This window comes from Pongo abelii, chromosome 21 (assembly GCF_028885655.2).
Source record: "Pongo abelii isolate AG06213 chromosome 21, NHGRI_mPonAbe1-v2.0_pri, whole genome shotgun sequence".
NCBI classification, from domain to species: domain Eukaryota; kingdom Metazoa; phylum Chordata; class Mammalia; order Primates; family Hominidae; genus Pongo; species Pongo abelii.
In genome coordinates this window covers 41,481,721-41,624,801 of record NC_072006.2, presented here as the reverse complement: position 1 = coordinate 41,624,801, position 143,081 = coordinate 41,481,721, and the positions used below count along the sequence as shown (strand labels likewise).

Below are 143,081 nucleotides of genomic sequence, written 5' to 3'. Positions count from 1 at the left end.
AGATTTCCAGGCAAACTGTTGAAGATGTCATCTGTTTATTTTTGGTACTTATGGTAAACGCAAGATTAAAGAGGTGAACTAAGTGAATAACTGTTAAACATGAAGAAGCCAGGACTTCATGGTTTTGAAAAGTCTTAGCCTCCTTGCTAAAATTAAGAAATGCTTTTTGAGTAAAGATTCAATCCAGAACATTGCCAAGAAAATATAATCTAAAAATCAGGTGAGGGTGTGGCTGCAAAAGATCTAAAGTGGTTCCTCAGAGTACTCTCAGTCAGCAAAGGGCCCTCTAAAAAATTTAAAGACTTGCCTCACAGACCCTCTGACTCAAACAGTTGGATGTTTAAGAGCTTGTCTCTGCAGAACCACAAAGTAGTCAAGGGCTTATCTCAAGAGATTTTTGGGTATGGCTTTTGTCTTGTAGAGTATATCCCAAAAAGATTCACAGGAGAACAACAACATTTTTAAAAGAATTATATCACCAGGCACAGTGGCTCATGCCTATAATTCCAGCACTTTGGGAGGCCGAGGCAGGAGGATTGCTTGAACCCAGGAATTCAAGACCAGCCTGGGCAACAAAGTGAAACCCCATCTCTAAGAAAATATAAAAATTAGCCAAACGTGGTGGTGTGTGCCTGTAGTCCCAGCTACTGGAGAGGCTGAAGTGGGAGAATCACTTGAACCTGGGAAGCAGACGTTGCAGTGAGCTGAGATCACACCACTGCACTCCAGCCTGGGTGACAGAGTAAGACCCTGTCTGGGGAAAAAAAAAAAAGAATTATATAGCAGAAATATATATGCAGAAATAGCATCAGCATATACTGAAAGGGACAGAGGTAATGTGAAAGGAAAGAGGCCTTCGAACTTGCTAAATTCTACTAGCAGGAAGCAGGCTGAGAAAAGAACACAGTTGTAAACACAGGCTACTTTTTACTTTGAGGTAGACCCAAGGGCCTAGAGGGAGACAGAAAGAGCAGAGCACCTTGGAAAATTATTTTTGAGCCAGAGTAGCTTAAGTCCTAACCCTTCAACATTTCCCCAGCTAGATTTCAGAATTACTATGGAGCAGTGACTTCTTTGTGCTTCCTATTTCCCCCGGTTCTGAACGATTATCCTATACCTATTCCACCATTGTATATTGGGTGCAGAGTGGGGTTGAGGGGTAGATAGGTAACTCACCTCTTGGGATTCACAGGTTTACTCATTGAGAGGGAGTGTACTGGCGGGGACATGCTTAGGGAACCACTCCCAAGGAGCCTCACCCACACCTGCATATGGTTTAGATGACAAAAGTCTTGAGTTCAAGCTCATACTGTACCAGTATGAGACTTCAGGGTCCTTCGGAGGGTGGACTGTATTTTGCATGTTAGAAGAATGTAAATAATTTGTGGTCAGAGGGCAGACTATAGTGCTTTTAACATATGTCCACAAATTTTTTTTCTTTTTTCTTTTTGAGACAGAGTCTTGCTCTTTTGCCCAGCCTGGAGTGCAGTGGCATAATCTCAGCTCACTGCAGCCTCCACCTCCCAGGTTCAAGCCATTCTCCTGCCTCAGCCTCCCAAATAGCTAGGTATGTCCACAAATCCTTTGATACTCTTACCTTTAAGATGTAGAGCTTAATTCCTTTCCCCTGAAGGTAGGCTGGACTTAATGAGTAACTAGTGAATAAAATAAAGTGGAGGTGACAATGTACAGCCTCAGAAACTAGGTCATAAAAGTCACTGCAGCTCCCCAGTGTCCCCTCTCCCTCCCCACCCTCTTCCCCTCTTTACCTTTCTTTGTCATCACTCTCTCTGGGGGAATCCAGCTGCCATGAAAGAACACTCAGGCAACCCTGTGGAAAGCCCATGTGGTAAGGAAATGAGGCCTCCTGACAACAGCCCTGGGAGGGAGCCATCTTGGAAGCAGATCCTTAGCCCCAGTTGAAGCCTTCAGGATGCAGCAGCCCCAGCTGTCAGCCTGACTACACCTCATGAGAAAACCTGAGCCAGAAACACTCAACCAGGCTGCTCGAAGAATTTTGACCTCAGAAACTGTGAGAAAATGATTTTGTCATGTTAAGCTGATTGCATGGGTGTAATTTGTTGTTATGTTGTAAAAGATGATACACCAACTTAAGGAATTTGATATTTCTCGCAGGAGCAATGGGGTGCAGTGGAAGGCATTAGAGAAAGGAAATGACATAAAAAGTTCTGGGATTAGTGCTATGGTCTGAATGTTTATATCCCCCCACAAAATTCATACGTTGAAATCCTAATCCTCAGGTGATGGTATTAGGAGGTGGAGCCTTTGGGGGATGATTAAGTCATGAGGACTCTACTCTTATGAATGGGATTAGTGCCCTTGTAAAAGGGGCCTGAGGAAAAAGACAAACAACTCCATTAAAAAATGGGCAAAGGATATGAACAGATACTTCTTAAAAGAAGACATACATGTGGCCAACAAGCATATGAAAAAATGTTCCACATCACTGATCATTAGAGAAATGGAAATTGAAACCATAGTGTGATACCATCTCACACTGGGCAGAATGGCTATTATTAAAAAGTCAAAAAATAACAGATGCTGGTGAGGTTGCAGAGAAAAGTGAACGCTTATACACTGCTGGTGAGAATGTAAACTAGTTCAGCCACTGTGGAAAGCAGTTTGGAGATTTCTCAAAGAACTTATAATAGAACTAATATCTGACCTAGCAATCCCATTACTGGGTATATACCCAAAGGAATAAAATCATTCTACCATAAAGACACATACATGTTCATCATAGCACTATTCACAATAGCAAAGACCTGGAATCAACCTCAATGCCCATCAACGGTGGACTAGATAAAGAAAAATGTGGTAAATATACACCATGGAATACTATGCAGCCATAAAAAGAATAATATCATGTCCTTTGCAGCAACATACATGGGGCTGGAGGCCATTATCCTAAGTGAATTAATGCATGAGCAGAAAACAAAATACTGCATGTTCTCACTTATAAGTGGGAGCTAAACATTGAGTACACATGGACACAAAGAAGGGAGCAATAACATAGAGGCCTACTTGAGGGTGGAGGGTGGGAAGAGGGTGATGATGGAAAAACTACCTATCAGGTACTATGCTTATTACCTGGGTAATAAAATAATCTGCACACTAATGCCCCAAGGTATGCAATTATCTGCACATGTACCCCATGAACGTAAAATAAAAGTTGGAAAGAAAAATGAATGATTTTCTTAAAAAGCAGCCTGAGAGAGACTCCTCACCCCTTGCACCATGTAAGGACACAGCTGAAAGGCACTGTCTATGGACCAGGGAGCCTTCATCAGACACCAGATCTGCTGGTGCTGTGACCTTGGACTTCCCAGCCTCCAGAACTTTGAGAAATAAATATTTGTTGCTTGTAAACCACCCAGTCTATGGTAATTTGTTATAGAAGCCTGAATAGAATAAGGCATTTAGAAAGAATTTTCTTGGTCCCAGAGTGAAGAAGGGGTTGGAAGTCACAAGATTCACAGAACACTGCATAGAGATGGAGACTCTGAAGCCAGGTGTCTGTGCCACACAGCTGAGTCAGGGAGTTGCACTCTGGGCAGAGGAAGAAGCCTGTGCTGGGGCAAGGAGGCCAGACATTGCCTTATGTCAGAGGTGGTAGGTGTAGGTAGAGAATGAGATTCTGAGCATAACTGTGAATGGATGGTGAGCGGCTTAGGCCCTGGACAGGCCTTTCTACCCCTTCCCCATCCTAACCTCAGCCAGCACCAGCAGTTGCTCCAGGATGTGTTGGGCGCCTACAGAAACGCTGCTCAACTTAAATCCCTGTGAGCCCCACAGTCAAGCCGGCCTATCCCCACTGTGCACTGGGGATGCAGCAGTGAATAAACAGACAAAATTCCCTGCCCTCATCAAGCTTCCATGTTAATGGAAAAAGACAGGTAAAGAGCAGAAGGAGGTTAGGGGACGAAGACAGGCAATTAATTTTATAGACAGTAAATATATACATAGAGAGAAATACACAAGGTAATGGGGCATTACAAGTTGAGGTAGTTGCAATTCTAAGTACAGTGATATCTTATCTCAGGCTGCTATAACAAAATACCATCTACTGGATGGTTTAAGCAATATTTATTTCTCATTGTTCTGGAGGCTGGGAAGTCTAAGATCAAGGTACCAGCGTATTTGGTGTCTGGTGAGGGCCCTGTTCCTAGTTTGCAGATGAATGCTTTCTTGCTGTATCCTCACATGACACAGAGAGAGGGATCTGGTCCTCTCTTCCTCTTCTTTTAAGGGAACTAATCCCATCATGGAGGCTTAACTCTCATGACCTCATCAAAACCTAATCACTTCCCAAAGTCCCACTTCCAAATACCACTATGCTGGGCATTAAGGCTTCAACACCTGAATTTTGGGAAAACACAAACATTCAGTACATAGCAGGTGGTTAGGGAAGGGTTCACTGAGAGGGTAACGTGAGCACTTGTGAAGTGAACAAGCTGGCCACGTGGATATCTGGGGGAAGCGTTCCAGGTAGAGGGAACCAAGTGCAAAGGCTCTAAGGTAGGATCATGACTCCCAATGTCTCTACTAACCAATAAAGAGCTTTATGAAAATTGGAAAAAAAAAAAACTAGGCAAAACATTGGAAACAATTGTTTGCAGACATTGAACAACAGGCAGTAGCATAAGACAGTGATCCCTGAAGAAAGGTAAGCAAATCAAGTTAGCTCTACAGTTCACTCAGCTTTCTGCCTGGAGGCATCTTAGGTGCAGGGAGGGGTAATTCAAATAGAGTCCAGCAGTATTGCTTAGTTGATCTTTGAGACAAAGAACAAAGTTCAGGTAGGCTTAGGTGGCTGTAAGTTGAGGGGCAGAGTACCTGACTGAAGGAAGAAAAATAGCTCCATAAATCTACATAGGTCCTCTTGAATCACTGCCATGTGCAAGGCTTCAGGTGTGTAGGGTGAAATTCCCTGAGGCCAGGCAAAGAAAGACCAAAGCATTTCAATTTGAACAATTCCCAGAATTCACACAGGTTAGGAACTATCCCATAAGTAAAGGCTACTGTGGACCCACCCTAAAAGAGCTTAAAAATAAGCCTCAAAATGATCAAAGTAATTAGCAAATAATTTAACTGCATGCCACTCTTTAACAGAAGACAACACAATTCCAGACCATCAATAGTGTAACATTTACAATGTCCAGCATCCAGTCAAAAATTCCTAGACAGGCCAAGAATCAAAAATTGTAGCTCATAACTAGGAGAAAAATCAGTAAATAGAAACAGATCCCAAAATAACAGAGATAATGAAACAAGTGAGCAAGAATGCTAAAGGGCTTTTCTATCTATATATTTAAAAGAAATAGACAATCTTTCTTCTAAGCAGAGGCAACCCCAAACCAGGGCTCATGGCTTGGAGAACAGAACAAGGGCTGGGTTTTTTCCTCCACTGACATCCTCTGCCAGGTGCCCTCATGCCATGAACAACCATAGATGACAGCCCTGGTGTCTGTCTGCTCAAGGAACACCAAGGAGGCCCATGTGGCTGGAGCAACATGAGCAAGGGGGAAAGGAGTGGGAGATGAAAGGAGAGAGGTAACAGGAAATAGACTGGGTAAGGCCTGTGGGCCATGGTGAGAATATTAGCTTTTACTGTGAGTGACATGGAAGCTATGGGAGGATTTAAGCACAGGTGATTCATGATTCTTCCAGAGGTTAATGGAGGATGAAGAGGGGGTGGGAGTGGAGGATGGACAACAAAGGAGGAAGCCTCTTCAGTTGTCCAAGCACAAGATGCTGGGGCCTGGCCAGAGAGAGGGGCTGAAGGGATTGGGGTTAGAAGGGTCTCAGAGTGGTCCCTTGGAAAGAGACTTGGCAGGAAGCGGGACAGATGTGCCATGGGCAGCAGAAGGAGTCAGAGATGGCTCAGTCTCCCACTGCAGTCTGAGGCAGGCAGCGGGGCTCAGTGCTAATGTGAACCGGAAGAGAAACACATCTCAGGGTGTGAAGATGATGCAATGGGTTGGATTCTCCTGTGGAGGAATCTAGTGGCTTGAGAAGAAGAGAACAAGGTGGGGAGTCTTGGTTGCAGGAGCAGTTGGGGAGATGTCAGCACAGAGGGCAGGGGATGAGCTCATCCGGGGAGTGTGTGAGGAGTGAGAGAAACAGAAGGAAAGGAAGACAGACCAGACAGACAGACCCTGCCCCAGAGTTAGCTGAGCATGCTACAGATGGCTGGATGGAGAGGCAGGCAGATGAAATGTCCATGAGAGTGCCAGAGAGGGTGGAAGCCAAACCTGACCATCCCTCAGAAAGAGATGACCCACTTGCACGTACACACAAGTACACACACACACACAGCAGGAATGATGCGTGGACAGAGCAAATTCCATAAGTTTCCTCTGGAGAGCAGAAGGAAGTGCAGCTGAGGAGGATGAAGACAGGGGTGGGAGAAGGGGGCTCGGAGAGACAGGCCCACAGACAGGCAGAGACACAGGGGAAGTACACAGAGGGGGCACACACACTGACTCACGTATGGGAGCTGTCCAGCTCCTGGAAGATGCTCAGTGTCCAAAGTGGGTGGATGAATGGATGGGAGAGCAAGTGGATGCACAGGGGTGAGAAGTCACCAAGCAAATGAGAATCAGAATGAGAAAAAGCTCCAAGTAAAGAGGAACCCACAGATGTGACCCAGGGCGAGACACACGGACACAATTGTGATGCAACGTGAGGACCAAATCTAGAGGGAATATGGAATAATGAGAGAGAATGGGAAAAGGAAGGAGAGAGATTCAGAGAGGCAGAGAGGCAGATGTGTGCACACACAGACAGACAGACAAGCAGGCACACGGCAGCCTGATGACACACTGGGGACCCTAGAGTGAGACACAGAAAGAGCCCATGCACAGAAGCTGCTACCACCTCACCAAAAGAGCAGGGACACCAAAATGCTCATCGGCAGGAGGAGGCCAGCTCAACCATGGTGCATCTGATAAAAGAATGTGATGCATCTAAGCTCTGACATGGAAGGAGACCCAAGACACATTGCTGAATGAGGAAGTCCACTGCCAAATCACATGCACAGTATGTAGCATTTATGTTCAAACAACAATAACCAAACCAACAATAATGGAACAGGTTTTCTCTTCTTTCCTTCCTTCCTTCCTTCCTTCCTTCCTTCCTTTTTTCTTCCTATCAATCATCTAGCTAGCTAGCTACCAGTATAATTCACATCAATCTACTAACTGAGGATCCACGTGGGAAAATAAGTAGAAATCAGGATTTGGGAGGAGGTTTCAAATGAGATTTTAGTCTTTCCTTCCTGAAATTTTAGTTTTTTTTTCAACTTGAAGTTCCTCCAGCTGCAGACATTCCTCAGCTTTCCTCTGTGCTGACACTCAGAGAGAACTCAGATGCAGGCTCTCAAGATGCCCATGGTCTGGCGGGAAAGATCCCCCCAAACACACGCATGTGCCTGGCTGTTCCCAGGGGTGTGATCCTGTGATGCTACGGGCTTTCAGGGGAGAGGCCCTGGGGCTTCATCAGGGAGGATGAAGTGCCTGAGCCAAGAGAAGCCTTGCTGTGTGCCAGGCAGACCAGGTGAGAGGCGTTCCTGCCAAGGGCAGCTTGAGCAAAGGCCAGGAGGTGGGGAGAGGCTGAGTCTTTCTGCACTGCAAGAGGTTCCTCGTGTCTGGAGACAGGGCAGGAGAAGTCACCAAGAGTGTGAGGGTTTGGCCTGATCCAGAGCCTTAAAGCGGGAAAAATTAGCCTGAAGTTTATCAGGAGGGTGGGGAGGTGGGGAAGCTGGCTTAGTGGGGTTAGGCCAGCAAAGGGTGAGCTGCCAGGTGGGAGATTTAGAAAGGTGGCTTGGGTGGCCTCACCAAGTGTAGACAGGAAGGGGCAAGGCTGGAGACAGGACACCCGGGAGGCCCTGGGAGCTGACACCCAGATGGGATGGTGGTAGTGTGCTAGAGGCACAGCCCTATGGTGGGACTGGATGTGGTCAGAAGAAGTCAAGAAAGTGCCTGAGACTTGGTCTACTTGTGTTGAGGATGGGGAGCTGGGCAGGTGAGGAGGTTGGAGAAAAGAAGAGCAGTGTGGGAAGGGCAGGGAAGTGTCTAGTCCTGTACTCAGGTACATGGATGTGCAAGTCCCAGTTCAGGAGAGAGCTCTATGTCCAAGAAGGACAATGGGTGGCCACAGATGTCCTGGGGGTAGAGGAAGCTGCCCTTGGGGAACGGGCAGGGCAAGAAGGGGTGGAGGACTGAGCTCTGGGAAGCATCAGTACTGAGAGGTGGATGGAAGAGAGAAACTGCCCAAGGGGTGAGAGAAAAGCCAGGAGCACCCAGTGTCCTGAAGGAGGAGAGAGTGGCCTCCCAAGCAAGGATGGGCACCCCAATCAGGACCCCAATGGGCCAGGAGAAATAAGGAGGCAAAAGGGACCATGGGCTTTGGCAAGAAGGAGGTCTATGGAGAGCTCTCTTGAGAACCATGGTGGGCTCAATGTGGCTGGGGTCCCTTGCCAAGGATGGGGTATGCATGGGCTGGGAATGGAAGCAAGTAAAGCCAAAGGTCCCTTTCCTAGATTTTCTGCGGATGGACAGAGAGAGAAGATGGAGCATGGGAGGAACAGGTCACCAGAACACATCTCTCGTGCTGGAAAGCAGACTCAGGAGGAGGCAAGAGGATGGCTGTCACCAGGGCAACCGTGCTGGCCATGGGATGAAAGGAGCAAAGGAGGAGATGGGAGATTTGGGAGAAAGAGTCAGCACAAGTTTAAAGGAAGGAGGTGGGGAGAAGGGGAAGCCTGGATTTCTGTCCCTGGAGATGGAGGATGACAGCATAAGATGAAGCCTGGAGAGGAGGGAGGTTGGTTGGAGCCTGGGGAGTCTATGATGCTGGGAGTATGACTGAGTGGGGCTGAGGACAGGACAGTGAGTAGACAGGTCTGGGACAGGGGAGATGAGCACAGAAATGCAGAGAAGTTTGTGTGCAGGGACTTCTGAAGCCTTGGTGTGGATAGTGTGGCCCATGGAAGGACAAGGGCAGAGGGGTGAGGACCCAGCCCTGGGGAGCACTGATAGTAGAGATCAGGAGGAAAGAGAAGGGTCTGAGAAAGTGGCCAAGACAGAGAACACACACGCATATACGCACATGCAGGAACACACACGGTGATGCTTGGAGACTTCCAAAGTCCCTATCACCCCATCTTCCCATGGGTGGTAACTGGTCCTTTCTCCCCCTGGACTCCTTAGAACACAGCCCTGGGTTTTGGAGTCTTTGTCTTCAACAGAACACTCAGGTGCTCAATGTATGTCAGGTGGTAGGAGGGATGGATGGATGGATGGATGGATGGATGGATGGATGGATAGATGGATGGATGGATGGATGGATGTATAGATGGATGGATGGATGAAAGAGTAGGTGGATGAATGGGTGGGTGGACATATGTATGGATGGGTGGATGGATAGGTGGGTGAATGGGTGGATGGGCAGATGGATGGCTGAATGAATGGCTGAATGAATAGATGGATGGAGGAATGGGTGGATGGATGGATGCATGTATGTATGGGTGGGTAGATGTACGGATGGAAGGGTGGATGGGTGGATGAATGGATGGATGGATGGATGCATGTATGGACAGGTGGGTAGATGTATGGATGGATGGGTGGATGGATGGATGGATGGATGGATGGATGGGTGGATGGATGGATGGATGAATGCATGCATGGATGGATGGATAGATGAATGCATGTATGGATGGATGGATGGATGGATGGATGGGTGGATGGACGGATGGATGGATGGATGGATGGATGGATGGATGGATGGACAAAGGAAGACAATTATCCCCTCATCTCCACACGATGCTGCAGCAGGGACTGAGAGAATGGGGGCCTTTAGCAGCCCCTCGGAGAAAAAATTGGCAGGGAGGGGGAACAGATGGGCCGTGGGTGGCTAAACAGGAGTAGTCAGAGACGACGCAGGGCTCCTGGCTGCAGCACCACACCGAGGAAGGCACTGACATTCAGTGTTAATGAGAACAGGAAAGGGGCCAGTTTGTAGTGCAGAGATGATTAGATGAGTTTGAGGTGCCTCTGGAGGGGCCCAGTCAACACTGGCCCCAAATCTGTGGCATGCAACAGAGAATGGAGGTGGGGTGATTTTCAGATGCAGGAGGAGATTGGGGGGTGTCCTTACAGAGGCCTCTATGCCCAAGGTGCATAGGGGGCACCTCTTGTGCAGAGGGCAGGTGCAGCACAAGAGGAGGGAAAGAAGAGGACAGGAGAGGACAGATGGACAAACCTTGGTCCAGAGCTCGCCAGGCATGTTGTGGATAGATGGAGTTCATGAGAGTGACAGGGAGGATGGGACCCAGCCCTGACCATACCTTACAGAGAAGTGACTCACACACATGTGCACCTGTGCACACACACAAAGAGTAAAACTCTCCAAGCCCCAGAAAGAGAGAGAGGGAGCTGACGGGGAAAGTGGTAGGCACACACACGCACGAACATGTGAGCACACATGCACAGAGCAGGAATGACGCACAGACTTGAAGCAAAATCCAATAAGCCTCCTCTGGAGAGCAGGAGGGAGTGAGGCTGAGCAAGACGCAGGAAGAGGCAGTGTTGGCGGGGCACATCAATAATAAAGTTAAAAAATGAAATGAAGAGGGGGCGGCAGGACCCTCGGGGAGCTGAGACGCAGGCAGATGCAGAGATGCGTGCACACGGAAGAGGAGGGAAAGACGGGGGAGGACAAGCCTGACAAAGGGCCTAAATAGAGGGGTGCACAGTGGGACCCACACCTCCACACAGAAGCAGCCACAAATCATGACCCTTGGGGCAAGGGCCAAATCTGGAGAGGAGAAGAAACAGGGGAGAGGATGAGGAAAGATGAAGGAAGGAAGGAGACAGACAGACTCCCAGAGACCTGAAGAGGCAGCACATTCCACGGACAGACAGAAAAGAACCCACATACTGTAGACGAATTCTGAGGACTGCCCCCCGCCCCACCACGCCAGAACTCAGCAGAGGGCAAGGCAGAAGGGGAGTCGGTGACAGATAAGGTTGTGGTGACCTTATCTGTCATGGTGAAAAGGGGAAAACACCCATGTCCATCCACAAGAGAGCTGGTCACCCACAGTGCAGCTCTCTCCCGAAAGACCCAGATCTGTGAAACAGGGTGCATCCTGGGGTATGCTTGCACACTGGCCCTCTGGGGAGAATGTTCCCTATGGGTTGCTTGTGCCCGCTTCTGTAGTGTAAATACTACCATCATGGACAATTTCAGGCTAGCATCGTGCCATCGCTGAGCAGGATGATGAAGAGGTGCCCACCTCGGCTCCTGCACACCAATGACAGTGCACCCACGTGTTCGCGGAAAGAACTCGAAGACTCATCACTGGACAGACAAAGCTATTCGCAAAATTTACGCAGACTAAATGGTATTTATATTTTAAACAACACCCCACCACCACCAAATGCAGCTCTATTTTATTTAGATGAGAGGACATATATAGGCTGTGTGGACAGGGTCACACAGAACTGGCCACAGAGGTTCCCCTTTTTGGGGGAGATGGAGGTGGGATGCGAGAGGGAGAGAAAAGAGACTTCAGCCTTTTGTCATGCTTTAATTTTGTGAAAGCATAAAAAAATTTAAAATTTTTGTGCAAAGATAATTTCTTCATGTACCACACACAATTAAAAACTAATTTTTTAATTAGGAGAGGAAGAAAATGGAAGGAAAAAAGGGAGCACAAGAGTGAGGAGGAGGGAGCGCTCTCCTCAGTCTGTCTGTCCTCAGTTCGTCTGTCCCTCCAGCCTCTGCCATAGTCACAGCCATTCAGCAAAGACAAATCAGATGCAGGTCCTGCCCTCAAGGTGCTCACAGCCTGGGGGTGGAGAAAGTTGCCCAACACACGTATACCTGGGTGCTCCGGACACAGAACCCTCACCCAATAGGTCAGGGGTCCCCAGGAAGAGCTTAGCAAGGACTCTTGAGGAGGACAGGGGGCTTCCCAGGGCCTCCCATGACCCTGCTCAGCAGAGCTGCAGGATGAGAGGGGAGATACTGGACGGGGTCAGCATGAGGACAGTCACCCAGGCTCTAGGGAAGGCTGCCTGGGGGGCAGAGCACAGGGAGAGGGAGGATGGGGCCCTGGGGACATGGACACAGAGGGCTGATGGAAGCCAAGGAGGCTGCAGAGAAAACAGGAGAAGGGTGGCCCGAGAGGTAGAATCAAGGAAAGAAAGGGGGTGAGAAGCCAGGAGAGATCCCCAGCATCAGAGGCCATCAATGGAGAGAAAATGGGCTGTGGGATTTGGAGGCCTTATTTCTCCCCATTGGCAGGTACAGAGCAGCTGCAGGGGTGAGCAGGATGGGACGGAGGGAGTGGCCACAGCCAGGGATGAGAGTTCCCACCCGGTTGGTCTGGGATTAAAGAAGGCATAGGAGGAAGAAGGGAACAGGTCAAGGGAGAAGGAAGGACTCCTGGGTAGGAGTGGGGTGAGCTTGCCCACCTGCTGAGGCAGCGCAGGGGAGGGTGTAGGGGAGGGGACAGCTGTTGCCGGGGAATGGCACTGCCTGGGAGCACAGAGAGGATCAGAGGAGAAGATGGGAGAGGGCCCTTAGAGGAGGAAGTGGCCCTGGGCTGGAAGTGGGAGGCAGGCAGAAGGCATGGGGCCTGCCTGTTTTCAGTCCTGGATTTGGGAAAACAGGGGAAACACAGAGCCTGTGGAGGACTTAGTGAGTCAATGCTGTTGGCAGGGTCTTCAGTGGGGTGCATGGTTGAATGCACGCTGCTTCAGCAGAGAGGTCTAGCGTGGGCCCAGAGATGTGGACATCTCTCCCTTTCACACACCACACACACTGTGAGGCACAGCGACACAAACACATGGGTTGCACCTATCACCCCATATTTTCATTGCAGATGATGAGTCTGCTTCCTTATGGACACAGATCCACCAGGATGTCTCCTGGGCTCTGGGAGCTGTGTGTTTTGTTCAGCAGAACATCCAGTAGGTGTTGAGTGTATGCTTGTTGGATGGATGGATGGATGAATGGGTGGGTGATAGATGGGTAGATGATGGATGGATGGATGGATGATGGATGGGTGGGTAGATGAATGGGTGGATAGATGAATGGATGGGTAGATGGATAGATAAATGATGGATGGATACATAAAAATGAATGGGAGGAAGGAAGGATGGAAAGAAAGGAGGGAAGAAGGAAGGCAGGAAGGAAGGAAGGAAGGAAGGAAAATAGATGGATGTGTGGGTGGATGAATGGATGGAGTGGTTACACAGGCCTATGGTCCAGGCATGAGATGCTAAGGCCTGCTGTGGCCAGGGCTGAGGAGTTGGGCTAGGGTCTTGAACAGCCCCTTGGAGGAAGATTCAGCAGCAGGAAGGGGAGACAGATGTGCCATGGATGACAGGAGAGGGAGGTGTCAGAGATAACGCCTGGCAGCTGAGATAACTCCTGGCAGGTGATGATGCTCAGTGCTGAGACCAGGAAGCGTGTGGCTGGCCCTGGGAGGTAATGGGTTGGAATGTGAAGATGACTTGGGGGTGAGAAGCTCTGGGTCCATATTGGTTCCAAGTCTGATTGTGCATTTGAGGGCAGAGTTCGGATGGCAAGTGAGAGACAGGGGTGTCAGCCAGAAGAGTGGGACCAGAACAAGGAATGAGGCCTGACCTTGGAGGACAGGAGGAGGAGGTGGAGTTGAGAAGGAGAGGGGAGGACATAACAGATCATAGCCTGGAGCTCAGCGAGCACTGTGCGTTCAGAGGGATGGGGGCAGGCTGGGCCGGGGTGTTTGCAGCTAGCTCGTCTGTAATAGTGATCATGGGGAAGCAGCCACATGCCCATCCACAGAGTGGCATCAACCACCATTCACCTGGCCTCTGCACTACCATGCAGCAGAGATCCTGAGACCTGGAAGCCATCTGTGATCCGCTGTTGTGCAGAGAAGCCCACCACAGAGCAAGTGTGCCTGGTTCAATATGATTCTCATTTGACATCAAAACCAGAGCCAGCACCACCCACAGGACTGGCCTTTTTTCATGAGAAAATATCATATACAGAGAGTGGAATGATTCTCCCAAATCAATACTGTGATTACTTCGGGGGAGCAGTATTTGTACCCTGGGCTAGATGGGATGGGAAGTGGACAAGAACACCAGTCTTATGTACAACACTTTGATTTTTATTTTTTACAAAGACAGTGGGTCCGTGAATGACTAGTGTAATTAAAAATTAATTTTACAGCCAGGTGCTGTGGCTCATGCCCCTGTGGTCCCAGCACTTTGGGAGGCTGAGACAGGAGGATCACTTGAGGGCCAGGAGTTCAAGACCAGCCTGGACAACATAGCATGACCTCATCTCTATAAAAAAGTTTTTAAAAATCAGCTGGGTGTACTCTCTCCTCCCGCCGCCCAAGATGCCGAAAGGAAAGAAGGCCAAGGGGATGAAGGTGGCTCCAGCCCCTGCTGTCGTCGTGAAGAAGCAGGAGGCCAAGAAAGTGGTGAATCCCCTGTTTGAGAAAAGGCCTAAGAATTTTGGCGTTGGACAGGACATCCAGCCCAAAAGAGACCTCACCCGCTTTGTGAAATGGCCCCGCTACATCAGGTTGCAGCAGCAGAGAGCCTTCCTCTATAAATGGCTGAAAGTGCCTCCTGCAATTAACCAGTTCACCCAGGCCCTGGACCGCCAAAGAGCTACTCAGCTGCTTGAGCTGGCCCACAAGTACAGAGCAGAGACAAAGCAAGAGAAGAAACAGAGGTTCTTGGCCCAGGCCGAGGAGAAAGCTGCTGGCAAAGGGGACATCTCCACTAAGAGACTACCTGTCCTTCAAGCAGGAGTTAATACCCAGTCACCACCTTGGTGGAGAATAAGAAAGCTCAGCTGGTGGTGACTGCACGCGATGTAGGCTCCATCAAGCTGGTTGTCTTCTTGCCTGCCCTGTGTCATAAAATGGGGGTCCCTTACTGCATTATCAAGGGGAAGGCAAGACTGGGGCGTCTAGTCCACAGGAAGACCTGCGCCACTGTCGCCTTCACGCAGGTTAACTGGGAAGACAAAAGTGCTTTGGCTAAGCTGGTGGAAGCTATCAGGACCAATTACAACAAGAGATACGATGAGATCCACCATCACTGGGGAGGCAATGTCCGGGGTCCCAAGTCTGTGGCTCGCATCGCCAAGCTCAAAAAGGCAAAGGCTAAAGAACTTGCCACTAAACTGGGTTAAATGTACACTGTTGAGTTTTCTGTACATAAAAATAATTAAAATAATACAAATTTTGCTTCAAAAAAATTAGCTGGGCGTAGTGGCACATACCTGTAGTCCCAGTTACTCAGGAGGCTGAAGTGGGAGGATCGCTTGAGCCCAGGAGTTAGAGGCTGCAGTGAGCTATGGTTGTGCCACTGTGCTCCAGCCTGGGCAACAGAGCAAGACCCTGTCTCAAAAGAAAATTAACATTATAAAGGGTAAGAGGTGAGGTGGCAAAGGAGGAGCAAAAGAGACTAGTAGAAAGACACACCTTCCATTTGTCCATCCTCCTCTCCAACCTGAGACCCAAAAGGAAGCCAGGTGCAGGTCCTCTTCCCAGGAAGCTCCATGTCTGAGCGAAGAGAACGATGCCCTCATACCCATGCCCAGGGGCTCCTGGAGGACAGGAGTCAGCCAGCAAAGGCCTCTGTGGGGAAGACCCAGGGCCTCATTGTCCTCATTCCACCTGCCAGTTGTACACTGTCCTCCCACCCAGTTTCCTCACTTTTATCTAGTTTGGATTCCACAGTCCCTCTCTCTTTGTTATTGAACTTGCAAAGCCTCAGCTCTTCAACTGCACAGACTTTGATTCTCCACTTATTCTCAGCCTCCTTTGTTTTTTGCAATGATGCCTTATTCTTAATACGTGGAGGGGGAAGGAAGAAGAAGGAGGCCAGAGGTGGAGTAGGAGGACGTACCTGTAGGGTGTTCACAGGGAGACCGCGTCTCCACCCCAGGCAGATGGGAGCTTACGTCTGGACTTTGCTGTGTGCAAAAAGGCATGGACAGTAAGCCACCCTGTTTCCCAGAGAAAACTGCCCCAGCAGAAAAGGCAGAACAGGAAGAAGCGGCAGGAAGCTCAGGCCTGGGGCTCTGCAACATTCCAAGCAGGGTGAACAGAAAGTCCCACAAAGGAAGCAGAGAAGGATCGCCCAGGGAAGTGGGAGAAAAACCAAGAGCCATTGGCAGCCTCAGGGACAGAGGAGGAGAGAACGGCCTGCATCAGAAGCTGCCCGGTGGTGAGGTGGGACCAGAAAGAGCTGGTTGAGTTTGGCCAACGGGAAGCTGGTGGGGACCTTGCCTGAGCCTGGTGGTGGGTTCAGAGCCAGCCACAGGTAGCCATAGAGAAGTGGGGCTGTGGAGAAAACAGCAGAGCTCAGGGTTCCCTCCCCAGCACTTCTGTGGACAGGAGTTGGTGGGGGGCAGGGCAGGAAGGAGACGTTAACAGAAGGCCAAGATCTCAAGAGAATTTCTCCCTGAACTCTGGGCTTCTGCAGGGCATAGCCTGGGGTTTGGGTGTCTGTGTCATAATCAGAGCACCTAGGAAGTGTCCAACTGATGTTTGGTGGTGGAGGGATGGATGGTGGAAGGATGGATGGATGGATGTGATCCAGGCACTAGATTCTTACATCTGGGCTGAGGCAGGGGCTGAGGGGATGGAGAGGGATTATCTACCTGCCCTTTCGAGGGAGATCTGACAGGAAGAGGGGACAGATGGACCGTGAAGACAGGGATAAGAGCAACCAGAGGTGACTTGGTGCTCCTGGCTGCTGAGTCCTGGGTGGCAGAGATGCTCAGTGCCAATGAGAATGGAGATAGAGCACCTCTGGTGGGTACAAAAACAATGCGATGGCTTGAGCTGGGCAGGGCTTCCTCAAGCTTGAGCCTGTGGCTTAAGGGGAAGGGAAAGGGTCTGGGCTGCATGAGGGGCCAAAGGGGTGGTGTTAACACAGAAAGCTATGGGTGAGCACATTCAGGGAATGTGTGCAGAGCAAGCAGAAGACTCCAGATAGGCCTTGGGGCCCCATGGTGTCAGAACAGACAGAGGGGGAGTTAGGGAAGTAGAGGAGGAGAGACAGGACAGACAGACCGCCCTTGGCACTGAACTAACTAAGTAGTTTATAGACAAATAAAAGAGCGGGAGGCAAACAGCAAGGAGAGTGACAGAGAGGGTGGGGGGCAACTCTAGTCACACCTCAGAGCAAGAGATGAGACCCACACGTGTGTTCACAACAGTGAGACCGAAGAGGAAAAAGGACATGGGTCTTGGCACTCAGTAGCCGCTATGTGTTTGTGGATGGATGGATGGATGGATGGATAATGAATGAATGGGTAGAGAGATGGACGGATGGACGAATGAATGGATGGGAGAATAGACGGAGAGATGGATGGATGGATGGATGGATGGATGGATGGATGGATGGATGGATGGATGGGAGAATGGATGGATGATGAATGGATGGATGGATGGATGGATGGATGGATGGATGGATGGATGGGAGAATGGATGGATGGATGATGAATGGATGGATGGATGGTTGGATGGATGATAGATAATGGATAAATGAATGGATGAATAGATGGAGTGGAAGGATGTGTGGATGGATGGAGTAATTCAAGGAGTAAGAATAAAATCAGATAAAAGAGCCAGGAAGAGAAAGACTCCTATGTGACCACTTTGCTGGTCATCATTGTGATAACCAAAATTTCCTCTGGGAAAGGGGGTGGAAACTAGGATCAGGAAAATCAATAAGAAATTTAGAACTTTAGAGCAAAACTCCACAAGCCCCAGAAAAGAGAGAGCTGCAGGGGAAAGTCAGCCAGCACATGCACACAGCACACACACACACACACACACACACACACACACACACAGAGATACACTGCAAGAATGACGCACAGCCTCAGAGCAAAATTCAATAACTCTCCTCTAGAGAGAGGGAAAGAGCAGAGATGAGCAAGACAAAGTCAGATACAGGAAGAGAAGGGGGAGTAGACGTCAATAAGAAAGTTGAAAACAAGAGGGGGCGTGAGCCATGCCAGCAGGCAGTGGGGGTGGCAGGCAGAGGCCCAGCATGGGCTCACAGGGGAACCAAACCCTCCAAAAGGTGTGCCACTCCGCACATGGCACCTGGGAGGGGCTCCATGCATGTTGGCTGGATGGATGTGTGGATGGGGGTGATGGGTGGATGAAGTAACCCAGAGACTGGAAACAAAACCTGATAAAGGGCTTTGTTAAAGCCCTTTAAAACCTGATAAAACCTGTTAAAGCCCTTTAAAACCTGATAAAGGGTTTGTTAAAACCTGATAAAGGAGAGAGAAAGTTCTAGATGCCCTCTACTTCCCCTGTCCTTTTCACCCTTCTCCTTTGCTCTAGGAGGCTAATGACACCCTTCAGGGAGGTGCCCTGCCCTCTGGCTTCCAGCTGGGCTTGGCCAGTGAGATGGCCAGCAGGAGATGATGGGGGAGGAGAATGAGATAAGGATGCTCATTCCCCCAGGTCATCTCAGGCTGGGTGGTCCCTCTCCTAGAGGTCTCAGCTCCCAGCAAGGCAGCCCCTATAGGTGACAGTTTGCCTCCAGGGCCTGGTCATTCATTACTTCCACCCTTCACCCCTTAGAGAGTAGGGGATGGTCACAGCCTCACAACTATCAGCTCTAGGTTTCTGCAAAATCCCACATCCTGCAATATAGCACCTTTGTAAACAAACTCGCCTCAGATTTTCCTAAATTTAAGTGTTCCATCCCTTTCCTGTTAGGACACTGACTAACACAAACCCACAGTGGAAAAAATAGACCACACACACACACACACCCCCCCCCCTTGCTGGGACACATAAAGTGACAGCTACATCTAGAAAGAACAGGGAGGGATGAGAAGCTGAGAGGGAACAAGAAAGAAAAGGAGCCAGAAAGAGTAACGCAGGGCCCTGAGAGGCGGAAGGGAGAACGCACCAATAGGAAGGGGAAGCAGGGACACAGGTGTTCGTGGCAACCTCATTTTAACGACAAAAGAGTAGAAACCATCTAAATGCCCATTACCAGAAGAACGGCCAATAAACCATGACAGCTCTGCCTGCTGGAATACTATGCAGCTGACGAAAAGGCAGATGGATAGCTTTATGTATTGAGATGGAAGGAGATCCCCAAAATATGTCAAGTCAAAGTCCCACTGAAGAGCAATATTCATAGCTCAATGCAATTTCTATGGGAAAAAAAATGCCCTAAGCCAAAACCTACCAAAAAAATCAGATTCTATAGGGGAAAAAATATACATTTTTATGTTTAAAAATATGTATATAGTACAGAATGATTCCTGCTAAAGTAAGAACTGGTTTTCCCCAGAGGAAAGGGCTAGAGAACAGGATGGGAGGAGTGAGTGTCAAAGGAGACCTTTAATTTTATTTGTAATACTTTACTCTTATGCAAAGATGATATGGTCATGTGTCACTTAAGTAATTAAACATTCATATTTTTTTCAAGACAGGCTCTTGCTCTGTCACCCAGGCTGGAGTGCAGTGGTGAGATCACAGCTCACTGCAGCCTCTTTGAACTCCTGGGCTCTGGTGATCCTCCTGCCTCAGCCTCCCTAGTAGCTGGGACTATAGGCACATATACCACCACACCCAGCAAATTTTCTGATTTTTTTGTAGAGACAAGGTTTCACCATAAGTAATTTTTTGAAAGAGAAAGAGAACAAAAGAGTTAAAGGAAGAGAAGAGATCCTCTAGAAAGACACAACTTTCATCCGTCTGGCTGCCTGTCCTTCCCTCCAGCCAGCCCCTCCTCCATGCTGAGCACCAGACATGCAGACTCTTCTCAAGAAGCTCAAAGAAAGATGTCCAAACCTAGCCGTTCCTGAGGGTCCCAGTGCCCTTGGGGGGCAGGGGAGCTTCTCCAGGGGAAGGTTCAGCAGGGCTCTCTGTGGGGAGGACACAGGAAGGAGGCCTGTGGAGGCCATGGCCAGCGGAAGAGCCCCTCAGGGCAATGGATGTGGGGGTCCTAGCTCAGCAGGAAGAGCTGGCCACAGACACAGTCAAGGCATGAATGGACCCTATGGCCTGAGAGGGGTGGAACCGACCCATAGAGAGTTTGTGCAGCAGGTTGGGGAAGGCAGGACCTGGCCTGGGGAGCGCTACAACGCAGCAGATCACAGAACAAGAGAATCCGCCAAAGCAAACAGGAGAGGTGACCCGAGAGGTGGCACGACAGACCCTCACTGTCCCAGGAGCTTAGGGAGGAGAGGGGTCCTGGTCCTGGCACCTGGACCAGGACCCCTCATGAATGAGGGGAGAGGAGGAGATAAAAGATCCTATTCCACTTGGCAGACAGGTCAGTGGAGGCCCCAGGTGAGCCCCTTGGTGGGCTCAAGGTCGGGGCAGGTGGTGGTCACAGAGGGCCACGGAGGGAAGAGGAGAAAGAGCCTGAAGTTCCGTCTCAAACTCTTCTGTGGAGGGAGGAGAGAGCAGACGAGAGGGAGATGGGAATAAAAAGTCAGCGGAGGGAGGCGAACAAGTTTGCCTCTGAAAAACCCAGGAGAGGGGAACATGGCGTTGCCAGGGCAACCACACGAATGGGGTAATGGAGAGGAGCGAAGGGAAGACAGGGTGGGAGTGTGGCTTAGAGGAGGCAAACCTGAAAGGTGGGGGCAGTAGAGGGGAGGGGCACCCGGACTCAAGTGCCCAGGGATGGTGAAGGGGAACACAGGGGAAGGATTAGGAAGTCAAAGATTTCTCCCTGGGCTTAGAGAGTTTGTGATGCTGGTGGGACATCCAGGAGGTGGGGGCGGGTAAGAAGATGTTTAGATGCTTAGGCCTAGGGTGTACGTAGTGGGGCCTGGGTAGACACAGGGGCGAGCGGAGGGAATCTCAGAAGCCCCACAGGTGGGCGGCCTGGCCTGGGGAGGGGGGTATGCATGGAGGGGCGCAGATGGAAGAGAACACAGCCCAGGGTGGGCTGATGCTGGAGGGGTGAGGGAGGAACGGGTGTGGAGAAGTGGGCAATGCAGAAAGACACCACACGCACACATACACACAACACGCACACAACACACAACACAACACACACATGCACATGCACACGCCCAATGCACACACACAACACACATAACACAATACACACAACACACATAACACAATACACACAACACACACACCCACATGCACACACACATTACACACACACCCTGAGTGTGATGCTCGGTGACCCAACCCAGTCTTCTTGTGATATAACAACTGGTCTGTCTGCCCTGGACTCCGAGTTTCTTCAGGACACAGCCTGGGTGGGACTCTGTGCTCTTCACCCTCAGCAGCACACACACAGATGTTCAATTCACGTTTGTTGAATGACTACTGGATAGATGGGTGGGCAGACACAGACAGATGAAGCAGGACAGGAAAGGTGGTGGGAACCAACCTTGACCTTGTGTACACACTCATGCGCACACTGCAGGAATGATGCACAAACAGCCCAATTCAACAAGCTCCCCTGGAGAGCTGGAGGAGCGAGGCTGAGGGAGCGGGAGACAGAGGCACCAAGAGAGGGGGTGGTGCATCAAAGAAAAGTTTGAAAAGTCAAGGAAGGGGAGCAGAAGCCTAGGGAGGCAGACAGGCGGAGGAGCAGGCGCGCAGCCCACCCGCCGGCTCCCAGGAGGCGCTCACGTGCATTTGTTAGGTGGGTGGTGAATGCTGCAGCACAGAGAGGGCAACTAAGCCTGAGAAAGGTCCCAGGGGGGAAAGCCCCCAGGGCGACGCAGGTGCCCGATGACTCCCACACCTGCCGTTCCCGCCCCACCGGCCCCCTTCCTCCTCCCTGCTCTGGGCTGGAGAGGCTGAGCCCCATGGATGAGCCTTGGGCCTACAGCTTCGCGCTGGACCTGGCCAGTAAGGATCCCCAGCAGGAGAGCGGAGGGAGGAGGGAAGGAGAGCAGCGTGTCTGCTCCCCTGGAGCTCAGGCTGCTGTGCCCTCTGCTCTCAGCTGCCCTCTCAGCTGCCTTCTGGAAAATTCTCCTCCCTTGTTCCTTCGGATTCACTGGAAATCACAAGTTTGCTGCTCTCCTGGCTCCTGCACCCCCCCCCTCAGCACCTTTGTAAACACACCCTCCTGAGGCTTCCTGGATTGGAGGGAGACATCTGTTTCCTGTTGGGGCCTGAATGAAGATAGGAGCAGGGGTCAAAGGGCACCTCAGTCCTACATGGAAGGCTTCACGTTTTTTACAAATACAGTGGATCCTTATAGCATGTGCGGAGTTAAAAAATGATTTTCCAAAAGGAGATGGGAAGCAACAAGGGGAGAAAGAGTAAGAGGGTAGAAGAGCAGAGCTCGCAGATGCCCCGTCTGTCCTCATCTCCACACTTCCCTCGGTGCCAAGACCCTGCGAGAGGTCACACCCAGGCCCCACAGAGCCCATGGCCTGGCGGGGACAAGGACGACCACAAGCCTGGTGCTGAGTGCTCCCAGGGGAGTGCTCCCTGCATCTAGGAGGGCACAAGGGAAGGCTCAGCAGGGGCTTCTCTGGGGAGGACAAGGGCCCAGGCCTTCTTCTCTACAATGGTGGGGCATGGGAGAAGGGGACGGAACCTGGTGGCCACTCCACATGGAGCCTCCCCGTCAGGCTGATGACATCTGGGCTCTGCACAGAGGGCCAGAGTGGAGCCTGGCCAGGGTCAGCCTTGGAAGGGCAGGAAACTGCTGGGGAGCAGGCAGGGCAGGGCCCTGGAGCACCGGAGTCCCATGCAGCTGGCAGGAGAAACCCTCCAAAGGAATGGAGGAGGCCCAACTGAGAGGTGCAGGAAAGCCTGGCCTCTGTGTCTGGGGCCCAGGGAGAGGCTGCTGTCCAGAAGCCAGCACTGGCCTCCATGGGGCAGGGGAGCGAAGAATGAGTGGGCTGCAGGTTTGTCAAGGAGCAGGTAGGCAGACTTGCGGGGCATTATGAGGGGCTTAGAGGGCAGGGGTCCTCAGTTGCAGAGGGGAAGGCAGAGAAAACGCCAGGCTTAATACTCCCTCCCCAGCTCATCTGTGGCCAAACAGGAGGAAGCCTATGAGGGCGCACAGTCTCACCCCCACCTCCACCGCCTCATCTACCTGCTGAGAGGGCCATGGGGAGGAGAGAGTGTGGGGTGGGGGCGGGAGTGAGATTTTGCGGAAAAGATTGTGAAGACCTGGGGCAGATTAGAGGTGGGGCCGGGAGAGGGGAGGGGTGGCCAGACAGCTGGGTCTGGAAGTAGGGGTGGGGGTAGGAGAATGGAGAGTTTGATCCTGGCTCAGGGAGTCTGTGAAGCTGGTGGAACCAGTGAACAGAGCCGGGGAGAGAATAGTGAACATGTGATGTCTGGGGCTTGAGCTGAAGAGCCGTGATGGAGGGGACACTGAGGTGAGGCAGCTTGTGGCAGGGCCTTTGAGTTCCCAGGAGTGGACAAGCAGGGAGATCTCAGGGAGGGAGAGAAGCAGAAGGGGGAGGTGCAGCTGCAGAGGTGTCTGTGCTAGAGAGCAAGGAGGAGGCAAAGGGGCTGGAGAAGTAGCCAGGAGTGACCCCACCCATGCACACATGCACCCCCCCACACATACACACATGCACACACACACACGCACACACACGCACACACACATGCACACACAGGTGCACACTCATATGTATACACATACGCACACATGTGCACATGCACACACACTGTGATTTGCAGAGTGACATAAAGTCTTAGGAAGCCTCCATCAGCCGTCTTTTAGTGTAGGCATAACTGCTCTGTATTCTCCCTGGACTCTGAGCTCCCACAGGCCAAGGCCTAAGGCTCTGTGGCCTGTGACCCCAGCGAATACTCAGTGGGTGCTCAGTGCAAGTCTGTTAATGGATGGATGAAAGGATGGATGATGAGGGAATAGGTAATGGGGGAATGGATGATGGGTGGACAGAAGATGGGGGGATGAATAATGGGAGGATGGATGATAGGGGATGGATGGGTAATGGGGGAGATGAATGATGGGGAGTTGGATGGATGACGGATGGATGGATGATGGGGGATGGATGATGGGAGATGGATGGATGATGGGGGATGGATGATGGGAGATGGATGGATGGTGGGGGATGCATGGATGGTGGAGGATGGATGGATGGTGGGGGATGCATGGATGGTGGAGGATGGATGGATGGGGATGGATGATGGGGGATGGATGATGGGGATGAATGGATGGTGGGGGATGCATGGATGATGGGGACATGGATGGATGATGTGGGGTGAATGGATGATGGGGGATGGATGGATAATGGGGAATGGATGGATAATGGGGGATTGATGATGGGGGATGGATGGATGGGGATGGATGGATGATGGGGACATGGATGGATGATGGGAGATGAATGGATAATGGAGGGATAGATGGATGGATGCTCCCAGCATCACAAACCTGACAACTGGGCTATGTCAGGGGCTGAAGTGATCGGAGTGGGGAGGGGGCTGCTTAGCCACCCCTTGCAGAGAGACTTGAAAGGAAAAGAGGACAGATGGGTAGTGGGCAGCAGGAGTGAGTGGAATCAGAGATGACTCGTGCTCCTGGCTGTGAAACCCCAGGTGGTGGTGAAGCTCAGTGCCAATGAGAACTGAGTGAGAAACACATTTGGAGGATGGGGACAGGATGTGCTGGGCTTGAGTGAAAGAGCCCAGTCTGTGTGAGCCACGATTCACTGGCAGGATGAGGAGAGAACAAGTAGGGTCTGGGCTGCAGGGGATGCTGGGGTGTCAATGCAAAGAATGACTCTGTGAACCTCAGGCAGCTGGTGAAAAGCTGGGGAGGGAATGATCCAGGACAGGAACCTGGGGCCCCAAGATGTAAGGGTTTGTAAAGCAGGAGGAGTCAGGAAGGAAAGGAAGAGACAGGACAAACAGGCAGACCCTGGTCCCGGCTCAACAAATATGATGTGTTGGATGGATGGACTGGCAGATGGACGAAGAATCACTGAGAAAAACAGAGAGGATGGAATCCAATGTAGACCAACATATGTACACATGTGCATGCACACACAGTAAGACCTGGAGAAAGTGGGAAACTTTATGAGCTTGAGAAAAAGAGAAGGAGCTAGGGGGAAGCTGTGCGCACGCATGTGCATGTGCACACACATACAAACACACACACAGCAAGAAGGATGCACCAACTCAGAGCAAAATTAAACAACACTTCTTGAGAGAGTGGGAAAAAAACACACTGAGCCGGAAGACCAAGACAGAAGCTGGATGAGCAAGATGATGTGTACATTCAAAAAATTAGAGCATGGGAAGTAGAGCAAGGTGAGGTCTTCAGGGAGATGGCCAGGCAGGCAGGTGAGACCCAGGCACATGCATGCACACAGACACCCTGACACACACATGGCCAAGCTTGAACCCCAGTTCCTGGAACAGGCTCAGTGCGTTTTTGTGAATAGGTACATGGTGGGTGGCAGGATGGGTGGGGTAGCCCAGAGGGTGAGAACAAAAACATGAGAAAGGCCCCAGAGAGGAGTCACCTGAAATTATCCTAATTTGGTTGTGATATCACTTTCCTGATGGGACCCCTTACTGTTACATAAACAGAATGGGGAACAGACAACACACACACTCCCTACACACATACTCAAGAACTAGGGCCAAGTCCAAGGGGAACTGCGAAAGATGAGGGAGAAACAAAGGGCAAATGAGGCCAAGAAGGGGAGTGACAGAGCACTTGGAGACCCCAAGAGACAGATGAATGCCCAGACAAGGTTTGGGGTGCCCTGGAACCTAAAAGAGGGAGCCAGAAGGAGACGTGTGTGTTCACTGCAGCCTCGTCTGTAATGGTGAAAAGGTAGAAACAACCAAAATGTCTTTCCCTGGTGAAATGTCTAAATAAACCCCAGTGCCTCCCTTTTCCAGAATCCTATCAGCAGAGGAAAAGAATGTAGTGCAACTCTCTGTTCTAAAGGGGGAAGAGGGCCCTATGGGGGCTGCTGGAGGTAAAAGCCCCTGGAGAATAATGTATACAGTATGAGGCCATTTCTTTAAAAAACACCAAACAGTATTCTGCATTTTCTAGAGGAATATATATGCTTCCATTTCCAACTGTTCATTGACTTTTTTTTTATATTGGCCATTTTTACATTAGCCTTTTATTGTGCAACCTTGCTAAACTCACTTTCTAGTTCTGGGTGGGGGGGTTGTAGATTCTTTGGAAGTTTCTATATAGATAGTAATGTCATCTGCTAATGGAGACAGTTTTAGTTCTTCCTTTCCAATCTATATCTTCTTTCATTTCTTTTTATTGTCTTATTGCACTGGCTAGGACTGCCAATATGATGTTAAATAGTAGGTGCCCTTGCCTTGTTCCTGATCTTAAAGGAAAGCAGTCTCATCATTGGCTTTGTTTTCGGCTGTTTTATGAGAGAGAAAGAGAGAGAGAGAGAGAGAGAGAGAAGAATTTTTTCCCACTAATTTGATAACTTAGTTTCCTCTTAGGAAAGAGAGGATTGGGGACCAGGAGGTAGGGTGGTGGGTACAGTGGAAGAGACTTTAGTCTCATATGTAATGTTTTAATCTTTTAAGAAGAAAATGTATTTGGATATCACTGATGAGATTGGAAAGTAAAAGTAATTTTGGTTAAAAAAAAAAATAGAAGAATGACAGGAAGGGGAGAAAGGGACTGATAAAGAAGAGGATGAGGCCAGGCGCAGTGGCTCATACCTGTAATCCCAGCACTTTGGGAGGCCAAGGTGGGCGGATCAGTTGAGGCCAGGAGTTCGAGACCAGCCTGGGCAAAATGGTGAAACCCCATTTCCACAAAAAAATACAAAAAAATTAGCCAGGTGTGGTGGCATGCCCCTGTAGTCCCAGCTACTCTGGAGGCTGAGGTGGGAGGATCACTTGAGCCCGGGAGGTCAAGGCTGCAGTGAGCTGTGATTGTGCCACTGCACTCCAGCCTGGGTGACAGGCTGAAACCTTGTCTAAACAATAAAAAAAAAAAAAGAAGAAGAAGACAAAGAGGACACCCACAGACATACATGCCTTCCGTCTATCTGTCCATCCCCTTCCCCACCCAGCCACACACATCCTTAGCCTTCCTCTGTGCTGACATCCACAGAAGACCCTGACATCAAGGTTCACAGTCTGGTATGGGAGAAAGGTGCCCAAACCAAGCCATGCCTGGCTGTTCCTTGGGGGAGCTCTTGGGAGATGATAGGGGTCCTGGGGGAGAGAAGCCAGCAGAGGCTTCATCAAAGGGGACATACAGTGTCTTATTCTTGAAAGATGGGTTTGGGAAGGGAAGGAAAAGAGGTCATTGTAGCCGATGGTGAGGAGAACGCCATAAGACACCCACAAGGACCTCTCACCTTGGGCAGATGAATGTGCAAAGGACAAGAGACTGAAGATCTGGCACACAGGACGTGGGTAGAGGGTTCTGCCTGAGCACCTTGGCTGGCACAGAGGAAGCAGGGGTGGCAACACTGAAGCCAATGGCTCCCTCCCCAGCTCTTCTGATGATGGAAGGAAAGAGGGGACAGAAGGGAGACAGATCAAGATGAGAGTTTCTCTACAAGTTAGAGAGAAGTGGGCATGCTCCCCAGCTGAGAGCAGCCAGGAGAGAAAGGAGAACGGCCGTTGCCAGGGCAACAATGCTGGCCATGAGGATGGAGAGGACCAAAGGGGAAGACAGGGGAGAGATGTTGGAGGAAGAATCAGCAAGAAATTAGAGTCAAATTGGAGATGGATATCTCTTCCCCATCCAAGGAGGAAGAGAAGGTGTCTGGGTTTTTGTTCTCAGAGATGGGGGTGGGAACAAGGAAGGGGAGTGGGGATGTTAAGGGGTTTGATGCTATCTTGGCAAGTCTGTGGTGTTGCTGAGCATCTGAGTGGATTTGTCTAGTATAGCATCTACAACAAAATATTTAAAAATGGAATAACTGAATAAAGTAATAAGTTAACAAATGAATAAATGAATGAGGCAAACCAGAAGTTACATCAAAGCCCACTATGTGAGAGAGAAACAGAAATATGACCCACAGTGACACAGACAGGCACAGACATGGGTGTGCATTCACACACTCACACACACACACGATGATGCACTCACAAAGGGGAGGCCAAACCTGTGCGGGCTCAGAGTGAGAACCCTGAAGCCAAGAGACAGGGAGGAAGGGAGCTCAGAGAGCAAGTCAGGGAGGCAGAGAGGTGAGTGGAGGGCACAGAGGTGAGAGCTGTTAAGGAACCAACCTGAAAGGACCTTAGCCATACCTGTAACCCACAGAATTTACATAGCTCCTACTGCATGCCAGACAGTGCTGAATGACCAAATTACAGCACAGAGCAGAACAGATCCAGCCCCGGCTGGGTGGACATACATGAGCACCGTCTGTGTGAAGGGCATCTCTGCAGAGTGGATGCACATGAGCATCGTCTGCGTGAAAAGCATCTCTGCAGAGTGGATGTACATGAGCATCGTCTGCGTGAAGAGCATCTCTGCAGCCCTGGGCAGGGACAGCATGGTGCAGGCACACTAATCATAGAAGGACCTGGGCCAAAGCAGGAGGACATAGCCCTGGTGGAGGGTTGGATGGAGGAAGGAGGTATGAAAAAGTGATAAGTAAGACAGATGCCGGCTAGGTGCAGTGGCTCACGCCTGTAATCCCAGCACTTTGGGAGGCTGAGGTGGGAGGATTGCTTGAGCTCAGGGGTTCAAGACCAGCCTGGGCAACATGGCGAAACCCCGTCTCTACCAAAAATACAAAAATTAGCAGGGCGTTGGTTCGTGTGCCTGTAGTCCTAGCTACTCGGGAGGCTTAGGTGCTTGAGCTGGGGAGGCAGAGGTTCCAGTGAGCCGTGATTATGCCACTGCACTCAAGCTTGGGTGACAGAGCCAGACCCTGTCTGAAAAAAAAGACAGAGATCACTCCCCCAAACACACTGTGTGATGACAAAAGGGACATAAAGTCTTGGGAAGTCTCCATTACCCATCTTGAAGGGCAGTGACAACTATTCTGTCTCCCCTCTCGACTCTGATCTCCTGCCTTTGGGGCCTGTGTGCTCAGCAGGGACCCAGTGTGTACTCAGTGCAAGTCTATTAATGGATGGGTGGGTGATGAGTGGATGGACAGATGGATGGATGGGTATAGTGGTCCAGCCTTCAATTTTCTAGGCCAGGGCTGTGACAGGGGCTGATAAGATGGTGGGGGTTGGGGGGTGCTGAGCAGCTTTTGGGGAAAGATTATACAGGAAGAACAGATGGGCTGTGGGCGGCAGGAGAGTGAGACTCATAGATGACTTGGGGCTCCTGGCTGTGGACCCAGGCAGGCAATGACACTCAGCACTAACGAGAACAGGGAGAGAAACACATCAGGGGTGCGGAAATGATGTGGTGAGTTTGTCATCCACTGAGTTTGTGATACCAAAGACAGCTGAGGATTGGCTTTGAGTATCCAACTTGTGAGCATGAGGGCAACCTGGCCCGTGGGGCCGTCAGCACCAAGGGCAGGGCAAGCTGGTGCAGAGGAGGAGGGTGGAGCTCAGGACATGCACCGGGGCCCCAAGATGTGATGGCAGGTGGAAGAAGAGGAGGAGAAGGAGAGAAAGGCAGGGATGGCAGACAGCGTGCATTCACACATGCACACACGTACACAATGGAGCAGCCCAGGTCCTGACATGAAGCAGGTGTTTAATCAACCTCTTGTGGCTGAATCAACAAATAGATGGAAAAGGTGTAAATGACAGTGACCCAGAGACCAGGAACCGCCCATCCCAAGTCCCAGGGGAAAAGAAGTGAGAGACTGACAGGTGTACACACACACACACACACACACACACACACACAGCATGAATGGCTTGCAGACTCAGAGCAAAAACCCAACAAGGCTTCTCTGTAGAGAGAAAGGGAAAATGTGGCTTTGGAAGGAGATAAAAACCCAGGCATTGAGGGAAGGGAGATGGGACCCTCAGACACACAGCAGGGACATGGATACAGGCACCCTATAGATACAGGCACAAACTCACCTCTCACTGACTGGCACAGAATATTTTAGATGGATGGATGGGTGGGTGGATGGATTGATGGATAGATGGACGGATAAATGGAAGAGTGGATGAATGGATGGGTGAATGGGTGAGTGGATGGGTGGATGGATGAATGGATGAGTGAGTGGGTGGGTGGATGGATGGATGGATACATGAAAGTGAATGAATGGATGGGTTGATGGATGAGTGGGTGGAGAGATGGATAGATGGATAAATGGAGGACTGAATGAATGGATGGGTGAATAGATGAGTGGATGGGTTGATGGATGAGTGGATGAGTGAGTGAGTGGATGGATGGATGGGTAAATGGAAGTGAATGAATGGATGGGTGGATGGATGAGTGGATGGGTGGATGGATAGGTGAGTGAGTAGGTGGGTGGAGAGGAGGATGGGTGGATAGATAGATAGGGGGTGGGTGTGTGGATGGATGGATGGATGGAATAATCCAGAGATGAGAACAAAACCTGATTGCTTTTCAGCCTTTTGGCTAATATCAAGTGAGAACAACACATGATAAGGGTCCAGAACATGAGAGATTCACAGATGTGTCCACACACACATATCACACATCTACACTGTCTAGCATAGCATCCACTACAATATATTTAAAGATGGAATAACTGAATAGAGTAATAAATTAACAAATGAATGAATGAGGCAAACCAGAAGTTATGTGGTTTGCCTCATTCAAATTTGCCCACATAGTGGGCAAACCAAAGCCCACTATGTGAGAGAGAAACAGAAATATGACCCACAGTGACACAGACAGGCACAGACATGGGTGTGCATTCACACACTCACACACACACACACGATGATGCACTCACAAAGGGGAGGCCAAACTTGTGCGGGCTCAGAGTGAGAACCCTGAAGCCAAGAGACATGGAGGAAGGGAGCTCAGAGAGCAAGTCAGGGAGGCAGAGAGGTGAGTGGAGGGCACAGAGGTGAGAGCTGTTAAGGAACCAACCTGAAAGGACCTGAACCATGCCTGTAACCCACAAGAATTTACAGAGCTCCTACTGCATGCCAGACAGTCCTGAATGACCAAATTACAGCAGGGAGCAGACCAGACCCAGCCCCGGCTGTCCCGGAGCTGACCCTCCAGTACAGAAGACAGAAAGAAAGGAGGAGTAAATTAATGAAATCATTTCAGATAATGATAAGAGCAAAGAAGAGGATAAAGTAGGCTGGTGAGACTGAGTCCGGGGGACGGTCAGGAAAGGCCATCCTGAGAAGGTGGCATCTGAACCTAGCACTGAGTGACAAGGAGGAAGGACATAGCCTCGTGGATTCCTGGGAGGAAAGTCTTCCAGTCTGAAGGAACTGCTGGCTGAGCCCTAAGACAGGTATGAGCTCGGTGTATCTGGGGGAGAGCAAGCAGGTCAGCGGGGCTGGAACCAAGCAAGTGGGAGGGAGGCAATGCAGGAAATGAAGCCAGAGCTGGGATCAGGGTCACATCATGTCAGATTTTGTAGACTATGACACAAAACTTGGATATTATGAGCAGGAGGTGACATGATCCTATTTACAAGATCCCTCTGGTTCTAGATGGAGAATGAGTTGGAAACAGGAGTAAAAACAGAGAGCCCACAGAGGAGGCTGGGCTGGTGTCCCAGAGGAATGATGGGGGCTTGAGTTAGCATGGGGCAGCTAGGCTGAAAAACACGGAATGGACGTGGGGAGCTTTGGGAGTTAAGTCAGTACTTACCAGTGGATTAAACACGGATATGAGTGATGGAAGAATAGGGGGCTCCAGAATGACTTCTAGGGTCTTAGAGTGGTGTCAGTAACTGATGTGGGAAAGACTGGGGAAGGAACAAGTTTGTGGGAAGATGGAATGAGTTCTGCTTTGGACATAGTGAGTTTGAGATGCCTCCTGGACATCCAAGTTGAGATGCGGAATGGGCAGTGGAGTCGAGTTCAGGGAGAGCTGGAGTTAGGAAGTCGTCAGTAAATAGATGTTGTTTCAACCCAGTGAGCTGATGGAGATCAGGAGAGGGTGTGGGTACAAAACAGAAGGGGGCCATTTAGAGGTTGGGGAAGCAGCAGGATCCAGCACCAGAGGCTGAGAAGGAAAAGTACAAGAGCGTCGTATCATGAAGGCTAAGACGAGTGAATGTTTTGAGACTGAAGAAGTGATCAACCTCATCAGGCACTGCTGATGGGACAAAGAAGATGAGGCCTGAGGAGTGACCGCTGGATAGGACAAGATGGAGGTCACTGGTGATCCTGCCAAAAGCAATGCCAGCAGCAAAGTGGGGATGGAAGGCTAATTAGAGGGGCTAAAGAAAGAATAGTTGGGGATTGACTTCCAAAGTCTTGTTTTGATCAAAGACGTGCTCAAGCAAATGAGGTGGAATGGCAGCGGATGAATGCTGGGGAGTGGGATGGCTCAAAATTGAGATTTCAGAGTTGGCACTGTCATTGTATGGCAAGAACAAAGATGTGATCGTAGCTGCAGTTGAACAAAGGACAATATTTTGGGCACCTGGGAGGTCCAGACCACAGTGTTGGCTACGCCATCCATGTTGGCATTGAAGTCATCAAGAATGGCCACAGAATTCAGAATAGAGAAGACAGAGAACCAAGAAACAAACAGTGACTGAGGGGACACAAGAAGGGCTTGGCAAATGACCACCCCAATGAGAAGTACTAGTGGACATAAACAACACAGAATTAAGAGTGATGTGGGGTGCCCTCCATGGTAGGGCACATGGCAGTCTTCTTTGCTAGCACAAGGACCCCAGAGAGAGAAGGAGCATGTGTAGGGGATGACGCTGAGTCCACGTGGTCCAGGTGGAGCAGCAGGTGCCTGAGGGACCTCGGGGTAGAACCCTCCAGGAAATGGCTAATCAGAGGCTCAGAATAAAAGTTAGGCAAGAGATAGAGACTCCGGAATCATCAGTATTTGTGTGGTTATTGAAACAGTGAGGAAAAGAGGGGAAAGGGAGTCATGAGGAGGGCTGGGGATGCAACCCTGAGGATGAGAAAGGGTGGCATGTCTGGAGAGACCCTTGTTTTAGACGTGTGTGTGTGTGCGCGCGCGTGTGCGTGTGTGTGTGAGATACTGGGTCTCGCTCTGCCACCCAGGTTGGAGTACAGTGGCACGATCTTGGCTCACTGCAACCTCTGCTTCTCCACCTCAAGCGATCCTCCCACTTCAGCCTCCCAAGTAGCTGGGATTACAGGTCCCCACCACCACGCCCAGCTATTATTTTAGACTTGAGTGGTAGCTGTGCCAGGTCCTGAAGTGAGGGCAGCCAGGCAGAGGCCCAGCTTGGAGGATCGAAGTCAGGGGCTCATTTGGAGCATGTGACGTTTGAGTGGCCACAGACTGACACATGGAGATGGCCACGGGGCTGCTGGACATCCATGCCTGGGGCTCAGGCCCAAGCTAGGAATCATCAGTGCAAGCCTTGCTGGGTTTTCAAGTCATAGGACTGGGTGAGTCAGGATTCCCAAGGAAGTGAGGAGAGAAACAGAGACCGAGAAAGAGAAGATAAGCAGACATTGAGCCAGGGGCTCAGCAACATTTCAACAACCTCTACAAGGGGTTCTCCAGGGGATGGTCATCGGAGGACATGAGGAGAAATGCGGGAGGGACATCCCAGAAAGTGCTGAAATGCTGCCGAGAGTCAGAGGAAGAGAAAAACTAACATTTAAAATGTCCATGAAATCTGGCAGCATGGGGGCCACCTATGAGCTTGACCAGGGGAAGGGGCTGATGGGAGTGGGTGGAGGAAATGGGGCTAGTGGCGGTGGGGGGAGTGCAATTCTTTCCCAGAGCTTTTCTAAGAAGAAAGGAAAGGAAAGGAAAGGAATGGAGCTGTAGCTGGAAGAGAGATGGAGTCACGGGAAGGATCTTTTTCTAAGACCGGAGAGGCTTGCAGGCTGGCTCAGGAGACCCAGGGCATTTCCAAAGGGCAGCCATCATTCAAAAATGGTACAAATTGTGCCCTAGAGACAAGGAGTGTGGGGGATGGGCAATCTGAGAGGAATATAAGGAAAAGAAAATGGCATACTCATGGGGTCGTTCATTCATTCATTCATTCAGAAAATCTTTAGTCACAGCTACCCGTTTAATCTTTAATTACAGCTACAGATTGCAACAGCTTTTCGGTATTTGCCTAATCCTCGAGATACTCCATGAGGAACATGTCGTCACCAGCTTCGTGAACGGACACGGGGACTTAGGAAGGTAACAGGTGTTTGAGTAAGAAGTGGAGGGTGAGAGCGGAGGTGGTGGGCCAGGGAGGGGGCCCCGGAGGACAGTCGGCAGGAAGTGGGGACAGATGGGTGGTGGGCGGCAGGCACTGGAAGAGTCAGAGATGACTCCGGGCTCCTGGCTGCAGCCCCGGTGGGTGGTGACGCCCAGCGCTAATGAGAACAGGAGAAAAGCACATTTGGGGACTGTAACGACAGGCAGTGGGCTTGAGGCATCGGTGGAGGGGCCAGCAGGTGCCGGCCTTGTGCCTTCATCCAGGCGAATGGCAGGGAGGGACCCTGGGGGTCAGCACAGTGGGTAGGGAATGGGCTGCCCAGTGAGAAGGTGCAGAAGGTGGACAGGGGACAGGGAGCCCAGGGCAGGACAGAAACTGCAGAAAAGAGAAAGACTCCAGGGCCCTTTACACTGAGAGAGAAATGCTTGACACATACCACCTCACACCACCTTACAGGGTGATTCTGGAGCCAGACAGCCTGGGTTCAAATCCTACCTTCACTACTTACTTGCCGTGTGACCTGGGACAAATCTTTTCACCTCTCTGAGCCTTGGTTTCACCATCCGTGAAAGGAAATAATCATAGGATCTATACTTGTACCGTAAGGATTAAATGAAAAGCCCATGGAAGGTGCTTAGGACAGTTTCCAGCGTGTGGTGAGCACTGTGTAAGGATTCATGGCTGCTGCTCTTCTGTTCTGTCTTGTTTTGTCCTTGAGCACCAACAGCCTTGAGAAAGGCAGACGGACACAAAGAGACCCATGATGTGACTGAGGCTTGTTATGAGAGAGCCCAGGGTGGAAGCCACTTTCTAAAGGGGAAGCAGGAAAGGCTTCAGAAGGAAGGGCCATTTGAGCAGGGCCTCAAAGGATGCATAGAAGTTAGCCAGGTGGAGAAAGAAGGTGTGTTCCTTCTTCCAGCTGCTCCCAGGATTCCCTGAGTGCACTCAGCCCCGTGCTAGGCAGGCGAGGAAAATCTCCAGAGAGAACTGGAGTGCCAGGCCCACCCTCTGCCACCCCTATCCTGGGTACGAGGCAGGTACAGAGAGACAGATAATTACAAGAGAAGATGGGAACAGCAGCAACAATGGGATGGTGCCCAGGGGTAATGGGAGCCCCAAGGCAGGATGCCCACTTGCAGGGTGACAGGAAGGGGTGCTGTGAGAAGAAGGGAGCTGGGTAAAGGGGAGGAGGAGGGAAGGAGGGTGCATCCCAGACCGAGGGGACAGCCATAGCAAAGTGTCAAAGCTGGGGAAGGCCACTCATGTCACCAGTGATCCTGACCAGGCTTCCCTCCCCCATCCTCACCTCCTGCAGGTCTCCATAATTTCTCTCCCATGCTTATTCCCTGAGTATCTATTAAACATCTCGGAGGAGCCACACCTGCATGGACCAACTTCTTTCCTTCTTCCCCACTGCCACCGCAGCCCCTCACAGCCTCTGCACCTTCCTTCTTCTTCCTTGCTGCCAGAGGGCACATTACCAAACTCCGCCACTGTGACAGATCACCCCCTTGTTCTATAACCTTCACTAGCTCCCTACGGCCCATGCAGTAAAGTCCAGAATTCCCAATGTCTGCTAAAACGGGGCAACAGCAGCTTTCCTGGCATTGGCCCAGGCTCTTCCCACGGCCAAGACCTCCCCTAAGGGCACTTTCTCACCCCTCAGTCCCCACTGGACATGCCTCCCTCCTCAGCTTCCTTTCGCTCCCTGGCTCCCTCTGTCTCCCACATCACCCCTTACTCTGCATCCTTCTGGACTCTTGCTGTCTCTCTGGGCATCTCGGTCTCTCCCTGGGTGTCTCTGCCTTTTTGCCTCCCTTTGTCTCTCCCTCTGTCTCTCTCTGTCTCCCTGTATCTCTCTATGTCTCTCGGTCTCTCTCCGGGTTACTGTTATGCTCTGGGTTTCTGTATCTCTTCCTCTGTTTCCCTCTGTGTCTCTTCATCTCTCTGTCTCTGTCTGTCTCTCTCCCTCCCTCTCTCTGTGTCTCTCTCTCTCTGTGTGTCTCTCTGTTGCCCTCTCCATTTCTCTCTCCCCCTCTCTCTCTCCTCCTTGCTCTCTCTCCATCACTGTCTCTCTCCCTCCCTCTCTGTCTCTCCCTCCCTCCCATTCTCTCTCTGTACCTCTCCGTCTCCCTCTCCATTTCTCTGTCTCTCTCTCTCCCTCTCTGTCTCTCTCCCCGCCTCTGTCCTCCTGGAGTCTGTGTTCCATTCCCCTCACACTCCACAGCTGGTGGCCAGCACGTTGGTGCAGACCCTAAAGCCCTCCAGGGCAGGCTGTGTGCTGAGTCCCAGTCTTTGTGTTGGGCTCCAGGTCTGCCCCTGGAGGGTCTTTCTCCTGGCCCCCAACCCCACAACTTTTGTCTTCTGTTTCTCAGTGCCTGTCTCTAGAATTAAATTCCATCTCCTTCCAATCTGTGGGTGAGTGCTGCTGTGCGTGTGGTGCCCGCACACCTGTGTGTGTTCACACATCTGTCCCTCTGTCCACCTGCCTCGGTCAGGCCTGCTCTCCAAGTCTCTCTGAGTCACTCATTCAAATACCAGCCAGGGAGCCCTCCTGTGTGCCAGGAGAGGGGCTGGGGGCGCCATCGCCAGTGATAAGAATGACTGTAGTGCCATCGGAGAAAACGTTCCTGGAACTGGCCAGGTGCACAGCCTTTGGAAGAGAAGCTAGTGGCAGCTCCATGTCAGAGAGAAGGAAACTGAAGCTCAAAGGTGAGGATGAAAGCAGCGACCCTGGAGGGAGACTCAGACCTACCTGCTCCAAATCCACACTCCATGCCCCTCTCTGATGTCCTCCTGCCCTGTACTGAGCTGGAGGCCTTGGGGAGAAACTGAGGCAGAGACGGGGCACAGCTAGTTCAGGGTCAGAGTTTAGGCTGGGAGCCTCATGAGAGTGCGGGACTCTTATGGGTCTCTCCGTCCCTCTGCTCACCATTCCCACCCCCACCCCCCAGGTCCTCTCAGCCACACCGTGAAGTCACCGCAGGCTAGTGGAGGGGCCCCAGGCAGAATCCAGGCCTGCAATGACAAAGCCCAGGCCAGGGCAAGGGGGCAGGGAGGAGACAGGACCTCACGGAGATGTTTGGGGTTCAGAATGGCAGGAAGCAGGACACTCCGGCTTGGGTGGCAGAAGCCAGGGGTCAAGCAGGGGTCCCACTGCGTGCTGACAACAGGTAATTGGTGCTCCCATGGCACGGCCCACTTCCCAGCCCCTACGAGGGTAGAGCAAGGGGGAAGCTCCTCCATGGCCAGTCCCCTGGTCCCCTACCCCCTCATCTTCTGGGCCACACGAGGAAAGCTCCTGGAAACAGAACTGTTTCCTGCTTCCACTCGCTGCTGGGAGCTGTGTCCTCTGCCTACACCGCCCCACTCCACTCCTCGAGGCTCTGTGCCATCCTTTAGGAACCCAAAGACAAAGGGATGGGGACAGGAAAAGGGACTGGGGACCACAGGCAGGCACCTAGCACAGTCATCCCTCATCCCGAAGCGGGCAGAGGAGGAAGGAGGAGGGAGGGAGGGCGGAGAACGCGGGGTCTCTGTCTCTCTCTCCCCCCCAACTATTTCTTTCTAGCTTCCCCCTACGCACACACACACGCACTCGCACCCACACGAAGGGAGAGAAGTAGGAGACCCTCAAACAGACGGACCTTCCCGACAAAGACATTCAGATGGGCTGACAAAGACACACAGGGGTGCCCCAAGTGGGGACCCCCAAATGTTTCTGAAGGAATGAATAAGAGAGTAGAGAGTGGGGTAGAATCTGCAAAGAAAGAGCGAGAAAAACAGTGCACAGACACAAGGCAAAGATAATGAAAAGCTCCCCAAAATGTCGGCGACGGCTCCTCTCTCCCTGGGAGGTGGGAGCACAGGGATTATTATTTGTCTTCCTCTGCACATTCTTTTTGGTATTTTCCACCTTTTCTACAGGGAACACATATGACATCTGAAACCAAAGGAAAACAATAAATGTCATTTCTGAAAGAAAGGAAATGTTCGCGGAGGGGAACAAAGGCTGGCAGGGCTGCAGAGGCGGTGAGGGGAGGCGGGAGCACGTGCAGCCTGGCTCACACCCACCCACCGCACACACACACACCCCTCAGCGCCCACACTCACACACACACCACACACACACACACACACACACACAGCCCATTCTTCAGGCTCACAGCAGGAGCAGCGAGAGTGAAATTCCAGAAATCTCCAGGAAAAAGGGTGGAGAAGAGGAGGAAGGAGAGGCAGCCAGGAAGGCTGGAGGTGGAGGGAAGGACAGACAGACACACTCACTCACCCCGGCACAGGCACACCTCAGAGGGACACGAGCAATAGGCACCAGCACCCTGTTACTCCTGTGGGTGGTGGGTGCAATGTTCATGGGTTTTTTTTTTTTTTTTTTTTTATTACAAAGTAATAAAGCTTTCTGTGCTCACGGCAGATAATTTAGAAAGAAATGATGCTCCATTTTTGAATGAGCAAAAGAAGTGATGAATGGGGGTGACCCGGGGGAATAGAGGGAGAGCGAACTATGAGGAAACCACAGAAAGGAAGCGAGGGAGACAAAAGTGAGTGGAGGGACACACACACACGCACACACACACACACACACAGAGGATGCAGTGAAGGGCAAGATGGCAGTTCACAAAGGCACAGAGAAAGGGAGGCGGCAGAAAGACAAGCGCACACACAGGCAGAAGGTGTCCAGGGAGCCAGATGTGTGGACACCCCGCCCCCCATATGCACCCCAGGAGCTCCCACAGAGTAGGGACAAAATCCAAGGAACCTTGAGAGACAGCAGGAGGCACACTCTCCCACAGACACACACGGCGCAGCCCGGCATCTGCAGAGTGGGGTTTGTGAATGAATGAAAGTGGATGTGTGTGGGAACCCCCAGGGTGAGGGCAGAACGGAGACAGAGAAAGGCGCCCAGAGACAGAGGGGCTCAGAGACAGACCAGAGAGACGGTGACAGACTGAGAAAGGCAGAGTCCCTGAGAGGAACAGAGAGAGAGGGCCAGGCAGAGCCCAAGGGAAGAAGGGGCGGACAAGAGTGTGCAAGGTATGCACACTTGTGCACGGGGGCCCGGGCTACAGACCAATGTGGGGGCCACTTTCCACCCTACACCCAGGGGCCCCTCCTTTTGGGAAATGGAACCCACGGAGGCTTCGATTGTTTTCTCTGTATTTTCTAAACATCCTGTCATAAAGATGCAGCGTTACCTTTGCAATCGGGAAAAAAACACATGCCTGGGAAGAAGAAAGAAGATAAAGAAACAAAACTGTCGCAGAGAGAGTGAATGGAGATGAAGTTACAGAGAACAGTGAGGGGAGGCCATCAGATGCACACGCACACACACACAATACGCACACATGCACACACGCACATATATACACACAAAAACATACACACATACGCTTGCATACACATGCATACACACACATACACACACATGCATACACACTCATGCATACACATACATACACACATATACATACACATGTGTTTGCACACGGGGAAGGAGGAGCAGGGAAGCTGTGGGCAAGGAACAAGGAGGGGCCAGCAAGGTGGGGTAGGCCTCCAAGGCACTGAGCCCCAAACCCCAAACAGGCTGGCACCCACTGAGAAGGAGGCTGGGGTGTGTTTGGGGCGACCTGCTGCTGTGTGCAGGCTTCCAGGGTTAGGTTGGGCTGCAGCCGGTTCCCCTTGAAACTACCTCCATCTGGGGGCAAGTCTGGGCTGACCTGGAGGCTGGGCAGGGAAAGGGTCTCCCAGAGGAAAGGTCCCAGAGCCCAGGAGCACAAAGCAGGGCCCTGGGGGAGGAAGAGGAGTTTGCCAGAGGGGAAGAAGGCACGGGGGAAAGGGGGGCCCGGTCACCGGCAGAGGACAAAGGCTGAGCACGAGGACAAAGGCTTGGAGGAGCAGAAGATCCTGGTGTGAGACACGGAGACAGATAGCGGCAGAGACAGAGGACAGAGGACAGAGGAGGCAGGGGCCAGGCGGGGCCTGGGCGTGGGCATCTGGAGGACTTGGGACGGGCGCCGCTCTGGGTTTCCGACCCTGATGGGAGCAGAAGCAGAGGCCACTGAGGAAGCCAGCAGTGTCCTTCCAGGGAGAGTTGGGGTGGCCGTAGAGAGGGAGGTGGGGATTGAGAGCTGTCGGGGGTGTGGAGGGGAGTTCAGGAGTCCTCACGACGGTTTGTGGATGGGGGAGGGGCAGGCCAGCCCTGGCCTGGGCGAGTGGGCTGAGGCTGGGAATCTCCAGCTCTGTAACCAGGGACCAGGTGTGACCAGAGGGTGGGTTTAGCTCTGTGGCCTCCTGGGGGACATGGGGGATGTGGGGATCCCTCAGGATGGAGCTCCAGGAGCAGTGAGACCACAGCTGGAGGCACCAGTGAGAGGACAAGACCCCAGGATGGACCCCTCAGGGCCCCCAGCAGGGTAGGGCTAGGCAGAGGGAGGGCAAAGAGACACACTCACAGACACACATAGACACAAACACTCAGAGACACACAGACACACACACATACACACAGACACACTCAAAGACACACACAGACACACATAGACACATTCACAGACACATAGACACACACAGATATAGACACACACACAGAGACACACACACAGACACACTCAGAGACACACACAGACACATAGATATACACACAGTCACAGACACACAGACATACACACAGTCACAGACACACACTCACACACGGACACATAGAAACACACTCACAGACACACAGACACACACAGAAACAGACACACACTCAGAGACACAGACCACAAAGACACATACTCCAGAACACACACAGACACACACTCCCAGACACAGAGATACACACTCAGAGACATACACACACTCAGACACACAGAGATACTCAGAGACATACATAGAGACACACACATACACAGAGACACACAGACGCACACACTCACAGACACACAGATACACACTCAGAGACACACAGAAATACACACACACACTCACAGACACACACAGAGATACACAGAGACACACAGAAATACACACCCACTCACGGACACACACAGAGATACACGCTCAGAGACACACACACTCAGACACACACAGACACACAAAGATACACACTCAGAGACATACACAGAGACACATACACAGAAATACACAGACACACAGACACAGAGATACACACTCACAGACACACAAACACACATGCTCACAGACACACACAGAGATACGCACTCAGAGACACACACACAGACACACACAGCTGCACAGGAGTCGAGAAGAAGGGGGAGAAGATGGAGCCTAAGAGAGGAGGAAGGGAAATACGTGGCATGAGCAGAGTCAGACATGGCACATCTGGAAAAATTGAGAAGGGAGGAGAGAGGCCAAGAGATGGAGAGAGAGGGAGAGAAGAACAGGAGCAGAGAGAGACAGAGAGAGAGGCAGAGACAGCCTGAGAGATGGAGAGAGACTGAGAGATGCTGAGAGATGGAGAGAGACAGAGAGATGCTGAGAGATGGAGAGAGACAGAGAGATGCTGAGAGATGGAGAGAGACAGAGAGACTGAGAGATGGAGAGAGACAGAGAGATGCTGAGAGATGGAGAGAGACAGAGAGATGCTGAGAGATGGAGAGAGACAGAGAGATGCTGAGAGATGGAGAGAGACAGAGAGACTGAGAGATGGAGAGAGACAGAGAGATGCTGAGAGATGGAGAGAGACAGAGAGATGCTGAGAGACGGAGCGAGACAGAGAAACTGAGAGATGGAGAGAGACAGAGAGATGCTGAGAGATGGAGAGAGACAGAGAGATGCTGAGAGATGGAGAGAGACAGAGAGATGCTGAGAGATGGAGAGAGACAGAAAGAGATGCTGAGAGATGGAGAGAGACAGAGGCTGAGAGATGGAGAGAGACAGAGAGACTGAGAGATGGAGAGAGGCAGAAAGAGATGCTGAGAGATGGAGAGAGACAGAGGCTGAGACATGGAGAGAGACAGACAGGCTGAGAGACGGAGAGAGACAGAGGCTGAGACATGGAGAGAGACAGACAGACAGGCTGAGAGACGGAGAGAGACAGAGGCTGAGACATGGAGAGAGACAGACAGACAGGCTGAGAGACGGAGAGAGACAGAGGCTGAGACATGGAGAGAGACAGACAGACAGGCTGAGAGACGGAGAGAGACAGAGCCAGAGAAGAACGGGAGCGGGCAGTGAGCAGCAGGCACTGGGAAGCTGCCCACCACCTCCCTTCCCTCCCTCCCAACCTCTGTCTCTCTGACAGCCAGGGCAGATTTTAGTAACGCCTTAGAGACAGAGAACAGGCTGGAGGCAGGGGAAGAGCCAGAGATACACACACATGCACACACACACACATGCACACACTCATACATGCACGCACACACACGTGCCCGGCCAGCACACGGGAGCGACTCGAGGGGTGCTGCCTGAAGGAGGGAGTGGATGCGGTGCTTACAGAATGAGCACAAAAGCCAGACCCCGCAGAGAGGGGGCCAGGCAGGGGTTCTGGTGTTTTGTGTGTGTGTGTGTGTGTGTGTGTGTGTGTGTGTGTGTGTGTGTGTGTGTGTGTGTGTCTCACATGCTCAAAGAATGACAATGACCTCCAGGGCTAGAGCAGAGAGAAAGCAAAGAGTACAGTGTGATGAGATAGACGGATGGACAGACAGACAGACTGACTGACTGAGAGAGGGCACTGGGGGGCACTGTGACACACACACAGGGCAAAGTATTTGATGCTCAAAAGGAGCACTGAAGCACTAATGCTCCAGTGGGGGAAGGCATTGCAGAAAGACAGACAGACAGACACACACAGACACACAGTGGGGAGGAAACTGGGCGCGGGACACTCAGAAGAGGAGCGGGAAGACAGAGAGGGAGAGGAGGAGGGGCCGAGGGGCCAGGACACACGGCCCCTCCTCTCATCCTCCAGAGTCCCTCTCTATAGCCGCCTGGGGGGAAGCCGCTCCTGGGCCCAGGGGACCCAGAGCCAGGTGGCTCACAGCCTGGCCTGACGGACAGATGGGACGCCATCAGCACACAGTGCGGCAGGAGCGCTCCTGGAAGCCCCTTCCCTCAGGAAGCCATGGTGGCAAGGGAAACACTGACTCTGCTTGGGAGTGGGAGGCACGGGGAGGGGAAGGCGGGAACAGTCCCCCGGTCTGCAGGGGGAGGTGACTTGGAGCCAGATGCCCAATCACCGGGGCAGGTTGGAAAGGGACACCTCACACAGAGAGGTTGCAAGGGCCAGGAGGGGTGAGAATGTGTGTGAGGGCGGGGTGGTGTCTGAGATAACAGGCCATCTGGGTGGCCGGTGGCTGGTGTAGGGGTGACAGAGAAGGGGTAAGGCTTGAGAGGCAATGGGGGTTGAAGTGTGCAAGGGTTTGACGCCCAGGCTAATGCCTGGACGGCGCCCGCGGGATGGAGGGAGCCCAGGAGGGGTGGACGCAGCCAGGGACACATGGCCAGAAGTGCTTGAGAGGCAGCCACGGGCTCCATGTGCACACTGGGAAGGGGAGGACGGAGCTGGGCGTGGCCTCCCCGGGGACTGGGTGAATGAAGGGAGGGATTTCCACTGCATCCTGGCCAGACAGAGCTCAGAAATGAGATTGTTCGTTCAGTCAAGCCCCTTCTACATGCCAGGCACCATTCTAGGAGCTGGAGATGGAACACTGGACGAGACAGACATGGGCCTGCCCTCATGGGGCTTTCAGCATAGTGGCAGAGACGATAGCGTAAGAGACTGAAACTAAGCCAGAAATCAACGTGTAAGAGGATGGCAGGGAGTGATCAGTGTAAGACAAACAGCAGCGTAGGGGGAAAGAGAGTGACAGAGACGCATTCAGATGGTGTGGCCAGGTAGGGCCTCTCTGGGGATGGGCAGTCCAGGCAGCAGGAACGGCCTGTGTATCGAAGGCACAGTAAGGGCAGGGTGACTGCAGCACAAGAAGTGGCGGGGTCTGCGGGCGGCCGAGGAGGGTGCAGGCTAGAGCCAAAGGGCCTTCCCTGAAGGTCGGGCAAGGGCCTTGGATCCGCATCCGAAAGGTAGGGCTCCTGGAGGGAAGCGGGGCTCTGGTGAGGACTGAGGAGCATGTCAGGGCCCTGCCTGGCTCTGCCCAGCCCTGCCCCACAGGAGTTTGTGGGTGCAGAGCTCAGGTACACCTTGAAAGTTCCAGACAAACTCGCTCAGCAGCAGGAAGGCCACCAGAGGGGCGAGGGTGGGAGCTCCATGGCACAGACGCAGGCCTGACGCACGCAGGAAGGGGAAGAAAGCTCCAGAAAGGCTCAGAGGGAGAGAGGGAGGGGCTGGAGAGCCCAGAGCAGCGAGGCAAGGCCCCCCATACCGCCAGGGGCTCCCAGATGACGCACACACCAGGCCCACGCGGGGAGAGGGTCTCAGCTGCGCTCTGTGACGCAGGCCGCGCGCCAGGCAAGGCAGTGACAAGCAGACCCCGACAAAGCCCCCAGGAGGGGACTCAGGGAAGAGGAGGGGGAGACGGACAGAGAGAGGGGAGTCGTGATGCCTCCAGAGCCCCCAGAGAGGGAAGGAAGGACACATGGATGGGATCACCCAGACAGACCCCTGCACTCAGGGAGTTCCCCCAACTCATCTCTGCACCCAGGCAGGACTGGCCGGCAGCCCCATACACCGAGACAGACACACAGACAGCACCCCACAGACAGCTGCCATGCTGCAGTCCTCCCTCTACACCGGCAAAACCGGCCAGCCAGAAACCCACTCCAGGACACACAGACCACCACACACACACCCCAACACAAGAAACACACACACACACAAATCAGACGCCAGGACTGCCCAACAGCAGAATGCACACACACACACACACATCTCTCACAGACACGAAGACAGAGGGACAGGCAGACCAGATACGCAGCACCGACAGAGACAGACAGACAGACAGGGACAGGCCCGCAGACCCTCCCTCAGACAGGCTGAAACACCCCGCTGCAGTGGAAAGAGTTGGGTGGGACAACAGGAGGCGGGAGGAAGGAAAGGGGTTCACTAGAAGAGAGAAGTCACAGCTGAGGAGGAGTGTATGAGCCCACGGCCCGCAGCCCAGCACACTCCACTGGAGTCTCCCCACCAGACCAGGGACCAGGGCCACGGATCTGCCTCTGTATCCCTAAGTCTGCCCCCTGTGGGTGCTGGGTCAGGGAGCATCTACCAAAGGCACGACCAAATTTGCCTGCTGTGAGCCAAGTGCAGGCCAGAGCGCTGCACGGGCTGCTGCACTGCAGGAGGTGACAGGTGACAGAGACTCCAAGGAGGGGACTAGAGCACAGCCCAGGAGGGGACATGAATCCCAAGGCAAGGTGCTGGGGAAGGGACGGGGCAAGACCCATTGGCGGACCACATGGACAGGACGTGGGCGAGGAGGGGAAGGGGACCAGCCCAGGGTCTGAGCTGGATGCTGCCAGGTAGTGGGCATATGAGGTGGGACACCCCAGGCTTTGGAGAAAGAGGGGTGTGTGAATCCATCGTGAGGTGCCCATGGAATGTCCGGAAGGTTGTATGCAGGGAGGGCTGGAACTCAGGGGATGGAGGTGGGGTGGTCCCTACAAAGGGGGAGCTGAGCCCCAGAGTGGGGACAGTCACCAGGCATGGTGGGAAGGGAGAAGAGGACGAGGAACAACAGTATGTTAGAAGGCCAAGACTCGAAGAAGGAGTCCTCTGGAAGCAGGGCAGGCTTAGGGGACCAATGTGTCTACAGTAAGATGCCGGAGAAGTTGAGGAAGATGAGGACAAGGTCATGTCTGCAGGGAGGTAGGCGAGGTGCTGGTGAGAGCCATGCGGGAGGTCCGGCACAAATCACAGCTGGAGTGAGTGAGAAGGAGGTGCGGACAGCAAGACAGCTCAGGATGGAGAGGGGAAGGATGGGGTAGGGGCTTGAAGGGGGCTGGGGGTTGCTCTGCAGCGGAAGAGATGGACCATGATGAGTGGACAGGCCTGGGCTCGGCTCGGAGATCCTGGCTAGAGACCCCGATGTTGGCAGCTTATGTGTGGAGCAAAGGGAGTTGGCAGAAGGGAATGGGGGGGATGCCAGGGGCAGGAGGAGGCGGCCAGAGCTGGCATGGAGACGGACAGGCCGGCACATGCCCAGGGTGAGAGCCAGCCTGCGCCCATCCCTCAGAGACAGCGAGGGGAGGAAGGAGGGGTGGGAGAGCCAGAGAGAGACACAGGGCTGGGCTACCCTGGAACAATCTCGATGGAGCCCCCAGGAGTGGGAGAGAAAGGGAGGAAGGCAGAGGTGGGGGAAGGAGAGCGAGGGGGGAGGTGGTGGGCAATCGGGGAGACACACACACACACACACACACACACACACTCCTACAGGGACACACAGAATAGAAGCAGAATTCAATAACAACTTGGAGAGGGAGCGGAGCGGGAGAGAGCAGGCAGGGAGGGTAGTAGGGGAGGGAGGTAGGCACACGCAGAGCCCGTCTTAGGAGGTGTTCAATAACCGCTGATGGAGTGCAGGAACAAAGACAAGGGGCTCCCAGAGGGAAGCAACAGCTGAGAAAGTTGCAGGATAGACAGACAGACGAAATGTCACGCACACACACAGTGAGAAACACCCCGAGCCTCGAGGGGCGGGTGGGAGGGAGCCTGCCCTCGAGGGCCGGGACGGTCTGTTTCTTGCTCTGGGTGGTGGAGGCACAGGTGCAGACACATGTGAAATTCATCAAAGCTTTTCATTTCAGATTTGTGCATCTTACGATACGTAAGTCAGATCCCAATTCTTTAAAATGAGAGGAAGAGGATAAAAGGTGGAAGGAAAGGTGAATGCGTCAGACAGGCAGACAGGAACAGACACACACACACAGGTACCAGTGATGCCCAGGGAAGAACAAAACCCGACCAAGTAAGAGGAAAAAGGAAATAAAATGGAACCTGACCAGGAGAGAAAGACCGACTCCTAGACACCCACATGGAAAAGGAGAGGCCCCTGGGAGACCTGAATTGGGGGTAGGGGATTTATAAGGCAGGAAGGAAATCGCCTTGAGCTAGAGGGGGCATAAGAGAGTGGCAGGGGAATGGCCCGGCAGGGGTGACCTGCTGGAGGTGGAGTGAGGCTGCATGAGGCCCCCTGATGAGGGAAGGAGCCAAACAGGATGCCCCTGATGAGGGAAGGAGCCAAACAGGAACGGGCCTTGAAGGGTTTGGGGCTGGGTGATGGGTGTGGGGCCCAGGAGGCAGCTTTGTTCTCAGGTCCCGGTCCAGAACCCACAAGCGGGGAGGGATGGAGATGGAGAGGTGAAGAGGGTGGACGCTGAAATGGCCCCGCAGGAGGGTGCAGGGGGGCGGGTGACAAGAGTGCAGGCCCAGGAAAGGGGTGGGGAGGTAGAAAAGGGCCCACAAATAACTCTTGGACAGACAGACAGATGGTTAGATGGATGGATGGACAGAGCACCCTCTCTCATCTGCAGAGCGAAAGCAAAGCCTCAGAGATGATGCAGAAAGAGACAAGGAGAGATTTAGGGGAAGTGGAGAGAGATGGATCCAGGCAGGTGTGCAAAGGTCAAGATGGAGCCAGAGAGAGCAAAGGGGAGAGGAGATCTGTCTCTGTCTCTCCCCCCTACACCACACACACACTCGCGTGCACACACACACCTGTGTGCACAACTCACAAGAGCTGTTCTGCATGTGTGGACCAAAGGAAAGTACAAAGGAAATTACCCCAGGGTGGGAGTGAAGGATTAGGTACAGCAGCAGAGATGATGCCCTGACAGCTTGTCACATACTGGTTCACGTGCACAGACCTCGCCCTGTGAACCCACACACATACAGCCAGGGCAGATTTCAGAGTGCCTTAGAGACTGGCGAGAACAGGTGGGAAGGAGGGAGAAGTGGAGACACACACACACACACACACACACACACACACACACACAGCCCAGTACACAGGAGAGATGAAGAGGTGTTGATTGAACTGAGGGACAAGTGCAAGGGACTCAGAACGAACACAAAAGCCAAGCCCTGCAGAAAGGGGGCCGGGGAGGGGCTGCTCTGACCCTCCACACACACACATACACACACATACACATGCACATTCTCTCTCTCTCTCTCTCTCACACACACACACAGGCAGGAGCAGCTGCTCCGAGACAAGTGTTTTGGGAAGAGCTGTGAAAGTGAAAGAAACAAACCCCCAGCCGATGGCAGCGACCCCCACGCTGGAGCAAGGGGAGGCAGCTGCTGCCCACGCCGGAATCCCACCAGCCTGCAGCCACGGTAGGCAGGAGCCTCAGGGAACAATGAGGAGCCAGACCTGTTAGCCGCACATACACATGCTCACGCCTGGGAGGACCCTATGAGTGTGTGTGTGTAGGGGGGCGCTTTGGAAATGAATGGGAGGTGGAGTCATGGCCAAAACTGTTGGAAAGAGAGCAAGAACACACACACACTCATTCATACACATTCACAACACACACACACACACTCTCACACACATAAAGACACAATCATGTACACACATATACACACTCATACACACACATGCACTCACACGCACACTCAGGTACATACACTCACATGCACACATATACACATATACACAATACATACACACTCACATACACATACACATGTACACTCACACAGGCACATACACTCACATGCACACTTACACACACACACACATACACGACTTTGCAGCCACTTCCTAACGGGAACAACTAATTAGTGCCTGAATGGGCTAGGCTAAAACTAACAGGCAAAGATAGAAACAAAGGGACAAAGACTCAGACAACAGAGAGAACGAAACAAAAGACAGAGCGAGAAAAAGAGACACAGAAATGGAGCCAAAGACAGGAAAAGAGAGAGAGAAAAGGAGAAAGAGAACGACCCAGTGGCCTGCCTCATGGGAGTGGCTCAATCAGGATTTTACGAAGGAGCAAGTGAATGAATGAAAGAAAGAAAGGAGGAGAGGTCTCGATGGGTGGGAGGGGCCTCAGCACAGCCGTTGCTGGATGCAGGCAACGGCAAGGGACCACAGGCCACGGCCACACCACACACATGCCGTGCTGCACACATGCTGCACCACATCCACACCACCCAAACCATACACTACACAACCGTGCACCACACGCACCACACACCACACACACCGCAGACCACACTCACACCTGCACTGTGATAGAGAAGGTGTGGGGATTGGGGGGGACACAGGGAGGGTGAGGAAGGGGGGACCCAGACCTGAGGATGCCACGTGCACACGCATGCACACACACTCACTCATACACAGACACACTCACACACACAAATGCAGGAAGCCCAGAGAAAAGACAAAATGCCAGCAAAACCCCAAACAGGAGAGGGAAGGAGACAGAAGGCAAATACAGGAGAGACAGGTGCCGACTGTGCACTTGTCACCCTCTCTTGGTGTCTGTCTGTCTATATGTCGGCCTGGCCCTCTCTCTCCCTCCCTCCCATACACACACACACACACACACCCTGCTGGGCAGGAGCAGCTGCTGCATGGTGTTCTAGGAAGAACCGAGGGAGAGAGGGAAAACAACCACCACCCATAGCAGTGACCCCAATACTGGAGCAAGGGGAGGCAGGCAGGCAAAGGGTCGGGAGCAAAGAGCATGGCCCACCCTGGAAAGCTCACAGCCTGCAGATCTGGAAGGGCAGGAGACCTGGGGAAAGATGAGGAACCAAGACCCCTGCTCCCTGGCAGACACGCCGACGCACAGACACACGGACACACACAGGTGTTTGTTGCAGGAATGAATGAATGAATGAATGAATGAATGAATGAATGAATGAGGGGACCCCGGAGAAAGAGACAAACCTGTTATGGTGAAAGAGAAGAACATAAGCCAGGCACAGTGGCTCATGCCTGTGATCCCAGCACTTTAGGAGGCTGAGGTGGGCGGATCTCTTGAGCCCAGGAGTTCAAGACCAGCCTGAGCAACATAGTGAGACCCCGTTTCTATTAAAAAAAATAGCCAGGCACGGTTGTGCACGCCTGTAGTCCCAGCTACTCAGGAGGCTGAGGTGGGAGGATCACTTGAGCCCAGGAGGTTGAGGCTGCAGTAAGCCATGATTGCACCACTGCATTCCAGCCTGGGAGACAGAGCAAGAACCTGTCTCAAAACAAACAAACAAACAAACAAAAAACAGAAATGGACACAGAGATGAAGACGGGGGATGTGGCGCGTGCGCACACACACACGCACACACACATACACACACGCATCGTCTTGCTTTAACGCACTAACACAAGGACAAACTGCAGAGGCAAAATGAAGAAGCCAGACACAGAGAGCGTAGAAGGCGGGGAGCATACACAGCCTGCCCGGCATGGCATTCGCCCAGGCCTGGCAAGAGGAGGGGATCAGTGAATCTATAGCCCATGCACCATACTTTTGGGATCCCAAGAAAATGTTTCAATTTCTTTTAAAATCAGAAGAAAAACGAACTTTTAACTCAAAGAAAATGCTTCAGTATGTCTTATTAATATATTCATGTTGATACCAATGCTATTGTAACATGTAATTTTTAATTTTCTTTTCTAAGGGCAAAGGTGCCTAGGCCCACAAAAGTCCAAATGGGACTCCAGTTGGGTGCCCAGCCTGCAACAAGACCAAAGCCAGGACAGATCTCACTGCAGGGAGTATCAGAGACAAGGGAACCCAGCAAAGGGGGTTATCAGGAGGGCTTCCCAGAGGAGGTGGGATTTGCAGGCTGAAGAAAGGAAAGATGTCGGCCAGGTACAATGGCTCATGCCTGTAATCCCAGCACTTTGGGAGGCTGAGGCTGGCGGATCATGAGGTCAAAAGATCAAGACCATCCTGGCCAACCAACATGGTGAAACCCTGTCTCTACTAAAAATATAAAAATTAGCTGGGTGTAGTGGCGCACTCCTGTAGTCCCAGCTACTCGGGAGGCTGAGGCAGGAGAATCGCTTGAACCCGGGAGGCAGAGGTTGCAATGAGCCAAGATTGCGCCATTGCACTCCAGCCCAGGCAACAGAGTGAGACTCTGTCTCAAAAAAAAAGAAAGGAAAGATGTCAGGCAGGGGCACCATGAGCAACGCCTGCATGGTGGGGATCGGGATGCCACAGGTCAGCCGGAGCCAGGCCAGAATGGAAGGTGCGGGAGACACAGGGCTCTGAGTGGGGCCAGAAGTGGTAAGAGGAAATGAAAGCCCACAGCAGAGCGTAAGTGAGAGAAGGCTGAGCCACCCAGGGCATGTGGCTCTGTGCCGGAGGTCCCCCTGCTGACGGAGTGGGAGTGGACAAGTGAGTTGAGTTTTCGGAGGTTGCAGGTAAGATGTCCAGGGATGGTTGCCAGGGAAATTGTCCAGGAGGCAAGCCTTGAGGCTGAGGCTGGACCAGGATGGGAGTGAGGAGAAGAACACCCCCAGACGCCAAGTCCAGGAGCCTCTGGGACAGGGGAAGTGAGGTGAGCAAGAGATTCATGCACAGACACACATGTACACAGGTGCACACATGTACACAGATGCACACACACACTGACACGGTGGCAAGAACAGGAGGGAGGGAGAAGGGGAAGTCAGGTGGGAGGTAGATGGACAGACACAAAGGCACAGAGATCTGGACACATGGACACATGCACACGTGCCCACACACACAACCTGGGGGTGGAACAATCAAAGAGAGAGATGAGCATTTAATGAGACCACAGCAAGAGGCAGGCGGGAGGCAGAGGCTGACACACAGACAGACAGATGGACACGGCCCCAGGATCCCAGGAGACACGCTCCAAGGGCTGGGTGGGAAAAGCCCCAGAAAGGGGAGGGCTGCGGAGAGTGAGAATCAGGATGGACCTCACAGACAGATGGACGAAAAGCTTCTCTCCCTGCCGCTCCCTCCCTGCCACCAACTCCAGCCCCTCTGTCTCCATCCCCTTTTCCTGTCTGTCCTGTCTGAATCTCTGAATCTCTGCCCGTCTCTTTTTCTATGAACCACAGCGTTTCAGAGCCTCCAAGAGAAAAATGGGAAAAGAAGACAGAGATGATAGAAAACGCAGAGTGTGCATGTGTGTGTGTGTGCATGTGTATGCGTGTGTGTGTGTGTGTCTGTGCATGCGTGCACCCAGCATGAAGTCTGGTCTGGAGAATGTAACTAGGGAGGGAGGAAGAGAGGGGACGAGAGAAGCAGAGGATGAACAAAGAGACTTTCGAAGCTCATAGGAAAAAGCCTGCAAGGCAACAGCAGCAGGGACACGCATATGCCGCACACCCCTACACACACCACACACCACACACACCCTGCATGCACCCTGGAGACATGCCCCAGACTCCAGACGGGAGGGGCGGAGCAGGGGGTGTGAAATATGGTTGGTTGGTTGGTTTGTTTGTGTTTTTCTGTATCTTTCCGATTTTGCCAGAAAGAATATATATTCTTTTTTTGTCATGGGGGAAACATTTTAGTTTTCTCAAAAAGAAAAAAATGCATGCAGAATTAAGAGTAAAACCAACTGAAGTCAGAAAGGAAAGGCTGAGGGGGCATGGAGCCCTGGGGTCTCATATCCCCGGGAGACACCTGGACACTACACAGGGCCAAAGGAGGGGACAGTGGGGCCAGGAGACTGTGGCCCAGGCAGGGTGGATGACATCTCTCGCCTCTGCACTCCATCTCTGTGTGTCTATCTCTGTCTCCCTTACACACCGAGTCCAGCACAAGCCAACTGGACACAGGCCCAGAGTGAGGAAGTCCCAACCAGAGAAGGAGCCAGACACAGGAGTGGGAGAGACAGAGCGACTTTCCCGCCTGCCTTCCCTGAGCAGACATTACCCATGTGGCGGGACCTGGGATCACTAGGGAGAACGTCACCCAGTCCCTCAAGTGCTTGTTCTAGTGGGCGGGCTGACAAGCTCTGCGGATTCCAGGGCGTCAGGGAGAGCTCCCAGGGGCAGTCTGTGGCCTCGGAGATGTGCTTTTCAGGATGAATAGGAGTTTGCCAGGTTGTAGAGAGGGAAGAAAGGGCATTCCCAGCGGTGAAAACAGCCTGGGCAAAGGCATGGAGGTGTGGGAGGGCCTGCGAAGAGTCAGAGATGTGAAGAGGTGGATGGGGAGAAAAATCTGAGAGGCAGAAAGGGAGGGTGGGGACTAGAGAAAGAGAGACAGCAACCAGGCAAAGAGGAAAAGAGACAGAAATTAGCAACAGTGAGACAGAGAGACACATAGAGAAAGAAAAGGAAAATCAGCCAGGCATAGTGACTCACGCCTGTAATCCCTACACTTTGGGAGCCCGAGGGGGCAGATCACCTGAACCCAGGAGTTCAAGACCAGTCTGGGCAACATAGCAAGACCCTGTCTCTGCAAAAAAAAAAAAAAAAAAAAAAAAAAAAAAAAAAAATTAGCTGGGGTATGAGGGCACACAGCTGTGGTTCCAGCTACTCAGGAGGCTGAGGCAGGAGAATGGCTTGAGCCCAGGAGGTGGAGGTTGCAGTGAGTCACTGCACTCCAGCCTGGGGGACAGAGCAAGATTCCATCTCAAAAAAAGGGAGGGAGGGAGGGGAAAGGGAAATAAAGAAAAAGAAAAGGAAAGAGAAAGAAAGAAAAAAGCAAGGAAGGCGGGGTGTGGGATTTTAAAAACCTACATATTAGGTACAACGTACTCTACTCGGCTGACGAGTGTACTACAAAACTCACCCCTATATAATTTATCCATGTAACCAAAAACCACTTGTAACCCCAAAAGCTACTGAAATTTTTAAAAATTAAAAAAGAAGAAATAGGAAACTTATGTAAGGCCAGAGAGGGCTGGAGAGGCACTGACAGACAAGAGAGAGGAAGAGAGAGAAATGCTCAGATGGACAAGGAAGAAGACAGGCCGCGCGGTGGCAGGTCCCGCCTGTCCCGGCGCGCGGGGTTGGGGTTGGACCCTGCTGCGCCGCGCATGCGCACGCCTGACCCGCCACGGCAGCGCGGGCGAGCGCTTTGTCCCAGTTGTGCTCGCACGTGGCCCTGCACCCCCCCCGGGCACACGTGGGTCCCGCCGGGAATGGCCAGCGCGGGGGGTGCGAGCCCAAGCTCACACGGGTCCACGGGCACACATGCTGTTCCCACCCACATCCACGTGAACCCAGCTGCACACCTCGGTGCCCACACACTCCAGGAGCCCACAGGCTCATGAAGCCCCTGGATCTGTGTTCACACAGTACACACACATTCTGCACACACAGCCAGAGCAAGCGGACCGGCTCACCTCATCGCGTTAATGCCCAAGCACACACATCTGGGACGCATTTGCATGAGCCCAGGCTCACAGACCACCTAGACAGGTGCTCACACACAAATATCCAAGCACCATGTCTGCGAACAGAGCCCACACACACACACCCATGAATACAAAGGCACACGCATCCAGGTACACTCCCACCAGCAAGCAGAGAACACCTGCCACAACTTCACATCCAGACCCCCATATCTACTCCGGAGACACACGCACACCCACACGCCCCCCACCCTCTGCGACCTCCAGAAGCCACCCTGACCCGGACACTATGATGTGTTTGGCTTGTGAAAATAACACTGAACAGAAAAATGTCCAGTTTTTGAAATTTGTTATTAAGCAATGTTGTGGCCAGAGTTGACTCCGGTGCACAGGTGTGTGATCTGATGTATATTTGTGTAAAATAAATGTGTTCATATAGACGGTAGCAAATCAACCTTCAAGACTGTGTGCTTTGGTGGTGGGGAAGGAGGGAGGAGGGGAAGGGTCTTTGGATTTTTCTTCAGCGTTTTCAGGACTTTTGTGGATCGACCCAGCACCCCTGCCCTGCACTCCTAGGAAACACACGAAGAGCACACATAGCGGTATTCTCGTCGTGTATTTGTGATCTCCTCTAGGCAGGCCTGACAGCCCCACCCACTCCCCAGTGTCACTGCTACCATCCACCACGGACATTTGAGTCCTGAACTTGTCATGTTCGGGGAAGTCCTGTGATGTGCCTTGTCCTTCTCCCACGTGCTCACCCTCTAACACAGGTGCAGATGTGCACAAACAGCCACATTCTGCCGTAGCTGTCTCCAATTTGATGTCACCCCTGCCTTGGCCTGAGGCCCTCCAGCTACTAGTGTTGCCCAAAGACCCCTCAAAAGGGGCAGTTTGTTCTCGCATTCTGCCCCATCTCGCTCTCCAGCACACAGTAGATGTCCAATAAACTGTTGATCAAATTCTGAGGTCTGTTTGTGTTTAATCAGACAATATGCAAAGTATTTACAACCAATTCTGGATACCCCCACCCACCCCCAAGTCTGGGCCTTGGAATTTCGGACCCCCAGGCCCGGCCCAGAGCCAGGGGTCCCCCAGGCCTCTGCATAGTCATCTGAAATCTACAAAACACTGTTAAAAAAAAAAAAAAAAAAGGACAGTATTAAGACACCTTACACAAAGGGCCTTAGGCAGTTGGAGAGGGATTTGAGAGCTCGCTGGGGTGAGTGAGCCCAGATTTGACTGGAATGGACGGGAGAAGACTTGGGTAATAAACACGTATGAAAGGAAAAGTTGAAATCTCATAGGCAGGCACTGCTTGGCCTCCTTCCCCACTGGCAGGGCCTGGCTGGCTCAAGAACCCCTGGTAGTGGGAATGTTATTGCTATGATGAGGGGGCCATGGTGAAATGTACAACGTGTTTGGGAGACGGAGCGGGGGGACATTTTTACATGTTAAATATGGACGCACATGGAGACACGCACACATGCACACACATACACACACACAGGGACCCTTGGCAAGATGCCACAAACTGTCAGCTGCCCCTTTACAGATGGGCACACTGAGGCCCAGCGAGAATCCACCACACACTCGAAAGCTGAACAGAGCCAGAGCCCAGTCTCCTGATGTCCCAGGGCTGGGCTCACCATGTATGTCCTGCCACAGGGCCTGGACCGGAGCTGAGCAGTTGCAGAGGCCATGGCCACATGTGGGGCAGACTCGGCAGCCCAGAGAGACAGCAGGGGCCACCCAAGGTTACACAGCCAGTCCTGGTGCGTGGCAGTGGGTAACACGTCCTCTTTCACCCCCACTTAGGCACTCTTTTCCCTCCTCATGAGTTAAAGGGTGCCGACTTGCAGAGGAGAACAGGGCCAGTAATTGAAATGCCACAGGACAAAGTACGGGAAGGAGGCCAGGACCAGGGCCTCCTGGACTCTTGGCTCTTCTATGTCTGCTTGATTGCCTCCAGAGCCGAGGGGCTCACTCCCTTTCATGGCCGGCTGGCTCCGAAGGTCAAAAATCACCCACAAGCTGATTGAAGCCTGTCTCTCCACACCTGCACCTTTTACCCTGATTCCCAGCTCAGCCCCACATCTGCCTCCATGCTGTTCCCAACAGCTGGGCTTAGCTGGCAGCGGCAGTGGGAATCTGCCATCTCGAATGCATCCTCAGACCCCTCGTCTCCTGGGCTGTCCCAGTCTTTCCATGATGCCTCCGATGAACTGTTGGTTCCTGAGGATGACAGAGGGAGCACCAGGTTCCAAGCCCGCCTCCACTCTGAACTGCTCCGTGGCCTTGGGCATGTCACATCCCCTCTCGGATGTCTCCCCATGGGTGAAATGGGGGCAAGGAAGTGATGATCTCGAAGGGTCCCTCAGGTCTAAAGAGGGCAGGGTTTGAGGGGGTACTCATCCCACCCACCCACCATCATCAGGCCAGGCAAGGCCTCGTGCTGCCCAGCCTGGGAGCAGCGGCAGAGGGTCTGTCTCAGCAGCCTCCGCCTACAGGTGTTTCCAGAATGGATGGCAAGGGGCAGGTTGGCAGGCAGGCGGGGCCAGGGACCCATCGCTCCTCTTTGGAAAGGCTCTTTGGCCAGCTCTCGACATAGACCGGGGGTGGCACAGAAGTGGGAAAGGAGTTCAGTGAGTTGAGCAGGCTGAGGCTGGAAAAGGGCACCCTCAGCCCCGGCCCCGGCCCTTCTTCTGGTTCCTCTTCCAGAGACCCACAGAGCTCCAGGAGGGAGTGCGGGGAGAGGCGTGCGGCTACAGCGGGAGCTGGACAGAGTCACTGTGCTGGTCTCGCACACCCACCGCCCTCTCAGGCCACCCTAGGTCCAGAAGCCCCTTCCACGCCACCAAAGAGGAAGGGCCTCGCCCCTGGCAATTCAGCCCCACAGAGAGAGGACCAACAGCAGGCAGGCAGAGAGGGGCAAGCCCCGAGACAGGGGCCACCCAGCCCAGGATCCAAGCCGAGAAGCCGATCTGGGCCCGCCTGCGCCTAGAGGTTCTCCCCGGGCTGGTACTGGGGCTCGGTGGACGTGAAGTAGTCCTCCAGGAAGGCCTGCAGGTACTCGAAGGTGGGCCGCTCCTCAGGCTCCTTCCGCCAGCACTGGCACATGAGGTCGTGCAGGGACTCGGGACACTCCGGCGGGCAGGGCATCCGGTAGCCCCGCTCCACCTGGTCCAGCACCTCGCGGTTCACCATCCCTGTGGGCAGAGCGAGGCATGGGGAGCCTGGCTCCGGTGAGGAAAGTGGGGTGGGGGAAGCTGATGGGGAGGGCAGCGAGGGCTTCCTGCCTAGGACAGGTTGGGTGTGACCATAGATAAGTCCTGTCCCCGAAGCTGAGCGCATGGACCATCGAGAGAGCCTAACATCAGACGCTCAACTTCTTTGTTTTACGGATGGGGAAACAGGCCCAGCAGGAGTCATGACTTGCCCAAGGCCACCAGGGCAGAGGGGTTCAGGGACCACAGACGGGACATGAGGACCTTCTTACCAGGGTAGGGCACCCGTCCCTTTGTGGTGAGCTCAGTCAGCAGGATCCCGAAGGACCATACGTCCGACTTGATGGTGAAGCGGCCATAGAGGGCAGCTTCCGGAGCCGTCCACTTGATGGGGAATTTGGCACCTGCAGGAACGAGAAAGGTCAGGGCAGCTCTGACCTCCTGTCACGACCACTCTGCTAGATAAGCACCATGAGGAATGACAGCTGAGGAAAAAACTGAGGCTCAGAGCAGGACGTGACCTGTCCCAGGCCAAGCGCGACATACCACACAGCCCCTGCCCACCTTGCCGCGCCGTGTACTCATTGTCTTCGATGAGCCGAGCCAGCCCGAAGTCGGCCACTTTGCACACCAGGTTCTCTCCCACCAGGATGTTGGCTGCACGAAGGTCCCGGTGGACGTAGTTCATCCGCTCCACGTATGCCATGCCTGAGGCGATCTGCAGGCGGAACCGTGGGAGCCCAGCTCAGGTGCCACCCATGCCCTCCCAGGGCCACAAAGCGCTCCGGGGCTGGAGAGCCAACCACCCCTTCCCCACCCTCCCCACACTTCTTCAGGCAAGTGAGGTCAGTTCACAGTAAATGCTGTTGGCATCGAAAGCAGGAGCAGTGCTCTGCGGGAGTAGGGAGCACAGGGCAGAGGGCAGAGGGCAAAGGTCAAAGGGGAGGCACGAGATCAGATGCAGCCAGGAAAGCGAGGTGACCATGGAAAGAGGCCCCAGCGGACCCAGACACAGATGAGTGCCAGGTCCTGCCTGCTGCCCAAGTCCCCTCTCTGAGCCTCAGTTTTCTCATCCGTCCAATGGGAATAACAGCCAGTCCTCATCACTCCTGGTCGTGATGAGGATTAAATGAAAAAAAAAAAAGGCTTGTTGAGCACTGCCTACAGCAAGCATGAACACATCTGCTAAGTGACTAAATGACCTTTATAAAGACGACAACTGAGGCCCGAGGTCCCACAGTAAGTCAGTGACCCCTGATGCCCAGGTAAGGGCTTTCTGCTGCCCAGAATCACCACTCAGGGCACCTGTAAGCAGACCTGGTAAATACGTGCAGCAAGATCAATGAGTGTGGAGGCAATCAAGGCAGGCTTCTTGGAGAGGGCACTCAAGAGGCCAGAACTGGCTGCACCAGATGGGGCTGGGTGCTTGAGGACCAAGGGTGTGGGGAGGCAGGAGGGGCTGACTCACCTGAGCAGCCATGTCCACCAGCTGAGGCAGCCGCAGGTACTTGCCTGTCTCCCCCTTGAGAAAGTCCAGCAAACTCCCTGGGCAGAGAGAGACCCAGCTCCAGCTCCTGCCCTGTCCCTCTGCCAGGATGCAGTGATTCCCAAAACCCGTCCTCCCAGTCGGCTGGCCTTGCTTTAACCAGCACAGCAGATTTTATGTAAACTCATCTCTGAATAAAGTCTCACTCAGTGCCTGTCACTCAAAAGGCAAGCAGAATGGGAAACAAGCAGAAGTCCACCTCCAGGTGAACAGGTAAACTGTGCTAATGCAGACAGCGGAGTCCTGCTCAGCGACAACAGGAACAAACTGCTGGGAGACGCAACAAGGATGCATCTCAGGCCGGGAGCAGTAGCTCCTGCCTGCAATCCCAGCACTGTGGGAGGCCAAGGCGGGAAGATCGCTTGAGCCCAGTAGTTTGAGACCAGCCCGAGCTACACAGTAAGTCTCTGTCTGTACAAAAAATACAAAAAAAAAAAAAAGTAGCTGGGCAGGATGTTGTGCACCTGTAGTCCCAGCTACTTGAGAGGCTGAGATGAAAAGATCAATTGAGCCTGGGAGGTCAAGGCTGCAGGGAGCTATGATCACGCCACTGCACTCCAGCCTGGGCAACATAGCAAGACCTCATCTCAAAAAATAAAAAATTTAAATGTAAAAAGTAAAAAAAGGATGCATCCCAGATGTAAAAGATTCCATGTATGAAATTCTAGAATAAACAAAACAAATTTATAATGACAGAAAGCAAATCAGTGGGTGCTTGGGTTTGGGGCTGGAGGGTACTGTCTGCAAAGGGCATGAGGAACTTTCTGGGTGATGGCGATGTTATATATCTTCATTATGGTTAGGGGTACACAGTAAATCCACTTGTTAAAACCCACTGAACTGAACACTTAAAAGGGGTGTATTTTATCATATGTAAACTATACCTCCAAAAAGTGGGATTTTGAAAAATAACTAATTAGTTTAAAAATGACTGTGGCTCACACCTGTAATCCCAGCACTTTGGGAAGTGGAAGTGGGAGGATTGCTTGAGCCCAAGAGTTCAAGACCAGCCTGGGCAACATACGGTCCCATCTCTACAAAAAATAAAAAATTAGCTGGGCCTGGTGACACACACCTGTGGTCCCAGCTACTTTGGGGGCTGAAGTGGGAGAACTGCTTGAGCCTGGAAGGTTGAGGCTGAAGTTAGCTATGATGGCACCACTGCACTCCGGCCCAGGCAACAGAGAATTTGGCTCTACTGCATTCCACCTTTGAAGATGCCCATTCTAGACACGAGAGGAAATGAGGCTCATGCCCCCTGCCCTGTCCGGAGTGCCCCTGCCCCCTGCCCGGGCCAGCCAGGCCTCACCCTTGCTCATGTACTCCGTGACGATGTAAATAGGCTCCTCCGAAACCACAGCATACAACTGCACCAGCTTCTCATGCCTCAGCTTCTTCATGACCTGGGCCTCCTGTAGGAAGGCCTCTGGAGACATCGTGCCGGGCTTCAGGGTTTTGATGGCCACCCTGGTGGTACCGTTCCAGGTCCCTGTTGAGGAGGGATGCAGGCTGACTCAGTGGAGCCCCCCAACTCCTACCACACAGGGATCCAGGATCTGCCCGCCTGGGCACCAGTGTCAGCTGTGGCCTCCACAGCCATGTGACAAACCCAGTCAAAGCCTGGGCCCTTTCTGAGCCTCAGTCTCCCCATCTGTACAATGGATACAATGACAGGGTGCTCCTCATGGCATTGTTACTAGGATTAAATGCTCAAGAACCAGTAGCTGTTGTCGGGACTGTGATTATTAAGAATGTCCAGGCTGGGCATGGTGGCTCACGCCTGTAATCCCAGCACTTTAGGGGGCCGAGGCGGGTGGATCATTTGAGGTCAGGAGTTCAAGACCAGCCTGGCCAACATGGTGAAACCCTGTCTCCACTAAAAATACAAAAAATAGCTGGGTGGTAGTGGTGTGTGCCTGTAATACTGGGTACTTGGGAGGCTGAGGCAGGAGAATGGCTTGAGCCTGGGATGCGGAAGTTGCAGTGAGCCGAAACCGTGCCACTGTACTCCAGCCTGGGTGACAGAGTGAGATCCTGTCTAAAAAAAAAAAAAAAGTCCTAAAAAGCAGCTTATTAGCCTGGACAGATAGGGGACCAAGGTTCCAACTCAACCGGTATCACTTCTAGGTTGGTCATGTTCCCTCTGGGCAGGACTTTGAACGTGCCTCGTGTGTTAGCAAATGCAATGTGTACTGGTGGAGGCCAGGGGTGATGTGGAGCTAGCCCAGGGACTTCTGAGGCTGCTGCCAGAACAAGAGGTCACCTCTGGAGCCCACCCGCCCCCAAAAATGAGACACTGTCCTAAGCATGAGGGCTTGGGGGTCAGGCTGGCCAGAGCCTGACTCTCACCTCCTCCTCCTGCCAGCAGAGACCATGAGAGAGTCAGTTCCCCTCTCTAAGCCTCAGTTATCTCATCTGGAAAATGGGGATTCCATAGTGCCCACCCGTGGAGCTGTTTGAGGATTGAATGAGATTTTAACCACTGGGCCAGCCCCACTGTGAGGGCTCAGTAAGTAATGTGGTTATCATTTCACTACTATCTGCTTTTCTAACTGTGGGGCTCTGGGGGAAGCTGCATTCTAGACCAGCATGTTTAATCCAGGTTCTTGTCCCAGCGGGCCTCGAGGTTCCTTTGATGTGTGACCTTGGGCCCGTCCCTCCCAGTCGCTGGGCCTCCGTCCGAGGGTTGGGGCTCAGGCCCATCTCTGTGGTCCTCCTGGCTCAGGCCATCTGCATGTGGCACTTCATGAGTCGACCTGGAGCACCCAGGGAGGAAGTGAGGCCCTTCCCAGGGACAGCACCTCTCAGCCAAGCCAGAAATGAGTTTTGCAGCCACCAGAATGGCTGACGCTGTGCATTCACCCGAATGGCTGACGCTGTGCATTCCCCCTGGTTGTGCTCAAGTCCTCACTTTGTGGCTGTGCCCACACCCTGGCTTGTCACCCCTCTTCCCTCTCACCAGCTCAAAGCCCACGCCTCCCCTTCCCAGACGGCCTGACCTCCAGCCTCCAGGCCTCTGTCCCTGCAGTGCCTTCCACACAGGATGCCTCTCTGCTCTCCTCCATCAGCCCTCTGGAGGGCGGAACGTGGAGGCAGTGGGACTGAGCGGAGATGCGGCTCAGATGAAACCACCTTGAAAACGGCGCACCGTGATCCCCGCTAGCACCATGGGCTTACGGGCTTACAACTGCCGTCTCTCCTCCACCCTGGCCTCCGGTCCCTCCGTGTGAGCAGAAAGCAGCCGGTGGAAGAGGGGCCTGGGTTTTGTTAGGGCTGCACAGTGCTCATGCTTTGCTGTTTCTCCAGGGTTAGACAGGAAATTGCTAACAGACCCAGACCATGCCAGACCTAAGCTTCCCAGCACTCCCTCCCACGAGCCGGGCTTCTCTCTCCATGGAGAACAGCTAGTGTGTGGACAGGCACTGGGTCAGGGTCTCCACAATCTCCCATAGGTCCCACTGTCACCAGCCCCATTCACAATCGGGAAGACTGAGGCTCTGTGAGGCCACCGGGCCCAGCCTACACAGCAGGTCTGTGCAATGCCCAGCCCCGTGCGGATCTTGGAATCAGGTGCTATGGTTTGCACGGTCCGGGGCACAGTGCTTGGGTGGCCACAACCCAACTCGGTGCCAGCCACCGCTGGAGAGCTCCAGATTTACAACAGGGCCCCATCATCCAGCAGAAGCAGCTAAAGGCAAAGGGACCAAGGGAGCCCGGAGCTGCCACACGGTGTGGGCGGTGGATGCCTCTCCTGAGGGCAGGGGCCAGGCCTTACCCATCCACACCTCGCCAAAGCAGCCCTGGCCCAGCTTGACCTCCAGCCGCAGCGACTCCCGAGGGATCTCCCAGGCATCCTTGGCCAGGCCCTGAGTCTGTGGCTTGGACGTGGGGCACACGGTGGTGAGGCGGTGGCACAGGCCGTCGGCGTGTTCTGAGGAGGAGGAAGGAGGAGCAGTTAGGCGGGGCTTCTGCCCTGGGGCCTCCCTGCCCCTCAGTGTGTGTCGCCCTACGTGCCAGATGCACGCAGATTTCAGGGGACATGCAGGGCGCCCTCAAAGCCAGGCATCTACATCTGTGTGCACACAGCCCCACCCCCACACAGGCCCACAATGCTTTATGCATCTGCTGAGTCAGTCATTCAGTCAGTCATTCAGCAGACAGTAGGGGGTGCCAGGGACCCTGCGGGGAGGGAACAAGTCCAGGGAACCTGCCCTCAGGAACTCAGAGTCCAGGGAGGAGCCTCGCTTCCCTAATCACCTCCCAGGACCACAGATGTGAATGTGACTGGAGAGCTGTTCGCACAACAGCACGAGGGGCCTGGGAGGCTTCCTGGAGGAAGCAGCAACTGAGCTTGGATGTGCAGGAGGGTGAGGGGTTAAGTAGGGAAGAGCCCTCCAGGCAGGGGCACAGCCAGAGCAAAGGCTCTGAGGAAAGAACAGCTGCAGGGCTGGAGAAGTGGAGGCCCAAGGGGCTACAGGGAGCGGGTGGGGAAGGGCGGCACCAGGCGGAGGTGGGGAGGCAGTCGGGATTAGACCACTCGGGTGCCGGTGGGGGTCTTTATCCCAAGATTCCAAGACAGGCCCTGGAGAGTTCTGATCGGAGGGAAAGGGGTTCAGAACGAGCCACACAGTGGTGGCCGAAGAGACAGAGAGTGGTGGGTGATCCCAGAGGAAGTAAGGAGGCCGAGCTGAGAGGAGGAGGAGGCTCGGGGTGGGGAGTGGACCAACACCTGTGCACAGAGGCCATGCGTGCCACGGACACACAGGGACACAGGCACCCACAGGCCCCTAACACTGCAGTCAGCTCCGGATGCCCAGGTGGGTGGGCTACAGCACTGCGCCCACGCCCGAGCCCTCACCCAGCATGCAAGCCCCGCGAGCTCCCTCTGCCGCTCTCTTCCCTCTTTGCTGCAATCGATCTGGCCGCCCCCTCCTCCTCTCCCAGCAACCGGTTCAGACCGGTCCTAGGGCTACAGAGACAAATGACACCAGCCTCTGTCCCCTCCCCTCCAGCTTACTCTGGGGCTCCTCAGGGCAGCCCCCTCCGTACCAGCCAGCTGCAGAGAAAGGCAGGGAGTGGGACGCTGCATGGAGCAGGGGGAGAGGGGAATAGGGAGGAGGGGGACGGGGGGAAAGAAGAGGAAGAAGAAGGAGACGGAGGAAAGGAGGGAAAAGGGAGGAGAGAGGAAGGGAAGGGGGAGGGGGAAAGTGGGGAGGGGAGCAGGATAACAGAAGCCCCAACCCTTCTAGGCTCCAAGGCCCCTCCCCAGGGTCTGCAGCTGAGGCTTTGCCCGCCCGCCCTCCGAGGCTGGCTCACTGGAGTAGTAGGCCACCAGCTGCTGCAGGCTGTTGAACTGGGTGCGGGAGGTGATGTAGAAGCCGCCGCTGTCCAGCTTGCGGATCTTGTAATGCTTCACGTTGAGGCCCTTGGCGTTGTCGAAGTCAGACACTGAGAGGCAGTAGGCACCTGCGGGGCACCGAGGGGAGCCATGACCGCCACGCCCTCTCTCCCGCACGCCACTGCTTTGGACACCATTCTGTGCCTGCCTGACATTGGAGGGAAGGGAGGCCCAGGCGGGGCCCCAGGCCCACCCTGTCTCTCAACAGCCAGCCCCGGGGCAGCCACAGAGGCAGGGCCAAGGGACCCAAGAGACACTTGATTAGAATGTCCTGCCATGCACCCTTGGCCCCAGCAAGACCTCCATATCCCGGGTGCGCATCCTAGCTATGAGACTTGGAGGGGTTGCTGGCCCTCTCTGGGCCTCAGTTTCCTCCTCTGCACAATGCGGGTGCTCCCAGGGCTGCTGGGGAGATTCCATGCAACCACATACAGAAGGGCCCGGCACACACTGGGCACTCAATAACTGTTTGCTGGGAGCCTGTGAGTGGCTCCCTGTGGCTGTGTGGCCCTGGCCTAACTGCTTTCCCTTTCTCGGTCAGCTCGCGGGGGCACTGTCCATGTCCCCCCCAACCTCCTTGCTGAAGACAGGCCCAGGCTCAGGCAGGAGGGGGTGGCTGGCAGAGGCTTTGGCCGTCATGGGCAGGAGACCACGGGCTGGGTGTGGCCTGAAGGCTGCCTGGGTCAAACGGGGCCAGCCCTGGTGCCTCCCCTCTTTCCCTTGAGCATAGAAAAGCTTTTGGCCGGAAAAGTTTCCTCCCATCCAGCAGGCCTGGGTAGGACCAGAGGCCAAGAGACACCCAAATGGCATCAGGGAACAAGGCTGAGCCCCGGAGGCAGGGGCAGAGCTCCAGCGGCCAGGGACAGGCCTTCTCAGGAGCCTGGCCAGGCAATGCACGGGCATGGGGGAAGCCCAGCCATCCTAGCCCACAGACCTCCCCCTCTGCGATCTTCAGGAGGAGATTACAATCCCAGCGTACAGAAAAAATGAGGTCCAGAGAAGGAAGTGGCCCGCCTGGGGTCACCCAGCAAACCAGAGACAGGGCTGGGGCTCAAACCCACATCCGAGGACTCAAAGCCTGCCTTAGGCAACCATGATTTTCTACTGATGGCCCGGGCTGGTGCATGTGGAAGCCACAGGCCTGAGGCTGAAGCCAACCCCGGCCACATGTGCATACACACACAAGCATGCCCGTGCCCAGTGGCCACATGCTCACACAAGTACACGCTCCCCAGGCCCTCGGGCACCAGACAAACCACAACAGTCCATTCCCACACAGTGACACACAGACAATTCCACCCCACATGCACACACACACACGCCCAGACGTACACACAGCGTGCACACCCGCACATGGCTGCACGACTGCTCGTAAATGCACGGCTCGATATGGATGCTCTGCTCCCCATCTCCCGCTGAGCCCCAGGCCCACAGGAAGCAGCCCAGCTTGGTTGCCATGGTGACGGGCGCCTGCAACCCACTTTCAGAGGGGCTGGAGAGAAAGGGGATGGTCTTCATTCTCTGGCTCGGGGGAGGGACAGGAGAGGGGCAGGGACCAGGACTGCGGTTGGGGGAGGGCAAAGCCAGGCTCCAGCATCCAGTGCGGCCCAGGGACTCCTGGGGAAGGGGAAGAAGCAGGGTTCATTGTAGCAGCATCTACCCTGGGAACGAGCCTGTTACTGTGTGACACTCAGACCTCCAGACAACCTAATGTCCGTCTTTCATCTGAGAAAACTGAGGCCAGAGAGACTAAGCCTCATCTTTCTCCGGACATCTGGCCACCGCGGGTTACTCAGCGTTCCTCAAATGCACCTCCCTGACTTTGATCCTGCCATTACCTCCACCCGGAAGGCTCTTCCCTCCCTACTCGGCAAACCAAACTCCTGCTCATTCCACAACACCCAGCTCAAACCACTCACAGAAGACTCAGTATCCATTGGCCAGCAAGAGTGCTCGTACCTTTCGTGGTCTCACTTTCTCGCACGAGGAAGGTCCCTCTCGGGTTCTCCGCGTTGAGCAGTAACCGCTCTGACTCCCGTCTGGTGATCTTGCCAAAATACCACCTGGGGGTGGGAGGACGGAGGATGGTGCTGACTGTCCGGGCTTCTGCCCACTCACAGTGCTTCTCCCTGGATATGGCTGGGGCGCTGGGCAGCCAGACCTCCCACCCCAGCCCAGGAGAGGTGCTCTGCACCGGCAGTGTCCAGGGACAACGGGTAGAGGCAGCCAGAGACGGTACTCACTCCTCGGCCTGGATGGAGTCGGAGGGCGCCACGTAGTTGCTGGGGATGTAGCCTGTCTGTCCTGTGCTGAGCGAGTGGGCCAGCCACCAGTCTCCCTCTCTGAGCAGGGACAGAAGGAGGGAGGAAAGGAGAAGGGAGCCGTCAGCCACAAGCCCGGTGCCCACCATCCTCCTAGGTGCTGTGCTCAGGGCTCTAGTGGCTGAGGGAGGCCCAGGGAGGTGGTGGGGCCAGCGTGAGTCCCCGCGGCATGCCAGATCCAGCTGGCCTGGAACTCCTCCCCTCCCTGCCCCAGACGCCTTTTTGCCAAAGCTGGATCAGATGGACTTTGTCTTGGACCAGGGCAGGACTGGCCTTGGTCATCTGAGGCTCAAATCCACAGGGGAGGAGTCCCGGGACAGGAAGAAATTCACTTCCTTTCAGATGTACCAAGACATCTCAAGATGCCGAGAGCTGCCTTGGGAGGGAGGGAGGGAGCCCCCTGTCTCTGCGGGCAAGTAAGGTTGTAATAGAAGAGATTCCTGGCTGAGAGAAAGTCAAGTGACACCTACAAAGTGTCCCCATGCTCTGAGATTCGGAAGCCCGCTCCTGGGAGCTGGTGAGACCTGGGTGGAGACAAGCAGAGGCCCTTCTGGGACCCAGTGACCATCCAGGCCCCAACCCTGCAAACTAGAGCAAGGCTTGCCTCTGTCCCAAATCACGGGTCACACCTAAAGGGCTCCTCAGCTGAAAACTACAGGCCTCCTCCTCCAGCCTACCCATCTGCAGGGGGAAACTGAGGCCAGAGGGGGCTGGGACTTGCCCAAAGTCACACAGTGAGCCCTGTCAGAGGGGGTGAGGTGGCGGAGCCCCAATGCCCAGGGCACTTCTATGCAAAAGTGAGGAGAAGGAGTGGGGGGTATGATGGGGATGGGGCAGGAGGAGCTCCCGGCGTGGTCGGGTCCCCTGGGCCTGGGCGGGAGCGGGGAGGGGCGGAAGTACCTTTGCAGCCATCTGAATGTGAACCAGGTCTGGCTGGAGCGGGGGTCCAGAGACACAGAGGAGGGAGGAGAGAGCGAGAGCCCAACAGGAGAGAAGAGGCAGAGATGGGGGTGGTGAGAGGCGGAGAGTGGCAGAAAGAGCAGGGGAGAGAGCGGGAGAGCCAGGCGGTGCTGGGGACAGGGGACGAGGGGGCAGCCACAGAGGCCTCACATCCAAAGCAACCAAGGGGACAGGGACACGGTCCACAGGGAGTGAGGAGAGGTCAATGGGCAGGGAGACCTGGGAACTAGGGTCCAGCCCCCTCTCATTCCCGCTGTACAGCTGGGAAGACTGAGGCCAGAGAAGCAAAGGCCTCTTTGCTCAAGGTCACACAGCCGGGCCCGGGCTCCTGACTCCCAGATAGAAGGAGCGCCCCCTACAGGGTGCACCAGGGCTTGACAGCTTGCTTGGCTCTTCTCAATCCAAGGCCACTTTTGTACTTCACCAGGACCCTGAGAAGACACATGGCAGGCAGGGTGGCCCCCACCCACCGCCAGGACCCAGACAGAGAAAGGCCCTTGCCTGCAGTCACACAATCTGAACATGAACCTGGATCCCTGGCTCCCACTTCTTCTGAGCTGCCCCTGGCCACATTCTTCAGCCCATGTAGAAGATGGAGAAGTTGAGGCCAGGAGGGAGCAGGGCTTGGGGAGCTCTCCAGGGACCTGTCGAAGGACAGGTGAGCACCTGAGACCCTGGGCTTCGGCCGGATGGCTCAAAGTGAGCCAGAGGGTGTTGTGTCCCCTCCTGATGGAGTGAGGTGAGGGGGTGTGACTGGGGCTGTGTGGCCTGTCCTGGCTCTGTGACGGCCACACACACACTCGGGCAGGGGGGCAAGCCATGTGGGGTCACTGGGGGGAGGGCCCGGGAGTAAGGGGGCAAGACCCACCTCAAGGAAAGAAGCCTTTGGATGCCCCAAATCCCCACCCACCTCCTTGTTGTACATCCACCCGGGGTGTCCACACTTGTCTCTCCCACTGACCCTCAAGGCCACCCTGCAAGAGAGGAAGGCAGGGCTCCAGGCCCCAGATGAAGAAACTGGCTCAGAAATGTCAAGGGATCAGCGCAGGGACACACAGCACCCAGGCCAGAGTAGCCCAGCATTTTATTTATTTATTTATTTATTTATTTATTTATTTTGAGATGGAGTCTCGCTCTATCACCCAGGCTGGAGTGCAACAGCGCGATCTTGGCTCACTGCAAACTTCACCTCCTGGGTTCAAACGATTCTCCTGCCTCAGCCTCCTGAGTAGTTGGGATTACAGGCAAGCGCCACCATGCCCAGCTAATTTTTGTATTTTTAGTAGAGACGGGGTTTCACCATGTTGGCCAGGGTGGTCTCGAACTCCTGACCTCAAGTGATCTGCCCACCTCGGCCTCCCAAAGTGCTGGGATTACAGGAGTGAGCCACCACGCCTGGCCAGCACTTTCTTTAAAGAGTTGGGGAAACTGAGGGACAGAGAGGTGCAGGGACTTGCCCAAAGCTACAAAGCAAGGACTCAAATCACAGAAAACAGCTCTCTGAGATCTTTCGGTTCAAAGCCTCCATTTACTAGTGGGGGAAAATGAGACACAGATAGGCCAGTGATTTGCCCAAAGCCACACGGTCAATCAATGGCAGAGCAAGAGTGAGAAGCAGGGCCCCTGACTGTCCACAGCCAGGCACAGTAGGGCCTCCCCAGGCCCCAGAGAGGCTGAGACCTTTGGGAAAGCCAGTGGCAGATGAAAGAGGAGGCTGCAGGGCGGGGTCAGAGGACAGGCCACAGTGGGAAGGGGCCAAGGTCTAAGGCCAGACACTAAAAATTGAGGCCGTTTGACAAAGCTGCAGTCCGCAGGCTGGCCGGCCTCTGGGGAGCCTCCAGCCACCCACTCAGAATGCAAGGCTGGCAGGAGGCCTGTGCTCGGAGGCCAGCCAAGCAGAGCCCAAGAGCGAGAGGAGTGCAGCTGATGCTACCCAGATTTCAGCGAGCAGGGCTCCCGGCTCCCCAGAGTCAGCCCACCTGTGAGTCTGGGGTTTCATGGTCCAGTCTGGAGGTTTCATTTCACAAAGGGCAGGGAGAGAGATGAGATGCACTCCAATTTTACTGAAGGACCCAAGGTCCAGTCTCAGCCTGGCCCCTGATTTAGAGGGGTCTGAGGTAATGGGCTTCAGTGCTGGACTGCCCTAGACACCATCCCAGCTCGCCACTTGCTGGCTGTCTGACCTTGGCCCCTCCGCACCACACTCACCAGTCTCAGTTTCCTCATCTGCAGGGTTAACCATGTCTCCCCCCGCAGGATATAAAATGCCAGAACAGATAGTGCACGGTGGCTCACACCTGTAATCCCAACACTTTGGGAGGCCAAGGTGGATGGATCTCTCGGGGTCAGGAGTTCGAGACCAGCCTAGCAACATGGCGAAACCCCGTCTCTAATAAAAATATAAAAATTAGCTGGGCATGGTGGTGCATGCCTGTAATCTCAGCTACTTGGGAAGCTGGGAAGCTGAGGCAGGAGAATCACTTGAACCCAGGAGGCAGAGATTGCAGTGAGCCAAGATCGCACCACTGCACTCCAGCCTGGGCCACAGAGCAAGACTCGGTCTCAGAAAAAAAAAAAAAAAAAGCCAGATCAGAGCCCAGCACAACATGCATCAGCTGTTAGATCTGGATTTAGCTAAAAAATAAAAATAAAAACAACTAAATTGGTACTTCCACAGTGCCCCTTCCTACTCTTTAAAACGTTTTTAAAAACCAAAGCAGCACAGTCCCAGTCTCCAACAAGGATTTGCTGTGTGATCTTGGGCAAGTACCCTGCCCTCTCTGAGTCTTAGTTTCCTCATATGTAAAAAGCAGACAACATTCACAGAATCTCCTATGCAGGCAAAGTGTGTAAACAGTGAGCGTCATGCTGGGCTCAGAGTAAACTGAGATAATGACTGTGATGATCATCTGAGCCTCAGTTTGCCCACCTGTGAAATGGAGGTATCAATCCCCATCTTCCCATGTCAAGGGCTTGGGAGGCTCAAACCTGCCTCTGGTGGCTGCGGTCACCAGTCACAGCAGCATCAAGCCATCAGGGAGAGGAGTTCTACTGCATCCAGCACCTTCCCCTGGGCCTGGTCCTATTCAGGTGGGCAGCAAGCAGGGAAGGAAGGGAAGCCTTCCCACCCATGGCTAGAAGAGGGGCCAAGAGTCGCAGAGCCACGATTTTTCACAACTGCTGGTCACCAGCTGTGTAACCTCAAGCAACTGTCTTCACCTCTGTGAGCCTCGGGATCCTCTTTTGGGGCCCTAATCCTTGGGGCCAGCCAGGGTGGCGTGTGGCTCAGGGGCACGGCAGCTTTGGAACCTGGGACATGTGCCAGCGTGGGCACTGACATTCGCTCCCTTGGGCTGCTGTGACTGGTTGGGAGGGCACTCTGGGGATGGCCGCTGAGCTGGTGCACCACAGCTGAGGCTGGCTGGGCGGGCAGTTGCCAGGAGGTCAAGTTGCCAAGCCCCAAGACCTGGGGCACATGGTCTGTGGGGTGAGGGAGGAGCGAGGCAGGGGTGAAGCCAGCACAGGTCTCTGGAGGAGAGCATGAAGGCAAGGCCCCAAGGCTCTGGACTCCCGAGGTGCCCCCTGCCGCCATACCCGGGGCAAGGAGGCAGAGGCCAGCTAAGGCGCTGTTGCCCGGAAGCGCCTGCCAGAAAACTCCCAAAAGAAGCTCCTGGAATTTGGGTGGGAGGAAGGGGCAGTTCAGGGAGCAACCCAGAGTCAGATCCAGAGGGGCCCTGACTCCTGAGACTCCGATGTCAGATGAGGTAGCTTGAGGCAGTCAGACCTCAGCCCCAGAGGGCTTCCTCACGCCCAGGGCCACACAATACCCAGAATACCAGGACCGAGGGCCATGTGGCACCAAGATCCATGGCAGGGGATCTCTCGGTCTGCTACTGCGAGGACCACCACTTGGACAGACCCCATCCACAGACGGGTTCCTCCTCTAGCTCTCTACTGCTGACAGCCAGCCCAGCCTCCACACGTGCCTGGGCCCCAGGCTAGATTCAGAAAGCCCCCCACTCTTACAAGGTGGGGGAGGGACTACACAGTAATAGGCCCTGAGCACTGATGGCAGAAGGACGTGCATGCAGGCAGGTCCTCGGGGTGAGGTGTGAGACTCGAACACCTTAAGTTCAGGTGGCCCATCTCCTACCAAGCCCCGCCCCCCCAAATCCCTTTCCCTCTCCTCTTCTACTAATACCAGCCCCTCACCTACACCTCCCTCCTTCACGTCTTTTTTTTTTTTTTTTTTTTTTGAGACAGAGTCTTGCTCTGTCACCCAGGCTGGAGTGCAGTAGCACGATCATAGCTCACTGCAGCCTTCAACTCCTGGCTCAAGCGATCCTCCCGCCTCAGCCTCCTGAGTAGCTGGGACTACTGGCACGCACCACCACACCTAGCTAATTTATTTTTATATTTTGTAGAGGCCAGTTCTCCCTACGTTTCCCAGGCTGGTCTCAAACTTCTGGGTTCAAGCGATCCTCCTGCCTCAGCCTCCCAAAGGGCTGGGATTACAGGCATGAGCCACCACGCTCAGCCACCATCTCTGACGTCTAAGCGAAGGAGCATTGGAGCATTGTGATATGAGGAGGGGCTCCCAATCCACCAATCCCCATCTCCCAATCAGCTACCCCAGGGTCTTCCCTGAATGAGATTCCATCACTTCCAGGCCTCCTGGCAGCCCCAGCCTCCTGGCCAAACCTCCCCCAGCCCACCCTCCCTGGAAGGCAAGAAGAGTGGAGGGAAAGGGCTGGAAAAAGGCAAGCATGGGGCTACTCTCTGACTCCAGGTGAAAAAGGCAGAACCAAAGTTCTCCGAGCCCTTCCTGACTCCACAGCTCTGCCCCAGCTGTCACCCCAGTCTGAGACGCTTGGTAGAGACTCCACCAGGACTTCAGAGCCATCCTGCTGACGCCCCTCCCCTGCACGGGCCTCTCCCTCCTGTGACCTCTGCTGCACCTCCACTGAGCCTTCCTGAAAGGACCATGGGTCGGAGGGCCAGCCTAGTCTTCCAGCTCTGCCACTACTAGCCATGTGACCTTGGGTAAGTTATTTCACCTCTCTGGGCCTCAGTTTCCACATCTGTGAAATGGTGCAAGTAAGACTTCCCATTTCTCAAGGCTATGGTGATGCGTAAATAAAATAATGCAACTTCAAGCACTCAGCACACGGCCCAGCTCACATAGAGAGCACAAGAAATGGTGACGTTGTCACTGCTGCTCATTCATCCTGTTCACCATCACCTGCTGGGCACCCGTCACTGTGCTGAGTTACAGGCGCTATGGGGACCCAGAAGTAAGGTGCACCAGAGAGCCGCCCTCCAGCAGCTCCCAGTTTAGGGGGGAAGCAGACACAAACAGCTGGTGACAATAAGGAAACTGTAGCTTCGCACCAGGGCTCTGCCATGCAAGGGGGGAGGGGGAGCCGGAAGAGCCCCCCAACCCCCCGCACCAAGAGCAGCTTGAGGAGGGCAGAAAGTTGCTGCTTCGGTTCCAATCCTGGCTTTGCTACGTGGCAGCTGTGTGACCTTGGACAAGGGCCTTCACATCGCTGAGCCTCAGTTTCCTCATCAGCAAAATGGAGACAGCCCCCTCCCCGATCACTTCAGCCCTGGCTAGACTGCAGAGAGGAGTCAATACGAGGACACAGGTGGAGACGACTGGCATGGCAACTGGCACCTCTGTTCCCTTTTGCCCCCCTGAGAAGGCAGTCCTGCACTGATCTTGAGCGATGAACAGGAGTTCCCCAGGCAGACACTGGAGAAAGGGCATTTCAGGCAAAGGGAAGAGCATGCGCAAGGCAAGTGGGGCATGAGCAAGCCAGACACGCTCCGGGCAGTGGAAACCCCCAACTTCCTTAGCCAGGTCTTCGAGGACACCCAGAGATCGATTCTCCTCTGCCCTCTAGAACCTTCCTGCCTTCCACACCCTTGAAGGCGTCAGCCCCCTCCAGCCCGGCACCCTCCCGCAAGCTGCCCTTCCACCACCTCCACCTCCCAGAGAACTTCACTGGCTTTCCTTCGAGGCCCTTGACCCTCTCAGTCCCTGTGGTCATCACCGGAGGCAGGCCCACAGCAGGGGCTCCAGGAGCTGACTCTGGGCTCGCCCACTGCCTGAGTCTTGGCCTGGACTGGGGCCATGGGCTGTCTCCCTGGCCACATGCTGGCTCCGGGATGGCGTGGCCAAGGCCTTCTCCACCCAGGCCATCCCCATCACAGCACTGGGTCCTGCATGCAGCAGACACTTGGGTGGGCTGACAGGGCAGAATGGGAGGGTGAGTGAGTAGGAAGGTGGATGGGGAGGAGGTGTGCAGGAGAGTGCAATGAAAGGACCCCTGATCACAGCCTGCGTTAAGGTCCAGGACCTAATCAAATTGATGGGGGCAGCGGGGGCGAGAGGAGAAGCTGGGAGGTGAGGAGCAGCCAAGAGAGCCAGAGATCACAGGCAGGGAGTGGAAGCACATGCAGACAGCAGCCCCCACCCCCTGCGAAGCACCCCGCCCAGCCCGCCGCCCACGGAGCATGTACACACCTGACATCCACCTTCCTCCTAAGGGCCAGCGAGAGAGAAGCAGAGAGAGGGAGAAGCTGAGAGAGGGCTGGAGGGAGCAAGCGAGAGCCAGGGATTGGGAGGAGTTCCCCACAGCTGGGGGAGCGACAGCAGGTGCTGCCCAGGGCGAGAGTGCAGCAGGCGCCTGCCTCCACGCTGCCCTGGGCTTCGCGCTGCCCTGGGCTCTGCACTGTGCTGCCCTGACGCCAGATCCTGCATGAGCCCCTGCCCGCTTTGAAGTCCCACCACCCAGCCCTGAGGGGCAATAGGGAAGGGGACACTCACGTGTTGTTGACAATCTGGAGCCGCTCGCCTTTCTTGAAGGACAGGTCTGTCTCCGTCCTAGACTCATAGTCATAGAGGGCCACAAAGGTGGTCACTCCCCCTGCAGAGAGGGGTGGGGTATGTCAGAACGGTGGGGCCACACGGAAGGCATGGGCAGGAGGGCCCTGTACCCAGGAGGAGTGGATTTGTCTCCCACACACCACAAGTGCTTAGCCCAAAGACACAGTCAGGTTCAGTGAAGATGGGCCTGTGCACGTGTCCACTGCATCCGTGTATCTGCGCATCCCTGCAAGGGCATGTGGGAGCAGGAGCATCCCTTCCTGTCCGCGTCCGTCCCCGGGGCTTTGGGCAGTGCTGGGTGCTGGCTTATCCGTTTGGTGCCTGTCTTGCTCTAGGACCAGAAGTCGCCAATAACAAGCATCTTTGTTTTGTTTCCAGAGCCAGGCACATAGTAGGTGCTCAAGAAAGAGCTATAGGCTGAACGAAGCGGTGAATGAGGAACCCTGCCCCCGGAGGCTCGCTCTCTCTCTATAAAGTGTGTCACTCTGGGCGCTCCTGGTGTCCAGGAAGATTTGGCTCCAAGTAACTGCCCCCTCAAAAAGGCCCCCGGACCCCCTTCCACCATTTTAAGCTACAACCTCCACCTTCATACATCCCCCAGCCCTCCCTCCCTGCCTGTTTTGTGCCTTCGCAGCAGCGCCACTTCTAAACACCCTCCACGAGCTGCCCTTTGCTTCCTTCCCCCAGGTGGGTTCTGTCTGCACCGCTGGGGCCCGGGCAGCAGAGGAGCCCTGGCCTGTAGTAGGAACTCCACATATACTTATTGAACAAATGAATGGTGTGTCTGTGGGTCTGTTTCTCTCGCTTGGGCGTGCGTCTGCGTCTGAGGGGTCCACGCCTGTCCCTGTGTCTCTGAGCGTTCGCATGTTCTCGATGCACCTGCTTGTACCTGTCGCCTGGGCGGCCACGATGGTGAGATGGTGATTTCCAGCTGAGCGTGTGTCTGTGTCTTGTGTGTGTCTCTGAATGCGCTTCTGACGGCATGTGCGTGTGTCTTCAGCTACAAGTGTGAGGTCACCTGTGCATGTGAGTTTGTATCTGGGTACATCTGCGTTGGGGATGTGTCTGCGGGTGTCTGTGACCCTGCCTCCACCCCGCATGTGTGCGTGTCCCTGGCGGGGGTGTAGCCGTGTGCGTGGCCCAGCGTGTGCCTGTGGGGAGAGTGCACGGATCTGAGTGAAGTCTGCGTGGAGTGTCTGGGGCACGGCCGTGGCTCTCCAAGCGGCCCTCTCCGGGGCTGCGGTGACCGCAGAGCGCCAGCAGAGGGCGCAGGGGCGCATCCTGGCGCGGGCCCAGCCGGGGCCGTCCGGTGCCCCGTTCCCCGAGCGACCCAGCGGTCCCCTCCGCCGCACGTGGGCCGCGCGTCCCGACTCATCTCTGGGCGGACCCAGGCAACGAAAAAGGCCTGGGCGCCAGGCAGCAGCAGGCCCGGTCCCCGCGCCGCCCCTCTCTCTGGGCCTCAGCGTCCCACTAGGACCCCATCACCAGACCCCGCGTCCTCTGCGCCTGCTCCACCCCAAAGCCAGCGGCGGCGGCGCGGACGCTTCACAGTGTGTACGGCCCCTCCCGCATACCCAAGTCACCCAGGGGCGCTACCCCTGGCGAGAGGAAGGGCCTGTGCAGAGGGGGCGGCCCCGGGCACACAGCCCTGCCGCCTCCCCGCCGTGGCCCCGGGTGGGCGAGGACCCCGCGCCGCCCGCGCACTGACCGGCCAGCGGGCCCGCCCTCTGCGGGGAGGTGACGGTGTCCGAGGAGTTGAAGCCTCCGAACAGCTTGGGCTCGGCGGCCGCGGGGGCGAAGGCCGCGCTTGGGCCGCGGTGGCCGTCGGCCGAGGCTGGCTTGCTGGGGGTCTGCGAGGCGGGGAAAGCGCCCCCGCCAGCGCCGTGCACGTTCTCGGCGGGCTCCAGGCTGCGGCGCCGCTGGCTGGCATCCTTGGGCTTGCTCTTGTTGCTGCCCATGGTCCTGGCTGGAGAGAGAGAAGACACTGGAACAGGCAGGGCTGCCGGGGCCCCTTGGCCGGCCTCCCTCCCACCCATTCCACAGATGGGGAAAACGAGGCCCAAAGAGAGGCACCAGGGCCGGGCGCGGTGGCTCACGCCTGTAATCCCAGCACTTTGGGAGGCCGAGGCGGGCGGATCACTTGAGGTCAGGAGTTCGAGACCAGCCTGGCCAACACGCGGAAACCCGGTCTCTACTTGAAAAAGAAAAAAAAAATTAGCCGGGCATGGTGGCACGCGCCTGTAGTCCCAGCTACTCCGGAGGGTGAGGCAGGAGAATCGCTTGAACAGGGGAGGCAGAGGCTGCAGTGAGCCCAGATCCTGCCACTGCACTCCAGCCTGGGCGTCAGAGGAAGACTCCGTCTCAAAAAATGAAAAGAAAAAGAAAAAAAGGGGGGACAGGGGCACCAGCCTTTTTGGGAGAGTTAGCCTCTCAAAACCTCGATGTCTTCATCTGTAAAATGAGCGTAAGGATGGCATCCATCCATAAAGGGCTTCCTCGGTCCAGCGCCAGGAACGGAAGAAATGCCTCATAATCAGAAGCCCTGACCTTACCCACCCACCTCCCCCTGAGTCACTGTTTCCCTCCCTCCTGGCAGGGACAGTATCTGACCCACGCCTATGTCCCAGGCACCTAGCACATGGAGGGGGCTCATTGAGGGTTTGTTGAATGAATACGTGGCTGACGGAAATTGCCTAACGCTGGGGAAAGGTGCTAAAAGTGGCAGCCAAGGCCATACAGCAGGAGGTTTGAAGCAGAGATGGCTGGGAGCTCACTCCAGCCACAGGGCCTTCACACATACCATTCCCACTGCCCAAATGCTGTTCCCTGGCCACTTCACCAGGGTGACTGGTGCCTCCTTCCGTTCTCAATCCAAAAGTCCCCTCCTTGGGGAGTGTTCCCCAAATCCTTTCGCTGGGTCCCCCTGACTTCTGTCTGTCTTTGATAACACGTGGTCCTGTTTTGTTTTTGTTGTTTGAATTCATACGGTTATGTGACTACTGTCATGGGCTTTTGTTCATCTTGTTCACTGCTGTGCTCCCAGTGCCTAGCATGGGGTGTGGCAAACAGTAGGTGCTCAGTAAACAGCTGAACGCATGAATGACTATTTAAGAGCTAAGGGACTTCAGAGCCAGAAACCTGGGAGGTCCAGAGAGACGGAAACACAGAGTAAACCAAGTTGAAAACTCCCCCTGATGCCCACAGTCCTGCCACCACCCTCTGCCTCCCACTTCCCCATCCGCAGGCCCTGGCTGGTCCCAGCTCCCACCCAGACTGGCTGGGGTCTCCCCACCCATCTTGAGCCCTGATAGGGCCATCATCTCACCTGGTAGAAGGCAGGGGCTGTCCCAGAGGACCTGGGAGGCAGCCTGGGGTCTTGGCACGAACACCAGGTGTGGAGTCAGGGGTCTCGAAATAGAGGCCCTGCTCCACCTCTCCCCGCTGTGTGTCCCTAGGCAAGTGGCTTCCCCTCTCTGGGCCTCAGCGTCCTCATCTGCAAAGCAGGGATAAAGCAGACATCTCAGCACTGTTTTGAGGATGTCATTAGAAAGAGAAATCATAATGGCGCCCACTCTCTGATCACTGTTCATCAGGCTATGGCTCTAGCAGGCCCAGTGCTAAGAGCCTCCTAGACCTGAAATATCCTTCAACCCTCCCAAAGTGTTTTCAACCCTCTCAAAGCAAGAGCAAGACAGGGTATGGCATGGTGGTGAGAGTGGGCTCTGGAGCTGGGCTGTCCACATCCAGATCCTGGCTCTACCCCTAAACAGCTGTGTGACCTTAGGCATGTGACTTAACTTCTCTCTGTGCCCTGTTTCCTCATCTGTAACGATGGGGTCATTGTGGTAAATGCACAAGACACTGTAGGGTGCTAGGGGCATCACAGGTCACCCTGCACCTCAGCCGTTATTGATATTGTGTGATTCTGGACACACCAGGGAGGCAGGTTCCGATTATTCTTTGGGGAGGCAGAAGGCCTGGGAATCAGTCCAAATTTTCCTCCGAGAACCCATGAGTGGGGAAAAGGCCCCCTGACTGGCTGGGTCCTCGGGCAAGGCTGTTTGCCCTGAGCTCCCAGCCCAGCTATGAGACGCCCCCTGCCTGTGTGAACTTCAGCCTGTCCCCTGCGCCCGTGGGGCCTCAGGCTACCCAGCTGCACAATGGGGGTATGGTTTGCATGCTCCCTGGGGACCACCCAGCTCAGAGAATGTGGGGTTGGGGAGGCCCTGGGAAGACCTGCTGAACAGCTCAAGGGATTACCACAGTCTCCTGAGGGACAAGTCAATGGACCTGGAGACAGGTCCAAAGTCAGTTTCTATGGCAACCTATTCCATTGAGGTCACGATGCCCATCAGCACTCACCCAGCTGGTGTCCCACAAGACCTGCTGACCTGGTTACCTGCAGCCCGAGGCTTGATGGGGGCCCAACCAGCCCTCCCCCTAGCCACTTGCTTCCTGGTGCAGCATTTATAGTACCTACTAGCAGGCCCTGTGCTCCTCACTATAGAGGGACATAGAGACGAATTAGCCAGGTCCTGCCTCAGGACCCCAAAGCAGGGGACTTGTTTATGAGACTTTAAGAGGAAGTAAAACTTTTTTTAAAAAATTTTTATGGAGGAAGAACTATCTAAGAGCCTGAATTTTCTTTAGAATAAAATAAATGTTGAGGAGTGAGCTCCCTGTCACTGGAGGTAATCAAAGATGGGAGAATGGGTACTTGGCTGATGTGCCATGAAGGGAGACAGAGAGCCAGGGCTAGACCTTAAGGGCCCTTCCAGTATCAAGGATACATGTCCCCTCTTGGAAGGGGACAAGAAGAAAAGACAGAGCCCCTGACCCTTGCACTCACAAACATGAAGACCAGTCCCCACTGGGGCACTCAGAAAAAGCATAACAGGGACCTTTAAGACCAAGCTAAGGTCCTGAGCCACCAAGTGCAATGTCTGTTGGTTTGTGAGACTCTTTTTTCGGTCTTGGTGGTTGATCCTGGTGTTTGTGGAGAGGCAGACGGTCGAGGTTAAGAGCCAGAGTGCTGGAGCAGACTCCCTGGTTTGAATCCTGGCCTGCCGCCCTTCGCCTCAGTTTTCCTCTCTATCGATCGGGAATAACACCCATGTCAGGGCTGCTGGGAGAATCCGTGAGATAAGTACACGGAACATGCTCAGGATGGCACGGAACGTTGCCAGGCCTCCATAAATGGTAACTTTTATCATTCAGAGTGGACTCTTTGAGAACTACAGGAAGATTAAAAAAAAGGAAAAGAAAAAATAAAAGAAAATGCCCCATAATTCTGCCCCTAGAAGACAAACACCTGGGTGTGGTGGTGCGTTTCCTTCCAGCATCACAGCAAAGCAAGACGGTCAACAAACTGGGGTGCACCCAATGCCCCTCCACTGTGCACTCGTGGCTGTCAGGGCCAGGCAGGACCCATCTCCATGCCCCCAGAGACCAGGACGGGCCTGCCACCCACTAGGTGCTCTGGAACTATTTGCAGAATAGACAAAAGACTAAATGGGCACGGATGTGTAATTTGCATCCTACTTTGTTCCTGCAATGCCACACTGAAAAGACTAAATATCATTCCGTGGTATTCAAATACTCCCAGAGCTCAGACCTTGAATTGGACCTTGCTCTAAGTACTTTGCAAACATTGACTCATCGGCTCCTCATGATAAGCTAGGAGGTAAATACTAATCATGTCTTTATCTTACTGTTGAGGACATTAAGATACAGAGAGGTTGAAGAACTTGCCTGAAGTCACACAGCATGGGTGAGAGTGAAAAGGGGCCACCACACTGGGCAGGTGGGAATCAGGGGCTGAAACTCACAGGCCCCACCTCCTACCCTCTGTCCAGCTACCCTCCTACCAGCTGTCCTGCCTGGCCCTGACAGCTACGAGTGCACAGTGGAGGGCATTGGGTGCACCCCAGTTTGTTGACCGTCTTGCTTTGCTGTGATGCTGGAAGGAAACGCACCACCACACCCAGGTGTTTGTCTTCTAGGGGCAGAATTATGGGGCATTTTCTTTTATTTTTTCTTTTCCTTTTTTTTAATCTTCCTGTAGTTCTCAAAGAGTCCACTCTGAATGATATAAGTTACCATTTATGGAGGCCTGGCAACGTTCCGCGCCATCCTGAGCATGTTCCGTGTACTCTCTCTCACAAAGCAGCCAGATGGCCTTGGAAGAGGGGTGAGAGGATAAAGCAGCCCACTCCACTCCCAGAGAAAGCCTGAGAAAGCTCCGAGCAGAACGTGCTTGAGCAAGAATGGCGCACTGAGGGTCATGCAGGTAGCACTGTGGCCCCCACTTTCCAGATGAGGAGACTGAGGCCCTGAGATACCCAGAGGAGATTCTATACTGCCGCCTCCCTCTTTTCACTTAGTGTGTTAGTGTGTTCGGAGCATCTTCTCAGGCCACTCCAAGCTCTCTCGTTCTTTATCTTTTTTCTTTTCCTTTTTTTTTTTTTTTTTTTTTTTTTTTTGAGATGGAGTCTCACTCTGTTGCCCAGGCTGGAGTGCAGTGGCGCGATCTCGGCTCACTACAACCTCCGCCTCCCAGGTTCCAGCGATTCTCCTGCCTCAGCCTCCCAAGTAGCTGGGATTACAGGCACCGAATACCACGCCTGGCTAATTATTATTATTTTTATTTTTATTTTTTTTTTGAGACAGAGTCTCCCTCTGTCACCCAGGCTGGAGTGCAATGGTGTGATCTCGGCTCACTGCAACCTTCGCCTCCCAGGTTCAAGCAATTCTACTGCCTCAGCCTCCTGAGTAGCTGGGATTACAGGTGTGTGCCACCACTCCCAGCTAATTCTGGTATTTTTAGTAGACACCGGGTTTCACCATGTTGGCCGGGCTGGTCTCAAAAGCTACACAGCTCTTCACTCGATGACTCAGTGAGGGTGGGAGTTAGTCTCGGAGGGCTGCTTCCATGCTGTGGGACCTCACGGGAGACCACCCTCCTCCCTGGCACAGAGCTGTATCCTTGGGCTTCCTGGTTCTGAGGCCCAACCGCCAAGTCACCGTGAGTTGCTCCTTGGAGAGGGGCCAACCCCCCTCATCTCTTCCGCCACTTGCAGCCTCCAAGGTACAGATAGACCCTTGCGGGGGTCAAGGGGAAGCAGTGGGGGCCCCACACTGGGGCTGCCTGAGGTTCCCAGGAAAAGGTGGCCCCTTTCCTTCGGGAAGCCACTCCTCACCGCGGGCTCTGGACTCCTCAGCCTGCACTATGGCTCGCTCCCTCGAGAGGTGCCGAGTTGCTGCCATAAGAACTTTTCCCTCGGCGTTCCCAGTGCCTTGAGCTCAGCAGGTCCCCAACTGGCCTAGCACCTCCCACTAAGCCTGCATCCCCCACCGACCCCCATCCCCATCACTGACTCAGCGACACCCCTGCACATCCCACCCCAGTCATTCTCCAGGTATTCACAGAGCACCTGCCATGTGCCAAGCCCTGTGTGGGGCTCTGCCCTTGGGGAGCCCTAGGGTAGTTCCCGAATCTTCCTCAAGCGCATTCCTCCCCTCCACCCTGTCTATCTCCAGTCTTTCAGGCCAGGGCCCTGTGATCCTGGGCCTGGACACAGCAGTGTGGGCCCCTCCAGTCCACCCTCCCCCCGCAGCCAGAGGCGGCTCTGTAAACCTCACAGACAACCGGGGCTCCCCCGCTTAAAACTCTCCATGGAAAGCCATTAACAACCTACGTGTTCCTCAGAGAGGGGCTGGTTAAATAAAGGGGCTCCAGTCATCAAGTGGATAGCAGTGCAGCCATTACAAAGAATGAGAGCTGAGAGTGGCCCAAGAAGAGACCCCAACACACTGTTTCAGTGAAAAGAAGGCGGTGGCAGTGTGGAATCTCCTCTGGGCATATTAGGGCCTCAGTTTCCTCCTCTGGAAAATGGGGACGACGCTACCCACATAATAGGGTTGTGAGCAATCAAACATGATAATGCAGGCAGTGGGCTTAGTGTGTGTGGTGCTGGGCCTGTAGCAAACATGAGCTGCTATTATCTCTGTAAAGAAGATTGAGCCTGGGCAACACAGTGAGACTCTATCTCTATAGAAAATTAAAAATTAGCCTGTAGTCCCAGCTACTTGGGAGGCTGAAGTGGGGGGATCACTTGAGCCCTGGAGTTTGAGGCTGCAGTGAACTATCATCGCACCACTGCACTCCGGCCTGGATGACAGAACAAGACCCTGTCTCAAAAAAAAAAAAAAGAAGAAAGAAAGGAAATTGCACACACACACATGCACTCTGCCTGGGCGACAGAGTGAGACCATGTCTCACAAAAAAAAAAAAAAAAACTAAAAGAGTAGAATTGGATTGTTTGTAACACAAAGGAATGATAGCTGCTTGAGGTGACAGATACCCCACTTACCCTGATGTGATTATTACACAATGGATGCCTGTATCAAGATATCTCATGTACCCCATAAATATATACACCTACTATGTACCCATAAAAATTAAAAATTAAAAAAAAAAACTTAAAAAAAAGAAAGCTCTGGAAGGATTCCAAATTCATCACAATGTTTCATCTCAAAAGTGTGGGATGGGGAGAGGAAAATCCCTTTTTCACTTTACACCCTGTATCAGTTGACATTTAGAAATGACTTTGTCATGATTTTCTAAAGTGAGAATTTTTAAAAATATTCAAGAGCTTCCCATCATAACCCTGTGGATGAGGCCTAAAGCCATCACCTGGGTCCACACGGCCCTGCAGCTGGTGCTGCTGCCGTCTCCCACGGTGTGTCCCATCCTCCCACAATGATCTGCCCAACCACAGGGTACCACACACTCTCTCTCACCTCCTGGCTCGCAGATGCTCAGAACACACTGCTGTTCAGCCACTACACACCAGCCCCTTCCTTCCTGACTCTGAAGAACATCATCTCACCTCTTCTAAGGGTGGAGAGCAGGCCAGGAGCTTAGGAGCTGAGAGTGAGGACTCCAGTCAAACCTGGGTTTGAGTCCTGGCTGCACTTCTTAGTAGCTACATTTTGTTGGCAAGTCACTTTGCCTGTGAGTTTCCTCCCCTTTAAAATGGGGATAGAAACCTAACAACTGAAAAGTACGAGTGAGAGTCCTTGTGGCACGAAAAGAATAAGTGCACAATAAACAGCACACAATGTTGTTTACTGTTGTTATTATCATCCCAAGGGAAGAAGAGGAGGCAGTGGCAGGGCCTTGAACGCCAAGCACAAGGCTGGGCGCTTTACCCACAGTTGGTTCTTAATTGTCCCAACAGCACAGTGAAGCAGGGACTGTAACTGCATCCACTTTACAGATGGGATCAAGGTTCAGAGAAACTAAAATCTTGTCCAAGGCCACACAGCAAGTGAGTGCAGCAGAGCTGGGATGCTCATGGTTCAGGAGAGCGGTGTCAGAACCTACATCTGGTGCCCCGCCCACCGTGCCAATGACCCCATGGCCCAAAGCAACACAGGGGTCAGAGGGCAACCTATGACCTCATCGCTCACATCTTAAACCTTCCAGGGAAGCAGAAGCATCACAGAGCAGTCAAAAACTACAGGTGGGGCCGGGCACAATGGCTCATGCCTGTAATTCCAGCACTTTGGGAGGCCGAGGCAGGTGGATTACCTGAGGTCAGGAGTTAGAGACCAGCCTGGCCAACATGGTGAAACCTCATCTCTACTAGAAATACAAAATTAGCTGGGCATGGTGGCGCATGCCTGTAATCCCAACTACTTGATAGGCTGAGGTAGGAGAATCACTTGAACCAGGGAGGTGGAGGTTACAGTGAGCAGACATCGTGCCATTGCACTGCAGCCTGGGCAACAAGAGCAAAACTCCATCTCCTATATATATACAGGTGGCCTGAGGCCAGAATGCCAGGTTCAGATGCCAGCTTGTAACTTCCTAACCATGCAGCCTTGGGAAATGGGAATTGGTGTGATTGTTCCTACATAATGCCGGGCTCATTGTGAGGAAAGCGTGATGTCATATTTGTAAAGTGCCTGGCACATAGAAAGTGCTCAATATCTAACTGGCTATTATTATGATTTCTGTGGAAGGCCTTGTTCAGACACTTGCCCTCTCTTGCAGTCACTTTGATAGTTAGGCAAAAGCCTCCAAAATGCCTACTATATGTGCCATGCCCTGTGCATGGTCCTGAGGGGTGTTGTCTGGTGGAGTTGATGAGGAGCCAAGGCCTACAAAAGCCCCTTTACAGGGAAAGAACCCAGAAAAGACAAGGATATCACTATGGACTGAATGTGCGTCTCTCACCCCAGATTCACATGTCGAAGCCCTAATCCCCAGTGTGGTGGTGTTTGGAGGTGGGCCTTGGGAGGTGATTAGGTTTAGATGAGTCATAAGGATGGAGTCCTTATGACGGGATTAGTGCCCTTGTGAGAAGAGAAGGAAACCAGAGCCCTGTCTCTCTCTGCCATGTGAGGACACATTAAGAAGGTGGCCGTTTGCAAACCAGGAAGAGAGTCCTCATCAGACACTGAATCTGCTGCCACCTTGATATTGGACTCTCCAGCCTTCAGAGCTGTGAGAAATAAATGTTCATGGTTTAAGCTGCCCAGTCTATGGTATTTTGTTACAGCAGCCTGAATGAACTAAGATACGTGTCCACCAGTTAACCCCACTCTTAAGATACTTGCCAATACAATTAGCTTAGAAAAAGAGGGTTGGGTGTGGTGGCTCACACCTGTAATCCCAGCACTTTGGGAGGCTGAGGCGGACAGATTGCTGGAGCCCATGAGTTTCAGACTCTCCAGGGAAACATGGTAAAACACCATCTCTAAAAAAAAACACAAAAATTTGGCCAAGTGTGTTGGCTCATGCATGTAATCCCAATACCTTGTGAGGCAGAGGCAGAGGCAGGAGGATCACATGAGCCTGAGGAGTTTCAGACTAGCCTGGGCAACATGGTGAAACCCCATTTCTACCAAAAATACACAAAAGAAATTAGCCAGGCATGATGGCATGCACCTGTAGTCCCAGCTACGCAGGAGGCTGAAGTGAGAGAATCACTTGAGTCTGGAAGGTTGAGGCTGCAGTGATCCATTATCACAGCACGGCACTCCAGCCTGAGCAGCAGAGTGAGACTCTGTCTCAAAAAAAAAAAAAAAAAAAAAAAAAAGGAAAGAGGCCGGGTGTGGTGGCTCATGCCTGTAATCCCAGCACTTTGGGAGGCCAAGGCAGGTGGATCACCTGAGGTCAGGAGTTCGAGATCAGCCTGGCCAACATGGTGAAACCTCGTCTCTACTAAAAATACAAAAATTAGTCAGGCATGGTGGTGGGCACCTGTAACCCCAGCTACTCTTGAGAGGCTGAGGCAGGAGAATCACTTGAACCCAGGAGGCAGAGGTTGCAGTGAGTGGAGATCATGGCACTACACTCCAGCCTGGGTGACAGAGTGAGACTCTGTCTCAAAAAAAAAAAAGAATAGAAAAAGAAATTGAAGAATAAAATGGAATTAGAAAAGAGAAGGTAAGAGTATTATTATTGGCCAGGTGCTCACACCTGTAATCCCAACATTTTGGGAGGCAGAGGCGGGTGGATCACCTGAGGTCAGGAGTTCAAGATCAGCCTGGCCAACATGGTGAAACCCCATCTCTACTAAAAGTACAAAAATAAGCTAGGTGTGGTGGCGCATGCCTGTAATCCCAGCTACTCTGGAGGCTGAGACATGAGAGTCGCTTGAACCTGGGAGGTGGAGGTTGCAGTGAGCCAAGATTGCGCTACTGCACTCCAGCCTGGGCAACAGAGCAAGACTCTGTCTCAAAAAAAAAAGAGGAGTATTATTATAGTATTTGGTATAGGTATAAATCTGGGAAATCCAAGAGAATCTACTGCAAAACTATTAAACCAAAAGCAAATTAAGTAAAGTGGCAGGGAATTAAGTTAACATTCCCAAATCAATTATGTGTATATATACCAATTGCAATTAGAAAATAAAATGAAAGAAAGCTTAGCATTATAAAAATATCGGCCAGGGGCAGTGGCTCACACCTGTAATCCCAGCACTTTGGGAGGCCGAGGTGGGCAGATCATGAGGTCAGGAATTCAAGACCAGCCTGGCCAATATGGTGAAACCTCGTCTCTACTATAAATACAAAAATTAGCAGTGTGTGGTGGCAGGCACCTGTAGTCCTAGCTACTCGGGAGGCTGAGGCAAAAGAATCACTTGAACCCGGGAGGCGGAGTTTGCAGTGAGCCAAGATAATGCCACTGCACTCCAGCCTGGGCAACAGAGCAAGACTCTATCTAAAAAAAAAAAATTATTCATAAATCAATCTAAAAGTTCAACGTGATCCCAATTAAAAAAAAAACCCAAGACTTTTTTTAACTAGGCGAGTCAATTTCTAAATTTGTAAGTAAAAACATATGAATAACAGTAGCCAGAGAACTCCTAAAAAGAAGAGTAATGAGGGAGAAACAGCCCAGCCAGACAGTAAACCTTACTATAAAGACACAGTAATTAAAACTGTGTGCTGTTGGCACATCAGTACATCAGGGGAACAGAATAGAGTCCAAAAGTTGTCCTGAAACATATGGGAATTTACTATATAATGAAGATGGCAGTTCATACCAGTGAGAAAAAGGTGGATGATTTTTAAGATGGAGTTAGGACCAACAATCTGCCATCAGAAAACAAAGCTGGATCTCAATCTCACGATATATGCCAATAAATTACAAATCAATCAGATTTAAACCACAAAATACTCAAACAATAAAGCTCTAAAAAGGGGAAGAGCTGGGTGCCGTGGCGTATGCCTATAATCCCAACACTTTGGGAGGCCAAGGCAGGAGGGCTGTTTGAGTCCAGGAGTTTGAGACCAGCTGAACAACATGGCGAAAACTCATATCCACAAAAAAAAAATACGTGTGTGTGTATATATGTACATATATGTGTATATATGTACATATGTACATATGTGTATATATGTACATATATGTATATATGTACATATGTGTATATATACATATATGTGTATATGTGTATATATGTACATGTGTGTGTACATATGTGTGTATATGTACATATGTGTATATATGTACATATGTGTGTATGTATATATGTACATATGTGTATATGTGTGTATATGTACATATGTGTGTATGTGTATATATGTACATATGTGTATATGTATTTATATATGTATGTGTGTGTATATATGTATATATGTGTATATATATGTATAAAGGGGAAAAGATAATGAATTTTCATATCTCTGAATGCGGAAAGCTTCCTAAACACGACATGAGACCTAGAAACCATTTTTTAAATGATAAATCAATCTACATAAAAATCTGAAATGCTCAATAGACATCATAAACAAGCTCAAAGGACAAACAAAGAAAAATAATTGCAACTCATATGATAGGTAAGGGTGTTTTTTTTTTTCTTAGCATGTATATAATAAGCTCCCATAAAATAAGAAAAATGACAACATATAGTTTACAGAAAAAGCAAACAAATGGCTTGCAAACATATGACAAGATGCTCAACCTCACTCATAAGATAAATGCAAATTCAAACCATACCAGCCACCCAACAACAGCAGATACACATTCTTCTCAAGTACACATGGAACATTCTCTGGGATAGACCATATGCTACACCATAAAACAAGCCTCAATAAATTTAAAAGGAGTGAAATCATACAAAGTATGTTTCCAACCACAATAGAATGAAGAAACCAATAACAGAAAGAAATTTGGAAAATTAAGATATGTGAAAACTAAACAACACGCTCCTCAATAACCAGTGAGTCAAAGAATAAATCACCAAAAAGCTTAGAAAATACTTTGAGATGAAAGAAAATGAAGATACAACATATCCAAATATATGGATGTGGTAAAAGAGAACTTAAAGGGAAATTTCTAGCTGTAAAATCCTATATTTAAAAAAAAAAAGAAACCATCTAGATGTGGTGGCTCACGCCTGTAATCCTAGCACTTTGGGAGGCTGAGACAGGTGGATCACTTGAGCTCAGGAGTTCAAGACTAGCCTAAGCGACATGGTGAAACCCCCATCTCTAAAACACACACACACACACACACAAATCGTCAGGCATGGTGGCACCTGCTGGTAGTCCCAGCTACTCGGGAGGCTGACGCAGGAGGACTGCTCCAGCCCTGGAGTTCAGAGCTGCAATGAGCCATGATCGTGCCACTTACACTCCAGCCTGGGCAACAGAGTGAGACCCTCTCTCAAAAAATAGAAATAGGCCGGGTATAGTGGCTCACGCTTGTAGTCCTAGCACTTTGGGAGACCAAGGGGGGTGGATTGGAGGTCAGGAGTTCAAGACCAGCCTGGCCAACATGGTGAAACCCCATCTCTACTAAAAATACAAAAATCAGCCAGGCGTGGTGGCAGGTGCCTGTAATCCCAGCTACTTGGGAGGCTGAGGCAAGAGAATTGCTTGAACCTGGGAGGTGGAGGTTGCAGTGAGCCAAGATCACACCATTGCACTCTAGCCTGGGCAACAAGAGCGAAACTCCGTCTCAGAATAAATAAATAAATAAAAATAAAAATAAGAAAGATTTCAAATCAATAACCTAAACTTCTACCTTAAGACACTGGGAAAAGAAGAGCAAACTAAACCTAAGGCTATACAAGGAAAGAAAGAATAAAGATTAGAGCAGAAATTAATGAAATAAAAAATAAAAAGCAACAGAGAAAATCAACAAAACCAAGAGGTGATTCTTTGAAAAGATCAACAAAATTGACAAACCTTTAGCTAGATTGAACACAAAAAAAAGGGAAGACTCAAATTACTAAACTCAGGAATGAAAGGGAAGACATTATTACTAACCTTAAAGAAAGAAAGATTACAAGAGACTACTATGAATGATTCTATGTCAACAAACTAGATAACTTAGATGAAATTCCTAGGAAAAAAACACAAATTATCAAAAATAAGAAGAAATAGGCTGGGCACGGTGGCTCACGCCTGTAATCCCAGCACTTTGGGAGGCCAAGGCAGGCGGATCACCTGAGTTCAGGAGTTCAAGACCAGCCTGGCCCACATGTATACGGTGAAACCCTGTCTCTACTAAAAATAAAAAATTAGCCGGGCGTGGTGGCACATGCCTGTAATCCCAGCTACTCAGGAGGCTGAAGCAGGAGAATTGCTTGAACCCAGGAGGCGGAGGTTGAGGGGGGCCAAGATTGCGCCATTGCACTCCGGCGTGGGCAACGAGAGTGAAACTCCGTCTCAAAAAAGAAAAAAAAAAAAAAGAAGAAGAAATAGAAAATTCAAATAAATCTAAAGTAAGTAAAGAGATGGAATTATTAATTTTAAATCTTCTCACAGAAGCAGCCCAGGCCCAGATAGCTGGACTGGTGAATTCTACCAAATATTTAAAGAAGAAATTATACCAGTTCTTCTCTAGGAAACACTTCCCAACTCATTTTCTGAAGCCGGTATTACCCCGATACCATAACCACACAAAGACATCACAAGAAAAGAAAATTACAGACCAATAACTTTTATGAAAATGAATATATATATTACATATATATAAATCTTCTACAAAATACTAGAAAACTGGATCCAGCAACATATGAAAAGAATTAGACGCCATGACCAAGTAAGACCAATCTCAGGAATATAAAATCGGTTTAACTTTTTTTTTGAGACAGAGTCTTTCTCTGTCACCCAGGCTGGAGTGCAGTGACACGATCTCGGCTCACTGCAACCTCCACCTCCTGGGTTCAAGTGATTCTCGTTCCTCAGCCTCCCAAGTAGCTGGGATTACAGGTGCTTGCCAGCACAGCCGGCTAATTTTTGTATTTTTAGTAGAGACGAGGTTTCGCCATGTTGGCCAGGCTGGTTTTGAACTCCTGACCTCAGGCAATCCTCCCGCCTTGGTCTCCCAAAGTGCAGGGATTACAGGCATCAGGCACCAAGCCCAGCCAAAGTTGGTTTAACTTCTGAAAATCGATTAATGTGATACACTATACCAATATAATAAAGGTCAAGAACCATGTAATAATTCTAATACATGTAGAAAAAGCATTTGACAAAATCCAACACTCCTTCATGACAGAAACAATAGAAGGGAACCCCCTCACCCAGATAAAGAGCAGCAGTGAAAACCTCACGGCTAGGCCGGGCGTGGTGGCTCACACCTGTAATCCCAGCACTCTGGGAGGCAGAGCCGGGTGGATCACGTGAGGTCAGGAGTTAGAGACCAGTCTGGCCAACATGGTAAAATCTCGTCTCTACTAAAAATACAAAAATTAGCTGGGCGTGGTGGCAGATGCCAGTAATTCCAGCTACTCAGGAGGCCGAGGCAGGAGAATCGCTTGAACCCAGGAGGCAAAGGTTTCAGTGAGCCAAGATCACACCACTGCACTCCAGCCTGGGTGACAGAGTGAGACTCCCGTCTTAAAAAAAAAAAAAAAAAAAGAAATAGAAAACCCCATAGCTAATATCCTACTTAATGGTAAAAGACTGTGTGCCATCCCCCTAAGATCAGAAATGACAAGAATATCTACTCTCACCACTTCTATTCAAGATTGTACTGGAGCTTCTAGCCAGGACAATTAGGAACGAAAATGAAACATAAGGCATCCAGATTAGAAAGGAAGAAGTAAAACTCTCTTTATTTGCAGATAATAGGATCTTATATATAGAAAATCCTAAGAATTCCATCAAAAAATCAGTAGAACTAATAAATGAGTTCAGCAAGGCTGTAAAGTACAAAATCAATATACAAAAATACATTGTATTTCTATAGGCTGGCAATGAAGAATCCAAAAATAAAATTAAGAAGGAAATTTATGATAGCATCAAAAGACTACTTAGGAATAAGATTAATAAAAGTATAAAACTTATACTCCGAAAACTACAAAAAAAAATCAAAAGAAATGGAAAGACATCCCGTGTTCATGGCTCAGAAGCCTAAATATTATTAAGATGGCAATACTCCCCAATTGGTCTGCTCCCTATCAAAGTCCCAGCTAGTTTCTTTGCCAAAATTGACAAACTGATCTTAAAATTCATATGGAAAGTCATGGGACCCAGAATAGCCAAAACAGTCTTTAAGAAAAACAAAGTTTGAGGACTCACACTTTTCAATTTCAAAACTGTAAAACAACAGTAACAGCATGGTACTGGTATAAGTGTAGACTTATAAACCAGTGGAGGGGAATTCAGAGTCCAAAAGGAAACACTCACATTGACAGTCAATTATTTTATACAAGGGTGCCAAGACAATTCAAGGGAGAAGAAGCTGGACACCTTCCTCAAATCCTGCATAAACGTCAACTCAAATTGGATTACAAACCTAAATGAAAGAGGTAAAAATAAAAAACTCTCATAAGAAAATATAGGCATAAATGTTATGACCTTGGATTATGATTTCTTTTTTTGTTTGGTTGGTTTATTTGTGTTTGTTTGTTTATTTGTCTGTTTGTTTTGAGACGGAGTCTCACTCTGTTGCCCAGGCTGGAGTGAAATGGTGCTATCTCAGCTCACTGCAAGCTCCGCCTCCCGGATTCAAGTGATTGTCCTGCCTCATCCTCCTGAGTAGCTGGGATCACAGGTGCCTGCCAATGCGCCCGGCTAATTTTTGTATTTTTAGTAGAGACGGGGTTTCACCATGTTGGCCAGGCTGGTCTCTAACTCCTGACCTCAGGTGACCCACCCGCCTCGGCCTCCCGAAGTGCTGGGATTACAGGTGTGAGCCACCACCCCTGGCCAGGTTATGATTTCTTAAATACGACACCTAGAGCACAAGCAACAAAAGGAAAAATAAACTGCACTTCATCACAATTTAAAACTTCTGTTTTCCAAAGAACAACAGCAAGAAAGTAAAAGCACAACCCACAGAATAGGAGAAAATATTTGCAAATCATATATCTGACAAGAGACTTGTATCTACAATATATGAAAATCTTACAGTGGCTCATGCATGTAATCCCAGTGCTTTGGAAGCCAAGACAGGAGGATCTCTTGAGGCCAGGAGCTTGAGACCAGCCTGGGAAACATAGTGAGACCCCTGCTAAAAATTTTTTAAAAATTAGCAAGGCGTGGTGTTGCATGCCTGTGGTCCTAGCTACTCAGGAGGCTGAGATGGGAGGATTGCTTGAGCCCAGGAATTTGAGGTTACAGTCAGCTATGATCACAGCATTGCACTCCAGCCTGGGTGGCAGAGTAAGATCCTATCTCTACAAAATTTAAAAAAAAAAAAATTAAGTCAGGCATGGTAGCATGCACTTATAGTCCTAGGTACTTGGGAGGCTGAGGCAGGGGGATCACTTGAGGCCAGGACTTCTAGACTAGCCTGGGCAACATAGTGAGACCCTGTCTCTAAGAAAAAAAAAATAGATTACATTAACAATAAAAATAGGCAAAGAACTTGAATAGACTTTCCTCCAAAGAAGATATACAAATTGCCAATAAGCACATGAAAAGATGCTTAATGTCGCTAGTAATTAGGGAAATACAAATCAAAACAGCCGAGTACAGTGGCACATGCCTGTAATCCCAGCACTTTGGGAGGCTGAGGTGCGAGGATTACTTGAGCCCAGGAGTTCAAGACCAGCCTGGGCAACACGATGAGACCCCATCTCGACAAATTAAAAAAAAAAAAAAAATTAGCCAGGCGTGGTGGCACACACTTTTGGTCCCAGCTGCTCAGGAGGCTGAGATGAGAGGATTGTTAGAGCCCAAGAGTTTGAGGCTGCAGTGGGCCTTGGCAACAGAGTGAGACCCTGTCTCAAAAAAAAAAAAAAAAAAAAATCAAAACCACAATGAGATGCCACTTCACAGACACTAGGATGGATGGCTAGAATCTAAAAGACAAATGTTGGCAAGGATGTGGAGAAATTGGAACCCTCAGACATTGCTGATGGGAATGTAAAATGGTGCAGCTGCTTTGCAAAAACAGTCTGGCAGTTCCTCAAAAAGTTAAACACGGAATTACCATATGATCTAGCAACTCTACTCCTAGGTACACACTCGAAAGAAATGAAAAACATATGTCTATACAAAAACTTGTGCATGAATGTCCAGAACAGCATTACCCATAATAGCCAGAAAGCCCAAATGTCCATCAACTGATGAATGGATAAATAAAATATGGTATATCCATATGATAGAATATTATTTGGCAAGAAAAAAAGAATGAAATATTGATCCATGCTACAACATGAGTGAATCTTGAAAACATCATGCTAAGTGAAAGAAGCCAGCCACAAAAGAGCACCCTTGAACGATTCCATTTCTATTAAATGTCCAGAATAGGCAAATCTATAGAAACAGAAACTAGATTAGTAGCTGCCTAGGCCTAGGGAAGGGAAGTTTAGGGGGAAGTGGGGAGTGACTGTAATGGGTAAAGTTTCTTTCTGGGGTAATGAAAATGTTCTAAATTTGACTGTGGTGACAATTGTACAATTCTGTGACTCTACTAAAAACCACTGAATTGTATACTTTAAATAGATAAATTGTATGGTATGTGAATTTTATCTCAGTAAAGCTGAGATATACATTTTTCAAATAAACTACACTGGGGGCCACTGTTCACCTACCAGATTGGCAAATTGCACCTATGCAATTTATCCCCAAATTTGATAACATCCTATGCTGGTGAGAGTGAGGAGAACAGAGGGTGTGGTGACACCAGCACAATCTCTCTGAAGGACAATTTGGCAATACCGATCACAATTACACACCCACTGGCCCTGCAAGGCGGAATTGATCCTAAAAGAACACACGAACACAAGGCATATGATTGAGGATATTCATTTGTGGAATTGTCTAGAACAAGCAAAAGACTGGAAACAACCAAAATATCTGTCCTTAATTAAATAAAGTGTGACCACCATACATGCAGTGGAATACTACGCAACCATGAACAAGAAAAGTGCAGCACAAATAAATGATCTCTGAGGTACACTGTCAAGAGAAAAAAGTCAGTTGAGGACAGGGTAGAGTGTGTGCTATCATTTGTTTAAAAAAAAGAAATTTCTGGCCAGGGGTGATGGCTCATACCTATAAACCCAGCACTTTTGGAGGCCAAGACAGGAGGGTCGCTTGAGCCCAGGCATTCGAGACCAGCCTAGGCAACACAGTGAGACTCTGTCTCTACAAAAAAAATAAATAATTAGCTGGGTGTGGTGCGTGTGCCTGCAGTCCCAGCTCCTTGGGACGCCGAGGTGGGAGGATCATTTGAGCCCAGGAGTTCGAGGCTACAGTGAGCATGATTGTGACACTGCACTACAGCCTGGGCAACAGAGTAAGACCCTGTCTGAGAAAAAAAAAAATTCTTTGCAAATGTATAATATTGAGTCAAGTGCAGAAGCTAAAAATATCAACACCCGGCATTCCCATCATTATTGAAATTCACATTATGCTAAAAAAATTGTTAATATACATGCTTATATATGCTTGGATCTCCCTGGAAGGATACACCAGAAATTTTTTCAAGTGGTTGCCTTTGGCAAGGAGACCTGGGTGTGAGAGAGACTTACTTTTCCCTGTCGCGCGCGTGTGTGTCTGTGTGTGTGTGTGTGTGTGTTGATGTTTTTTCTTCCCTTTTTAAGAAAAAACACAGGCTTACCTGGTTTCAAATCCTGGCTCTGTCTCTCATAGCTGGGCAAGTTGCTTCACTTCTCTGAGCCTCTGTTCTCTGTTCTGTAAAGGGAGGGATAATAGGATTAATATCCACCTTGCAAGGTTGGTGTGGAAGATGAAATAAGACAGCACAAGCTCAGGGCCTCCCCCTGTGCCTGGCTCCTAGCAGGGGCACAGTCCCTGTTTGCCATTCATCTGTTATTATGGACACAGCAGTGCACTGTAACAGGGACCACCAGAGAGCCTCAGAGCAAGTGTTCCAAGGACCAGCATCTCCTCTGGCTGGGAGAAACTGGGAAAGGCTTCCTGGGGGAGGCAGCATTTGCGAACGGCTTCGAGGACAAGGATTTCCACAAGTAGAGATGAATGGGGGCCACGTTCTTGGCAAAGGGGACCACACAAGCAAGAGGCCGGGAGTGGGAAAGCCCTGGACGGCCACTCAGTGGTGCACTCCTGGGCTTCTCCAACAAGACTTAGCTGAGCACCTACTGCGCCCCAGATGCCATAGTGGGAAAAAAAGCCATGTGGCTGGGCTGGCCAAGGGAGGAACTACTGAAAGTATCGTGACAAGGATAATGAGGGGCTAGGTCCACGTGCTCATAGAGCAGGCCAGGAAATGGAGGCTCAGAAAGGGAGAGGGGCCATCCAAGATCACACAGCAGGTTCCCAATTTCTGAACATAGCCTCTCTCAGCTCCACCCTCTCCTTGTCCCCTAGACCTGGAGAAGAGAAAGTCCAGAGGGGTCCTCCTGCCTTGCCCTCATCACGGGGTGGACACAGAGGCCAAATAAACCAGGGGCCCCACAAGGAGGAGGGACGGTTGGTCCTCAGAAGATAACAGCTACGGCGTCACCATCACGGTGCTCCTGGGTGGGGGGCACCATGCTTACGAGCTCAGTGAACCACCCCAACCCTCTGTGGTGGGCCCTGATTTGCAGATGAGGAAACTGAAGCACAGAGAGGCGGAGCTGCTTGCCTGATGTCACACAGCTCATAAGACCCAGCACCAGGAGGCAAACCCAAACTATCTGGGTTCCACCGTCTCATACCCCAGAGCCCATTCCTCAAAGGAGGCCCCGGCAGGGCATCTATCAGTGATCGCATCCTCTCAGAAGGGTCCAGGGTGGAAGCTGTTCTCAGCCAGTCCTGGAATGCCTCCTGATAACAGTGCCCCAATGGCAGGGGAGAGGTGGGAGGCAGGGCAGGGAAGAGCAGTGGTGGGTATATTATCAGGCCTGTGCGGGGATGGAGGCGGAAGGCGGTGGGCAGGGACTTGGCCCATTGGCAGCCATCCTCTCCCTGATGGGAGAGCGGAAGCGCTTGTCAGGCACCTGCCGTGCACCACACTCATCAGCCCATCGCACAGATGAGGAAACCGAAGCACAGGCAGGTTAAATGGTGTGCCTGAGATCCCAACTCTTAGCAGCCAAGTGAAAATCCCTAACCCTCTGCACGTCTCCCTAACCGGGACGGCCACCCAGAGCCCCTGGGAACCGCCCAAGGAGGGAGCCTGGGCTCCTCTTGGCAAAACCCAATGTCACCAGCTGCTCTGGTCCAGGCCAGGGGTGGAATGGGGTGTGCTGATGGGGGTGCAGAAACCCACACTTCTCCCCCTCAGCTTCTCCCCCTCACATCCTCCCGCCTGGGGTTCACGCTCCCCTCCAATGTTCCCAGCAGCCCTGTAGCAAGCTGTGGCCACACTCATTTTACACACAAGGCCACAGGGGCTCCAGGAGGCTGCCCCAGCTAGAAGGCAGACAGCCAGGATGCCAGCCAGATCCGAGGGACACCAGAGCCCACCCTACCCCACCTCCCCTGTGAGGAGCACAGCAAGGGCGGCCCAGGAGGGAGCCTGGGTGCAGAGGTGCAGGCGGACCAGGGTGCCAGGTGGGCAGGGCCTTGTTCAGAGCGAGGTCTGGCCAGAGTGTGTTCTGGTATAACTGGATCACTGCTGGCCCTTGGCCTAGGCAGGAGGGGGCCCGGAGAAGACCCCGAGAGGGATATGTTCAATGCAAGTCACGAAGGCCTGCAAAACTGAGAGCAGGGCCAGGAAGCTTTTCTCTGGCCCCTGGGAGCCGGAGGTCAGAGCACGGTGGCCCTTCCCACAGTGTCTTGTCAGGGACAGTCATCTCCAGCTCCAAAGGGCCAGAGGGGCAAGAGGAGACACCTAAACCATGGTGGCCTTCCCAGAGGAGAGGGTATCTCAGCTGAGGCCCAAAGGCTAGGAGGTTTGTGAAGAGAGGGTAGGGAGTGTGATCCAGGCAGGTGGGATGGCTTTGACAAGGCCTGCAGCTGGGACCGCTTAGAGAAAGGCGAGGGAGCTATGTCAATTTCAGTCCTGCAGCCTCAGTTTCCTCAGCAGCAAAATGGGGGAAAGACTGGCACAAGGGGTGGCTTTCTCTTCCCTGTACCCACTTCCCACCATCTCTCCCTCCTCCAAGCCCCCACGCCCCGGAGTGAGGTCACTGAGAAGGAGACAGCATCTAGGGACTGGTGAGTTGGAGGGGTTAGGAGGCTTCGCAGACCCCCCCACCCCACTCCAGGAACCATCCCAGAGTCTATCACCAGGCAGCCCCGTAACAGGGTGGGCAGGGCAGCTCACAAGGCCAGGGGTCACAGCCCCAACCCCCAGGAGCTTTTGTGGGCCCTTCTCCTTGGCAGATGAGGAGGCTAAGGCTCAGAGAGGGGGCTGCCAGCCCTTGGTCACACAGCAAGGCCAAGGCCTGCCCTGGAATAAGGGTGTGGGCTGGGGGTAATGGCACTGAGGATAAGATTCTTGGGGCACCAGGCCCCAAAGCACTGAGCTGAGGAGAAACTGGAAGAGGAGACAAAACCTTGGGGCCCGGCCTGCTGAGGGCTAACCACCACGTGGCTGAGTGGAAGGCTTCCATCAGAATTACTGTGCGGCCAGGAGCAGTGGCTTGCACCTGTAATCCCAGTGACTCAGGAGGCCAAGATGGGAGGATCGCTTGAGGCCAAGAGTTTGAGACCAGCCTGGGCAACAAAGTGAGACCCCCATCTCTACAAAAAAAATAGAAAAAAAATGTAACCGGTCATGGTGGTGCCCAAGAGTTTCAGCTACTCGGGAAGCCGAGGGGGGAGAATTGCTTGCACCCAGGAGTTTGAGGCTGCAGTGAGCTATGATTACACCACTGCACTCCAGCCTGGGCAACAGAGTGAGACCTTGTCTCAAAAAAATAAAGAAAGAAAGAAGAGCTAACCTGGGCTTCAGCGTCTCTACCTGCACACAGAGACCCCGGCATCTCTACCCGCACACAGAGACCCCGGCATCTCTACCCGCACACAGAGACCCCGGCATCTCTACCCGCACACAGGGACCCCGGCATCTCTACCCGCACACAGGGACCCCGGCATCTCTACCCGCACACAGGGACCCCGGCATCTCTACCCGCACACAGGGACCCCGGCATCTCTACCCGCACACAGAGGCCCCGGCATCTCTACCTGCACACAGAGGTCCTCAGCAGCACCCCTGCCCCTGCACATTGTCAGGAGAGGATCACAGTGAACACTGAGGTGGCAAGTTTTGCTCTCTCCCAGCCGTAGGTCATCTTCCCGAGAGCCCCCAGCTGCCCCACCCCTGATGGCTGATGGCTGATGTGCCTTGTGGAGACGGCTGCCAGCCGGCCCCTGCCCACGGCACCCACTGTTCCCTGCCAGCTGCTCTGGGAACACACAGTGCCCCCTCCTCCCCGCCCACACCCATGCAGTATCTCCCTCCAGGGACACTGGTGGGCAGGAGCGCCTAGTGGCCAGGCCCCTCCACGCGGCCCAGCCTGAGCTCCAAACCCACCCCCTGGCCCCATTCAAGCCTGCAGGTGGCCTGCCCCTGGCTGTGTGGTCACAGGAAGGTCAGCCTCCCTTTACTCATCCATGAAATGGGTCTCTGGCAGGTCTCAGAGGGAGGAGAGGGCATCCGAGACAGGCCGGGGACAGTGATCGTAAGATGATAAAAACGATCGACACTCCAGCCTGGTGATCACAGGACCAAGGCCAAACTCGGATGGAGGGGGCCTGCCGCAAGCTCCCATCCCTTGACCCTCTCTTAAACTCGTAACTACCCTCTAGCTTCCAAGCCTTTGCACATGTTCTTCCCTCCCCTAAGCTCCACCACCCACCTCCCCTTTCCCTGACCCACCATGAACTACAGTGTACCCTTTGGGCCTGACCACAGGCAGTACCTGACCTTGCCTGCCCCCCCCACAAGCTGAGAGAGGGACCGCCACCCTTTTCTGGGCTCACATAGCCTCCACCACATAGGGATTAAGAGCTAGACTACCAGGATTCAAAACCTAGCTCTGGCCCTTCCTTGCTGTGTGACCTTGGGAAAGTTACTCCACCTCTCTGTGGCTCCACTGCCTCTCCTATAAAATAGTGATACACATCATCTACCTCAAAGGACTGTTGTGAAGATTAAATAAGTTTATGTCTGTGAAGCACACAGGACTGGGCCCAGACCCTAGCAAGTGTGCCCTAAGTGTTTGCTATCAGTCAAAAGAGTAGGAGCAGCCATTCTTTGTTGAGCACCTACTATGTGCCGGGCCTGTGCTAGGCATCCTACTTGAATGATCTCACAATAGCATGACAACGGGGGCTATTATGAACCTCACTTTATGGCAAGGAGGGGGAAGTCCAGAGACATCAGTTGCACCATCAAAGTATATCTGGGAGAGGAGGGGATTTTTGCTGATATTAAGAAGTTAGGCCATTAGGTGGTGGCTCACGCCTGTAATCCAGCACTTTGGGAGGCAGAGGCAGGAGGATCACTTGAGTCAGGAATTGACTCAGGAATGACCAGTTTTGGTAACATAGAGAGACCTCATCGCTACAAGTTAAAAATTTTAAAAACTAGCCAGGCGTGGGTGGTATGCACCTGTAGTCCCAGCTACTAGGGAGGCTGAGGTGGAAGGATCACTCAAGCCCAGGAGCTTGAGGCTGCAGTGAGCTGTGATTGCACCACTGCACTCCAGCCTGGGTGACAGAGTGAGACCCTGTCTCACCAAAAAAAAGAGAGAGAGAAAGAAATTGTTAACATTTTTTACATGGACTATAGTTTTATGGCTACTTTTTAAACACAAGAGTCCTTGTCTTTTAGAGATACACACTGAAATATTTCACACATGAAATATGATGCCTGTGATTTGCTCTAAAATGACACAAGATAGGATGGGATAGAACAGGTGTGGAGGAGGCGGGACTGCCCATGGGTAGTGGTGCTTGGCTCAGCGATGGGTTCATGGGGTTCATTCTATGAACGTGCCTCCAGAATAGAGTGGGAAAAGCAAGATTAACTTAAATGATGCAAAGAAAAAAAAATGCCTGGCCCCTTGACCCTGCCAACAACTACCCTCAGACTGAGCGAACAGCCACGACCTGGACTAAGGCAGCAGCCACCTCACTGGTCCACCCGCCTCCACCCTCACCCCCCAGTCTGCTCTTCACACAGCAGCCAGGTGCACCCAGAACCCTCGTGTGACCCCATCTCGCTTGAAGTTCAAAGCCTGCGTTTTAGATGGCTCAGGTGCCCTCCCTGATCCACCCTCCTCTCCCTCCATTCTTCCCCTGTTCTTCCCCTTTCTCACTCTGTTCCCCTGGCCCCTCCAGTTCCACCAGCACTCCAGGCTCTCCCCTGCCTTGAGGTCTCTGCACTGGCTGTTCCCTCCCCAGGGAGCTGCATGGCTCCTTCCTCCCCTCCTTTGTTGTGAGCTTCTTTGAGGTGTGAGGACTTCCCTGGCCACCATCTAATTGTGACCCATCCTCCACGAGCCCGCCAGCAGGCCCACCCGCTTCCCTGCATTATGGATTCGTGGCCCTTACCGCCTTCTTACGGGCTGTGTGTGCAGTTTCCTTATTTGTTGTGTTTTTCTGTCTCCCCCTCTAGAATGTGAGCTTTGCAAAAGCAGGGATCTTTGGTTGGTTCCTTGCTATCTGCAGCTCTAGAACATTGTTGAGCACAGAAAATATTTGTGGGATGGATAGACCGACGGATGGTCCCCACCCAGGGCCCCACAGGAATAAGAGGTGGCAGGCCTCGGCCCCAGATCTGTCCAGTCCCACAGCCTATGCCCCGCCACTGTGCCCTCCTACCACCTGCCTGGTCCATCTCTGCGGCAGAGCTTCTGCTCACCCTGGCTTACACAGGGCAGAAGCAAGTCTGAGACAACTCCAGGCCCTGATCCCCACCCATCATGGCCCAGGCCAGGAACTGAGGTCCCAGAGGATGTTTGCTGAGTGAGCAAAGAGTGAGCAAGGGGCCGTGCGCGGGCCAGGGCAGCCAGGACATGCCTGATCCCGTGTCCGTGGCGCGAACATGCTCAGGGACAGTAGACTCAAACCGGCTCTGCCAGTGGGGCTGGGGTGGAGACGGCAGGCTGGGGCGGACACCGGCAGACATGGAGGGGTGCACTGGGGACGGGGCCTGCAGCCCAGAAAGGGCAGAAGCCCAGCAGGGGGGCCACAGAGCTCCCACCAAACTCACGCCCTGTAGAGCACAACTGTCCCAGCCCTGGCCGCTCTTCTGCTTCCTCCCAGGCAGAAAAGAGGCCTCTATCAGACCCCAGCCCCTGGCCTGCACTGTAGGGGACTGGATCTCTTCCCAGTGGGACCTGTGCGGGGCCTGGAAGCTCTCCAAGGAAGCGTACTGCCTGGAAGTGGGTGGCGCCTGAACAGGGCAAGGAGAGGTAAGCCCTGGGCTGCGCGGAGACCACCCGGTACGGAAACCCTGATCTGTCCCAAGGTGCTGGGGAGCCTTGAGTGAATCCACAAGCCCTTCTGGACTCCATTTCCCTGTGTGGAAAGTGGTGTTGGGTATGGATTCCAGGACTGTGAGTCCCAAGGTGCTGAGTTACCTAAAAGGGACCACTCAGCCCTCCAGCCCCTTCCCAAAGCCCAGCTCTGGGGTGACCACAGCTAGAACCTGGGCCCACACACATGCCCTTACTCCCCACAAAAACAACAGTAATCAAAATCCTCACTAACTACTGAACACATGGTGTATGCAGGGCATCAGGTCGGCACTTCACACTCAGTCTCATCGGCTCCTCCTGCCAGCACTGTGGGGTAGGGACCGTTACTGTGCCCATTTCACAGGAAGGGAAGCTGAGGCCCAATTCACATGGCAAGTTGGAGTTCAGGCCTCCTGGCCCCATCCCGAGTCACACTGTGCAGCCTCCATCTCCCTGAGACAGGTACTGTCCCACGTATGCTCTGAAGTCATTGGCTGGCATTTGGGGGGCACAGTCCATATTCTCCAAGTCCATAGCGCCCCTTGGTCCTGGGGAGGCTGAGACCTACCCCTGCCCCTCTGTGTAACCCAGGCCATGGGTGTGCCACTCACAGTCTTGGTATTCTCACCTGTAAAATGGGTAGAATCCTGCCAGCTTCGCCTAAGGTACATCCAGTATCTGAAGCTGCAGGACCCAGAGGACTTGGGCCAGCCCTCAGGGCCAGGTGGGGAAGCCCTGGGGCTGTGCATCTCCAGATGCATGTGGGGAGGGCGGCCCACACGGACCAGAAGCCCACAGTCGTCTGTGAGGGGATGCTGCCCTTCACCACCAGCTGCCCAAAAGAGGAACGATGATTCCTCTTGTCCCGCTGTTCCCCAGCTCCAAGCCCTGTCAGTCCCACGTCCAACACACTCTGAATCCACTTCCCTCCCTCCCACCACGACCACATCCTCAGCCAGACCCGGCCTCCTCCTCTCAGGCTGGCTAATACGGAGCAAGGAACCCTTCTGAAATGTCAGTTTGAACCCTTCGTTCCTGCTTAATACCACCCACAGTACCCACACTCCTGACACAAAGGCCGAAGTCGTCACAGGGGCCTCCAAGGCCCTCAGTGGCCTCCACCAACCCTATCCCTCCCCTCACTCTACTCCATCCACACCGGCCGCCTGCCCCTTCCCTGAGAAGCCAGTACACTCCTGCCTCAGGGCCTTTGCACCTGCTGTTCCCACACCGGCAGCACACTCCACCCGCACCTACACCCTCACTCCCTTGCCTCCTTCAGGTCTTCAGGACTCGGCCATCTGCTCAGACAGGTCTTCCTCGACCACCTGTTTCTTGATACACCCAGCCAACTCTGCTCTCCAAGTCTCAGCTCCAAAGCCACTTCCTCACAGAAAGTCTCCCTCAAACCCCAGTCCAAGTGAAGATCTTCAACTTCTGCTTCCTAGCATGGACCGACCACAGCTCTGATGAGATAACTCACTGTGCGAGAGCCTGTCTCACAGGGACAGGGGCCACTTCTGTCTTCCCTATAATTTAATACTCTGCAGCAGGTGTAATATTCAAAACAATGAACAGCTGGGATGCTTGGGTACCAGTGGGTCAGAACAGACACTGGCCAAAGGCACACAGCCTAGCATGGAGTGAGTACCTGATCATGAATGGATGGATGGATGGATGGATGGATGGATGGATGGATGGATGGATGGATGGATCGAAGAGCGAGCAGGGCACCCACAGTAGGCCTGGGACTTGCCTGAGAAGGTGGCCCAGAGAAGAGAAGGGCCCACCCGAGCTCACAGCCAGATGTTGGCCAGGGCAGCTGTAGTCATCGCAGCCTGTCCTGCACAGCCCGACTTTCGTTTCCCATCCTCTGTGTCTGAGGAAGCTCCTTCTCCCCAGGGGAACTGAGTGAAGAGAAGGGGCAAGCAGTCCCCTGCTCCCCAAGGACAGGGGCTCTCAAGCTCCATCCGCCCTCCACAAAGGGGCTTTGTCCTCTGTGCTGAGAGCCCAGGGTAGACCGGAAGCCGCCCCCTGCAACCCAGCAAGTCTCAGTCCCCGAGCCGGCTGGGGCAACAGCTCTAGACGCAGACCCACGAGGCAGGCAGAGTGCTGGCACAGCTCTTCATAATATCATTTCATTCTCTCAGGAGCCATAGGAGGGAAGCTCTAGTGTGACCCCCATTTTTGTGGATGGGGAAACTGAGGCTCTCAAAGGCCAAGGTCTACCAGCCAGCAGGTAACAAAGCCTGGATTCTAATCCAGGCCCATCTGGCACCAGTGCCAACAGCCACGGCTCTCAACTCTCCCTGTCTACAGTCCAGACCCTCCGGGTTCAAGAGGGCAGAGGGGGTCTTTATAGAGGCAATCAGGCCTAGCCCTTCACCCAAGTCGGAGAGCTTTGCCCTGGTGAGGTTTACCCGAAAAGGAAGGGAGGCCGGGCCCTAACCCCAGAGCCCTTGCCCAGTGCCGCAGGCGCCTTGGGAATCTGCCAGTTGGGCTGCAACACGTCTCCACCACTTCCTGCCAGGCAGGCGTCTTCGAGGAAAGGATGGACAGGCAGAAGGACCCAGGGACAGAGGCTCCCCACCCTGCACCCCATCACTCCCCCATCCATCCCAGACCTGGCCATTTCCCCTGCCAGTGCCCCCTTCTCTCCAGGCCCATCTGTTCTCAGTACGGCCACCAGGGCCATCTCACTGAAGCCACACTGACCCTGACCCAGGCACTACCCAGAATGTGGGATACATTACTCTCATCCAGTAGCCCCTCCTCACTGCCCGAGGAGCAGGCCCCCGGGCCCTCTACCCATTGGCACCAGCCAATTGACCCAAGTCAAGACTCCATGGCTCCTCGGACCTCCAAGAGGAGCTGCTCACAGGGCACCTTCAGGCCCTTTGTCAAGCTCTATCTCCCCTCAGAGGTCCCTCCCATCCTTCCGGTAAGTCAGAGTACCTCCTCCCCCAGGAAGTCTTCCCTGACCCACTCCCTCCAAGGCCCCAGGTCAGCCCCTACCTTTTGCCCCAGGGAGAGGTTTTAGATCCCTGTCTTGAACCCTGTGGGCTGCCTTTACTTGGCAAAAGTAATTGAGCCTCTGAGGCCGGTCTGATCCTTCTCTGTCCTCCACATCTGCAGCAAGAGTCCGGCCTCAACCTGCTCTGCTCTCATCACCCCCAGGCCCAAGCCTGAGTGCCCTGTGAGGGTTTGAGCCTCTGCCTGATCAGCCAAGCCACCTTCTAACCCCCTTGGACATGGCCTGCTGTTCCCCACCTCCGTGGCTATCCACACCGCCTGGCTACTTCCTACCCCCAGATCTTTTTGCACACGGTCCCTTCTCCCTGGCCCACCCTCGCCCTTCTTTTTTTCCTCATGAGCTCCTGCTCACCCTTTAAGACCCAGGCCAGGTATCACCTCCTCCGGGAAGCTCTCCTGGCATTGTGCTGGGCTGCCATAGTTCATATGGCACCTACCCTGTGGCGCCATAGGGAAATGACTGGGGTCTGTGTCTGGCTCCCCCAGAATATAAGCTATGTCCCAAGTACATCCTTAGGGTTCCCAGCACCCATCACAAGGCCCAGATATCACCGGTGGATAACAGAGAGTCCAGCTGCCAACTCCCTACCCAGAGAACCCAGGGGCAGAGCCCAGGAGCCGCTCCCAGTGGCAGCACTGAGTCCTATTTTGCCCGTGATGCCCACAGCTCTAAGGTATGGGTGGAGTGGGTGGAGGGGGGAGCTCGCTGCAAATGGCCAACTGGTAACCAAACCCACTCCGTTTCTAAAACTAGGGCACAGGAGAGAAACGGGAACAGCAGTATTGTCCCCAAATAGAACTATGTCTCATCTGGTTCCGGGGCCTTCGGGAACACCTGGCGGGGTGGGGGTGGGGAGGGCAGGAGGCTGCTCCCGAGGCTTCAAACAGAAATCTAAAGTTTAGAGGGCAGGGGAGTCAGCTTCACCCAAAATCACCACAGTTGGCACTGAGATCCTGCCCACTTCACCCAGCGCCAGTCCAAATCCCCACATTATGGGGTCCTCTCCCACCTCACCCACCTGGCTACAGGGTGCTCCCCAAACTGTGCCACCTCCAAGCCTGTGCTCACGTGTATCCTCTACCCAGGATGCTGTTCGCCCCTCCTGCCAGTCAGGATCCTACCCGTCCTCACAGCCGTACCCATTAACAGTGATACTTTCTATAAGCCTGGCATGGGGAGAATGAGCGCATCAAGCCTTCCCAACAGCCCGGTGAGGAAGACTCCTTACCCCTTCTCACAGGTGGGAAAACCAAGGCTCAGAAAGAGAAGCCACCACCCGGGGCACGCGGCAGCAAAGGCAGTCAGACGCAGTGATGTGGCAGGATCTGGGTGCTGGCAACCACAGGGCACCCAGAAGGCCTGGTGGGGATTGGTGCAGCCTCCCAACCAGGCCCAGCCTTGAGGACTTGGCACAACTCAGGGACAAAGTCCACAAGGCACAGCCCTGGCCTCCCAGGCAGAATAAAAAGCCAGACCTCACCTCCTCGGCCCCTGCCACTGCCCCTGCCTAGGGTGGCTTCTAAGAGACTGAGGAGACACACTGGCGGGATAAGATGGAACTATCTCTCCAACAACATGCACAGAGCATGGCACAGATGAGAAAATTGAGTCCTGGAAGTCCATCCCTGCAGCTGTTGAGTGCTGCCTCCAGGCCAGGCCTTGAACTAAATGCTTTATGGAGATGACCGTACCCAGTCCCCACCCCAGCCCCACCGAGTGCACACTTGTTACCCTCATTTCCCAGATAGGGAAACTGAGCATCAGCGAGGGAAAGCAACTGACCCATAGTCCCAGGGCAAGCAGGTGGACAAGTAGACTTCAACCCAAACTAAAGGCAAGAAATTAGGACCTTGATTGAGTCTCTTCTCAGGTTCTAGGCCTCAGTTTCCCCATCTGGAAAGCAGAATGCGCCCCAGGAGACTTCTGGCTGTGACATCACATTGTGACCTGGCGGATGCCATTTCCTTTCTCTCCATTTTCCCATCTGGATAACGGGGTGGTCTTTCCCTTCTTCCCCAGGTTAATACAAATTACAATAAAATAACAACACACACCGAGCACTTACTATGTGCTGGCATTGCTGAGAGCGTTGGACACAAGACTTCATCCTTGGAACAAGCCCGTGGGGTGGGTTCTACCACTAGGCTCATTTTTCAGATGGGGAAACTGAGGCACAGAGCGGTTAAACTGACTCACCAAAGCCACACAGCTAGTGGGTGACAGCAGTTGGGGGTAGAGGAGAAGTCTCCCTGTCTTCGTGTTGCCCTGTGAGGAACTGTGGGGAGGGCTGGAGGGCTGATCAAGGGTCTGTGGAAGCAGAGAAGGGCTCAGCCCAGATGCGGCGGGGCAGGCCTGGCATGCCCAGGAGGCCCTGGGTTCAGATCCATGCACTGGATGACCTTGAGCAAGTCCCCTGGCTCCTGAGCTTCCTCTTTGGTGAAATGGGGCCAGGACCACTACCCTGTGAGGCTGCTGTGAGCATGAGACAACCATTTGCCTGGCACTGCAGAAGGGCTCAACTCCGTGCTGGAGGAATGAAACTGGCTGAAGGGACCGCAAGGGCTCATGGTGGCTCATTGCTCCTTCAGGGTCCCGGGTGTGTCTGGTCCTCCCTTCAGAAGTGGGAGGAAAACTGGCCCAATCTACCTCTTCTCTGATTTTTAGAAGGAACCCTCCAAGTCCCTTCAGGGCTGTGTGACCTCAGGCAAGTCACTTTACCTCTCTGAACCTCCAAATCCTCCTTTTGACAATAAGTCATGCTTTTCACAGGGCTCTGGGAGAGGGGTTCCAGACTGAGGAGACGGGCTCGGTGGGGAAAGAGTCCAGTTCCATTTGCCCAAGCAGAGAGAGCACCTGGTATGACCCTGACTTGAGGTCACAGTTTCCTCATCTGCCACACAAAGCTTATTACGGTGGTTCTGTCTGTCTCAGCCCCGCTGGTGCTGGGGATGCACAGAGGTAACTGCGGAAAGTTCTTTGTAAACTGTAAAGGGCTGTGCCCTTGGGAGTGATGATTACCATATTCCCTTAGAGGCAAAAAGAATCCTATGACTTGTCACCTAAGGCAGAATGTGTCAGAGCCATGAGGAAAGGCAAAGAAGGGACAAGGTGAAGTTCAATGGTGGATGTGGGGTCGGTACGGACTCATGGACTCAGTGGGACCGGGAGGGTGGCCACAAAGGCCTTCTGAAGCCAGAAGCATCTCAGCCACTGGAGGGGTACTGAGAGGGAGGGCACACCAGGCAGTGGGAGCTGCAGAGGCAAAGGTGTACGGCCCGATAACCCCGGTCAGGCAGGAAGATAGCTACAGCTCGAAAATGTGGGAGATGATCAGGGCAGGGCACCTCTAGGGGCCCTTGATGTGCAGCCTGAGCCCATCCCTGCCTCTCTCTGAGCTTCAGCTGCCTCCCAAAAAACAAGAGCAGGAACAGCTCTCACCTCTCAGGTCAAATGGGCAAGGATGCTCAAATAGAATCCACCTTTGAAGAGAGGGGCCCATTCAGTGAGGCGGAGGAGGGAGGCCAGGGTGAGGCATCGGGGCACTGGGAGGCTATGCTAGGTCACAGGCAGGCAAGGGCTAAGGCAGAAGCCAGGCTCAGGGAGGCTGGATGGAGCTGGCGGCTTCCAATCAATCCAGCCACCAAGCTTGTCTGTTTCTAGTTAATCTTCCCCCCACTCCCTTCCCCAAAGAACAAGCCAACCACGGACAAAGGTGGCTGGTCACTGCCCTGGTGATTTCCGGATCAATTGGCCTGCAGAGGCCCAGGATTCCTGCCTCATCAGGGAATCACCTTTCTAACAGGCACTCATAAATATCACGCACTTCCTGAGTGCAGGCCCTGCACCCAAGCACTTGGCACACATTGGCTCATCGGATCTTCATGCCATCTTGTCAAAGCTGGTGCCAGCCTCGTCATCCCCATTTCACAGATGGGGAAACTGAGGTTCTAAACTGTACAATCATACACAGCAAACAAGTGGCCAAGCCACGATTTGAACCCAGAACCAACTGGCTTCAAAGGCTTTGCTACTTCCATTACCCTTTATGGCATAAGCATCCTTGAGCACCCAAGATCCCAGTACTCCAGGTCCGACTGGGGAATCCATCAGCCAGAGCTGGAACCCAGAGAGTCAGAGTCACCTGCCCCCAGCACCACACCCCTCCTACACCTGGGAAAAGTTTTAGCCACGTTGGGTACACACTTAATAAGAATCAGATCCCCACAAATTACTCAACAGCCAGAAGTCTGGGCTCATACCTCACTTTGCTGCACTCCTGTGGCCCCAGCTCTTAGCCTCTCTGAGCTTCAGTCTCCTCTTCTGTGTAACAGGAATAAGAGTTTGACTGCTCCCAGGATGGAGCAAGGGACACAATGGGTCACCTTATTATGACCCAGCTCAGAAGGGCATGACATGAAGATATCGACATCAGACAAGGTAAAAGTCAAGGCCATGAATTTGGGCAAAGCAGCCTAAGAGAAGCTAATCAGACCCCAGCAGGGAGGCCATGCTTCCCCAGGCCACTCCAGCTCAATTTCCACTCCCAGCAACTGGATTCTGCCTGTGCCAGCCTCATAGCCCAGCAGGTCCAAGGGTTCAAGAGAACCCATTCCTAAAGTTTCTCAGTGGGTCCACAAATATCACCACCCACCCACCACAGACATCCCCACCCCTACATGAGCACCAAAGAAGACTCCGCTGGGCCTGCCCCTGGAGCACTCCCCAGCTAGGATCACCATCACAGAGCCTCAGTGGGAGGAGTCCTCACCATACAGATGAGGAAACTGAGGACCAGACAGGAAAGGATTTGGCCAAGATCATTCAACTTCTCCTCCCTTCTGGCTTCTCCTTTTACTCTGGAACTTCTCTGGGTAGTTATAAGGGAGAAGGAGGACCAAACAGACCAAAGTTGGGGGAAAGTCACTTGCCCAAGGACCCAGAGCAAGGAGTAGGGAGATGGAGGTCTGGCTCCCAGCTCTGAGATCCTCCCCAGTCATCTATGCCTGACTCAGCCTTACCAGGCTGTACGGTGGGAAGAAGGAGGCTGGCTGGCTGGGGAGAGTCCTGGATCGAAGACAAGAGCTCTGCATTTTTCTCCCAGTTTAGATGATTTGCCCTGGGTCTTTCTGGCCTCAATCCCCCCATCTGTGAAAGGAGGAGGTCAGAATAGATCAAGAATGACAAACTCATGGCACACATACAATACTCTCTTATCCTCTGCCCATGGCAGACATGACTAATCTATCACAGCACTCTTTCCCATGAAGCCAACACTGAGCCTCAGAATGCTTCTCAACACAGCACTCTAGGCCAGGGGGATGAAAGCCCAGAGGCTTCCCTAAACTAGATAATATCTGAGTCCCCAAGAGGGAGGAGAATGGGGAAAGAAAAATATAAAATTTTCTAAGCACCCAGTAGATTTGAGCCACTGGGAATACATTAGCTGATTTAATTCTCACAAGGGAGGTGTGCAGAGGCTGAGGTTCAGAGAGACTAAGTGACTTGGCTTTGGACAAACAGCAGGGAATGAGGCCTTGAACACAGGGGAGGCCTCTACTGGCTCTCCCTCCCCCAGGAACAGCGACACGGAGCCAGCCACCAGGTGGGGACCTAAGGTACAGCCTCATACCATCCTCTTGTTAGCCTTACTAGGTACAAGCCCTAGGCCCATTTCACAGCTTCAGAAACTGAATCACAGGACAGGGCATCAGCTGCCAGAGGCAGGACTTGAGCAGGTGCCTGGCCCTCCCCGGCCTCCACTGATTGAGTCCCTAATGTGTGCTAAGCACTTTATTTCTGTCCTCTTGGGACATCCTGGGGACCATGACTCACTATCCTACTTCAGGGATGAAGAAACTGAGGCTCCCCAGAGGAAGTGGCCCCCAGGAGCTCAAGGGGAAGCCAGAGGGGTTTCCCATGGAGATAAGGGGTGGGGGCCATGGAGGGGAAGGAAAGGGCTGTGGGAATCCGAAGGGAGATAGAGATGTGGGGACACACACCGAGGCAGGAAATGAAGCTCCGGCAAAAGGCCCAGAGCAGGGAAGTTGTGGCCTTTTTCAGTGGCTCTGCTGGACTAGGAGTCCAGAGCCCTACAGCCAAGGCCTAGCCCTGTCACTTGGCAACTGGGAGACCCTAGGCAAGTGGCTTTCCCTTCCTGGGTCTTAGTACTTACAACCGGAAAATTGAACCAATCACAGCGAAGGCAGGCTTTGAAGAAGCAGGGCTGGGCTAGACGCATGGCATTCTCCCCAGTTTAGCCTCTTCACACACAGAGAAGGCAAAGAGAGGGCAGGGCAGGACTCAAAGTCACCCTGCATATTGGCGGCCTTGGCTGCCAACATCCTCTCCTGAGCCAGCCCTGCCCCAACCGGCACCTTCAGACTCAATGAGATCACCCAGGCAAGGGCTTAGACCACAGAGCTAGCAGGGCCAGACCCAGAAAGGCCAGGTGACCTGTCCAATGCAACAGCGCAAAGCAGGTCCCATTTGCCAAGTACCTACCGGTGCCAGACACTGGGCACACAGCCCTCCTTTAAACCTAATCCAACAAGGAGACATCTATTGTCCCCATTTTCATGACAAAGAAACTAAGTCTCTCAAAAGATACAGTAAATGATCCAAAGACACACAGCAAGTGGGACGGTCAGAACATAAACCCAGGCCTGTCTGACTCTTGAGCCCTTACCAAACCTTTGGTCCCCATCTCTCGGGCTGACCCCTCCCTGCTCCACACCTCACTCCCAGCTTCCAGCCACCTGGCATTGCACTTCCCACATCCCCGGCTCTCATCCTCTCCAGCCTTGCTGCTAGTGAACTCCTACTCCACTTCCAAAGCCCAGCCTCAAATACCTGCTCCTCTTGAGACCTGATCTAGGCCTCCATAAAATTTTGGAGTTCAGCCTACAGATCTAGTTCTATCGTCAGATCTATTTCTATTGGTCAGCTCTGTACCTCTGGCCTCCAGCTTGGGGCTGTTCACACAGGGGACACCAATCAGCCCCCTGTGTGACAGTGAAGGCCAAACTCCTCCCCAGGGCCCACAAGGCCCCAGCATGGTCTGGCCCTGCTGATACACCCCCTCATTCTACCTCTTACCCACTCCCCTTCATTGTGCACGCTCCAGCCTCACAGCTTCTCCCACTGATTCTCCATGACAGCACACGTCTTGGCACATACCTCAGGGCCTTTGCACATGTACTTCCTGCTGCCTGGCAAGCCCTTTCCCTAACTCCATGCCTGGTCAACCCCTACATGCCTCCTTCAAGATTGCTGTGTACCCTAGGCCTCTCTCCCTGAGCCCTTATCATATCTGTGATTATATAGTAACTCAACTGGCAACTTGTTTGCAACTTTGCTCACCCTCCAGATTCAAACTTCTGGGAGGCCAAGAACCTGTTCCCAGCTCCCCAGCAAGTATCCAACCAGGCTGACCACACCCCACCACCCCGGGGCCCCTGGGAAGGGAAAAAAGAGCTCCCTTTCCCCTTCTTTGCTGAGTGAACTCTTGCTCGTCCTCAGCTCAGGCCCTGCCACCTTCTAGACGCCTCCATGACTCCCACAGCTCCCACTCCCTGCTAACCCCAGCACAATACTGCTCAGCCCGAGTTCCAAGTTCCTGGTACACAGCAGGTGCTCAATACAGGGGTCACAAATGCTTATATATGGGGAGGTTTGAGAAAATGGGGTCAGCTGAGGACCAGGGAGATGGGCAGAAGGTCCCTCAACAGGTCACTGAGCCATCTCCTCTCTGGTTCCTGGGGCTTGGGGGAGCCAGACATCCCTCCACCCCACCCCCCAGGTCACAATCAGAGAAGCAAAAGCAGGAACCAGGCTGAGCTGTGGATAAGTCATGCTCCAAGAAGAGCTAGGGGACAGGGAGAGAGAGCCAGGGGCCTTCCTCCTAGAAGAGATGGGCCTAAGCTAAGCCTGGTGGGGCAAGGGCAGATAAGCAGCACCTGGAGGAGAGGGCACTCTGGGAGGGACACAGTTTAGCAGCAAAGGCCCAGGGGCACGCGGGAGGGCCTAGGCAGGCAGTCAGCTGAGAGAGGTGACACACTGTAAATCATTTCCTTGGGTGGAAAGACCACATCACCACATCACCAAAAAGGCCTCGTGGCTTTCATTCAATCCCTCAGCAGAACAGTCTTTTCCAACACAGCTGTATGTGCAGTCCTGTCTTGTGAACCTCCACTGCTCCATCAATGGAGGGATGCAAGGACAGCCAGACTGTGGTCTCTGAGGTCTGGGCTTTCATTCCAGCTTCCAACTGTAGGGCCTTGGTCAAGTCACTTCCCCTCTCTTAGCCTCAGTTTCCCCATCAGCAAAATGAGGATAAACAAGAGTCCTTACCTCCTAAAAGGTGTTCAGTAGATGTTGGCAGCTGTCATTACCATTGGCCCAGTTTTATACGTGGCAAAACTGAGGCCAGAAGGGAAAAGTGAGTTGCTTACGGTCACCCAGCTGCTGGCTGGCAGGACGGTGCCAGGGCTATTTCTTTCTCAAGGCACCAACCCATCCTCTTCTAGAATGAACTAGCCAGCAACCTCATATCTCACATCTCACCCATCTTTCTCAGCCAGTGTGTCCAGTGAACGATTCATTTATTGAGCATCTACTACACACCAAGCCTCTACCTGCAGAAGCGCTTAGAATCTTCGCCTGAGGATTCTCATTTCACGTATGGGGGCTTAGAGGGGCAGTCTTTTGGCCCAAGCCACTGGGTGAGACAAGAATCTTCAGTGCCTTGATCCCCCAGCCAGGGGGCTGAGAAGACGGTCTGCAACAGGACCAGCCTGGCCCACCCTTGAAACCAAGTCTGATCCCAGCTGCACTGTGGCTGTGGCTGGGCCTGGACTTACCCCAGGTGACCCAGCAACCACTGCCCCAAATTGTACAGAGTCCATGAAGTTCAGGAGGCCTTGCCCAGGGGCACACACTGGCTCTGTCCACTCCTAAGTCCACCTGAAGGACACAGGGGCTGAAAGGATACCACACAGGTGAGCCCCTTCTGTTCACCCCATCCTTCCACCAGCCCAGCAATTCCAGCCAGGCCCACCTGCCACCAATGAGGAACCCAGCTCAGAGAGGCAGGCAGTTGTCTGAGGACACACAGCAGGGCAAGTGGCAGCCCTGGCGGGGACTCAAACCCACCCCCAATCCCAGCCCAGGCAGACAGGTGGACCTGGCCCGGTGGCCAACCCCCAAAACTTTTGCCAACTTCTGAGCCGGCTGGTGGCTGGGCCTGCTCAGGGGCGAGGCTGGGGGCTGTGGGCAGTGGAGACCAAACGCAGTCTGGCCCAGTCCCTTCCAGGCCGGCAGCACCAGGCCCTACCCGAGGCCCCACGAGGGCAGGGAGGTCCTGGCAGTTCGGCCTGGTGCCCTGACCCCGGGGCCCCTCAGCCCGCCCTGCCGATCCCCCCACCTCCCACCCTGGGCCGGGGGGCGCAGGGCCGGGCAGCCCAGGCAGAGGCGGCGCCGACTGGCTCAGATTTCAGATTTGGCCTAGACCTGGCCCGGGGGCTAGGGCCCAGCTCGCTCGCTTCTCTGAGGGATCCTATGGGGAGCACGAGCTGGAGGGGGTCCCCACGCAGCAAGGACCCCTGCGCCCCCCCGCCCAGCCCCCTCCCCCCGCGGCATCACAACAAAAGGCCGCGCCGGGCATGGCCCCGTGCGCCCGCCCGGCGCTCGGGTATCGCGGCTCGGCCCGGGGGGTTGGGAATTGGGGGGTGGACAGGAGTCCCCGCCGGCCCGCGATCCGACGCCAAGGTGGTCCGGGGCGGGGGCTCCCCCGCGCTGGCCGGGGCGGGGGGTCCGCGGAGGGGCGGGGGGCGCTCACCTGGGCCGGCGGGCGGGCGGGCGCACCGGCAGACGGACGCACTGGAGGGCGGACCGCGGGACGGCCAGCGGGTCGGGCAGACGGCGGCCTGGCCGCTCCGGCTCCCAGGCCGGAATGGATTCCGGGCCGGGAGAGACAGATCGAGAGAGAAAGGGAGGAGGAGGAGGAGGCGGCGGCGGCGGCCCGGGGAGGGGAAGAGGAGGGAGGGAGCGCGCGAGCTGGGAGGAGGGGCCCGGCAGGCAGCCGGGAGGAGGAGGAAGGAGGAAGCGCGCGGGGACGGATTCCCCGCCGGTGACCCGGGAGAGACCCAGGCGCGGCCCGAGCCGGGGGTCCGGGCGGGGTGGGGACACCGGGCACAGAAGCCCCGCCTCCCACTCCGCCAGAGCGCCCCACCCCGCGGCCCCCATCCGCCCCCAGGCCAAAATGCCCTCCCCAACCCACCCACCCTCTACGCCCCAGATCCGCCTCTCCCGAAATCACGATTGGTAATAATATCAACGGGCGTGGAGCGCCCGCTCTGGGCCAGGCGCCATGCTAAGCTGCTCAGGTCGACTTCAGGGTTTAATCCTAACCACCACCTGGCCTGAGCGGCGGAAGATCGCCCCACTTTACAGATGGGGAAACTGAGGCACTGACAAGAACCAGGCCTCGGACTTTAGCCTTGACCTGAGTTTCTCAAAGTAGGGGCTGCGGCAGGAGGGACAGGGTGGGGAGGAGTGACATTTATTTTAATAGTTATGGGTTCATTTTAAGTGCATAAGGACAAAACATCCCTGGCAGCCCATCGGAAGTCCCCTAGTTCTAGTTATTACTGCTCAGGAGGGGCTGACCAGGGCATCTGAGTGGCAGTCACACTTCCAAGTAAGAGGCTAAGTACCTCTGAACCAGGGCAGGAAGTGTAGCAGAAAAACGGGACATTGAGGAAATGCTGCTCTAGGCCACAAAGACTCCCCTCTCACCCCCTGGCACAGGCTTCAGGGCTATCCTTTTGGGGCTGAGCACCCCACCCTTGGCTCCTCACCTGTCCTGGAATCCTAGCACAGGGAAAGGTGGGCCTGGGTCCAGCTTTAAATATCACACCTGCCTCCGTGTTCCTTCTTTGAAAGTTCTCCCATTTCACAGATGGGAAATTAAGGCCCAGCCAGGTCAGGCTTCTATTCCCTGGGCAAAGGTCCCTGCTGAGCAGAGCTGGGAGGAGCACCCTAGAATGTGGAAGGCAAAGGCCTCTGGGTACAACATACCTTCCAGGAGACCAGGAATGAGCAAAGCCTTACTCTACACTGATCTAGGTTCGCATCTAGGCTAGCTGCCCCTCTGCTGCGGGGTGGACAAGTCGATCAGCTTCCCAGCCCCCTCACCTGTAAAACCGGAGTGAACATGGCCACAGAAGATTCCTGGGAAGGTTGGAACTGACCAGTGTGAGGATGGTCAGGTTGTGCTAGATGAATAGTAGCTCTTGCGGTGATAAACTGAGGCCAGAGGGGAAAGGGGCTGCTTGAGATGCCACAGCTAGTCAACAGCAGAAGCCAGCCTGGGCTGGTGAAATGGCTGCACTTGTTTGCAAGGCTGGCTTAAAGATTAACCGCAGCTTCCCAGGGTTCAGGGCGGGCCCCCGGCTGGAGGAGCAGGTTTCTCAGCCCTCTTCTATTCCTTAGACATGTCTAAAGGCCTTTACTGGCCATACTGAGCTCAGGGGGAAGCAGGGACATTCACCCAGTGACACGCTGGAGCTGGCCCTTACCTACTTGCAAGAACCGACTGTGCTCATCTCTTCCCAACTCCATATTCAAGAATGTCACACGGGTAGCTCCATGTCAGCCACAGTGGGAGCATTTACCCCTTGGACATCGGAATATGCTACCAGTCAAGCCTCTTTTTTCTTCCAGAGAGCTGGTTGTTCAATATGTACAAGCACATCACTAAACTCATCCCCAGGAGTTCAACAGAAAATTCTGGGCTTTTCGAGAACTGGGATGACAGAGAGCTTAAAAGCACAGATTTTGGACCAGACCCAGGTTCAAGTCTCAACTCTGCCACTTTGCAGATAATTTAGAAGCCTCAGTATTGCCAACCTGCACAGTGGGCTAAAGATATCACAGCCCCCAGAAGACACATGTAAGGATGAAATGAGGTGATGTCCGCTCAGCACATGTGAAATCTCATTCTCATTCATACCCTACATGCTCTTATCAGAGAGGAGGCAACTTAGACAAGTAAAGGTTCTGCAAGCACAGATGCAGCTTCCCACCTGAAGCCACTGCCGACTTCAAGGGCCTGGCTCAGCGGCTGAGGTTCTCAGGAGGATGTGGCCAGCACAATGTTTCCATTATTGAGCGTTTGAAGCACTCTTTATTTTTAACCACCCCTCTGGGCTTTTGCTAGGCTGTAACCCCTGCCAGGAAGGCTCAGCCCCTGTCCCTGGCTACCTCGCCTTGTTCTTCAAAGTCCAGAGTAAACGCCACCTTCTCCACAACATGCTTCCTGACACGCCCTGATGGAGGCACGTGCTAAGTCCATTCTGAGTGTGTCTGTCCCCACCCTGAGGGCAGTGACCAAGGCCTGGCCCATGCCCAGCACGGAGCAGGCACTGCCCAGTTGGCCAGGCAGCACACACTGACTTGGGACCTACAGACAAGAGTTCAAGTTCCAGCTCTTCCCTTCAGTGACTATGTGAACCTGCCTTCTCTGGGCCTCAGTTTACTCATCAGTAAAACGAGGGTAACAACCCTGGCAAATTCCAGGATTACGCAGTTGGGAGTTGCCAGTCTGGCCTGGTAGATAAGTGACTCTTTGTGCAAATTATTTTGCTTAAAATATTCTTTGTTGGTAAAGCAGCAACTCATTGCTTAATTCCTGCCAATCATCGTTAATGGATAGCAAGCATTTATTGACTACCAACTGTATACATGGCCCCAGGCCAGTCTTAGAACACCAACAGGAACCACTTCCCAACCCAAAAGCACCCAGCAGATGATAGATGCTACTGACGTCAACATTGTTGAGATGGTGAGTGCTGGTTGTATAGTCCTCTGTCTCCAGAAACCTCCTTTTCCCTCCTTCCCTCAATCTGGGTGGGCCAAAGCCACAACTGAGGGCAGGGTGGAGGGGGTAGGGTGAGGCCTGGCCCTCCACGACTGGCAGTGAACCCACGAGCCAGAGTTGTCCCATGACATGGGATCAGAGGTGCTGCCCACACCATACCTAGTGCCCTGGTGACTCTGGCTCAATGGTGGCTGATCTGCCATGCCCAGCCCCAGCCCAGCTCACCCTTGCTGCAGCAGCCAGGAAACTGGACCCATCACAGGCCTCAGTGGGAAATTCCAGAACAGCTCTGCCATGCTCCACATGGTGTGCTGTGAGTGGTCTAGTTGAAGCCACCGGGCTCAGGGCTACAGGATAGGGTGGGGTGGGGGATGGACTCTAGCCTGAGTCTGTGGAATGGGCTTGGCACCTCCCCTGGCACTGCACTTCACAGTTTACACAGAGATGTCGTGCTGTGCAGGCCCTGGTCCCCTCCCCTCCTCTACCTGCCTCCTGCTGTCCCTCCACAAGCAGTCCCTGTCCTGAGGCCTTTGCACTTGCTGATCCCTCTGCCCAGAAGGTTCCCCACCCCCTAGTCCTTGGCTTGGCTGCACTCATCCTTCCTCCTGCAGTGGTCATTTATTGCGCATCTACTATCTGCTAGGGTCTGTGCTACATGCTGGGATACAGCAGTGAAAACACCAAGGCTGGTCTCTGGTCTCTAACTTAGAGGAGTCAGGGATGGGCAAGTACAGGGGCTTCAGGGCCCAGAATGGGGCCCCCAACCCAGCATGTGTGTTGAGGAGAGAGTTGTCTATGGAAAGTTTAGAAGCCTGGGGAGATGGCTGCCAGGTGAAAATGGGGCAGGGAGGCAGGGCATGGTGGGTCACGCCTATAATCCCAACACTTTGGGAGGCTGAAGCAGGAGGATCACTTGAGCCCAGGAGTTTGAGACCAGTCTGGGCAATATAGTGAGGCCCTGTCTCTACAAAAAAAAAAAACTAAAAATTATCCACCTGTGGTCCCAGGTACTGGGAAGGCTGAGCTGGGAAGATAACTTGAACCCAGGAGATCGAGGCTGCAGTGAGCCATGATCATACCACTGCACTCTAGCCTGGGTGACAGAGCAAGACCCTGTCTCAAAAAAAAAGATAATTATAATAACAAACAGGACAGGACAGGTGTGCAGGTAGAGGGACAGTGTGAGCAAAGACAGAGATGGGGAATGCCGCTGCGTCTGGAACTCCATGCAGAAGCAGGTGGTGTTTGCGAATCACAGCATGGCGGCTGGGCTGGAGTCAGGGAAGTGAGGTCGGAAGGGTGGCAGGGGAACCTGAGGATCCCTGAGTGCCAGGCGTGGCTTCTGTCCTGGAGGTGGTGGGAGCCATGGAGGGTGGTGAGCAGAGCAGGGCCTGGGGAGATGTGGAGTGGCGGTCACATTAGGGGACAGGGAGGGGGCAGTCAGGAGGTCTCTGTGCTGAGGAGCAGCGGGGACCCAGCTGAGGCAGAAGGCCTGGCTCACACAGGAGTGTGTGCATGGGCATATATCCGTGTTCCAGGAAGTGAGGCCAAACTGGCCGAAGGTGGGAAACCCAAGACACTAGAGAAGCATCCCCAACCCCATGGGAGTCAGGAGCCAGGAGCAGATGAGCTTGTTCTCCCCCAGCGGCCGGCACCAGGAGGGGTGTCCAAAACATGGGTGTCAAAGGCAGAAAAGAAGAATCTGAAAAACTATCAGAGCAAAGAGGAGACACGATCCTGGGGCAGAAAAAAGACATTAGGGAAAGACTTAGGAAGTCTGACTAAAGCATGGACTTCAGTTATAATAATGTATCAGACCAGGTGCGGTGGCTCATGCCTGTAATCCCAGCATCGAGGCTGAAGTGGGAGGATCACTTGAGTCTAGGAGTTCAAGATTAGCCTGGGTATACAGTGAGACCCCTGTCTCCACAAAAACCAGCAACAAAAAATTAGCTAGGCGTGGTGGTGTGTACCTGTATCCCAGCTACTTGGGAGGCTGAGGCAGGAGGATCGCTTGAGCCCAGGAGGTCAAGGCTGCAGTGAGCCATGATGGTGCCACTGCCCTCCAGCCTGGCTAACAGAGTGAGACTCTGCCTCTGAATTTTTTTTAAATAATAATAATGTATCAATATTGTATTGATTCATTAATCATAACAAATGTGCCCCTGTCAGGGAAGAGATGGTGACAGCAGGACCTGAGCAGGTGGTGCCTGAGTGGTGACCTTCAAACGGCATTAACCACTGAGCACAGCCCTGCACATTCAAACCCTCACAGCCAGACCTTCTGGGCTGTGTGGCCGGTTCACAGATGGGGAACCTCAGGCTCAAGTGTGTCTCTACCCAGCCTAGAATCTGGAGACAAAACACAGACGTCAAAGGCAGAAAAGACCTGCCCATGTGAAAATGGGGGAGACGCCTGGCCCCACTGGGCTCGCGTGACGGCCAAGTGCCAAGAAACTCAGACACTCATCACCTCACTCCCCTCAGGCTGCAGAAGAGGCCCAGAGAAGGACAGGCATTCTCCCAAGGTCACACAGAGAGTCGCTGGCAGGCAGAGCCACCATCCCAACCCAGCCCAGGCCTCCTTCCGCCACATCCCAGAATGTTTGTGAGAAAAGATGAAAGGAGGCTGGGCCCTTGATCTGCCTGGCCTGATGGGAGGGCAGAGGGCAGCCGGAAATCTGCAGCTAGAGCTGTGACCCCACGGTCCACAGGGGGCGAGAAACCCGCCGCACAGAGAGGAGACAGTCACGACAGGAGGGCTGAAAGAATCATTGTAAAAATAATCACCATGGCTCACGGTCCTGCTGCAAGGAGTTTCCTGAGCAGGGAATCGCTTCCAGGGACCCTGGATGTAGCATCTAGTTCATTCTTCACAACGCAACAAGGTAGGAGCTATTGTTATCCCACCATACAGATGAGGAAACTGAGGCTCAGTGAGGTGACATGATGCGGTGAGGAAGAGCAGGACCTTGAATTCAAACCTAAACAAAATTCAAGCCTTCCTGGCTGGGTGTGGTGGCTCATGCCTGTAATCCCAGCACTTTGGGAGGCCGAGGCAGGTGGATCATCTGAGACCAGGAGATCGAGACCAGCCTGGCCAACATAGTGAAACCCTGTCTCTACTAAAAATACAAAAACTAGCTGGGCATGGTGGCGGGTGCCTGTAATCCCAGCTACTCAGGAGCCTGAGGCAGGAGAATTTCCTGAACCCGGGAGGCGGAGGTTGCAGTGAGCTGAGATCGCGCCACTGCACTCCAGCCTGGGCGACAGAGCGAGACTCCCTCTCAAAAAAAAAAAAAAAAAAAAAAAAAAAAAAGAAAGAAAGAAAAAAAATTAAGCCTTCCTGAATCTGGAACTTAGGCGCTGCGGTTCTGTGCCACCCGGGTCTGTGAACCTCGAAGCTCACGTATTTCACATCCAAGAGCGAAAGGCCAGATCCACAGGGGCTGGGCAGGAACCACTGCTGCCCCTCTGAGCATTGGCCTCCACCTCGATGGAATGCCTCCATCCTCCACATTTCCTAGGCATTGGGAAGATGCAATGTAGCAATGTTTTGTGGGAGTACTTTGAAAAGTAGATAGAAGAAAAAATATTCACACTATACTCCACCCTCAAGGAGGGGAACACGACTCCTCAGTCCCTAGGTGTGGGTTGTGCTTGGTGGCTCCCTTCTAAAGAGTTCAGGGTGGAAAGAGGGGTGGGGGCGGTGCCTTTGCAGTGCAGGAACCTTACATACACTATCTCAGCCAGGTGATCAGGCCAACATCAGCAGTGATCGGGCCTGCTGATAACATTTGCCCTTGATATGATGTGATGAGAATGGCATTTTACCTCTGTGGTCTTTCTCCTCAGAACCCGGAACCCCAGTCTAGCCATGAGAAAAGCCTCAGACAGATTCTAATAGTGGGGAATTCTACAGAACACCAGACTAGGCCAGGCATTGTGGCTCACATCTATAATCCCAGCACTTTGGAAGGCCAAGGCAGGAGGATCGCTTGAGGCCAGGAGTTCAAGACCAACCTGGGTGACATGGCGTGACCCTATCTCTACAAAAAACAAATTTTTTAATAAAATTAGCTGGGCATGGGGGCACATGCCTGTAGTCCCAGCTACTCAGGAGGCTGAGGTGGGAGAATCGCTTGAGCCTGGGAGGTGGAGGCTGCAGTGAGCTATGATTGTGTCACGGTACTCGAGCCTGGGTGACAGACCGAGACACTATCCAAAAAAAAATAAAGGCTGGGCGAGGTGGCTCACGCCTGTAATCCCAGCACTTTGAGAGGCCAAGGCAGGCGGATCACAGGGTCAAGCGATCTAGACCATCTTGGCCAATATGGTGAAACGCCGTCTCTACTAAAAATACAAAAATTAGCTGAGCGTGGTGGCGCATGCCTGTAGTCCCAGCTACTCGAGAGGCTGAGGCAGGAGAATCGCTTGAACCCAGGAGGTGGAGGTTGCAATAAGCTGAGATTACGCCACTGTACTCTGGTCTGGCAACAGAGCAAGACTCCATCTCAAAAAACAAACAAACAACAACAACAAAACAAAGACACGAAAAACAAAAAACAGAACACCTAACTAGTACTCCTCAAAACTGTCAGGATCATCAAAAAAAGAAAAGTCCGAGAAACTATCAAAGCCAAGAGGAGACATGATCCTGGGACAGAGAAAGGACATAGGTGCCGGGCGCGGTGGCTCATGCCTGGAATCCCAGCACTTTCGGAGGCCAAAGCATGTGGATCACCTGAGATCAGGAGTTCGAGACCAGCCTGGCCAACATGGTGAAACCCCATCTCTGCTAAAAATACAAAAATTAGCCAGGCATGGCGGTGCATGCCTGTAATCCCAGCTACCCAGGAGGCTAAGGCAGGAAAATAGCTGGAACCCAGGAGGTGGAGGTTGCAGTGAGCCGAGATCATGCCACTGCACTCCAGCCTGGGTGACAGATTGAGACACTGTCTCAAAAAAAAAAAAAAAAAAAAAAAGGGACATTAGGCATTAGGGAAAAACTAAGGAACTCCATAGCAAATATGGACTTTAGTTAATAATAATGTATCAATATTGGTTTGTTAATTGTAACATACTATACTATCATGGATATTAATAATAAGGGATTCCCTAGCAAGCCCACTTGAGAAAAAAACTTAATATAACAATAATAATAAGGTAAATTGAGTGTGGGGTATATGCCATGTTCTAGAGCAAAGGACTGAATTTTCGGACAGGGAGGAAGCTAAGACACTTGTCTGTAAACATTTCCTTCTAAACCCAGGGAAATTTAGGACCAGAGAATAGAAGTGACTTGCCTAAGCTCAAACTGCAAGTTTATGACAGAGCCTGGACTAAGATCAAGCTTTCTCAATGTCACAAGAATTCAGTAACAGCCTACTGCATACAAGGCACCAGCCTAGGTCCTCATCTTGGTGAAGGCTGGGGGGGAGGTTCAAAGATTTGTCCATGGGTCAACACCTCCCCAAGGCCAGGTCTCCAGGGACACAGACTCTGCCGTTTGAAGGCTCCAAGCCAGAAGAGGAAACAGACCCTGAAACACTACAAGCAGAAGGGCCAGAAAGCAACACACTTTGGTATCCAGGAGACCCAGCCCCACTGCCTGCAACCCTGCAACCTCCCTGAGCCCCACTGAGCTGCTCAGTAAAATGGAACTAAGGATGGTGCCAACTGTCAGTGATGCTGAGAGGTAAAACAAGGAGGTGAAATATGAGACCCTGTGCATTTTGGACACCCAATAAACAGTGATTCTTTTTATTTTTAAGTGTGTTCTGAGTGCTACAGGAGTTCGGGGGTGGGGAGCATGTGTCAGTTTGCCTTGATAGGGGATTCTCGGAGAGTTTACCAAATGAGGGCCATTTAGATTGAGTCTTGGCTGGGTGCAATGGCTCACGCCTGTAATCCCAACATTTTGGAAGGGTGAGGCAGGAGGATCGCTTGAGCCCAGGAGTTTGAGACCAGCCTGGGCAACATAGCGAGGCCCCGTATCTACAAAAATGATTAAAAATTAGCCAGGCATGGTGGGTGTGCCTGTACTCCAGCTACTCAGGAGGTTGAAGCAGGAGGATCACTTGAGCCCAGGAGTTTGAGGCTGCAGTAAGCCATGATTGTGCCACTACACTCCAGCCTGGGCAGCAAAGCAAGATCCCATCTCCAAAGTAACAAAATAAAATAGATTGGATCCTGAAGGATGGAAAGGAGTTTGCCACACCGGAAGGATGTGAAAGCTGTGGTCTCAGCTTTCAGTTCTCACAGTCTGGTCCGAGAGAGAAGGGGACACGTCAAGCCACTCTCCCAGGGGATTCCCACGCAACAGGACCTCCCCATTTCCTGGTCTGGATGGCTCCTTCCTGGCCTCCCTGGCTTCTGAGATTCACCAGTGCCTGAGCCAAGGCCACAGGCAGCAGGGGAGGGGCAGGGGTGGGGGCAGGCACCAGGGCTGAACAAACCCAGGGCTCGTCTGGAAAGGAAACCAAACCCTGCCTCCCACTCAGCAGCTGAGTGTCACTTGTACAACTTCCTCCTTCTGTTCCTGTTCAGGAATTACCCAGGCAGGGCTCTGTGGTGGGGCTGGGGGACGGGGGGCTGCCCCAGAGGCGGGGCCTGGAGCCTCCTTGGTCTGCTCTGGCCACTCCCAGACTCACCCCCTCTGGCTGGTTGGCCTGCTCCCAGACCCATTTCTGTCCTCAGCAGGCCAGGTTTCCTCCCTCCTCCACACACCTGCCCACGCGGTACCACCATCTCCTCTCTGCTGGTCCAAGCCCCACTCCCCTTTGGCCCACCGCTGGCCCCTCCTGGAAGTCTTCCACAGAGATCCCTCTGAGTCTTGGCTTCCTTATCATCTTTATCCATTCAGGCCTGCATGTCAGCTCCTGTGCTGGAGCTGGGGACAGATGAGTGAGCAGTGAGTGACCAAGACTGGCACCGTTGGCTGGGCGCGGTGGCTCACACCTGTAATCCCAGCACTTTGGGAGGCCAAGGCGGGTGGATCACGAGGTCAGGAGATCGAGACCATCCTGGCTAACACGGTGAAACCCTGTCTCTACTAAAAATACAAAAAAATTAGCCGGGCGTGGTGGCGGGCGCCTGTAGTCCCAGCTACTTGGGAGGCTGAGGCAGGAGAATGGCCTGAACCCGGGAGGCGGAGCTTGCAGTGAGCAGAGATAGCGCCACTGCACTCCAGCCTGGGCAACAAGGCGAGACTCCGTCTCAAAAAAAAAAAAAAAAGACTAGCACCGTCCCTGCCCTTTGGAGCTGGGGCCTCTAATCCCTATGTCTCATGTGTCCCGCATGCTTCATCCACACCCCGGTGGGGAATCGGAAGCCAGGACCACAGTCCTGTGCAGCCTCTGAACAGTGTGGCCTTGGGCAAGTCCCTTCCCCTCTCTGGCCGGAGTGGTTTCCATAGCTGCTAAGGCAAGCAGTGCGATGTCCAGGGGGCAGGCAGGAGGGATGGTGATGACTGCTCCCCCAACCCTTCCTGCCCCAATGTAATGCCCTGCACATAAAGTTTCCCTCCAAGTGGAATTGGTAAAATGCACACACGGGGCTCTGACTCATCAGAATTTTTTGCAGAAACAAATATAGGGGTCAGTGGGAGGGACCTGCCAGGTGACTGAACATCATCACGGTTAAGAGCAGACCTGGGTTTGAATCCTGCCTCGGTAGCTGTGTGGCCTTGGAGGTCATTAACCCCCGACTCTCACTTCTCCCATTGGTAAAACGGGGATACTTGTACACATCTCATATGGCTGTGTAATGAAACACATGCTAGATAGCCAGTAAATGCATAATATTATCATTTCTGGTGCAGCCGGACAAGTCCATTAATAAAGTGGATAATTATGATGGCCTTAAAATTAATAATGTAGATCCATGTAACTTTTATTTTCTTTTTTAGTTGTTTTGAGAAAAGGTCTTGCTCTGTCACCTAGGCTGGAGTGCAATGGCACAATCACGACTCACTGCAGCCTCAACCTCCGTTGAGATCCTCCCACCTCAGCCTCTGAATAGTGGGGACTACAGGCGCACACTACCATGCCCAGCTAAAGATTCATATGTTTTGACATGGAAAGAGTTCATGTTATATTAGTAAATTAAAATATTATAGCATTAATGGTGTAACTATTTCTGTCTTTTTAAAAAGTGGGCACAGGAAAAATGGAATAAACACTTCCATGATACTAGCAGTTGTCCTCGGGGTGGGGGATCACCGATGAGCTTAATAATTTTTTCCCTTATGCTTGTCTTTATTTTTTACGTTTCCTTCTCTCTTTTTTTTTTTTTTTTTTTTGAGACAGTTTCGCTTTTGTCACCCAGGCTGGAGTGCAGTGGCACTATCTCAGCCCACTGCAACCTCTGCCTCCCAGGTTCAAGCCATTCTCCTGCCTCAGCCTCCCAGGTAGCTGGGATTACAGACATGCGCCACCACACCTGGCTAATTTTTGTGTTTTTAGTAGAGATGGGGTTTTGCCATGTTGGTCAGGTTGGTCTTGAACTCCTGACCTCAGGCGATCCACCCACCTCGGCCTCCCAAAGTGCTGGGATTACAGGCGTGAGCCACTGTGCCTGGGCATTTTTTAAGTTTTCTACAGTGAGCTAATGTTGCTCAGGCAATAGAAAACAGCTTAAGTTAGTTTTATGTATGTATGTGTTTTTTAAACACAGGAGGTCTCATTCTGTCACCCAGGCTGGAGTGCAGTGGCATCATCACAACTCACTGCAGCCTCAAACTCCTGGGCTCAAGGGATCCTCCCACCTCAGCCTCCAGAGTAACTGGGACTAGAGATGAGCGCCACCACACCTGGCTTGCCTTCCTTTCTTTCTTTCTCTCTCTCTCTTTCTTTCTTTCTTTCCTTTCTCTTTCTTTTTTCTTTCTTTCCTTCTGTTTCTTTCTTTCTCTCTTTCTTTCTTTCTTCTTTCTTCCTTTCTTCTTCCTTTCTTTCCTTCCTTCTTTCTTTCTTTTCTTTTCTTTTTCTTTTTTTTTTTTAAGAGATAGGGTCTCATCATCTTGCCCACGCTGATCTTGAACTGGGCTCAAGTGATCCTGCCACTTCAGCCTCCCAAGTAGCTGGGACCACAGGCGACCATGCCTGGCTAATTAAAAAAAAAAAAACAAACTTTTTTTGTAAAGATGAGGGTCTCCCTATGTTGCCCAGGCTGGTCTTGAACTTCTGGGCTCACGTGATCCTCCTGCTTTGGCCTCCCAAAGTGCTAGGATTACAGGCGTGAGCCACTGCACCCAGCCTATGAGTTATTTTTAAAGTGCCATCTAGCGCCCTCTAAGCACACGGATCTTTCCTTCCCAACTAGTTGGGAAGCCCAAGTACAAGGCCTAGTCCACAGCCCAAAGTTCCTGGGGGCCAAAGTCCTCAAGGCGGCTGGTCATGCACTTGGCCTTTCCGCACCTGCTCTGGGCTGGTCCCTCTGGGGGCATCTGCTGGGGATGCTCTGTGACGTCCGTTGTGCATTTTGCACCTGTCGTGGCACCACTGATGAGAAAGAGTGCTACCCCCAGAAGGAAGTGCCCAGTTCTTTTCCGTGACGTTCTGGGATGTCTGATTCCCCTTCCCCTTGGCCTTGACTCACCCTTTCTACATCCACACACGTTCCCGGGGTAGGGCAGAAGCGGGTAATGAGGAAGGGAGGCTCCTTTGCACTCGGCCTGGGCTGAGGACACAGCCGGTGTTAGCCCAAGAGGAGCCAGCCCACTGTCTGGTGGCTTCAGCTTCACTCTATCTTAGTTCAGGTTCTCCTGAAGCAGAGCCTGAGACTACTCTTTTGAGAAGTGACCCCAGGAAGCTGGAGCAAAGAAGCAGGAAGAGAAAGGCAGGGAAGGAGAAAAGCCAATACATGGAGCGCTCTGGAGGTCACCGCTGTAGGCAAGAGAAGGGACTACCTACCCAGCTGCATGCCAGATCTCCCTCCCCAGCCCTGGCCTCCCTCCAGAACTCTGGACCCAACTGTCCAGTCATCATCCAGACCCCGACACGGTATCCCGGAGACTCCACTCATCCCAGGCAGAACACATCTTCTGTTCCCTGAAACTGGCCCTCCTCTGGGATCCCACCCTTTCAAGAACTTCAGCCAGAGGCCAGGTGAGGTGGCTCACACCTGTAATCCCAGCACCCTGGGAGGCCGAGTTGGGAGGGTTGTTTGAGCAAGGGAGGTTGAGGCTGCAGTGAGCCATGACCACTGTACTCTAGCCTGGACAACAAAGGGAGACCCTATCTAAAAAAAACAAAACAGAACTTCCGCCAGAAACCTGGCATCCCTAGCCTCCCTCCGCCACTCCAACTATCCCCTCCTTTCATCCCCTCCCTGGTACTCATGTGGGGCCTGGCTCATCCAGATACCAACTGTGCCCCTCCCTAATTCATCCTATAACAGTCCTTGTGGCCGAGCTCAGTGGTCATGCCTGTAATCCCAGCACTGTGGGAGGCTGAGGCGGGCGAATCACTTGAGGTCAGGAGTTCAAGACCAGCATGGCCAACATGGCGAAACCCCGTCTCTACCAAAAATACAAGAAAATGAGCCAGGCATGGTGGTGTGCACCTGTAATCCCAGCTACTCAGGAGGCTGAGGCAGGAGAATCGCTTGAACCCAGAAGGCGGAGGCTGCAGTGAGCTGAGATCGTGCCACTGCACTCCAGCCTGGGTGACAGAGCAAGACTCCATCTCAAAAAAATAAAATAATTTTAAAAAACGGTCCTTGTGTTCTTCTTTCCAAATCACAGCTCTGGTCCTTCAGTGGCTCTCCAGGGGCCTTAGGCCAAAGCTCACACTTAAGAGGCCACCAGGGCCCCGCCAGCCTCTCCAGTCCTATCTCATCTTCCTGCAAGTCTGAACGGCTGAACCTCCACCACCCCGCTTCCCTGCCTCTGCCGCTGTCTCCCCAGTGGGCCCTGCTCCTGCTTGCCCTCTGCTGGGATGTCCTTCCTGTCTCTAATCCCCTGCTAACTCCTGTTCCATTCTTTGGTCCCTCCCCTGACCCCCCAGCCCAGGTCAAAGCTTCGTAGATCCCATCTGCACTCCTCCCAGTGGATGTTTCTCCAGCAGGGAGAGGGTGGGCTGGGTCATCATCATGTTCCAGCATTGCTCAGACCAGCGCTTGACACTGAACAGGCCCCAACACTTGTTGGGACAGGAATCTCAGGCCTGGATTCCCCCGATCGGCTGGCGCCATGCCAGGCCCATCTCAGCCCCTGTCTGAGGCTAGCACATTAGCTCTGGCTTCCAGAGCAGGAACTGAGCCAGCCACCCCGCCCCCTGTCACACCCTGAGTCTGGCCTCACCTTCTCCCAGGGCCCCTCCAGCTCAGGGAGGACTCCGGAGGCAGGGATCCCCAGGCAGCCCAGAAGGAGCCCAGCCCCAGTGCTGGCTCAGGCCTCAGCTGCCTGGGGCCACAGGCCGTGGCTGTGACCTCTCCTATCCAGATGGTTGGATCTGGGGGAGGCTCCTTCCCACACCCCAAATTTGAACCAAGCCTCAGGCCGCTTGTGGTCTGTGCTTAACTTTCCACCACAGCTGCATCCCTGTCATTAAACATCTTTAATCATCTAATGGTGCAATTAGCTCCCTGGGCCTTGAGCTGGCTCCCCTGCAGCCTTCTCATTCCTGGAGGTGTTGGCATCGAGGTTTCCAGGTCCTTCTGTTCAACTCAGCAAACACTCGGGGAGCTCTGTCTGTGGAAGCTTGCCCTGAGAAGTACCCAGCACGTGAAGGGCCAGCCTGGGCAGCCTCCCCTTCCTGCCACAACGTGGGCCAGGGATAAGAGGAGGCATCCATCACCAGCCAGGCCCCTCTACCTGCCAGACAGGCCCAGAGAGGGTGAGTAACTTCCCCAAGGCCACAGAGCCCAGGTCTGGAGATCTGATTGAGGCCTTGGGAGCGGGTAAAGCATTTGTTGAGTGTCTGGTGGGGGCTCATTAGTTAATAAAATGCACACAGCCCCTGCCTTTGTGGATTTCACAGGTTGGTGTGAGAGGTGGTCGGTAAAAAAAATTGAACCAATTGATGCAGAAATGCAGAATGTGCTACCCGCTAGGACAGGAGTCAGTGAGGGACAGGGTGAGGAGGAGGTAAGGAGTTCTGAGGACAGTAGGTCAGAAAGCCTTCCCAGAGGAAAGTAGCTAAAGCTTGGTTTTTATTGTTCTGATTGCTTTTTAGAGGGTCTCGCTCTGTTGCCCAGGCTGGAGTGCAGTGGTACAATCCTGGCTCACTGCAACCTCAAACTCCTGGGCTCAAGTGATCTTCCCACCTCAGCCTCCCAAGCTGGGACTACAGTTGTGCAGCTAAACCTCGAAGGATGAAAAAGAATGACCATACAAAGATTCAGGAGAGCTGGGCACGGTGTAATTCCAGCACTTTGGGAGGCTGAGGTGGGAGGACCACTTGAGCCCAGGAGGTTGAGGCTGCAGTGAGCTATGATCATGCCACTGCACTCCAACCTGGGTGATAAAGCGAGATCCCATCTCAAATAAAATAAAAAATTAAAAGAAAATGATTCAAGGAAAAGAACATTCAGGGAAAGGCCCTCAAGGTGGGAACTGGTTATATTGGATCTGGATGGAGAATGGGTGGAGGAAGATGAGTGGGAGATGGAACCAGAGCTCTTCACAGGGACTGGAGCCTCCTGGGGTATGGGAAGGGGCTTGAGCTTTACTTCCAGGCTCTGGGAGACCACTGTGGTTGTTAAGGGAGGAGACAGGTGTTGGCGACAAGATGTTAATGTATTTTTTTAAAAAATTTTTGTAGAGACAGGGTCTCCCTGTGTTGTCCAGGCTGGTCTCGAACTCCTGAGCTCAAGGCATCTGCCTGCCTTGGCCTCCCAAATGCTGGGATTACAGGCATGAGCCACCAATGTATGTTTTTGCAAGGCCCTGCCAGCAGCTGCATAGAGCGGGATTAAGGGACGTGGGTGGAGGCAGGGAGGCCAGCAAGGAGGCTGGGATGTCCTCCAAGAGGGGGTGAAAATGTTGCAAGCCTGGCAGGAGAGGTGGCGAGAGTGGATGACTTGAGTGCATTAGGAGGAAGCACCCACAGTCCCTGCTGATGGATGAGGGATGTGAGCACAGAGAGGGCAGCTCAAGACGGATGCTCAGGCTTTGGGTGGGTGAGTGGAGGTGCATTTACTGAGATGGGGAAGCCTGGGTAGGAGCCCACTGAGGCCAAAAAGTCACGAGTTTGGTTTTGGCCAAATTATTTTGGGCAAACCTGTTAGATATCCATGGAGATGTTGAAAAAAATGAATAATTTAACCAACACTTTTGAACACACTGCATCAGTTGCCAAGTGCCTTATATGCATTAACTCATTGCAACCCATTGGAAAAGGTGCTACAGGTTGAGTCTCCCTTATCTGAAATGCTTGGGACCAGAGGTGTTTCAATTTTGAATTTTTTTGGATTTTGAAATATTTGCATTATATATATCCCTAATCCAAAAAATAAAAAATGAAACCTGAAATGCTCCAGTGAGCATTTCCATTGAATGTCATGTCAATGCTCCAAAAGTTTCATATTTTAAAGCATTTTGGATGGCAAATTTTTGAATTTGAGGTGCTCAACCTGTATCATTATTCCCATTTCACTGACGGTGAAACTGAGGCTCAGAATATGATGTTTTGTAAAGGATGAGAAAGCCAGGAAGAGCCCAGGGGAGTCCTCATGTCTAATAGGCTGCAGGAAGAGGCCTCCAAAGAGGGTTCTAGGCTTCCTGGAAGGATGTTGTTCTGGGATTAGATGTTGCTGGGAGACCACATGAGATAAGTCAGGGCCAATAAAGTGTCCAGGTCATTGAGCCACCAATCACAAAGCAGCTCCAGCGGACCTCAGGGAGTAAGGTTTCAGGGGAGTAGAGGAGAGAGCTAGACCACTAGAGGTCCTGGAAAGAGTGGGAGGAGAGGAGGTGGAGGCAGCTAGGCCTGGCTGGGGAGGGCAGCGAGGAGATAGACGCCGTTTACAGGGACTGAGGGTCCCAGGATACTCCCCTGCCCATCTAGGGCCAGAGACTCCAGGGCTTTGTCAGAGATGGACACTTCAGAATAAGAATTTCCTTTTTGAGTCTGGGTGCGGTGGCTCACACCTGTAATCCCAGCACTTTGGGAGGCTGAGACAGGCAGATCACCTGAGGTCAGGAGTTCGAGACCAGCCGGGGCAACATGGTGAAACCCCGTCTCTACTAAAAGTAAAAAATAAAAAAAAGTTAGCCGGGCATGGTGGCATGTGTTTGTAGCCCAGGCTACTCAAAGGCTGAGGCACAAGAATTGCTTGAACCTGGGAGGTGGAGGTTGCAGTGAGCCAGGATCATGCCACTGCACTCCAGCCTGGGCAACAGAGGGGGACTGTCTCAAAAAAAAAAAGAGTTTCCTCTTTGGTACTGATCAGCAGCTGTGCACCTCAGTCCTTGGTGTTATTGAGGGCTGTTTCTTGCCTGTGGCAATTCTCCAATGGACTGAGGACAAGGCAGGGGTCAGGAGAGGGCAGGGTGCCTCACTCTCCCCTCTCCAGCTCTGGGTGTTCCCACACACATTGGGACTCAGTCAGAGCTGAGAGGGCTGCCAGGCAGCGCCCTTATGCTCCCAGAGGACTCTGGACCTGTAGGAGGTGAAAAAGGCCACAGCCTTGGGTGCCAGGATAGGACAGTCTCTCCTGGCCATGGACGGGCGCCCTCCAAGCTCACAACGAACATTAACACTTTCCCCACCCAAGAAGTCCAGCGGTAGGGAGACCTCCGCCATCCCCTGCAAGTGCATTCTGGGAAGACCCAGGCCCAGACTGGGTAAGGGCCTTGCCCAAGGTCTCATCCCATTTGTCCGTCACCTCCTCTCATCAGTGCCGCCAGATGCGAACCCTCCAGCATGGCCACCGGCCCCAGAGGACCCTCCTTGGCTCTCCCCCAGGCTTGGTTAGGTCCTGGCCTGTGTTCCCAAAGCCCCTCAGGCCTAATACCCCCAGGCTTGCCACAGCCTATGGTCATAGTCTGTCTGTGTGTCTGCCTAGCCCCACTGATTGGAGGCAGGGGCCAGATCTGATCCACCTGGCATCCCCGGTGCCCAGCGGACGGTCTGAATAGGGCTGGGGCGTGGGTGTATTTGTTGAACCCACCTGAGCTGAACTGAACCACTTGGGCTCTTGCTAAGGGCCATAAGCTTGGATCCTTCTCTGGCTTGAGAACAAAGTGCCGCATTTCAGGTTCGGCGCTTCTACCAAGTGACTACATAGGAGCAAAGACTCAGGATCCCTGAATGATAGGAAACCACAGGGAACATCAGGCATCCTGCCCTCATCTTCCAGAGAAGGAGGCTGAAGCTTAGAGTGACGCGGGTACGAACCACAGGCCTGCCAGCAGTGGGGATGGGTTGTACTCACATGGCCTCAGCCCTGCTCCTGGCTCCATTTCCATAAATGTGAAAGCCCAGGTTTCCTCGTCTGCAAAACTGAGTTGGACTCAGCAGTCTCTGAAAGCTCGGCCACTGTCCAGTTCCATGAACTCACAGGCTCCAAGCCCCGCAGCGGGGGGAGGAGAGGCCCTTTCAAGAGGCTGTTTATCATCTTGTTGTACCCCCTTGAGCTCTTGGAGCAAAACATTCCCAAGAAACAGGGTGATTCATTCACAGCACCACTTGCCAGTTCCAGAGAAAAGGCAGCCCGTGAAACACACTCTATGACTTTTAAGGAGGAGGAAAAGACTTTTTTTTTTTTTCAGAGACAGGGTCTCTCTCTATTGCCCAGGCTGGAGGGCAGTGACACCATCACAGCTCACTGCAGCCTCCACCTCCCTGGGCTCAAGCGATCCTCCCACCTCAGCCTCCTGAGTAGCTGGGACTACAGGTGTGCACCACCATGCCTGGCTAATTTTGGGTGTTTTTTTTTTTTTAGAGATGTGGGTCTTGCCATGTTGCCCAGGCTGATCCGGAACTCCTGGGCTCAAACAATCCTTCTGCCTTGGCCTCCCAAAGTGCTGGGATTTCAGGCATTAGCTACCGCGCCAGGCCAGCATTTTTTAATGAAATTTCTCTTTAGCAGAAGAAGGCCAAAGAAGCTGGGACACATATGACTTTTTTTCCTCCCAGAGAACCAAGCTTTTTTGGGAGGAATCTATCATCATTCAAGCCTAATTCTCTCAAAACACAAGATGGTACCTTCTAACAACACAAGAGACGACATTGCTTTTTGAACAATGTGATGGGCTGAACCTGACATCAGCCACTCTTATTGTTGATTGATTGGATGTGGGTTAAAACCAAATTAGATTGGCTGTTTTTGTTGTTCTTGACATGAATCCATGTCAGAACTCTGAGTGTCAAGGAGCAGATGAGAAACTCATGCTGGCTCCTCTTAAATTAAGCAGAGGGAAGCTTGTGGAATGTGTTGGATTGGAAATCTTGCCACCCAAAAAGCCACGGAGGGAGGGAATAGGTGAGTCTGGTTGGGGGTCCTGGGTGTAAAATGGGATAATTGCAGCAGGGTGGATGGCAAGCCTCTGTGATTCACAGAAAACCAGCCTGGAACGACTCCAATAATACAAAGACAGATGGAAAGCACAGTCTCTCATTTTGAAGTCACAGGATATCTATGCCCTGAATTTGGGCCTCCCATAACATGAATGTTATACTCAAGTCTTTAGAAATTATACTTTGAGCTCCCAACCTCCAGCTGGGTGGAGGTGGGAGTGAGCTTGACTTCTTTGCCCAAGTGGGATGCAGTAAGAAAGCTCTGGAAACCTGGATTCTAGTTCCATTCTGATTCCAAAGAGCTAAGTGGCATTGAGCATGTCTCCAACCCTCTCTGGGCCTCAGTTTCCTCTTTTGTAAAATCTTAGGGAAAAGAATGGGTTGAGAGAGAAGACGTAACCCTTGAGGTATGGGCTTTGGGGTCATAGTGCTGGGTTTTTTTTTTGTTTGTTTGTTTTTCTTTTGTTTTTTTTGAGACGGAGTCTCGCTGTCGCCCAGACTGGAGTGCAGCGGCGCAATCTCGGCTCACTGCAGGCTCCGCCCCCAGGGTTCACGCCATTCTCCTGCCTCAGCCTCCCAAGTAGCTGGGACTACAGGCGCCCACTACCTCACCCAGCTAATTTTTTGTATTTTTACAAAATATTAGAGACGGGGTTTCACCGTGTTAGCCAGGATGGTCTCAATCTCCTGACCTCGTGATCCGCCCGCCTCAGCCTCCCAAAGTGCTGGGATTATAGGCGTGAGCCACCGCGCCCGGCCATAGTGCTGGGTTTTAATCCCATCTTTCTTAATGAGGCAAGTTGTTTAACCCTTCTGAGCTTCAGTTTTCTCACTTGTAAGGCAGAGACAATAATATCTACCTTAATGAATTTGCTTACAAGTTAAATGACATACTGTGTCCCAAACACATAGCTTATGTCCTGACCCACAGGAAAATTTAAAAAAAAAAATTTTTTTTTTTTTTCTTTAAATAGAGACAGGGCCTGACTATGTTGCCCAGGCTAGTCTCCTGGGCTTAAGTGATCCGCCCACCTCAGCCTAGGAAAATATTTTAGGAAAAAACAATTTACACGTAACGAAATGCTCAGATCTGAAGCACTCAGTCAACTTGGATGACTGCATATCAAGGTATAAAACATTTCCCGCAGGTGGTGCAGGTGGTAGCTCACTCCTGTGATCCCAGCACTTTGGGAGGTCAAGGGGTGGATCGCTTGAGCCCAAGAGTTAATGACCAGCTTGGATAACATGGCAAGACCCTGTCTCTACAAAAAATACAAAACGTTAGTTGGATGTGGTAGCACATGCCTGTTGTCCCAGCTACTCAGGAGGCTGAGGTGTGAGGATCACTTGAGCCTGGGAGGGGGAGGCTGCACTCAGCTGAGATCCCACCACTGCACTCCAGCCTGGGTGACAGAGCAAGATCCCACCTCAAAAAAGAAAAGAAAAGAAAAAATTCATCATCCCAGATAGTTTTCTCATGCCCTTTCCTAGTCAACCCTCTTCCCAGAAGCAGCCACAGATCTGCTTTCTATCACCACAGGTTAGTTGTGTCTATTTTAGAATTTCACTGGAATAGAACCAGACAGTATACAGATGCTCCTGAACTTGCAATGGTGTCACATCCTGATAAATCCATCCTAAATAGAAAATATCATTAAATCAAAAATGCATTCGGCAGGGGAAGGGGCAATGGTTAGGTAGAATGGCTGGAGTTAGGTAGAATGAATAAGATCTAGTATTTGATAGCGCAACAAGGTGACTACAGTCAACAATAATTTGTTATACATTTTAAAATAACTAAAAGAATATAACTGGATTGTTTGTAACACAAAGAAATGATAAATGCTTACCTCAATGTGATTATGACACATTGCATGCTTGTATTAAAATATCTCATGTACCCCATAAATATATACACCTACTATACCGACAAAAAAAATTTTTTTTAATGCATTTAAGCCAGACACAATGGCTCACACCTATAATCCCAGTGCTTTGAATGCCAGGAATTCAAGACCAACCTGGGCAAAATAGTAAGACCCCTCCTGTACCAAAAAAAATTTTTTAAAAATTAGCCACGCATGGTGGTATATGCCTCTAGTCCCAGCTACTCGGGAAGCTGAGGTGAAAGGATGTCTTGGGCCCAGGAGTTAGAGGCTACAGTGAGCTATGATCATACCACAGCACTCCAGCCTGGATGATAGAGTGAGACCTTATCTTTAAAAAAAAAAAAAAAAAAAGGAAAAAAAATGCATTTAATACACCTAACCTACCAAACATCCTAGCTTAGCCTAGCCTGCCTTGAATGTGCTCAGAACACTTACATTAGCTTACAATTGGGCAAAATCATCTAACACAAAGCCTATTCTATAATGATGTGTTGACTATCTTAGGTAATTTATTGAATACTATACTGAAGTGAAAAACAGAATGGTTGTATGGGTACTCAAAATACGGTTTCTACTGAACGTGTATCTCTTTCATAGGATCATAAAGTTGAAAAATTAAAGTCGAAAATCATTCATATTCATATTGTGTGTATCTGTAATCATTTCTTTCTTTTTTTTTTTTTTAAGAGATGGGATCTCATTCTGTCACCCAGATTGGAGTGCAGTGGTGCAATCATAGCTCACTGCAGCCTTGAACTCCAGGGCTCAAGGGATCCTCCCACTTCAGCTTCCTGAGTAGCTGGGATTACAAGCTTGAGCCACCATGCCTGACAGTAGATCATTTCTTGATGGTGTGTAGTATTTCATTGTATAAATATGCTGCATTTTACTCATTCTATTGTTGATGAGCATCAGGGCTATTTCTAGTTTTTGACTGCTGTGAATAAAGCAGCTATGAACAATCTAGCTTGAATTTAGTACAAGATTTTTGTGGACAAATATTTTCGTCTCTCTTGGGTAATATCTAGGAGTGGAATGCTGGCTCATAGGTTAGATGTATGTTAAATTTTTAAAAGAAACTCCAGTTTTCTTTAATTTTTTTAACTTTTATTTTAGGTTTAGGGGTGCATGTGAAGGTTTGTTACATATGTAAACACATATCACAGGAGTTTGTTTCACATATCATTCCATCAGCCAGTTATTAAGCCCAGTACCCAATAGTGATCTTTTTGCTCCTCTCCCCCTCCCACCCTCCCCCTTCAAGTAGACCCCAGCGTCTGTTGTTTCCTTCTTTCCATTCATAAGTTCTCATCATTTAGCTCCCAGAAACCCCAGTTTTCTAAAGTGGCTGTACTGGCGGGGCATGGTGGCTCACGCCTATAATCCCAAGGCTTTGGGAGGCCAAGGTGGGAGGATGACTTTAGGCCAGTAGTTCAAGATCAGCTTGGGCAACATAGTGAGATCCTGTCTCTACAAAAAATTTGAAAATTAGTTGAGGGTAGTGATATGCACCTGTAGCCCCAGCTACTCAGAAAGCTGAGGCAGGAGGATTGCTTGGGCCCAGGACGTCGAGGCTGCAGTGAGCTATGATGGTGTAACTGCACTCCAGCCTGAGTAAGAAAGCAAGACCCTGCCTCTAAAAAATATATAAATTTGGAACAAGATAGAGGTGGTGGCTGTACAACACTGTGAAAGCACTAAAATGCTACTGAATTGTATACTTTAAAATGGTCAATTTTATGTCATGTGAATTTTACTCCAATAAGTTAAAAAATAAAAACAAAACTCTTCTCTAGAGTCTCTTCCTCATTGATGAACACAATTTTACCATTAGTGATTTAGTCCTTTAGATAGTGAAGCGGGCAAGGAAGCAGTGGGAGGAAATGAAGTCAGAGAGGCAAAGGAGGTGAAGTGGTTCTTGCAGGCTCTGTGGGTCCCAGTGAGGACTTTGGCCTTTACCTGAGTGAGATGGGGACAGGTGATGGAGGTGATCTCACAAGTTTTAAGAGGATCCCTCTGGCTGCTGTTTTGAGAACAGACTACCAGTGAGGAGGCTGCTGCAATATCCAGGTGAGATGAGGATAGTGAAGTGGTGAGATAGTATCATTCTGGATTTTTAAGGTTGAGTGTCAAGGAGATACTTCAGGGTCAGAAGTGGAGTATGAGAGAGAGAGGGAAGTTGGGAATAACTTCAAGGTTTTTGGCCCAAGCAACTGGAAGAATTAAGATGTTAAGACACAAAGAAGTGAAAGATATTCCAATGTTCATGGATTGGAAGAATTAATATGCTAAAATGTCCATATTACCCAACCTACAGATGAAATGTAATCCCTATCAAAATTCCAATGGCATTTTTCACAGAAATAAAAAAGAAAATCCCAAAATTCATATGACCCACAAGAGACCTCACATAGCCAGAGCAATCTTGAGAAAGAACAAAGCTGGAGGCATCACACTTCCTGATTTCAAATTATATTACAAAGCTATAGTAATCAAAACAATATGGTGCTGACATAAAAACAAATACACAGTTCAGTTGAAAAGAACAAAGAGCCTGGAAATAGACCCAAGCATATATGGTCAACTAATCTTTGACAAGGGCACTAAGAATACACAAAAGGGGAAAGATAACCTCTTCAATAAATGGTGTTGGGCTGGGCACAGTGGCTCAAGCCTGTAATCTTAGACCTTTGGGAAGCTGAGGCAGGAGGATCACTTAAGCCCAGGAGTTCAAGACCAGCCTAGGCAACATACTGGGACTCTGTCTCTACAAAAAATAAAAAAATAGCTGGGTGTGGTGGTATGCACCTGTAGTCCCAGCTACTTGGGAGGCTGAGGCAGGAAGACCGCTTGAGTCTTTGGCTGCAATGAGCCATGATTGTGCCATTGCACTCCAGCCTGGGCAATAGAGAGATTCTGTCTCAAAAAAAATAAATAAATAAATAAAAAATAAATGGTGCTTGGAAAACTAGATAGCCACCTACAAAATAATGAAATTGAACCCTTATACTATATACAAAAATCATCTCAAAATAGATTAAAATCTGAAATTGTAAAACTCCTAGAAGAAAACAGGGAAAAAGCTTTTTAAAATCACATATATGTAATTTAATTTTTTTTTTTTTTTGCAGAGATGGTGTCTCACTATGTTCTCACTATGTTACCCAGGCTGGTCTCAAACTCTGGGCCTCAAATGTCTTCCCAGCTAGGCCTCCCAAAATGCTGGGATTATAAGTGTGAGCCACCACACCCAGCCGGGAAAAAGCATTTTGACATTGGCCTTGGCAACAAGTTTTTGGATGTGGCAACTAAAGCACAGGCAACAAACACAAAAATAAAAAAAATAGGACTGCATCAAACTAAAAAGTTTCCGCACAGCAAAGGAAACGATCAACAAAACAAAAAGGCAATCTACAGAATGGAAGAAAATGTTTGCAAATCATATATATGATAGGGTATTAATATCCAAAATATATAAGAAACTCAGACAACTCCATAGCAAAAAAACAACCCGACGAACCCAATTTTTTAAACGGTCAAAGGACCTAAATAGACAGTTTTCCAAAGAAGACACACTAATGGTCAGCAGGTCTATGGAAAGGTTATCAACATCACTAAATATGCAAATCAAAACCAGGAGATATCACCTCACACCTATTAGAGGGGCTATTATTTCAAAGACAAAAGGTAACTGTTGGCAAAGATGTTTAGAAATTAGAACCTGGTACTCTACTGGTGGGAATGTAAATTGGTACAGCCATTATAGAAAATGGTGTGGAGGCTCCTCAAAAAATAATAATAAAAAAAGAACTACCAAATGATCCAACAATCCCACTTCTGGGTATTTATCCAAAGGAAATTAAATCAGTATCTCAAAGAAATGCTACATTCCTATGTTTATTGCAGCATTATTCATAATAGATAAGATACAGAAACAACCTAAATGTTCATCAACTGATGAATGGATAAAGGAAATGTGGTGTACATACAATGGAATATTATTAAGCCTTAACAAAAAAAAAAAAAGGAGGCTGGGCACGGTGGCTCACACCTGTAATCCCAGCACTTTGGGAGGCCGAGGTGGGCGGATCACGAGGTCAGGAGATCAAGCCCATCTTGGCTAACACAGTGAAACCCCGTCTCTACTAAAAATACAAAAAATTAGCCAGGCGTGGTGGTGGGAGCCTGTAGTCCCAGCTAATCGGGAGGCTGAGGCAAGAGAATGGCATGAACCTGGGAAGTGGAGCTTGCAGTGGGCTGAGATCGGGCCACTGCACTCCAGCCTGGGTGACAGAGCAAGACTCTGCCTCAAAAAAAAAACAAAAACGGAAATCCAGGCCAGGCACAGTGGCTCACGCCTATAACCCCAGAGGCTGAGGGGGGCAGGTCACAATGTCAGGAGTTCGAGACCGGTCTGGCCAACGTGGTGAAACCCTGTCTCTACCAAAAATACAAAAATTAGCCGGGCATGGTGGCGAGTGCCTGTAGTCCCAGATACTCAGGAGGCTGAGGCAGGAGAATCACTTGAACCCAGGAGGTGGAGGTTGCAGCGAGCCCAGATCATACCACTGCACTCCAGCCTGGGTGACAGAGCGAGACTCTATCTCAAAAAAAAAAAAACAGAAAAAAAAAAAAAAAAAAATTCTGCCATTTGCAACAACACGAATGGACCTGTGAAATAAGCCAGACACAGAGCGAAAAATATTGCATGATCTCATTTATATGTAGAATCTAAAATAGTCAAACCTATAGAATCAGAGAGTAGAATGGAGGTTGCTAAGAGCTGGGAGTAGTGGGTAACGGGGAGCTGTTGGTTAAGTGGCACAAAGTTTCAGTCATGCAAGATGAAAGCGTGCTGGAGATCTAATGTATAGCACAGTGACTATAGACAATGATACTGTACTATAGTCATCCCTGGGTATCTGCCTGGGATTTGTTTCAGGACCCCCGCAGACATCAAAATCCACACATATTCAAGTCTCGAGGTGGGCCCTGTGAAACCCACCTCTAGGAGAAGTTAGTCCTCCATATATGTGGATTTCATATCCCACAAACACTATTTTTGATCTGCCTTTGGTTGTAGATGTGGATGTGGATATGAAGGAATTGAATTTACTGAAAAAAAGCTGCGTGTAAGTGCACCACACAGTTCAAACCCATGTTGCTCAAGGGTCAACTGTATATACTTGAAATTTTCTAAGATCCTAAGTGTTCTCACCCCCACGCCCCACCGCCTGACACACACACACACACACACACACACATATAACTATGTGAGGTGATGGATATTTTAATTAGCTTGATTGTGGTGATTATTTCACAACATATACATATATCAAATCAGCAAGTTGTATACTTTAAATATATACTTTGTTTTTTTTAAGATGCTCTTTAAGATAGGGAAGACCACGAAAAGAGCAGGCTTGGGGCTGCTGCTGAGATCAGGAATGTGCTTTGAGATGCCTGTTGTGTATTCAAATGGAGACAATGAGTAGGAAGTCAGATACGTGAGTCTGGAGCTCAGGAGTGGGGCTGGAGAGATCCGTCTGGGAGACACCAGCATGTGAGTGGTGTGATGGTTAATTTTATATGTCAACTTGACTAGGCCACAGGACGTGCAGGTATCTGATTAAATAGTATTTCTGGGTGTGTCTGTGTTCCGGAAGAGATTAGCATGTGAATCTGTGGACTGAGTAATGCGGGTGGGCCTCATCCATTCAAGGGCCTGAACAGAACAAAAAAAGAGGAAGGTTGGACTCGCCCTCCCAGTGTCTGACCGCCTGAGCTGCGACATTTGTCTTCTCTCAGCACTCCAGGTTCTCAGGCCTTCAGACTCAGACAGAATCTACACCATCGGCCCCTTACTGGCTTTCTTGGGTTTCCAGCTTGCAGGCAGGAGATTGTGGGACTTCTCGGCCTCCATAATCACTGGAGACAATATCTTATAAGAAGTCTCGCTGGGTACGGTGGTTCATGTCTGTAATCCCAGCACTTTGGGAGGCTGAGGCAGGTGGATCACTTGTGGCCAGGAGTTCAAGACCAGCCTGGCCAACATGGCGAAACCCCATCTCTACTAAAAATACAAAAACTAGCTGGGCGTGGTGGCACGTGCCTGTAATCCCAGCTACTCGGGAGGCTGAGGCAGGAGAATCGCTTGAACCTGGGAGGCGGAGGCTGCAGTGAGCTGAGATTGCGCCACTGCACTCCAACCTGGGTGACACAGCAAGATTCCATCTCAAAAAACACAAACTTTTAAAGTCTTCTATGTTTCTCTGGAAAATCCTAATATGGGTGGTATTTAAAGCCACGAGCCTAGATGAGATCTTCAAAGGAGTGCGTGCAGAGAGGAAGTCTAGGGACTGGAGCGTCTGTGTAACAGATAGAGGACTAAGGACCGAAGCCTGGGCCCCTCTCAAGAGGAGGAACCAGTAATGCAGGAGGGAAATCAGGAGAGGATGGGTCCCGAAAACCAAGAGAACCAAATGCTGCAAACTCTGCCCACAGTACATGTGGAAGAAGGGTTTGGTGGAGCAGAGGATGACAGCCCTCCCTTTCTGAGGGCCATTCTCTGGCCCAGCCTTTAAGGGAGAGAATTTAAGGAAGTTGGATCTATTGAGGTGGCACTGCTCCCAGGAGCCAGAAGCTGTCTCTCCTCCACAAGCTGAAACAGGTCTGCACTACAGGTCTGGTCCCTGCTCTCCCA

The 143,081-nt window shown here is 52.5% G+C and overlaps 1 protein-coding gene and 1 pseudogene across 4 annotated transcripts; one reads left to right on the top strand and one right to left on the bottom strand.

Annotated features, from left to right (window-relative positions):
• Positions 1 to 14,425: 14,425 nt before the first annotated feature.
• Positions 14,426 to 15,288, top strand: LOC100437117 (large ribosomal subunit protein eL8-like; annotated as a pseudogene).
• Positions 15,289 to 55,431: 40,143 nt separating this feature from the next.
• On the bottom strand, positions 55,432 to 115,399 carry SRC (SRC proto-oncogene, non-receptor tyrosine kinase). Of its 4 annotated transcripts, XM_063720657.1 has the most exons (16): positions 114,985 to 115,309; positions 114,008 to 114,126; positions 95,356 to 95,429; positions 78,136 to 78,303; positions 76,519 to 76,776; positions 74,751 to 74,850; positions 74,448 to 74,465; positions 66,881 to 66,979; positions 66,597 to 66,700; positions 64,556 to 64,705; positions 63,015 to 63,170; positions 60,549 to 60,728; positions 59,162 to 59,238; positions 58,258 to 58,411; positions 57,966 to 58,097; positions 55,432 to 57,675 (listed from the first exon to the last, which is right to left on the bottom strand). In XM_063720657.1, exons 5-16 carry the CDS (start codon positions 76,766 to 76,768, stop codon positions 57,467 to 57,469), a joined length of 1,629 nt encoding a protein of 542 aa, XP_063576727.1. In that variant the 5' UTR covers positions 76,769 to 76,776; positions 78,136 to 78,303; positions 95,356 to 95,429; positions 114,008 to 114,126; positions 114,985 to 115,309; the 3' UTR covers positions 55,432 to 57,466. The 4 variants fall into 4 exon arrangements, with proteins under 4 accessions (XP_063576727.1, XP_063576728.1, XP_024094811.2 ...); XM_063720658.1 differs by lacking the exon at positions 74,448 to 74,465 and having other exon boundaries at positions 114,985 to 115,327; XM_024239043.3 differs by lacking the exon at positions 114,008 to 114,126.
• Between the last annotated feature and the right edge of the window lie 27,682 nt (positions 115,400 to 143,081).

What these genes read in the sequence shown, in the direction of transcription:
- SRC (XM_063720657.1), bottom strand. Translation starts at nt 76,768, where the DNA reads ATGGGCAGCAACAAGAGCAAGCCCAAGGATGCCAGCCAGCGGCGCCGC. An exon ending in GAGGGCGGGCCCGCTGGCCG is followed by an intron (nt 74,851 to 76,518) that starts GTCAGTGCGCGG and finishes CCCTCTCTGCAG; the next exon opens with GGGGAGTGACCACCTTTGTG. An exon ending in GCTGGTGGCCTACTACTCCA is followed by an intron (nt 63,171 to 64,555) that starts GTGAGCCAGCCT and finishes CCTCCTCCTCAG; the next exon opens with AACACGCCGACGGCCTGTGC.